General features: G+C 45.2%; 1 protein-coding gene across 5 annotated transcripts; it reads right to left on the minus strand.

Moving 5' to 3' along the window:
• Positions 1 to 18,291: 18,291 nt before the first annotated feature.
• Positions 18,292 to 81,357, minus strand: LOC115458824 (uncharacterized protein C6orf132-like). Of its 5 annotated transcripts, none has more exons than XM_030188640.1 (6): positions 81,022 to 81,357; positions 35,836 to 35,936; positions 32,279 to 32,354; positions 25,622 to 27,833; positions 23,594 to 25,579; positions 18,292 to 18,927 (listed from the first exon to the last, which is right to left on the minus strand). In XM_030188640.1, the coding sequence occupies exons 1-6, from the start codon at positions 81,158 to 81,160 to the stop codon at positions 18,828 to 18,830; spliced, it is 4,614 nt and encodes a 1,537-aa protein (XP_030044500.1). In that variant the 5' UTR covers positions 81,161 to 81,357; the 3' UTR covers positions 18,292 to 18,827. The 5 variants fall into 5 exon arrangements, with proteins under 5 accessions (XP_030044500.1, XP_030044501.1, XP_030044502.1 ...); XM_030188641.1 differs by having other exon boundaries at positions 23,594 to 25,162; positions 25,328 to 27,833; positions 81,022 to 81,356; XM_030188642.1 differs by having other exon boundaries at positions 23,594 to 24,997; positions 25,454 to 27,833; positions 81,022 to 81,354.
• Between the last annotated feature and the right edge of the window lie 62,822 nt (positions 81,358 to 144,179).

Below are 144,179 nucleotides of genomic sequence, written 5' to 3' on the forward strand. Positions count from 1 at the left end.
ATAAAAGTGTTCAGTTTGTGTGAAATGTCTCACAACCTACAAAGTATATGTATAGAATTCATCACTTACTATCAGATATCTTAGACATTTTGGTAATTTTTTGAAGCTTAGGTTAAGTGTTGAACTTTTAAAAAGGAATGAACTAGTTCCAGGAAATGGCAGCCATTTTAGTTTCTGAAAGCCTTAGGCAGTCATGATGTATTGCAAATACTACGCCCCCATCTTCCCTCTCTCCCTGCATTAGAGGCAAGTTATTTTTATTACATTTGTACCCTGCGCTTTCCCACTCATGGCAGGCTCAATGTGGCTTACATGGGGCAATGGAGGGTTAAGTGACTTGCCCAGAGTCACAAGGAGCTGCCTGTGCCTGAAGTGGGAATCAAACTCAGTTCCCCAGGACCAAAGTCCACCACCCTAACCACTAGGCCACTCCTCCACTGTTGCTATTATTTGAGATTCTATTCCACTAGCAACATTCCATGTAGAAGTCGGCCCTTGCAGATCACCAATGTGGCCGCGCAGGCTTCTGCTTCTGTGAGTCTGACGTGCAGGACGTCAGACTCACAGAAACAGAAGCCTGCGCAGCCTTCTACATGGAATGTTGCTAGTGGAATAGCAACATTCCATGTAGAATCTCCAATAGTATCTATTTTATTTTTGTTACATTTGTACCCTGCACTTTCCCACTCATGGCAGGCTCAATGCGGCTTACATGGGGCAATGGAGGGTTAAGTGACTTGCCCAGAGTCACAAGGAGCTGCCTGTGCCTGAAGTGGGAATCGAATTCAGTTCCCCAGGACCAAGGTCCACCACTGGGCCACTCCTCCAACAGACACAGGATAGGAAGCAAATATTTCTGGGATCAGACATGCAATAGGAAATGGAGGAATGCACCCGTCTGCTGAGAAAAGAGGTGCAGAGAGATACATGATTCCTCCCTGCTGTGGCCATGGACATCAATAACTACTTTTGTCTGCCTTCACGCAGCAGTGCTTGTGCATTGATGTCAAGGGACATAGCTAGGTGCCACACTGCAGTTCCCTGAGAGAAAGAATTGCACCGACGCTGGAGGCAAGCATGACACAGTAGGACAGGGGTACTCAAACCTGTCCTGGGGGTCTGCAGGCTGGTTGGGTTTTTAGAATATTCCTAATGAATATGCATGAGCAATTTGCATACCTGTCACCTCTATTAAATGCATACGGATCTCATGACCTGTGACCCCCTGCGGTAGGAGGACAGAATGGAATGATTCCAGAGAGTTTTTAGGCTTTACCCCTCACAGCTAAGGATCGTCTCTGCCTCTCCCAGGCTGTGTTCAAGTCTGTCACTGGTTATTGTCTTGGATTAACTTTAGCAAGCACCTATTTCAGACAGGATCACATCCTCACTTTAATATTCCCTTATCTTTTGTTTGTCCTAATTAGATTATAAGCTCTGTGGAGCAGGGACTGTCTCTTCATGTTCAAGTGTACAGCGCTGCGTACGTCTAGTAGCGCTATAGAAATGTTCAGTAGTAGTAGTTAACACTTTCTTACTGGTATCACATAAGAATATAAGTGTTGCCATACTGGGACCGAATAAAGCTCTATCAAGCTCAGTATCTTGTTTCCAGCAGTGGCCAATTCAGGTCACAAGTACCTGGCAAGATCCCAGAACAGTAAAACAGATTTTGTGCTGCTTATCCTAGGCATAAGTAGTGGATTTTCCCAAGTGCATCCTAATAATGGCTTATGAACTTTTAGGAAATTATTCAGTCCTTTTTTTTTAAACCTTGCCAAACTAACTGCTTTTACCATATTCTCTGGCAATTAATTTGAGAGTTTAATTACTTGTTGAGTGAAGAAATATTTGTTCCAGTTTGTTTAAAATTTACTACTTAAAGGGGATGGGATGACTTCCCTATGAGGAAAGGCTAAAGCGGCTAGGGCTCTTCAACTTGGAGAAAAGGCGGCCAAGAGGCGATATGATAGAGGTGGTCTATAAAATAATGAGTGAACGGGTAGATGTGAAGCGTCTGTTTATGCTTTCCAAAAATACTAGGACTAGGGGGCATGCGATGAAGCTACAATGTAGTAAATTTAAAATAAATTAGAGATACTTTTTCTTCACTCAACGTGTAATTAAACTCTGGAATTTGTTGCCAGAGTGCGGAGTTTTAAAAAGGTTTGGACGGCTTCCTAAAGGAAAAGTCCATAGACCATTATTAAATGGACTTGGGGGAAGGTCCACTATTTCTGGGATAAGCAGTATAAAATGTTTTGTACTTTTTTTGGAATCTTGCCAACACAATCTAAACAGGATGCTGGGCTTGATGGGCCTTTGGTCTTTCCCAGTATGGCAGTACTTATGTAGCTTTGTTGCGTAGCCCCTGGTCCTAGTATTTTTGGAAAGAGTAAACAAGTGATTCACCTCTACCTGTTCCACTCCACTCAGTATTTTATAGACCTCTATCATATCTACCGTGAGCTGTCTCTTCAAGCTGAAGAACCCTAGCCGCTTTAGCCTTTCCTGATATGAAAGTCATCCCATCCCCTTTATCATTTTCGTCTCCTTCTCTGTACCTTTTCTAATTCTGCTATATCTTTTTTGAGATGCGGTGGCCAGAAGTATACACAGTATTCGAGGCATTGGCATCATGGAGTGATACAAAGGCATTATAACATTCTTATAAGAAGCTTGAGGAGTGGTAAAATGCCTGTCAAGCTGGTATTCAATGGAAAAAGATTACAGTCGTGCATTTGGTTCAGAAGTCTAGAGACATGGTACATAATGTGGGGAGAGGAGGAAATTCAGACCTCTAGAACTTCCTATCCGTTGTGAAAGGTGTAATAATGTCTGATGATCTCAGAAAAGCAAAACAGTGTGACTAGGTGGTGGCTAAAGCCAGAAGGATATTGTGATGCAGAGGGAGAGGCATAATTAAGAAACAAAAAGGAAGTGATCATTCCACTGAACATGGCATTGGTGAGGCCTCACCTAGCGTTCTGGAAGCTGTCCATCAAAAGGGATAGGTTAGAAGTGGTCCAGAGAGTCTACATCAGAAATCATATGGATGAAACAGGGAGTTTAAATATTTATTTGTTTATTTTGCACATTTATACCCCACATTTTTCCCACAATTTTGCAGGCAAAGTGGCTTACAATGCACTGAATGGCTATTGCCAGATCAGAGATGATATGGTTACAATAGATAGAATAGTGGAAACAGGGAAAGTAGTTAATAGGGAAAGGGTAAATGAGTCTAAAATGGTCCGTAGATATGCTGGTAGGAAGAACTGCAGGTCATAAGTTGAATCCGGGGAGTAGGCTGAGCCTGTTCTGGCTGGAAGAGAGGTAAATCAACTGGACACACCAAGATGACCCTGCTTGATGGAAATGGAGTCCATTAACCACCACTCCTGCTCCCATGGCAACTGGCGCAGCGACCCACACACTCTCCGACCCCTTCAACGATAAACAGCTGAGAGAAAAGCGGAAACCGAGAGCATTCAAATCAGGTCGCCTTCGCAGCTGGGATCGGCAGGGCAGCACCCTCCAAGATGACCCAATGGCGCCGCCACAACCTCCAATGGCCAACAACCGACCAAGCGGTAGGCCAGCGATGGGGGAAGAACCACAGCGCCGAAGAAGCCAGCGGCGTGGAGGAACAGAGAGATGCTAGAAAATATGTTGATGCTAGAGCCATTTAAATACCTAATGTGTATTAATAATACAACAGAAGTAACCTTTTTATTATGGACTAGTAAAAAAGGCCAGTTTCTGACACAAATGAAACGGGCACTAGCAAGGTTTTCCTCGGAGTGTGTATGTTTGAGAGAGTGTATGTGAGAGTGAATGTGCGAGTGTGTGTGTGAGAGAGAGTGAGTCTAGGAGTGTGTGAGAATGAGAGTGTGCAAGTGCGTATGTGAGACAGTGTGAGAGAGAGAGTGTGTTTCACACAGATACAGTGTATGAGACCAAGAGAGTGTGTGAGTGACTCTGTGACACATAGAGAGTGAATGTGATACAGTGTGAGAGACTGTGTGAGTGAGAGAGAGAGTGTGTGTGTGTGTGTGTGACAGAGATACCTCCCCCCCCCCCCCTCCCTCTCTCTGGTGTCTGAGCGTTACTGTGCAGGACGCTGAGCTCTGGCTGTGCTTCAAGGAACTGACCAATCCTATTTAATAGAATGCACCTCCAACATTCAGAAGCCGAGAAACCGCGTGTGGTTGGTCACTTCTGCTTGTGAGGAACCCGGAAGTACGTGATGTCAATTCAGGAGATGGATACAGAGAGCAGGAATGCCTCGGCCATGCAGTCAGCTTCAGAATGTTGCAACCACATTTATTTATTTATTTATTTTTTGTCTATTAGATTGTAAGCTCTTTGAGCAGGGACTGTCTTCTATGTTTGTGCAGCGCTGCGTATGCTTTGTAGCGCTATAGAAATGCTAAATAGTAGTAGTAGTAGTAATCAGAGGTGATATTGTGATGTCATAATGCCTCAGGCCACCAATAAGAGCCAACCTCATCAGTGATGTCACAATGGCTTGATTGTCCTATACTTGGCTCACTTTTATTACATAGCTCTTTGAGCAGGGACTGTCTTTCTTCTATGTTTGTGCAGCGCTGCGTATGCTTTGTAGCGCTATAGAAATGCTAAATAGTAGTAGTAGTAGTAGAATGTTGGAGGTGCGTTTTATTATATAGGATTGGATGTTCAAGAACTGGAGAGGGGGTTAACATAGGAAGCTTCAAGGGGGCAAACTCAGGATTAGAAAATATTTAATTGTGGAATGGATGGTGGATGCCTGGGAATTTCCTCCCAGAAGAAATGGTGGAAACAAAAAAAACAGTAGCCTAGTCTTAAAAAGCATGGGATAAACAGAGGATTCCTACTGGGAAGAGGATGGAAATGACATACTAGGGTAACCTGGACAGAGCAGCAGGTACAATTCAGAACAGCAAGATTTCACTAGTGTAACCTATCCAGAGTGGCAATTTCAGCCCAACACAATGTAAAACAGCAAAGATAGCATAGGGGCAGAGGACAACCTGGCCAGAGTGACAGCTACAACTCAAAACAGGAAGACTACGCTAGTGTAAGCAAAACAGAGTGACCATTACAGCCCAGTACAATGAAAAACAGCAGAGGTTGGCAACCTGGACTGAGTTGCAGTTCCAACTAGTGTTGGTCAGGAACAGAAATTTCACCCATCCCCAATGGAGTCTAACCCATACCCACCCCTACCCGCTAAGATTCATTCCATCCCCATAATTAATATCCTCCATCCCTACCTGCAGGAGTGAAAAAAAAAACCTATTATTTACTTCTCACAGCCCTCTGTTTTCTCGGAACCCCAACAGCCTCCTGTGTATTTTTGGATGTCATTTACCATTCAAACAGTGAGTGTCCCTAGCACCTCTCTCGGTGCATTCCAAGCCTCTTTCTGGAGTCGCCAGAAATTTTGACTATCCTCCTGCTAGAATTCCGCTACAACTTCTTCCATCCCCACGGGAATCCCGTGGTAACTTTTTCCATACCTGTGGGATCCCCACAATCCCCATTCACATGCAGTTCTCTAGTTCCAACGCTACAACCAGTAGAATTACATGTAGAGGGGCTAGGGTTGCCAATTAGATCCAGATTTGCTTGACAGGGTTGATCCAGTCCTAGCCTCACCCCATTGCATGCAGGGATGTGGTTCTGATTTCCCTGTTGGCTTCTCTAAGAAAAGCCAGGCCACAAGTTCCTGCATGCATTGGGGTAAGGCCAGGACTGAATCAACACTGACTGGTGAATCTGGAACTAATTGGCAACTCTTGTGGGGGGGGGGGGGGGGAGCAGGAGCAACCCTGAAATGCAATGGTGCTGCTTTGATAGGTCAGGTGAGGAATCTGGAGGTTGAGATTTTGTATGTACAACTTTCCAAAGGGTTCAAATGGCTGCTGGGCAGACTAAATGAGCCATTTTGATCTTTGTTTTCCCATATTTTGCTTAGGCGGCAAACCACTGGTGTAATATTTTTGTAAAACATTGCACTGGAGCATCCAGTACACACACAGTGAGTTACACTGTGGCACTAACTGAATTTTGTTTTGCTACATAAGGAAAATTAAAATCTGTGATTTACCAATCAGTGTGGTTAGGGAAGGCCGTTGCCAAGCATCAGTAAACTGAATTTTAAAAAAGTTCAAAATCCCAAGAGTACCACACAGCTGCAGCCTTATGCTTACAAGTGTGTCTAACACAGAAACCTTTCAAACCAAGTCTGGGTTCCTAGCTCTAGAGCAATGTTTTTTTAACCCAGTCTTCAGGTAGTTGGGTTTTCAGGATATCCACCGTGAATATGCATGAGAGAGATTTGCATGCACTGCCTTCTTGGTATATCCTGAAAACCTGACCTGTCAGATGGGCCCTGAGGACTGGGTTGAAAACAACTGCTCTAGAACAGGGGTTCTCAAACCTGTTCTGTGGGCCTACCAGCCAGTTGGGTTTTCAGGATAACCCTACTGGATGCGTATGAGACAGATTTGCATGCCTGTCACTGCCATGTATAGTCGGTAGGGATATCCTGAATACCTGACTGGCTGGTGTTCCCCCAGGACAGGTTTGAGAACCCCAACAATCGAGTGAAACTTTTGGAATCCCCTGTACCTGTGTTGCAGTGGATATTAACATTATTTTAGGCCCTGGGGCTTTAAGGGTCCATGCTGATGTTTTGCTCATCTTTGAGCAAGAAACATGTATTGAGGTGTTTTCCAGTAAAGTTCCAGCTTCAGCTAAATAGATGTAAATGTCTTTCGCCGTAGGATTCTGACAGGAGATGATTATTTTCTGCCAACCCAACCCCATGTTCCTGCCTTTACTTGTTGTGTTATTTATAAAGCATGAGGTTGCCTCTGACTCACACTTTCCTTTAGTGGTATACTGGTTATTAGTCAGTCACAGTGGCCACGTTAACCAATTTGGCTGGCCTGGGAGGAGTTGATGCTGGCAAAACTGTGCATTCTGCACAGTATAGATGTGAGAAGAGCTCTGACACCCTCATTTATTTTTTCGTTTCACTCTGGATGTTTCCATCATCCTATGTTGTGCTCTCACACTGTCATGAGCATGGCCATGTGGCCAATTTCTGTGGCCATGGCAATGTGAGGATCATTAGCCAATCAGTTGGTGTGAAAACCTTTAGCCACCAACATCACCTTAAATATTAACACTCAATACATTACTTGGCCCATAGAGATGGAATGGAAATGCCAAATCGATGTCGGCTTCAGTAGTTGGAGAATAAGGCCAATGCCATGAAAACGGAAAGGACAAATGAAGATTAAGTAAACATATGTAGTATCTCATCATACCTGAGTTTATCTTGTTGGGCAGACTCGATGGACTGTACAGGTCTTTATCTGCCATCATCTACTATGTTATATTCCTATTGCTGGGAGTATGTCTTTAACTATAGCAGGCAAAGAAATTCAAAAATGTTTCAGGCTAAATAGCTCAGAGAGAAAGGATGAGGGTGCGGACCTGTTGTTGCAGGGAAAAAGCACGGTAGCAAATACACTTAGCAACAAGGTGGATAAATGTATTTACTGACAAATGGTTCTTTCCATATTTACTGTAAGAGCTCTAAACTCTTTGAAAAAAAATCTGACTATAAAGTAAGTTAAATTAACATATTTTGAGGCTAAAAGTACAGTCCCTCCAGAGAGTGAATGAGTATAGTCATAAAGAGATAATTTATGTACTTGTGGGTGTGTTTTAAGGTGTGTGGGCGGGGGAAGGGTAAAATGCGGGGAGAGAGAGAAGTGAAAAAGTCCAAAGACTGAGCCCCGAGGTACACCGACTGATAGGAGAAGCCACCACAGCATACACTAGAGGTCATGAACTACGCCAGTGAGCGGAAAGTCTTTTAAAAGTGATTCTTTTGGGTGATGGTGGAGTTGGGAAAAGCTGCCTCATAAATCGTAAATTTCTCACACAAGCGGTGTAGAGATTTTAAACCGAGACCTGGAGGGAGGTGGATAGACAGATCTGGGATACTGCTGGTCAAGAAAATGCCTAACCATGGGATTTTCAAAAGTATCCGTCCTATTTTAACCCCCCCCCCCCCCAACTGTCCACACAAATAGCAAGTAAGTTAACTCTGTCTCTTCATTAGAAACCAGACTTTGAAACTACTAATTTTCAAAATAAAATCATATCTATGGAAAACAAAAATGCTTTTATATACAGTTTATTACAAGGAATACACAGTATTTGACATCCTTTACACAGTGCATAGTTACATTTTTAAAAGCATTGTACCACTGATTTATCTGCTGTGTTTCACAAAACACTTACAACCATATGACACTTCCCTTGATCAAGCTGTTAACAGAAAGGTATGCTTTATAAGGCTGTTTATTTTCCAATGACATTTAACACTGATAATCTCAATGATAAAGCACTTTGTTTCCTGTACAAATGAGTAATTCTGATACAGTATACTGTAATGCATGGCAATGACTTCCCAAATCCATCTGTTTGTCGCACGTGTGATGACTTTGCACGGCCACCACGAGCTGCCAGTTTCATCTCGGCAGGGGCAGAGGTGATGTGGCTTACAGAACACCAGCAACTGGGCATGGGAAATCCTGGGTCCTACGGCAACTCAGTCACTCTGCAAAGTTCCACGACAGCCGATGCGCTAATCAAGCAGTCCGTCTCACAGGGAGTGACAGAATGGGTTTTACGCTGTATTAATACTGTTATGGCTTCACAGATCCCAGAAAGCTATGCCCAGGTCACCGCTAAGCATAAATCCTAGATTGGCCTTTATTGCAAAATTATTAGCCAGCGTCTCTGCTCTATGAAGGCGTAGCCGGCAAGCTTTAATAACAAAAAATAAAAAAGCAGGCTTTAAATTGAGCTGTTGAGTGAGTGCATTGATTTTAATGATGCTGTTTTATGAAAGTTTCATTTTTTATATCTTAGTTTTGATCAACAAGTATGAAGTGAATTGGAGCCTAATTAGTAAGCCTAATACATGTCAAAGGTGAGATCAGCAGACAGAGGGTGGTTTTATAAAGCATTCTAGGCAGGCAAGTGGACTCTGGAACTCATTGCCGGAGAATGTAGTGACAGCAGCTGGCCTTACGAAGCTTAAGGGGGGTTTGGACAGATTCCTGAAGGAAAAGTCCATTGATCATTATTATTTGGGGGGGGGGGGGGGGGGGGGTTGCCGGGTTCTTGAAGCCTGGATTGGCCGCTGTTGGAGACAGGATACTGTCCTTTTCCCAGTATGGTGGTGCTTGTGAGGTCATGCCTAAAGTCTGAATGGCCCAAGCAGCATGGAGAGAGGTTAAGCCATTGCATGGGTATTAGCCATAGTTTACATGCATAATTTTATGTCAGCAACTAAAGTATAGCAAAGTCTGCTCTTAATATGAACCAATTTCAGTAATTATTTAGGTGGAGGAAAGACCAGCAAAACCAGCACTAAAAATAATAGGAGTCAAAAACCTTCCCCGTCCTTTAGTAAAGCGGCTTTGCAGAAGTTGAGTCATCCGCTTATATTTCAAATTTTGATTTTAAGGAAAAAGTTACACATAAAAGTACAAAAAGTTATTTTAAAATGGAATAATAAAGAGTGGGGGGAGGTTTTTGATTCATGATGTGCTGATAGAGTAGCTATATTACATTTTTGACGCTGGTTCTGCTGAAGTCTTTCCGCCACCTAAATAATTATTGAAGTTGGTGCATAAGTACATAAGTAATGCCACACTGGGAAAAGACCAAGGGTCCATCGAGCCCAGCATCCTGTCCCCGACAGCGGCCAATCCAGGCCAAGGGCACCTGGCAAGCTTCCCAAACGTACAAACATTCTATACAATCAAGCCATTGTGACATCACTAATGAGGTTGGCTCTTATTGGTGGAATGAGCCACTATGACATCACAATAGCTTAAATCACTGCTCTATGTAATAAAAGTGAGCCAAGTAGAGGACATAAGTACATAAGTAATGCCACACTGGGAAAAGACCAAGGGTCCACTGAGCCCAGCATCCTGTCCACAACAGCGGCCAATCCAGGCCAAGGGCACCTGGCAAGCTTCCCAAACGTACAAACATTCTATACAATCAAGCCATTGTGACATCACTAATGAGGTTGGCTCTTATTGGTGGAATGAGCCACTATGACATCACAATAGGTTAAATCACTGCTCTATGTAATAAAAGTGAGCCAAGTAGAGGACATAAGTACATAAGTAATGCCATACTGGGAAAAGACCAAGGGTCCATCGAGCCCAGCATCCTGTCCACGACAGCGGCCAATCCAGGCCAAGGGCACCTGGCAAGCTTCCCAAACGTACAAACATTCTATACAATCAAGCCATTGTGACATCACTAATGAGGTTGGCTCTTATTGGTGGAATGAGCCACTATGACATCACAATAGCTTAAATCACTGCTCTATGTAATAAAAGTGAGCCAAGTAGAGGACATAAGTACATAAGTAATGCCACACTGGGAAAAGACCAAGGGTCCACTGAGCCCAGCATCCTGTCCACAACAGCGGCCAATCCAGGCCAAGGGCACCTGGCAAGCTTCCCAAACGTACAAACATTCTATACAATCAAGCCATTGTGACATCACTAATGAGGTTGGCTCTTATTGGTGGAATGAGCCACTATGACATCACAATAGGTTAAATCACTGCTCTATGTAATAAAAGTGAGCCAAGTAGAGGACATAAGTACATAAGTAATGCCATACTGGGAAAAGACCAAGGGTCCATCGAGCCCAGCATCCTGTCCACGACAGCGGCCAATCCAGGCCAAGGGCACCTGGCAAGCTTCCCAAACGTACAAACATTCTATACGTTATTCCCGGAATTGTGGATTTTTCCCAAGTCCACTTTTCCAGGAATAACATAAGAGCAGACTTTGCTATACTTTGTTGTTGACATACAATTTTGTCCTCAAACCAGATAGCATTGAGTATAGTTACCATCATCATGCCTATTTTATAAATTACACACGCCCAAGTGTGCGCTAATATTTGTGCCCACTCAATCAGATGTAATGTTTATACTAGCGGCATACAAACTACAAAATTAATGAGGAAAAGAATCAGATGTTTAACCATATCAATGCAAAGAGATTATTTATATTCTTATCTGCAAGCAATGAGGAAAAAGCCTCAAGAAGCTGATAGCTGAAAGAGCTGGCCTCCTTCATCATTGGCAAAATTAACCTCCCCGGGTTTCATTTCGTTTTGTTAAGCTGCGTCGGGGTCCATCGATCACAAAATGTCAACTCCATTCAAAAAGTCTTCACTTTTTGAACAGAGTTTATATTTTCTGACCTATTGACCCTGCCGCAGCTTAACGAAACGCTGACCATCGTTGGTCATGGTCTGATTTTGCTGTAGCTGGAAGAAAAGAGACTGGAGACTATACAGCCAAGTATTTTAAGCTGTTACTTTTGACAACTTTTGGTCAGTTAAACTTTGCAATCAGTAATTAAATTTACCAGGGAGGTTTTTTGCCAATGATGAAGAAGCCCTGGTATTTTAGCTATTAGCTGAGATCTTCTTGAGACTTTTTCCTCCCTGTTTATTATTAATTTCATTGCTAGCAGATAAGAATATACTAGTGGTATAACCATTGGGGGGGGGAAGGGAGGTCCATGGGGCCTGCCCCCTACTTTGGACTCAGGTCCACTAAAAATTAGCTGTCTCCCTTGTGGCTGGCAGGTATCCCCAAGCCCCACTATCTGATGACCTCCTCCTTTGGTCTAATGGCCAGAACTTCATCCATAGTATCCCCAAGCTGATGCTGCATCCCCCCACACCACCACCACCACACACGCACAAAAAACGAGCAGGTACAGCGAAGGGGGGGGAGGGCGAAGCAGCGGCTTGAGGACACTGCCACCAGCTGCAGAGTGGCTGCAGGACCAGAGCAGAAGGAGGTCTTTAGCTGGAGGGGCCTGGGGATCCTTGCTAACTCAGGTATTTATATTTTGCATTCAGGCAGGGGCAAGGAGAAAATTTGGGGCCCACCCAAAACAGCACTGGTTTATACCTTCCATCTAGGCTCCATTTCTGCTGGAGTTGTACCAATATTTTATAAAATCACATAGGCACCTATGTGTCTTTATAAAAGACCAGCAAAACGGGCACCTTCCTTTTCACTTAACCCAGGTGGCCCTGTTACAAAACTACTCCCTATGTGGGTTCAGCTGCATGGAATACCTTAAAAAGTCTTTTTCTCCTTGAATTTGGTGGAATAAAAAACCAACACGTGCCAAGATAGTGCAGTGATTACAGAGGAGAAAGCAACATTCTCTTTCCATCAAGATGGAGTCATTTTGCCCATCTGTATATAAAGGAGGTTGGTTTTAATTCTGCTAAAAGTCAGCCCAAGAAACAAGGTCACGGGTGGCAATGCATTGGCATAGATTTGCCAGAATGTGTTAACTTCATTCTTACTGAAGATCACATCGTCCGACCTCAAGAAGACAGGTGCTTGCGTTCAGTTCTGGTCACCATATCTCAAAAAAAGATACAGCGGAATTAGAAAAGGTTCAAAGAAGAGCGACCAAAATGATAAAGGGAATGGAACTCCTCTCTATCAGGAAAGACTAGGACTCTTCAGCTTGAAAAAGAGATGGATGAGGGGAGATATGATTGAGGTCTACAAAATCCCGAGTGGTGTAGAACGAGTGGAAGTAAATCGATTTTTTACTCGTTCAAAAGTATAAAGACTAGGGGACACTCAAGGAAGTTACATGGAAATACTTTTAAAAGAAATAGGAGGAAATATTTTTCACTCCACGAAGAGTTAAGCTCTGGAACTCTTTGCCAGAGGATGTAGTAACAGCAGTTAGCGCATCTGGGTTTAAAAAAAGGTTTGGACAAGTTTCTGGAGGAAAAGTCCATAGTCTGCTGTTGAGACAGGCACAGGGAAGCTACTGCTTGCCCTGGGTTTTGTAGTATGGAGTGTTGCACAATTTGGGTTTCTGCCAGGTACTTGTGACCTGGCTTGGCCATCGTTAGGAAAACAGGATACTGGGCTAGATGGACCAATATGGCTACTCTTATGTTTTTAATTATTATTTTAAAAAATGGAGTTTTCACAGACATTGTCACATCGCTGAATGGGCAGACAGAAGGCCAGATTGAACTAGATTCTAAATCAACGTCTACAAAAAGTGTTAAATATGTATTACAGATACACAGGCCTGCTTTAGATAGAAAAATAAAGGTCTGTTGATATATCAGAAGTGCATCGGTAAAAATCTCTCCTTTATACAATATAGTTAGTGATAACTTAAAATGTACACTTTTCAGTGCACATTTGAGAAAAAAACATATTTAAATCCCTGCAACCAGCAATATGGAACCTACAGCTTTATCTTTAAAGCAGAACAATATGAAAAAAAACCCCTGCTAATTCAATGGCAATGTATTTCAGTATAATTTATTTATTTATTTATTGCATCTGTATCCCACATTGTCCCACCTTTTTGCAGACTCAATGTGGCTTACATTATGCCGTAATGGCGATCGCCATTTCCGGAATGAGAAAGTAGTGTTACATTAAAGATCATAGATGTTAAAAGTAAATTATAAAGTAATTTAGATAAACAGTTCATTTCAGTCTTAAGAGATAAGGGGGCGATGCCTTAATGTTCATTAGTAACAAATTGATTGAAGTAGTCAGGCGTGGAGAGTAAATTATAAAGTAATTTAGGTAAACAGTCAAATTTCAGGCATAAGAGATCATTAAACTTCTGATCATGGACACTGTGTTAATTAAAGGTCTTCCATATAGTACTGCAGATTTTTATATCAACGTAGACCTCAGCAATTGATTTGCTGTTTTATTGCAGTAGCTGTGATTTCAGAACTGCCGAGGAGGCCTGCTTTTTCTGCAGGAGATTTAGAGCATGTCCCCCGGCCCCAGTGTTGCCAATTGGGCGGTTTTCCGCGACCCGCCACGGGAAATTTTTGCCCGCGGCGGGTTGCGGTTTTTTGGGCTTCTTTTTTTTTCTTTTGGGCGGTTTTCGGGCGATTTTTTCGGCCGCGGGGGGCGGGGTTAGTGACGTTTTGGGCGGGGTTAGTGACGTTCTGGGCGGGGCCGATGACGGCGGGGCGGGGTTGATGGGGGCAAGGGTGATGACGTGGGGGTGGGGGTGTCAGGGGCGGGGTTTGAGTTTGGGCAGGTTTTGGGCTGGATTTAGGCTGGTTTGGGTGGGAAAAAAATTTTCCACCTGGCAACCTTGCCCGGCCCGTCCACAGCTCCTCCCCTGAACACACTGATTTACGACCATGGTACCAGAAGTGGCCTCCAGCAGGAGACACCTTAAAACGTCATCTCCTGCTGCTGTGGAACCAGGCCCACAGCTGTTATCGTGAGACCGGGTCCGTAGCACCAGAAGACGATGTTTTGTTAAGGCGTCTCCTGCTGCTACTGGAAGAGGAAATTGCTCAGTGGGAAATCCCAGCTCTTTCGCTGGAGGTGGTCTGTAAAAGTAGAAACCTACCCGCCAAATGCACTAGGCAGATCTGCAATAGTTCCGTGGAGATCCTGTGGACAGAATTTTAGAATAAATGTCTGTTCTTTACTGTGTCACTGGAGACTTTAGGGGTTGACAGGTTTTTTTTTTTTTTTTTTTTAAAGGAGATAACATCATAAGGGGTATTAATACCTCACCAGCCTGTCTTCAGATGGCCATCAACAAGTTTTTTTTGTTTTGTTTTGTTTTTTTAAGAAAAAGGATCAGGTTTTTTTTGTTGCCAAAGCTCTTTTCAGTTTGCAATTACCTAGAATTTTCATTCCTCCATATCTTAATTCATGCAGTTGTGATATCGCGACTCGATGACTGCAATGCAGTTTTATTCAGACATTTCTAAAACTTAACTCTGTCACCTTCAGACTCTTCAAAACTCAGCTGCCTGACTGCTCTGCCGAGGCCAGAAACTTGGCCATGCCTCTTCTCTACTTATCAAACTTCATGGTAACCAGTATCAAACATATAAATGGCGAGTGTCGTACTCACTCACAAATGCGCAGTAGAGACCCTCTGTGCCCCGCCCCCACGTCAATATGTGATGATGGGGGCGGAACAGAGAGGGTCTCTACTGCGCATTTGCGAGGGATGAAACCGCCATTGCTAACGCTCCCTCCAGCCGGCCGGGCCCTCGCTCCGCTATTGAAACAGCGAGGGAACGCAGCACACAGCTCTGCTGAGCTGCCGGCCTTCCTTTTTCTCTGCCTGTGTCCTGCCCTCGACGACGTTACATCACACGAGGGCGGGACACAGGCAGAGAAGAAGAAGGAAGGCCGACGGCAGCTCACCAGAGCTGTGTGCTGCGTTCCCTCGCTGTTTCAATAGCGGAGCGAGGGCCCGGGCCGGATGGAGGGGTGGCGGCGACTTGAGGGGGGGCCTTGCAGCGGCGACGGGAAGGGGCTTTCATCCCCCCCCTTTCCTATACTAGCCCGTTTTTACGGGCTCAACGGCTAGTTACCCATAAAATGATCCATCTAGGTACACACTAAATCTTTCATTTTCACTAATCCCTTGCACTCTGACCCACCCTCTCAGATCACACGATGCACGTCAACTTGTGTTACCAGTACTAAAAAGAGAACACCATGAAGCCACTGGAAATTCAGCTTTTTTTTTTCCATAGCTCCCAAACTAGGGAATGATTCCCTCCCCCCTTCCATAAGAGGAGAAATTGCATTTCTGAAATTTAAATCCTGCCTAAAACCTCTTTTTTTTTTTTGAGCTGGCCCTTGGACTTCAGGGCAATGGCTAAGAAGGGACTTCTCTTGTGCTGTGAAATGATCCACATTGGCTGATGCCACTGACCTAACTGTAGCCTCTTCTCTAAGGGGCCCTTTTACTAAAGGGTTGCCGCGTGGCAACCCAGAACTATCGCTGGCCCAACATGGGTGCCGGCAGTAGTTCCGCCCCCCAGCAGCGCCATTTCTGGCGCTACTAGAAATGTTGAAACAAATATTTCCGCAGGGGGTTACCCAGCGGTAATCGGCCTGTACTGCACACTGCCCAGTTACCACCGGGTTAGCGCAGGCGCCCCTATCGCCATCTCAATGGGTGCAGTAAATGCCCCCCCCCCCCCCCCACTACCAAAAAAAATGGCCGTGCAGCAAGTGCAAACTTACAGTTTGGCCATTTCATTTTTTTCTATTTTCACCCACTGCGGTAAAAGGTGCCCTAAATTTCTACTTCAGTATGTGGTATAAGCAATTCCTGTCCTGTATTTTGGTGCTCGTTTCAAAAAAAAAAAAAAAAAAACTTTGGTTTTAGTATATAAACTGCCATGACCTGTGCACCAGAAATGACTGTCTATCAACGAACAAAAAGTGGCCAGTTGAGTTCCCCTGGCATGGGTGCCATGCTGAACATACCCTCCCCTGGTTTCCAACACAGCTTTCCTTTTAATTAGAACTACAGATTCGTTGATGACAGGCAACGCCCGCAGTAGGAGATAGAAGGTCTAGGTTTTGACAGCTTCTGAAAGAAGGGGAGGGAGGGTGGGATGGGGTATTGCCTCTGGAGATCTCGGTTGGGTTGTGATACCTTAATAAAAAAACATGTTGAATATAATAGGAGAGGGAGGGAAGGGATGTAGGATGGGATGGGGGGGGAGGGGGCTACTGTTTAAAACTATTTTATGATATAACCACTATCTTGTATAGGTACGGATGGTTTTGGATACAAATTCTCTTTATTGTCTGAATGCTGACGGTGGTGATTGTTTAATCTGTTAAGTCATCAATGAAAATTGTTGAAACATAAAATGAGAGGGAGGGTCGGGCGAAACTGTTCAAAAAATATTTGATGATGTAACCATTATCGTGTTAGCACTCAGATGGTTTTGTTAACAATGTTCTTTTGTATATTGAATGTGGTGATTGTTCATTTTGCTGAATCATCAATAAAAATTGTTGAAACATAATTAGAACTACAGGGCTCCTTTTATTAAGTGACAGGAAATAACGCTCGCTGTACAGGAAGTACCGCCAGACTACTGCAGCAGCCCGGCGGTACTTCCCACCCCTAGCACACCGTCATTTCCGGCTCTACAAAAATTTATTTTTGTAGCGCCGGAGTGTACCCGGCGGTAATCAGGCAGTGCCGCGCTCTGCCTGGTTACCGCCAAGTTAACATGGGAGCCCTTACTGCCACCTCAATGGGTGGCGGTAAGGGCTCCCCCCCAAAAAAAATGAACGCACAGAAAGTGCTTTACTTGCCACCTGGCCATTTCCTGTAGGAAAGCGAGACTTCCCTTTTATCAGCTGCGGTAAAAAGGGGGCCTCGGCGTGCGTGTAAAACACGTGCCAACGCCAGCCCCCTTTTGCTGCAGTTTGGTAAAGGGGCCCACATTTTTTAAATGCTTTAGCTATAACTCAGCACAAAAACCTTTGGATGATAAATTTACAAACCAAGTGAATATTTTCAAAACAATACAAGAGACATTGGAAAAAAAAAGGATAAGGCATTTTATGTGCACAAATTATTCGACACTCTCCAATACCAACAGTGGATATAAGTCTAGTCAAGAGCAGTTGAACTGGCGCTAAGATGGATTCTTTCACTTGTCCTGTAATGTTATCATATTTTCCAAAGTAGACTTCCATATTTTTTTTTTATTTGTACCCCGCGCTTTCCCACTCGTGGCAGGCTCAATGCGGCTTAGGTACTTATTTGTACCTGGGGCAATGGAGGGTTAAGTGACTTGCCCAGAGTCACAAGGAGCTGCCTGTGCCTGCAGTGGGAATTGAACCCAGTTCCCCAGGACCAAAGTCCACCACTCTAACCACTAGGCCACTCCTCCACTAGGCAATTTGAACAACTGCAATGCAGAGTTTTACTCCACAATTCTTAATTATTATTATTTTTTTTAATAAATAAGAAATAATTGTACTTACAATTATATACAAGGCATTCAATAACCAATACATTGGTTTAAGTATATATTGCTGACATCAGAAAAGTGCTTTAGATAGAAAAATAAAGGTCTGTTGATATATCAGAAGTGCATCGGTAAAAATCTCTCCTTTATACAATATAGTTAGTGATAACTTAAAATGTACACTTTTCAGTGCACATTTGAGAAAAAACATATTTAAATCCCTGCAACTATTTCATAACTATATAAAAACTATGTTCTGAAATAATGCTCCCTGTGAACATTTTCGTTTATATACCTGTACATTAAAAAAACAAAACATGATCCCTACAAGTGACATGCCTACTGGTGCGAAGAGGAGACTGATTTTTTAAAAAAAAGCATATTGTGAATTGTTTTAAGCAGCTGAACCCCAAAACCACTCATTTCTAGTTTAGTTAGGCTTTGAGCACACGATAGGAACAAATACAGTCTTAGTCAAAGCAGAGTGAGGCGAAACATCCATCCACATATAAGGCCCAACATGCTGGTTTCAGGGTCCATGACGTTCACTTGCCTAATTATTAAGGTTTAATCAGAGTCAGATGTTGAGCCAAGGTCAAGTGTTAAAAAGGTCACATTTTCAATTTTGACAATGAAATCAGGTCAAAGATCCAGTATTCTTTTTTTTTTTTTTTGGGGGGGGGGGGGGGGAAGATGGTGATCTCTGCCTCATATTTATCATAGTAATGACACTATTGGTGCAAAAGTTATTTAGCCATCCAGAAATAGAGAGAAATATATAGCCAGAGACATATGTGGACCGCATGTGTCTGAAACGGTGCAGCTCTTTGGAGGATCTGGGCGGCTTCCTCGACTTTATGACGGCCTTGAAAGGTCCCCGTGCACGAATGGTTCCCATTAGACGGACCTCAGTAAGGATTATTTTGGTGCGAATAAGAAATAGGTTGTCTTGTCCCTGGCCTCACGGTGAAAGTTGTCACTTGGTATGGGGAACTGTGATGCTGTGTTCTGCAGAGGAATAAATTGGATTTGTCAGAACCCAGACACACAAAAAAAACAGAAGATCAAGTCCTGAACAGAGGAAACAATATTGTAGCACCTTACAGAAAAATGGCTGAAATTTGAGCAATCACGCCATCTAGGCAACCATTTAGTGTAACTCTTCAAATATTACACTATTAATATTGCTATATAGGCTATCTTAAATATGTTATTTAACAAAAGTTACATCCACAGACTAATTACAAATTAAGGATATTGTGTACAGCAGGGGCGTAGCCAGACTTTGGCAGGAGAGGGGTCCAGAGCCTGAGGAGGGGCACATTTTAGCCCCCCACCCCGCCATTGCCGACCCCGCCGCCACCAACAACTTTGCCCCCCCTCCTCCCACCGCCAACCCGCCATCGCCTACCTTTGCTGGCGGGGGGACCCCAACCCCCGCCAGCCAAGGTCCTCTTCTTCCCGCACAAGGCTTCCTTCTGTTTCTGACATCCGACGTCAGAAACAGAAGGAAGCCTTGCGCGGGAAGAAGAGGACCTCGACTGGCGGGGGTTGGGGTCCCCCGCCTGCAAAGGCAGGCGATGGCGGGTTGGCGGCGGGAGGGGGGTCAAGAGGGTCATCGGCAGGGGGGTCCAGGGCCAAATCTACGGAGGCCCTGGCCCCACGTAGCTACGCCACTGGTGTACAGTTAGATCCTGAAGTTAGTTATCTACCAATATTCAACTGCAGCAGTATTTTTTTTTTAATTTGTACCCCGCGCTTTCCCACTCATGGCAGGCTCAATGCAGCTTAGGTAATTATATGTACCTGGAGCAATGAAGGGTTAAGTGACTTGCCCAGAGTCACAAGGAGCTGCCTGTGCCTGAAGTGGGAATCAAACTCAGTTGCTCAGTTCCCCAGGACCAAAGTCCACCACCCTAGCCACTAGGCCACTCCTCCACTGTTGCTACTATTTGAGATTCTACATGGAATGTTGCTATTCCACTAGCAACATTCCATGTAGAAGTTGGCCCTTGCAGATCACCAATGTGGCCGCACAGGCTTCTGCTTCTGTGAGTCTGCACGTGCAGGACGTCAGACTCACAGAAACAGAAGCCTGCGCAGCTTTCTACATGGAATGTTGCTAGTGGAATAGCAACATTCCATGTAGAATCTCCAATAGTAGCAACATTCCATGTAGAATCTCCAATAGTATCTATTTTATTTTTGTTCCATTTGTACCCTGCGCTTTCCCACTCATGGCAGGCTCAATGCGGCTTACATGGGGCAATGGAGGGTTAAGTGACTTGCCCAGAGTCACAAGGAGCTGCCTGTGCCTTAAGTGGGAATCGAACTCAGTTCCTCAGGACCAAAGTCCACCACTCTAACTACTAGGCCACTCCTCCACTCTGGCCACCACAGTTTTTATTTAATAGCTGAATATTCAGAGGTCCTTTTACTAAGGTGCACCGAAAAGTGGCCTGCGCTGGTGTAGACGCGTGTATCGGGCACACAGAGGTCCATTTTTCAGTGCACCTGCAAAAAAGGCCTTTTTTTGGGCATAAAATGGACATACAGCAAAATGAAACTTGGCACGCGTCCATTTTGGGCCTGAGACCTTACCGCTACCCAGAGCCGTGGCGAGGGGAGCTGACACCCGGGGCGGGTCGCTGCTGCGCACCTCCCCCCCCGGGTGCAGCACGGCGCACCCCCCTCCCGCTGGAGCCCCCCCCCCCCCCCCCGGGAGCGCATACCTGCGGCGAGGGACGGGCGGGAGGGCCGATCCGCCCCGACTGCACGTTGCTGGGGTGTGTCGGCTCCGCGCTGGTTCACTGCTCTCTCTGTCCCGGAACAGGAAGTAACCTGTTCCGGGGCAGAGAGGGCAGTGCACCAGCGCGGAGCCGACACCCCCCAGCGGCATGCACCCGGGGCGGACCGCCCCCCCCTTCCTACGCCACTGCCGCTACCCGCTGACTTAGCGGTAACGTGTCACGTGGTAATCGTCAGCACACATACAATGCTGATTTCTGCCCGGTTAGTGCCGTGCACCGGAAAATTTCCAGCGTGCGTAAAAAATGAAATTACCGCCCTGGCCATGCAGTAGTTGGGCGGTGGTTCTCAATAGGTGCGCGTTGGGCACGCGTAGGCACCTACACAGCTTCGTAAAAGGGCCCCCTCCATGCTGACACGAAATATATAGATACTAGTAAAACAGGCCTGTTTCTGACACAAATGAAATGGGCGCTAGCAAGGTTTTCCTCGGAGTGTGTATGTTTGAGAGAGTATGTGTGAGATTGACTGTGTGTGACAGAGAGAGAGTGAGACTGCTGGGTGCGAGTGTGTCTCCTCTGTCCCCCCCCCCCCCCCCCCCCCCAGCCACCCAGCGATTCTACTTTTTCCCTTGCCCCTCTCCAGCCACCCACCGATGGTCTTCTCTCCCCTGCCCCCCTCCAGCCACCCACCGAGTATCCTCTGTCCCCTGCCCCCTCCAGCCACCCACCGAGTATCCTCTGTCCCCTGCCCCCTCTGTCCCCTGCCCCCTCCAGCCACCCAGTGAGCCTCCTCTGTTCCCTGCCCCCCTCCAGCCACCCAGCGAGTCTCCTCTGTCCCCTGCTCCCCCTCCAGCCACCCAGTGAGCCTCCTCTGTTCCCTGCCCCCCTCCAGCCACCCAGCGATTCTCCTCTATTCCCTGCCCCCCCTCCAGCCACCCAGCGATTCTCCTCTATTCCCTGCCCCCCCTCCAGCCACCCAGTGAGCCTCCTCTGTCCCCTGCTCCCCCTCCAACCACCCAGTGAGCCTCCTCTGTTCCCTGCCCCCCTTCAGCCACCCAGCGATTCTCCTGTGTCCCCTGCCCCCCCTCCAGCCACCCAGCGATTCTACTTTTTCCCTTGCCCCCCTCCAGCCACCCAGCGAGTCTCCTCTGTCCCCTGCTCCCCCTCCAGCCACCCAGTGAGCCTCCTCTGTTCCCTGCACCCCCTCCAGCCACCCAACGATTCTCCTGTGTCCCCTGCCCCCCCTCTGGCCACCCAGCGATTGTCCTATCTCCCCTGCCCCCCCCCCCTCAGCCAATCCTCCACTTTAATCAGCATATATTAAATTCCCCCCATGTGCTACAGAAAAGCACCGAGCACATCCTATATAATAAAACGCACCTCCAACGTTCTGAAGCCGTAGTTCCAGAACGTTGCAGGAATGCTTCAAGGCTTGAAGGCTTCAGAACATTGGAGGTGCGTTTTAATATATAGGATAATTTGGCCACTTTGAGTACCAGCAAAATCCAGACCAGCATCCAGATCAAGGTAGGACAGCCTAGCAGGATACCCAATGAGCAGACTGAATATCATCTCTGACTGGATCAGTGGAAACTCCACCCAAGCTCTGCCCCCCCACTTAGTGCCAAAGTGGTCTATCCAGAGAATACCACTGGAAATCTAGGTATTGACCCGGTGGGCAGGTTTTACCCCAGTAAGTGTCCTTCTATTGGGCTAGGTTCCATTGACTATCAACACTTACTTTAGTTTATTATGTATTTTGATAAGCTGCTTAAAATTTTCACAAAAGAATCTTGAAGTGGTGTACAATCCACAAAAATAGATAACGCGATCAGGGGGGAGGGGAAGTTATCAAGCTGCGGTACGAGGCGGATTTTACCACGGAAGTCAGCAACCTGTGGTATAACAATCTCACAAGATGCCCATTACCGTGGTAAATGAATAACGCTGATTGACAGCCACTTCACAAGCAGCATTATTCTGGAGGACCAGGAACATCAGGCCTCAACGCTGTGGCCCGATGCTCCTGGGCCAGAGCCTAAAGGGGCCGGAACGGACCACAACCATCATCATTGGCCTTATGTGGAAACATAACCCCTAAGCAACAGTAGCACAAGTTTACCACAAGCGGTGAAATTTTGGAGGCAGCCCTGGCAGGCAGGAGCAACTGGAAATAGCTCGTGCCCTAAGACCACTGGACCACTAGGTAAAGGGCTGGTAGGCCCACGATGGTGGCGATGGATGAAACCAGCTTCTTTAGGCTCTGGCCCGGGAGCACTGGGCCACGGCTTTGAGGCCCAATGCTACTGGCATGGTAAAATAACCCAAGTTTTTGGGGCACTGTAAAATAGCCTCTCATTTTATGGCCATAACACAACTTGCAAGTGCCCCCGGTGCACAACACAAGTCAGGTTCTGGTTTTCACATAGTAATTATCTGCTTTACATATATTTGCATGTTTTGCATCTCATTTCTATATAACCCGCAGTGACCTAAATAATATCACACTAAGGCAAGACAAGATGCATTAGAGCACTTTAAGCCACATTAAGGGGCAAATAACGCCATTTAAGGCCCTAACGCAGCTTGATAACTTCTCTCCTCAATAAAGTAAATCAAATTCTTATATAAAATGTCAACATCATAGGTGCTCCTTAGTAAATGCAACCTGAATTGCACTGATTTTGTCTGTATAAACTAATTAAATCCTTGGACTAAAAATTTAAGTCAGTGGTGGTTAAAACATTGAACAGGGAAGACACAGCATCCAGTCTCACCTTCAAGATATACTGTATAACTTCACATGACTCAACTTGAATTATTGGTTCTAAGATTTCCTAACCACTTAACATACCCTGTTAGACTTCTACATACACTAAGAGGACCAAGTAAATAGATGTTATGCAAATAGAATTATCACCTACCTACTCGCCCCTTTGTTGTAGGAAAATTCAGGATAATGCATTTTATGTTTCATCTCATTCATCATGGCACTGGAAGGTATCAACCTTCCAGGGTTCTCTAGTGACATCTTCCTTCCTGGAATGCCACTTCTTGACGCCAAACTAGTCCGCCGAATATCTGTGATCATAGGAGAGCTGTACTGATTCATGTTAGGGTGGTAGGAGGTGGGAGAAGGTAGAGTTCTAGTAGACATTGACATTTTTCCATAAGTTGTTGGCCTCTCTGGCTCAGGAATATATAAACGCTTCTTAATTAGAGTTTGACTGTTTCGATTACCAGAAGTATTGCTAGAATAACTATCGCTTGGGTACTGCCTGTAGCTACTATTAGGAAGTGTTTGCGAAACCATGTAACTCCTGTCATAGACTGGCCTACTGAAGCCTGGGTTCATATCCATGGTTTCACTGTGAACTGGAAATCTGTTTTGATAGGAAGAGTCTCTTTTCTGAATGTTTGAGCTTGAGTATGTTTGCACACTGTTGTCAATGTCATTGCTAAACTCTGGGGGCGGTGGAATTAGTTCATAATTAAAGTCTTCCCGTTTCTGTTCTCCAATTGAATATGGGGTAGGCGTAGCAAATGAAGAGATCTGGAAGTCTGAAGTATCCTTGGCATATGATTGTGTTACATTTCTAGATGGGAGGAGACCTGAAGCAAGACTCGTAGAAACAACATTTTGAGGCTCTCCATTTTTCCAGTCCATTTGGCCCGTTATTGTAATTGGCAAAGGAGAATAGAAAGAAGAAACCTGAAGGTCTGACATATTAGTCAGATATGACTGACTAGCATTACTAGAATTTTTTTCATTAACAGCTTCTGCTAGACCTTGATTTATCCTTGTGATGTCAGACTTTTGAGGCTCTTCATCCTTTCTACTGGCTTTGTTAAAAAGTTTGTCTGGTGTACTGCTACTGAATGCTCCTGGTTTAGTATCTGTATTCCTTCTCTCCAGTGTATCATCTACAGGCCTTTCATTGTACATGGGTGTCCAGCACTCTTTATTGTCATTTAACATAAATTGAGGATCTCTAGCTTGGGGTTTGGGCACAACAACAAAAGAATTTGGATTTGAGTCACTGTACTGCAAAATTGCTGAACTTGTTTCAGACCTTTTCATGCTCAACTTTTCATTAATGCTAGGGCGCTCTTGGGATATGGAGCATTTTCCTTTCTGGGCTCGACTCTTTGCAGCTAAAAGTAGAGCCAAAGGCGTGCCAGCCTCCACCTCCTCGCCAGTCACAGGATGCATCAGTACCCTGTTCTCCCATCGTGATGTAGATGTCGATAATGAGGATGGGTGCTCTGAAGTACGCAACGTAGCTGTCGATAATGATGATGGTTGTTCTGGAGTACTTAATGTAGATGTCAATAACGAGAATGGTTGCTCTGGAGCACGGGATGTAGATGTCAATAACGAGAATGGTTGCTCTGGAGCACGGGATGTAGATGTCAATGAGAATGGTTGCTCTGGAGCACGGGATGTAGATGTCAATAATGAGGATGGTTGCTCTGGAGCACGTGATGTAGATGTCAATAACGAGAATGGTTGCTCTGGAGCACGGGATGTAGATGTCAATAACGAGAATGGCTGCTCTGGAGCACGGGATGTAGATGTCAATAACGAGAATTGTTGCTCTGGAGCACGGGATGTAGATGTCAATGAGGATGGTTGCTCTGGAGCACGGGATGTAGATGTCAATAATGAGGATGGTTGCTCCGGAGCACGTGATGTAGATGTCAATAATGAGGATGGTTGCTCCGGAGCACGTGATGTAGATGTCAATAACGAGAATGGTTGCTCCGGAGCACGGGATGTAGATGTCAATAACGAGAATGGTTGCTCCGGAGCACGGGATGTAGATGTCAATAACGAGGATGGTTGCTCCGGAGCACGTGATGTAGATGTCAATAATGAGGATGGTTGCTCCGGAGCACGTGATGTAGATGTCAATAACGAGGATGGTTGCTCCGGAGCACGTGATGTAGATGTCAATAACGAGGATGGTTGCTCTGCAGGACTATCTGAAGATGCTGGAATGTTGATTGAGGTCTTAGTGGTGTTTATTTGCTGACCTAGCTCTGATGTTAAAGAAACAAGTGATGACACACTGCTAGCAGAGGGTTTCCTATCATGGTGTATCTTGTACTGTGGCACTGAAGTTTGCTGCAGCTGTTGATCTTTGTACTGAGGAGGTGAAACTCCCTCTGATATCTGCAAAGCATTTTCTGTTTTTAGTGTCCGATCTGGCTTTGAGTGCTCATGTTCCTGGTTACTATCCAGAGGCAAATAATCTGGCTCAGGAATTACAATATCTAAAATAGTTTTATTATTCAAAATCTTATCTGGTACAGCTGAATCCATTTCTTTCACTGCATTTTCCCCATTTGGTGGTAAAAGTGGAATTTTCTTCATTACAGCTTTCAGCAGTTCAGGCTCTCCAGTATTTATCTGCTTGCTCTTCACATTTTCAGTGTCTTTCTTTATGTCCAAAACGTGCTTGGAACTAGCAGGTTTTAGTGATGGTTTTTCCTCTTTTTTTGTAGGAGACAAGAGAGCTTCAAGATCATTCTTTAACTTACTAATTTTGTTTTGTTTCTTCTGAGTGGTGTCAGTTGGGCTAGGGCTCACAGTCGTGGGAACCTTTTCTGGGGCGTGAGACAGACTAGACTTTGTGTCCTCCTCCTCCTTCTTTGCACTCCCTCCAGCAGGTAACAATGGAATTAACTTCATACCTGTCTTGGATGGTTTGGAACTATCAGGAATGATTGCATCAACAACACTCCCGTTTCCACTAAATTTATTGCATGCTACACTCCGTTTAAGATTTGGTGGCTCCTCTACTTGTTTCTCTCCTCTCCCCGATAAAAGAGCTGAAAGTTGATTCTGGATTTCTTTGATTTGGTTTGGCTGCTTCTGAATGACATCAGAGGATGACACATTAGGTCCTAAAATATCTGGAGAATGGTCATTTATGGGAGACCAATCATCCTCTGGGTGGTCATCTTTCTGCTTAGTTATTGATGATTCAGGCATGAGTGGGATGTTCTTACTTACAGCTTTCAACAACTGAGCTGCATCAGGATTTACAAAGTCACTAGTCATATTTCCCGTAAGTTTATTCACATCTGAACTGTCTCTGGGATTTAAAACCTCTTCATCTTGCTTAACTCTTACTGCCATCACAGCATCAAGTTCTTCCTTGAGCTGATGGATGTTGCTCGTTGGCCTTTGACTGTCTTTGGAAGACAGAGTCCCTGCACTAGGAATGATGATTTCTCCTTTTGTGGGGTCCACGTTTGAGCTTTCACTGTTCCATTGCCTTCCCTCAGTTTCTGGTGATACCGAGATCTGTGGAATGGTCTTCACAGGCTTTGGTGGTATGGGTCCAGGAGAATTTGTTGGATTATTACTACTACTTTCACTAATTTTATTTGAGTCCCAGCTCTGGCTGGGGCTTGTGGGGTCTTCCATGATGATCACAGATTTTCTTTTATTTATTGTGTCATTTGTAGGTTTCAGTTCCTGGGGAGTGGCAGAGAAAACCTTAGCTTCAGCACTTGGATTGAAACTGGAAGGAATAGGAGGTCTGACTGATGTTTGGCTGGAGTTACTACCATAGAAAGTGTCATTTGCCTGGTGGGTTTTCTGCTCTGGATATGGGATGGATGAAGATCTCACAGGTGCTGGAGGAGGAACTTTAAATGACCTGGGAAAAGTCAAGTGTGGGTCAGATTTGTGTGGATGTGCTGGGGAATTGGGAGCCCCAACATACCAAGAATTACGATTTGGGATGGAAGCATGATCGTCTGACTGTACAGTATTCAGTATTGTCTCGGATTTCCATTTTGACACACTTTGGAATGGAGTTCCTGTAGGAGTCGGGAGCAATGCTGCACGTGCTGGAGAGGCACCCAATGGTGGTTCAGGTGGTATAAAATCAGGGGGAGCAGGAGAAACTGGGGAGGATACTGTAGAGGAAGGAAACATCTCTCGAGGCAATGGAGGAGGTGGAGGTGGTGGAGGAGGTGGTGGTGCCACTGATGGTGGTGGCGGTGGTGGTACTGATGGCGGTGGTGGTGGTGGTACTGATGGCGGTGGAGGGATGTCATCTTCCAGAAAATCGTCACCATAACTAATCTGTCGCAGATCTCCAGCAGAACTGTACAGTCTATAATTTCCATTCGGTTTTGGCCCATTCCCTAAAGAAGCAAACACATATTGAAATCCTATGGAAAACCATTCAATGAGATTTGTAGGAGATCAAACAGGCATAAATTGAACCCTTTTGTCAAAAGGGTTCTAACATCTTGTATCTGCAGACAAAAGAGACCTGTTTATTCCCGCCCCCAAAGCTATCATTACTTTTTTAACGAAATTAGCCAATATTGATGCTCTTAAATTATTCACAATCTTATTCTGACATGTATATTTTACAGGACTGGGCCTAATTTGCTTGAATTAACCAATGACCATCTGTGAATGATTCATATCTATTTAGTGGTGTAGTGGTGCTCATTTCAGCTGCATACTGTGGAAACGTCTGGGTTTTCCTTTTCATTCTGTTTAATAATGTAATAAATCAAACTTGGCTTGACCCCGTCTTCTGCACCACCTCGATTTTCAGACTTCTTAGACCCAGTCACCATTTTGCACCTTCTTTTTTTAGGGGCCCTTTTATTAAGGTGCACTAACAGATTTAACACGCGCTAGATAAGACACCCATCCTACTATATACCGTATTTTTCGGACTATAAGACGCACTTTTTCCCCCCCCCCAAATTTGGGAGGAAAATGGGGGGTGCGTCTTATAGTCCGAAGGTAGCGATTTCCCTCCCCCCCCGCCCTCCCCCAGAGTTCGGGATCGCCCGCCCGCCCTCCCCCCGGCCCTGTCACCACTTCTCCCTACTCACGTCACGCGATCTTCCCTGGTGGTCTAGTGACGTCGGGGCAGGAAAGAGCCCCCTCTTTCCTGCCCAGCGCGCTGCTCTCCGTCCTCCTATATGCAGCCTGACGGTCTCGGCGAGATTCAAAATGGCCGCCGAGACTTCAATTCTTGGCGGCCATTTTGAATCTCGCCGAGACCGTCAGGCAGCATACAGGAGGACGGAGAGCAGCTCGCTGGGCAGGAAAGAGGGGGCTCTTTCCTGCCCCAACGTCACTAGACCACCAGGGAAGATCGCGTGACGTGAGTAGGGAGAAATGGTGACAGGGCCGGGGGGAGGGCGATCCCGAACTCGGACAAGACGCACCGGAGCACCTAGGTTTTAGAGGAGGGAAAAAGGAAAATTTTTTTTTTTCCTATTTCCCTCCTCTAAAACCTAGGTGCGTCTTATGGTCCGGTGCGTCTTATAGTCCGAAAAATACGGTAAATGAAGAGTGACTGACATGCCACACATGCGCAGAAGAGCACGGCTTTCCTGGACGGGGGCTCGGCTGCACCCGGCGTTGCTCCGACCGCTTTCTTGCCCGTTTTAATGGGCTCAACGACTTGTTGGAATATAATGGGTGTCTTATCTATCTATTAATACACCTTAGTAAAAAGACCCCTCAATTTACATATTAACATAGTAATATACTAAGTGACAGCAGATAAAGACCTGAATGGTCCATCCAGTCTGCCCAACAGTTATTATTTTTTTTTTAATATTTTATAAATACATATTCTTAGAAAAACAAACGTATTCTATTTTTATTGGCCAAAACTACTCACTTAAAAAAAAATCCCTTACCAGAGCTCAATACGTGATTTTTATACTGTGGCAATAGGGCTGCATTTCAATTAAAAATGTAATCACGATTAATTGTGCAATTAAAGGTATTGTTCCCCTCCCCCCCCCCCAAACACTGCAACTCCTTATGACTCTAGGCAAGTCACTTAACCCTCCATGGTCCAGAGTCACAAGTAGCTGCAGTGGGGGGAAAAAAACAGCACACCTTTAATTTCACAATTAATCGTGATTAGAACTTTTAATCGAAATGCAGCCCTAAAAAGTAATAAAAAGAAAGAAATAAAAAAATTCTAGACTTGCTTTCCTGAAGTATGCTGTGAAAACTGTGCAGCTGTGTTTAGCTAGTCTGCATGCTGTTTTAGATTTTTTTAAACTTGTAATTTTTCAAATTTGTATTTTTTAGGGCTCCGTTGTGATTAAAATTTGTCATTGTGATTGATAGAGCTATTAAAAAAAATAAACGCAAAACAGCAAAAGTAGAGGCTGACAAATGCGCAAACCAATAGGGAGATAATATCAAAAAACAGTTTATTCAGAATATTCATATCAAGGACCCGACACGGTCCGTGTTTCGGCGCCAAAACGCCTGCCTCAGGGGTCACAATCAACTTTCTCTGAGAAGAAGCTGATTGGCTTGATTAATTCCTTTATGTATGCAAGTTAATCCACAGAGAGAACAAAAGAACAGCCAACCGATCAGCAAATACCATGCTTTGGCGCCGAAACACGGACCGTGTCGGGTCCTTGATATGAATATTCTGAATAAACTGGTTTTTGATATCATCTCCCTATTGGTTTGCGCATTTGTCAGCCTCTACTTTTGCTGTTTTGCTTTGACTTTCCGTGGAGGCTCCTCCTGTCTTCTTGGATTTGAAAAAAAAAAATAAACAACATACCTTTAATCGCACGATTAATCACGATTAAATTGTAATCAAAATGCGGTCCTACAAAACGCAAAGTGAAAAATTACAAATTAAAGAATCTAAAACAGCGTGCGGAGTGGAGTAGCTATAAACACCCGTACAGTTTTCACAGCTTGCTTCAGAAAAGCAAGCCTATTTTATACAGATCAGGGTGCAGTTAATGAACTATGGGGTCCTTTAAGAAACGCAAACTGATTTAGCGCCCAGTAACAATTAGTGCGTGCTAAATGCCGTGCATCTCATTACATACCTATGGACTGCATGGCAATTAACGCACACTAATTCATTAGCACACATTAATAAATCCGTTAGCGTACCTTAGAACCCCTATGTGATTTATGGAGCTTAACAGACATGTGAACACAGTAGAGAGCCAAGTATGTTTTGGGGTTTTATTTTTCTTTCATCTCCCCAAGATGAGCAGGCATTATAGGGAAGAAAGACACTTAAGACCAAATTCTATATATGGGAATGGGAAATGGGACTTGATATACTGCCTTTCTGTGGTTTTTGCAACTACATTGAAAGTGATTTACATAGTATATTCAGGTACCTATTTTGTACCAGGGCCAATGGAGAGTTAAGTGACTTGCCCAGAGTCACAAGGGGCTGCAGTGGGAATCGAACCCAGTTCCCCAGAATCAGAGTCCGCTGCACTAACCACTAGGCTACTCCTTCACTAGCAACATTCCATGTAGAAGCCTGCCCTTGCAGATCACCAATGCGGCCACACAGGCTTCTGTTTCTGTGACTCTGACGTCGGCGCCAGGAACCTAGAAATCACTGGGGATAATTTGAGAGTGGGAGACTCGCCAGAGTCGGTGGGAGGAGGATGCTAGTGTACAGCACATGCAGCATGTGCAGGCAGACCTGTGCTGTGCTGAGGGCCGTGGGGTAACCCCAGGTGAGTGGCTAGGCATTTCATGACAGGGTCCTTAGAAAATTGCACGTGTAAACTCTAATTAGTGCAAATTATTGGCGCTGATTGGCTAGTTAAACAGTTACGTTGTGTGCATAATTTGGCCGCACTGCCAAATCGTGCATGCAAGTTTAGTCGCCATATATAGGATCCGGGGGCTAAATGTCTAACTGTGGCAGGTTGCAGCTGTTCTTAAGGACTGAGGGATCTTTTTCCTCGACCTAATCATCATCATTTAAACAAACATTCATATGACCATTGATTATTTTGCATTTGTTTATAAAGCAGAGGTGATTAACTCTAGGTTGAAAAATATCCGCTTGGGAAAATGAATTAAATGTCTCGCTGTCCAGTAAGGAGTGGGATCTCTTTTGGACAAAAACTATGCGTTCCTCTATTTCAGCTGCCCTCCTACAGTCTACCTATTACATTGTTCATAAATCCTACTGGACGCCTGTAAAGCTTGCTAAAGTATACCCGAGTGTTTCAAATCTATGTTGGTCTTGTCAGTCTGGAGTGGGTACCCTAGAACATTTGCTTCTCTCTTGTTGTAACCTTCAGTCGTACTGGAGTGCGGTTTGGGACACTACCCAGAAAATATTTACAATCCAAGACTCTCTTGTCTTTTAAAATATTAATCCTTAAGGCTTCGACTGCTGGCTTGTCCATTCCTCAAAAATATGCCCAACTGTTTAACTTAATGATTTCTCTCGCTCTTCATCTGATTGCATTGAATTGGAAAACTAATCAGCTTGTTTCCTTTCATGAATGGTGGAATCTGCTGTGTTCCTATAGGCGATATGAGGAACTGGCTGCCATGATGAGATTGGGTCACTTCTCATCTTTCCACAAAGCATGGACGCTGCTAGACGCCCATGTATCTTGTGAAAAGGAATTAATTCTTTAAAGTATGTTGCATATACTGTTCTGTTTTACTCATATCAGCCCACTGACTTTTTAAAATTTTATTCTATTCCATATTATATTTTGCTGTATGTTTTCATAAATACTATGTTGTTTTAAAATTAATAAAGTTAAAAAAAAAAAATATATATATATATCAAACTGCTTACCTAGAGAAATATTATCAGCGAAGCTCATAGGCACTGAGGGAGTCGGAATAGCCAGTCCATGTGTCTCCTGGTTATTCTGAAAGAAGACCAAGTGAAATAAGTGATAGGGTCTAGTAGCAAAACTGCAGGTTGTTTGGAAAGATGGGGTGTGTGTTGGGGGAGGGGAAGGATTGGGTTTCCTTATGGTCATCAAGGCCAGTGCAAGAATATTTGGTGCCCTCGGCAAACCTTGCATCCCTCCGCATACCCCCTTGTCTAACTCCAGCCCCTCTTTTGAAACCTACATACCTTTGAAACCCTAACCTAAAACTTCCCCCAGTGACTCAGCCCCTGGCAGAAGGCTAGTCCCGCAGTATGAATCATGAAGTTATGGGTCTCAAAGCTCATATTATCAGACTGACTTTGCACAGAAAAGTAAACAGTGCCAGGGTAGGGCTTCTGGAAGGGGCTAGAAATTACTTATTTGGAGTTTCCTCACGCCTTTTCAGTAGTAGCTCGAGGTGAGTTCCATTCAGGTACTCTGGATATTTCTCTGTCCCAGGAGGGCTCACAATCTAAGTTTGTACCTGAGGCAATGGAGGGTTAAGTGACTTGCCCAAGATCACAAGGAGCAGCAGTAGGATTTGAACTGGCCACCTCTGGATTACAAGACTAGTGCTCTAACCACTAGGCCACTCCTCCACTAGCAACATTCCATCTAGAATCTCAAAAAGTGGCAACATTCCAGAATCTCAAAAAGTGGCAACATTCCATGTAGAATCTTCAATAGTAGCAGCATTCCATATATTTATTTATTTTTTGCTTGCACCTTTTTCAGTAGTAGCTCAAGGTGAGTTACATTCAGGTACTCTGGATATTTCTCTGTCCCAGGAGGCCTCATAATCTAAGTTTGTACCTGAGGCAATGGAGGGTTAAGTGACTTGCCCAAGATCACAAGAAGCAGCAGTGGGAATTGAACCGGCCACCTCTGGATGTCAAGACCGGTGCTCTAACTACTAGGCTACTCCTCCACGCCATTGTCACTTCTAAATTCGTGGCACTCTGGGTGACTGCTTAGAAGCACCGACCCTGCTGGTCATATGAAATCCTGGGATTTTAACAAAAAAAAACCACCAACACATCAAAAATCCTTGTCTGCAAGGATGCAGTGATTTTCTGTGACATCACATTAGGTCACCGAGTTGGAACCCTCGAACTTGCTTCCTTTTCCCTATTGCAGCTGAAATGAATGCAGCTGTCCTACAGAACAAGAACAAGGCCAGTGCCAGGCAGACTTCTATGGTCTATGCCCTGAAAATGGCAAGGACAAATCAAGGTCAAGTACACATATATAGTATCACATTATACCTTATGCTAGTGGTTCCCAAACCTGGTCCTGGAGGCACCCCTGCCAATTGGGTTTTCAGGATATCCACAATGAATATTCATGAGAGAGATTTGCATGCACTGCCTTCACTGCATGCAAATCTATCTCATGAATATTCATCGTGGGTATCACTGCCTTATAATATGAGTTTATCTTGTTGGGTATTTATCTGCCGTCATCTACTACGTTACTGTGTAAATCAGGAAAGGCACAGAAGCCCGTGTTTAGCAGCTCAGTCACGAAAAGTTTATTTCTTGGGAATAAGAGATCCCACTCCTTGTGTTCAGCACTGGTCACTCGTTTTGCAATTCCCTTAGAAATAAGAGTGTGGGGAATTGGGGCTGTACTGATGTACAGTTGATTCCTGTTTGACTTACCCATCGGCACTCCCAACCCCATCGACCCTGCTACCATCAATTGAGATTTTTACACCCCTCCATGTGTGTATCCTGTGCAGTCACAGTGTCACACCATTTGGTTCAGAAGCTGCAAAGAACGCACCACTGTTTTCAAAAGCAGTTTGCTGAACGTTACAAGCTACCGATGTGCTCTCAAGGGGATTCTGGATGCCTGCTCCATTACCTAAGGGTTGGGATTGCCAACTGGTAATATTTTCTTCAGGATAAGTTGATCCAGTCCTGCTTTTACTCTTTCCCCCATATTTATTTATAAAATTCTTATATTCTGCCTATCTAGAAATCAATCAACGGAAAGTCGATCCCAACAATGTGAAAATCTGGCGACACTAACCAGACAGTAGTAGAACACTCCCAACTAACTGACAAAAACAGTCAGATGAATTTAAATAATTTGTTGAATAAATTTGGAGGATTTATCAGAATATTACCACTGGCGTCCTTGAGGAAGACTCTTGAAACGGAAATTTCTGTTGGACGTTTGGGAAGTTACAGTGTATGACCGACGAAAGGATCCAGATAAGTCCGTTCCTGTTTGTTTCTCCATTTCCCAGTGTGGACTTGAGTTAATGAAGTAACAGAATTTCCCTTCACTCATCTTACAGGAGTTTGTTTTGGTCCTCCTCAAGGTGAACTCTGGCGACACTAGACATTAGTAGGACTCTTTATTATTTATTGCACTTGTATTCCACATTTTCCCACCTATTTGCAGGCTCAATGTGGCTTACAGAGATCTGTTATGGCATCACCGTAACAGAGAAGAAATACAATTGATGTTACAAAGGATAAACGAAGATAAGATGATTAGGTTGTGTAGCTATACAGTGAGACGATCTGGATAAAGAAGTGTAGGGGTTGAGTTCTAGTCATTATTGGTTCTCGTGGTAAGCTTTATTAAAGAGATAGGTTTTCAAAGCTTTGTGGAAGTTAGTTCCATTTGGTAGTGACTTCACTTTGCACTTCACTTAATTGAAAATTTGGGGTGTTGTTTGGGGAGTGTCCCATGATGTCTAGAGCTTTTCATGTGAGCGCTCATGTGGCAGTTTGACTTACTGAAGTTTTGCTCGGCTGTATTACAGCCTATACTGAACTCTCCTCTTCACTTCTTTAAAATTTATTCAACAAATTATTTAAATTCATATGACTGTTTTTGTCAATTAGTTGAGAGTGCTCTACTACTGTCTGGTTAGTGTCGCCAGATTTTCACATTGTTGGGGTTGACTTTCCGTTGATTGATTTGCTTTTGTCTCTCACTTGGGATTTCTCTAGTTGTTATTGATTTGTATCTACAAATCTAAGCAGCAATCATATGGACATTATAGCTCCAATTTCAAGTTTCCATATATAGCGGGGTAAATTCCAATCAAAATGATGCCAGCTGGCCACCTTAATCGCAAGAAGTGTGCGACACAAGCCTCCCTCCTCCAATCCATTCTAGGTAATAGATGAGTTGTGGCACTGATTGAGAGACTGCACAGAATTTTGAGCACATTACTCTATGTTTTAAACATAATGTCCAGGGAAAGCTAAAATATTACTATTTCTAACCCTCTGTAGCAGATCAGAGAATTTTATTCAAGCATTAGGATGTAAACTCTTTGCTCTAAAACCCTACTATTCAAACTGGTTTAGGGAAGACGCCCGCTTCCAAATCCAGGTAGGTTTAGGTCCCAGTCTTGACGTGTTCCTGTAGTGGGGTAATTATCCACTTTCTCTCTGAAGATAATGGGTTGTCCAGGAACTAGCGGCCAGGAGAGCAGAGGGTTTCTACTTACACTAGAGGAGAACGGTAGGAAGGGTCGGACCCTAGGTCGGTTTCTGAGCGTTGCCGTTCCAGAATCATCATCAGCAAACGAAAACGATGCAAACGGTGTATCTGTGTGACCAAAACAAAAACATTGAAAAATTAAGTAAAAAGAAAGGCAGAAACTGCAAGTTTATGAACATTGTTTAACCTCGTTTTCACCGTTTATTAGTCTTCTAGTGATACCAATTGCATGTTCTCCCCTTTTTTACCTGATTGTTCATTATATCATCCATGTTTCTATATATATTACCAATTGTATCTGTACTCTGAAATGGCATAAGTCATGACGGAAAATTGTTAGCCACATTGAGCCTGCAAATAGGTGGGAAAATGTGGGATACAATGCAACAAATAAAGAAATATGCAAAGCTGTAACCACTTTGTTGGTCCTTCCCCTCCCCCTCCAGGGGAACCATCTCTTCTCCTCTCTTCTCCCCTCCCCGCTATGGGCACCATCTCATTTTTCCTTTCCTCTCCTCTCCCTGTATAGGCACAATCTTCTTTCTTTTCTCTTCTCTTCTCTTACTACTACTATTTATCATTTCTATAGCGCTACAAGGCATACGCAGCGCGCTGTACACCATACACAAAAAAGACAGTCCCTGCTCAAAGAGCTCACAATCTAAATATGGAATGTTGCTAGTGGAATAGCACAGTCACAAAAGAGAGGGAAAACAGCATACAAGTACAACAAAGCAAACAAAAAAGAAGCAAAAAACTGGGCCTTCAGGATTGAGAAAAAATGCAGAGCTCTCAGGAGAAATCTGCTGCAATGCTTCAGGGCACGACCTGACAATGAAACAGCAGATGAAACTAGCAGAGCTTCATGCAGGCCTGACCTCAATCAGGGATTATTCTCCTGAGAGCTCTGTTTCATTGAAGCCTGCTTCCAAACCTTGGAGTCCAGAGAGCTTCTTGCCCTTCAGCTGAGTCCCCAGTCGTCCCAGTGAGTCCCTGGTCGCTGGCTGCAGATTCTTACCCCGATCGGTTTACTTACCTTTTGTGCTTCAGTTTGCAAGCTGACCGATAGGAGTTTATTGACCCCTGATGCAGGCGTTTGTACGCCGAAACACGGCCCGTGTCGGGTATTTATGATATTAAAGGACTGCATTTTTTCTCAATCCTGAAGGCCCAGTTTTTTGCTTCTTTTTTGTTTGCTAGTGGAATAGCAACATTCCATGTAGAATCTCAAATAGTAGCAACAGAATCTCTAATAGTAGCAACATTCCATGTAGAATCTCAAGTAATAGCAACATTCCAGAATCTCAAATAGTAACAACATTCCATGTTCCACTGCACTAACCACTAGGCTACTCCTCCACTACCAACATTACATGTAGAAGCCTGCCCTTGCAGATCAGCAACGCGGCTGCGCAGGCTTCGGTTTCTGTGAGTCTGACATCCTGCACGTACGTGCAGGACGTCAGACTCACAGAAACAGAAGCCTGCGCGGCCACGTTGCTGATCTGCAAGGGCAGGCTTCTACATTACTACCACTGCTTATCACTTCTATAGCGCTACAAGGCATACGCAGTGCTGTACACCATACACAAAAAGACAGTCCCTGCTCAAAGAGCTTACAATCTAGATAAGACAGGTAAACAGACAGAACAATTAAGGGTAGGGGAATAAATAGGCGAGGTAAAAGGACAGGGCAAGTGAGTAGTGGTTAGGAGTCAAAAGCAGTGGTAAAGACTTTGAAGATGAGTAAAAATCGGGAGGACATGAAAGAAGTGTTAGTGGTGCTCTTACATGGAGCGGAGTAGTCTTCTGGTTTTAGCATTTTCTTAGAGGTCCTTTTACTAAGCTGCAGTAAAAATAGACTTTAGCGTGCCCTTACACGGGTCTTTCCAGCACGCTAAGACCATTTTTACCATGGCCATAACAACCTTGATTTTCTTTCCCCCCCCCCCCCCCCCCCATTAATGGCCATGTGCTAATGTTGCTCTTCCCTTCCCCTGTCCTCTCTCTTCCCTTCCCCTGTCCTCTCTCCTCCCCTCTATGGCTATTTCCCCCCCCTCCCCCCCCCCCCCCGGGCACCATCTCTTCCCTTCTCCCTTCCCTTCAGTCTCCCATTTCCTCCCCTCCATAGGCCCCATCTCCCTTGTTTTGTTTATCCCATCCTTTATTTCATATCCTGGCATCTTTGCCTGGCCTTGTCGCATCTCCCCTCCCCTTTGCCTGCACTCTGGCATCTTGCACTCTCCTTCACCCCCACCACCCACCCCACAGTCTCTCATTTCTCTGCCTCTCCTCTCCCCCTGCACTCAGGCAACCTGACTCTCCCCAACTCTCCCTGCTTGCCTTTACTGTCTACAGCACTAGACAAATGCTGCTTCTCTCGAGATGGGAGTCCTCCCTCTGTAGCATCCCGCCGAAAGGAAACAGGAAGTTCTATCAGAGGAAGTGGAAGCAACAGAGGGAGGGCTTCCGGCCAAAGTTGCCAGATGGGCGGTTTTCCGCGACCCGCTGCGGGTTGCGGTTTTTTGGGCGGCTTTGATTTTTGTTGGGCGGTTTTTATTCTTCGTCCGGTTGTGGGTTTTTGACCCCTTTTCGACCCGCAGGAGGCAGAGTTAATGACATCGGGAGCGGGGTCGATGATGTAGGGGGCGGGGTGGAAAGAGGAAATGATGTCAGAAGGCGGGACTGAGGGAATGAACTCACGAAGGGAAGGCTAGAGACGGGCAGGGCTTTCAATGATGCGGCCACTTCGACGGAGGTAATAACAAAGATTTAAACCAACTGTGGCAGGAAGAAAAAGGGGGATGTTGGGGGGAGAAGAGGGCGGGTAGGTGGATATGAATGAAAGGGGAGGATGGGGGCAAAGGAGAATCGCTGGACATGGATGGTTGGAGGGGAGGCGGGGGAGAGAAGAGAATCGCTGGGTATGGATGGCTGGAGGGGGGGCAGGGGAGAGAAGAGAATCGCTGGGTATGGATGGCTGGAGGTGGGGCAGGGGAGAGAAGAGAATCTCTGGGTATGGATGGCTAGAGGGGGGCAGGGGAGAGAAGAGAATCTCTGGGTATGGATGGCTGGAGGGGGGGCAGGGGAGAGAAGAGAATCGCTGGGTATGGATGGCTGGAGGTGGGGCAGGGGAGAGAAGAGAATCTCTGGGTATGGATGGCTAGAGGGGGGGCAGGGGAGAGAAGAGAATCTCTGGGTATGGATGGCTGGAGGGGGGGCAGGGGAGAGAAGAGAATCGCTGGATATGGATGGATGGAGGGAGGGCAGGGGAGAGGAGAGGAGAGTTGCTGGACATGGATGGAGGAGAGGGAAGGGAGCGAGAAGAAATGCTGGACATGGATGATATCACATCGTACAATTTCTTTTGATGAGGGTACAGATAGTGATGATCCTTGAGAGGACCTAGTTCTAAGTGGTTTACAAACTAAAGAAGCCAAGACAAACCCTCAGGAATTACAGAGTTATCAGCTAGTTTCATAAAACAGCTACAGTTAAACAAATCTTTTAAAAAGAAGAGTTTTAAGATTTTTCCTACATAGAGGATAGTTAGTCATTGTCAGAACATGGCATTAACTTTTCCCATATCTTTGGTGCTTGAGACACCATCAATTTTCAAATAGATTGATTCTTTTTATACCCTTAGGTGACAGAGAAGAAAACTGTGAATTATAATTCAATCTTCTACTCCTATTGGGAATAGTAAATTCTAAGTGAGGCAATAGATACTCTGGACAGTCACCATTTAAGACCCTGAACACCACGCAGGAAAATGTATACATAATTCTGGCCTCAATGGGTCACCAGTGAAGTTTTTCATAGCATTTAGGGACCCTTTTACTAAGCCGAGGTAGAGCTAACACGCAGTTAGCGAGCGCCAAATCAACACTACCGTTAGGGTAAAGCAGAAACCCGGCAGTAATTCAGAAGTTGGCGTGTGCTGTTTCCCACAGTAGAAAATAATTTTCTATTTTCTACCACAGGGGGTGTTCCCGGTGGTAATCGGCAGCGTGGCCACATTGCCGCGCACTGACTGATTACCGCAGGTAAATGGGCGGTGGTAAGGGCTCGGGCAGTAAATAGCTGCACGCTACTTTTAATATTAGCGCACGGCCATTTACTGCCCCATTAAAAAAAGGCCTTTTTACCCACCACGGTAAAAAAATGGCCCAGCGCACACCAATTTCATGCGTCAAAATTAGCACAAGCCACTTTTTACCACAACTTAGCAAAAGGGCCCCTTAGTGATTCAATCATGTTTCTGTAAAGAAAAAAAAAACCATCAATCACACCACCATATTTTGGATCGATTGTAACTTTTGTAGAGTTTGTTTAGATGCCCCCAAATATAAAAGATTACAATAATCCAATTTAGATAACAATAAAGATTGAACAAGTAGTCTAAATTCATTGAATTCAAAAAATTTTCTAATACGTCTTAAGATTCTTCATCACCATTATCACCAATACTCTTCAACATGATGATGATTCCACTGGCATAGTCCTTATCCAACCGAGGCCTTAACCCATTCATTTACGCAGATGATGTTACAATATACATCCCCTTCAGACATGATCTCACAGAAATAACCAACAAAATCAACGATAGTCTGAACATCATGGACTCCTGGGCAAACTCATTCCAACTGAAACTGAACACCGAAAAAACACATTGCCTCATCCTCTCCTCTCCATATAACGAATACAAACCCACAACCATAAATACTCCATGTCATACCCTCCCTACCTCGGTCAGTTTGAAAATACTCGACATCACACTCGATCGCAACCTTACCCTCGAGAGCCAAGTAAACTCTGTAACAAAGAAAATGTTCTATTCAATGTGGAAGCTCAAACGATTAAAACCTTTCTTCCCAAGAGCAACTTTTTCGATACCTAATACAATCAATGGTCCTAAGCCATGCAGATTATTGCAACGGAATCTAAGCGGGCTACAAAGAACAACTCATAAAAAACTCCAGACCGCCCAAAATACAGCAGCCAGGCTGATATTCAGCAAAACACGCTTCGAAAGTGCCAAACCCCTCCGAGAAAAGTTGAATTGGCTCCTAATCAAAGAACGGATCATCTTCAAAATCTGCACCTAAGTCCACAAAATCATATACGGCGTAGTCACAGAATACATGACAGACCTCATAGACTTACCAATAACAAACAAAGTCAGATCATCAAGATCCTTCCTAAACCTACACTACCCAAATTGCAAAGGACTGAAATACAAAACAACTTACGCAGCCGGCTTCTCCTACATAAGCGCATAACTATGGAATGGGATCCCAAAAGCTATGAAAGCAATCCACGACCACTTGAACTTCAGGAAATCACTAAAAACCAACCTCTTCAAAAAGGCCTACCCCAACGACCCCATGTAAACCTCTTCACCCAGCAACATAGCATGACTATGATTGAACAGGACAACACGCAATCTTCATCCATTCCGACCCTCCACTTATACCTCATACGATCACTATACAACTTTGTATTTGTTATCCACCGACTGGGCAAACGCCTTTGACGGTACTATGTAAGCCACATTGAGTCTGCAAATAGGTGGGAAAATGTGGGGTACAAATGCAATAAATAAATAAATAAATAAAAGGAGCTTTGGATAATACTTACGTCAATTCTAAAATAGCTGGCATGAGCTTAAAGTAACCCGTTAGGCTATACTTAAGTTTCTTATGAACCGACTTTGCCCATTTCTGCCTATGAATTGCTCCATCTTAGCTCCACACCATTTTTCCACCACCGAACTTCCACAGAATGGTCTGCTGATATTCAGAAAAGTTCTTAACCCCAAGAGTGAATTATCGCAATGGATGCAAGTTAACAAGACTGCTACAGGCACAACTAGATGGAGAAACCTTTGACACGGCAGCTTGGTATTGAGAATTCACGTTCCCAAAATCTTCAGAAATTGCAAGGAAACCAACAAGACCAAAGCATCCACCTCCCTGTCTAGTCAAGGCTCATAAACCAATCAGGCAGACTGGACAAAAAAAGATGCAGGAGAAGGGAATGCTGATAAAACACCAGTAAAATACATTTTGTCAAAGTGAACATCTATATTACAAAAATCTCCAGGGCACGTTAAAGTAATTTATTTCAAACATTTATATTCTGTGGACCAAGCTAGTTCTAAGCGGATTACAAAACCTTTACAAACACCCACCCAGTAGATCGTTTTCACAATCAGACTTCCGCATAACTCCATGCAATCTGTACATAAGGGGCACTTGACCTCCTACCTGGAAGGGCTATGTTGCCTTAGCGTTTTTTACTTTGAAGACACGCAGAAAATGTAAGATTTTTTTTTTTTTGGCACGAGAAACGTATTCCAAAAGCAATGCCAAAGCTATGCACAGCAAGCAATTGTGATCACTTATGTCTCTCTAAATCACCCAGTAATAAGACCACACATTGTTTGAATCAAATTAAACAATGGTTACATTTGAAGGTGGCTTTTGGCAGAGCTACCCTCAGTGAGGCGGAAAAGCAGGAGAGATAAGGGGAACTGAGTGTTCTTCTGAGACTTATGAAATATTTTCCCTAATCTCCTCTTCAGATGCTATCGGTGTTGTTCAAAAAACAAAGCTTTCTTTGTATGAGTGTATGGTGCAAGTGAACGAAAATAGTGCAGTGGCCTAATGGTTAGAGCACTGGTTTTGCAATCCAGAGGTAGCTGGTTCAAATCCCACTGCTGCTCCTTGTGATCTTGGGCAAGTCACTTAACCCTCCATTGCCTCAGGTACAAACTTAGATTGTGAGCCCTCCTGGGACAGAGAAATATCCAGAGTACCTGAATGTAACTCATCTTGAGCTACTACTGAAAAAGGTGTGAGCAAAATCCAAATAAATAAATATATGGAATGTTGCTACTATTGAAGGTTCTACACGGAATGTTGCCACTTTTTGAGATTCTGGAATGTTGCTACTATTTGAGATTGTAGATGGAATGTTGCTAGTGGAGGAGTGGCCTAGTGGTTAGAGCACAGGTCTTGCAATCCAGAGGTGGCCAGTTCAAATCCCACTGCTGCTTCTTAGATTGTGAGCCCTCCTGGGACAGAGAAATATCCAGAGTACCTGAATGTAACTCACCTTGAGCTACTACTGAAAAAGGTGTGAGCAAAATCTAAATAAATAAATAAATATTGAAGAGTCTACATGGAATGTTGCTACTAGTGGAGGAGTGGCCTAGTGGTTAGAGCACTGGTTTTGTCATCCAGAGGTGGCCAGTTCAAATCCCACTGCTGCTCCTTGTGATCTTGGGCAAGTCACTTAACCCTCCATTGCCTCAGGTACAAACTTAGATTGTGAGCCCTCCTGGGACAGAGAAATATCCAGAGTACCTGAATGTAACTCACCTTGAGCTACTACTGAAAAAGGTGTGAGCAAAATCTAAATAAATAAATAAATGGAATGTTGCTACTATTTAAGATTCTACATGGAATGTTGCTATTATTTGAGATTCTAGATGGAATGTTGCTAGTGGAGGAGTGGCCTAGTGGTTAGAGCACAGAGGTGGCTGGTTCAAATCCCACTGCTGCTCCTTGTGATCTTGGGCAAGTCACTTAACCCTCCATTGCCTCAGGTACAAACTTAGATTGTGAACCCTCCTGGGACAGAGAAACATCCAGAGTACCTGAATGTAACTCATCTTGAGCTACTACTGAAAAAGGTGTGAGCAAAATATTAATAAATAAATAAATAAATATTGAAGAGTCTACATGGAATGTTGCTACTAGTGGAGGAGTGGCCTAGTGGTTAGAGCACTGGTTTTGTCATCCAGAGGTGGCCAGTTCAAATCCCACTGCTGCTCCTTGTGATGTTGGGCAAACCACTTAGAGCCTCTTTTACTAAGGCGCGCTAGCAATTTTAGCACGCGCTAATATTTAGGGCACACTAAGGGGTCCTTTTACAAAGGCACGCTGAAAAATGGCTTGCGGTAGTGTAGGCGCAGGTTTTGGGCGCACGCCGATCCATTTTTCGATGCACCTGTAAAAAAGGCCTTTTTATTATTATTGTTGCTGAAAATGGACATGCGGTAAAATGAAAATTGCCGCCCGTCCATTTTGGGTCCGAGACCTTACCACCAGCCATTGACCTAGCGGTAATGACCTACTTATGTCAAATGCCACTTGGCGCGCGGCCGAAAATAAAAAAAATATTTTTCGGACGTATCGGATGCGCGCCAAAAATGAAACTACTGCAAGAGCCACGTGGTAGCTGTGCAGCAACTCTATTTTGTCACACTTTGGGCGCGTGTAGATTCTTACGCGTCTTAGTAAAAGAACCCCTTAAACCTCCATTGCCTCAGGAACAAAATTAGATTGTGAGCTCTCTGGGGACAGGGAAATACCCAGTGTACCTGAATGTAACTCATCTTGAGCTACTACTGAAAAAAAAAAGTGTGAGCAAAATCCAAATAAATACATGAAGACTGTCCACGCAACATACCATGAATGCCTGAAATAGTACAATTTCTCTTGGCTGTAAAAATTCCTCCTTATGTTATCTGTACATTTGCAAGGGCACTTGCTAAAGACATCAACTGTTCCTGTTGGCCCTGTAACTGACCACAGTAAACATGTCACCATGTGTTGTTCCGGTTCTAAACAGAGGGCAGTGGCAGCTAACAACTTGAGAGGTCAAGCAAAAGAGATGCGGAGAGGGACGGCGAGCGTTGGGTAGTTGTACCTCTGAATTCTCATAGGCAAATCTCAACTGGGCAGACTGGTGGACCTTGGTTCATTAATCTCATCCCATGGCTTTTCCTACCATCTCTACGCTGATGACTCCCAAATCTACCTTTCTACCCCTGATATCTCACCTTGCATCCAAACCAAAGTTTCAGCGTGCTTGTCTGACATTGCTGCCTGGATGTCTCAACGCCACCTGAAATTAAATATGACCAAAACCGAGCTTCTCATTTTCCCCCCCAAACCCACCTCCCCGCTCCCCCCGTTTTCTATTTCTGTTGATGGCTCTCTCATTCTCCCTGTCTCCTCAGCTCGAAACCTTGGGGTCATCTTTGACTCTTCTCTCTCCTTCTCTGCTCATATCCAGCAGACCGCCAAGACCTGTCGTTTCTTTCTTTACAACATCCGTAAAATCTGCCCCTTTCTTTCCGAGCACTCTACCAAAACCCTCATCCACACCCTTGTCACCTCTCGTTTAGACTACTGCAATCTGCTTCTTGCTGGCCTCCCACTTAGTCACCTCTCCCCTCTCCAGTCGGTTCAAAACTCTGCTGCCCGTCTCATCTTCCGCCAGGGTCGCTTTACTCATACTACCCCTCTCCTCAAGACCCTTCACTGGCTCCCTATCCGTTTTCGCATCCTGTTCAAACTTCTTCTACTAACCTATAAATGTATTCACTCTGCTGCTCCCCAGTATCTCTCCACACTCATCCTTCCCTACACCCCTTCCCGTGCACTCCGCTCCATGGATAAATCCTTCTTATCTGTTCCCTTCTCCACTACTGCCAACTCCAGACTTCGCGCCTTCTGTGTCGCTGCACCCTACGCCTGGAATAAACTTCCTGAGCCCCTACGTCTTGCCCCATCCTTGGCCACCTTTAAATCTAGACTGAAAGCCCACCTCTTTAACATTGCTTATGACTCGTAACCACTTGTAACCACTCGCCTCCACCTACCCTCCTCTCTTCCTTCCCGTTCACATTAATTGATTTGATTTGCTTACTTTATTTATTTTTTGTCTATTAGATTGTAAGCTCTTTGAGCAGGGACTGTCTTTCTTCTATGTTTGTGCAGCGCTGCGTATGCCTTGTAGCGCTATAGAAATGCTAAATAGTAGTAGTAGTAATATGCCATCATTTACTATGTTACCGTGGAAACTATTGGTCAACTGGTCTAAAATGGCAGGATACAATTCAACCAACTAACCAGCTTATACAACAACTCCTGCAATGTTATCAGCTGGTTCTCAATTCAGGGATCTGTCTTTTTAATAATCCAGTTTCACCGTAACAATATTACCCTTCAAAGTTGGCATATCTAATGATCAAATCCAAGAAGAAAGGAGGAGCCTCCACGGAAAGTCAAAGCAAAACAGCAAAAGTAGAGGCTGACAAATGCGCAAACCAATAGGGAGATAATCTCAAAAACCAGTTTATTCAGAATATTCATATCAATATCAAGGGTCCTTGATATTGATATGAATATTTTGAATAAACTGATCAGGCATGGGAAAGATGCAGTGGAAAATCCGAGTGATCCATGATACGCCTAGTTCCTCAGGCTGTAATACTACATTATGGACATTTATTTATTTTAAGTTATTTATTAAGATTTATTTACCATCTTTTTGAAGGAATTTACTCAAGGCGGTGTACAGCAAGAATAAGTCAAACATAAGCAGTAGACAATTTATCAAACAGTACAAGGTATGGCATAGTATATTACATACAATGTCAGCACAATACGCAATAAAACATTTTAATAGACAGCATAGGGTGTAAGCAAAGATAGAGCAGTAAGAAAATAAGCGACTAGTTTCAAGAAAGTTGCAAATGAGGTCAGAAAGGTGCTTGAATATTATCTTGGCTAGGGTAGGAGTTGATAAACATGTCCTGCTATATTATGTGCATCCGGTGTCATTTACTTCTTCCATTAAAGGCCTGGTTGAAGAGCCAAGCTTTCACCTGCTTCCTGAAGTACAGATAGTCTTGTGTTAAGCAAAGCCTTTCAGGGAGTGCATTCCAGAGTGTGGGGGCTACTCTGGAGAAGGCTCGCTTGCAGGTTTCACATCATGTCATGCCCTTTGGAGAGGGTGTGGTTAGGGAAACTCCTTGGGAGGACCTTAGTGACCTTGAAGGTGTGTAGTGGGAAATCCTGTTCTTCAAGTGCTCTGGGCCATTTCATTTAAGGGCCTTGAAGGTCAAACATAGAGTTTTAAATTTGGCTCTGTATAGTACAGGTAGCCAGTGAAGTCTATGCAACATTCTGAATCAACTGGAGCTAATGCAAACCCTTTGTATTCAGACCAGTGTACAGCGCATTACAGTAATCCAGTCTTGATGTTATCATGGCGTGCACAACTGAGACAAGGCTTGCCTTCTCAATGTAAGGAGAGAGGTAGCATAGAAGCTGCTCTTGAAGGTTGCTTGGATTTGGGGGTTCAGAGTAAGTGTTGAATCGAGCTGTATTCCAAGGTTCCTGACTTGTGATTTGAGGGGGAGTTCATATTTCCCAAAAGAAATTTTTGTCAGGTATGTCCCCACATGTGTTAGGGACCCATAGAAGCTCGGTTTTATGTGGGTTCAGGCAAAGTTTGTTGTTTGTAGCCAATTCTTGAATTGATGTTAGCCAGGTAGTCAGCTTATTCAGGACCTTGGGTAAGTCAGGTTCAATGGGTATGAGTAGCTGCACGTCATCCGCATAGATGTAGAACCGAGTGTCCATTGACCGAATCAGCTTGGCAAGTGGCTTCCTAACAATAGAGTTTTGCATCATGGAAGACAGAAAACATTAAACAGAAGTAAAAAAGAAGAACCTGAAAAACTAACAGTGATTTTTGAGACAGAAAGAAGTTTCTTAGGAAACCACAACCATAATAAACGGGAAAAAAGGGGGTTCCTTAGCGAAGGCATCAGCTGAGGGGTAGAAAATTAAAATAAAACATGGAATTGTAGCAAAAAGAGATCATGAAGAAATACAGACACTTGAAAAGAGGTGCTATGGGAGAACTGTGAAGAGCAGCTGGACAGACAAGATCCCACATGAAAGTCACTTTATAAGATGGGAGAAGACCTGCAGCCTTATTTTTGAAAGAGAAAGACACCCATATTTCGACCCAAATAGGGAGATGGGCGCCTTTCTCCCGTGGGCGCCCAAATCGGTATAATCGAAAGCCGATTTTGGGCGTCTTCAACTGCAATCTGTCGCGGAAACGGGCAAAGTTGACGGGGGCATGTCGGAGGCATGGTGAAGGCAGGACTGGGGCGTGTTTATCGGCCGAGGAGAGATGGGCACCTTCGGCCGATAATCGAAAAAAGAAAGGCGTTTTTAGCACGAATTTGGGTAATTTTTTTGGACCCTTTTTTTTTCACGAACAAGTCCCAAAAAAGTGCCCTAAATGACCGCCGAAGGGAATCGGGGATGATCACCCCATACTCCCCCAGTGGTCACTAACCCCCTCCCACCATAAAAAAACAAACCTTAAGAACGTTTTTTTCCAGCCTCAAATGCCATACCCAGCTCCATGTCAGCAGTATGCAGGTCCCTGGAGCAGTTGTTAGTGGGTGCAGTGGACGTCAGCCAGGTGGACCCAGGCCCATCCCCCCACTACCTGTTACACTTGTGGTGGTAAATGGGAGCCCTCCAAACCGCCCCCAAAACCCACTGTACCCACATGTAGGTGCCCCCCTTCAGCCATAAGGGCTATGGTAATGGTGTAGAGTTGTGGGCAGTGGGCTTGGGGGGGGGATTTGAGGGGCTCAGCACCCAAGGAATGGGAGCTATGGACTTGGGAGGTATTTAATTTTTTTTTTACTTGTTACAAGTGACCCTTGGGTGCCCGGTTGGTGTCCTGGCATGTGAGGGGGACCAGTGCACTACGAATCCTGGCCCCTCCCACGGCCCAATGCCTTGGATTTGTTTGTTTTTGAGCTGGGCGCCTTCGGTTTCCATTATCGCTGAAAACCGATACCGCCCAGCTCAAATCTGCACAAATCTGATGCATTTGCCGGGCACAAACTGTATTATCAAAAAAAAAGATGGACGCCCATTTTTCTCAAAAGTACGGTCTGTCCTGCCCCTTCACGTACCCGTTCTCGGACATAGACGCCCATGGAGATGGGCGTTCCGTTCGATTATGCCCCTCCTGGTCATGTACATAGAAGCTGTAGTGCCAAACTGGATACTTTAGTACTGTAGATAAGAAGCAACAGTAAAGAGACCAGACTGCAGTGATGACATTAAAACAATAGACAAAGAGCTGGAAATGAGGACAAAACAAAGTGGAAAGCTGAGCACAGACAGGACCTGACGCTTCATAATTGCCACCTTTCATATCAAACGTGAAACTCGATGCGGAACAAATGAAAGGTAAAAGGTAACATCCTGGAACTGAAGTCAAAATTATCTATGTAAGGGAGAAAAGGCCAAGACATCATTATGCAGTTTTACAGGGGTGATCAAGACTGCTGAGTTTAATAATCAAAATCTATGTGGGGGAGGGGCTGGGGACGGAAATTCCAATTGAGGAAGACAAAAGAATGAAGATTTGACTAAGCTCACTGCCATGCGTGTATGTTTACATTCACTTCGCATTGTACTGACAGCAGCTTACATATAATGTAAGATACTTCCTGCTTGGTCCTTTATTGTTTATGCTCCAAGGCCCACGACAAAGAAAATGTTCTACACAATGTGGAAACTCAAACGCATAAAACCTTATTTCCCCAGGGACACATTCCGCAGCATGATCCAAACAATGGTGCTCGCCTACTGCAATGGAATCTACGCGGGATGCAAAGACCAAGTCATGAGAAAACTACAGACAGCACAAAATACAGCAGCAAGACTTATCTACGGAAAAATACGATTCGAAGGCACAAAACCCCTCCTACAAAGTCTACACTGGCTACCAATTAATGCGCGCATAGCCTTCAAGATATGCTCGATCGTACACAGAATTATCTACGGACTTCAACGAGGCTACATGACCGAACTAATTGATCTATCAATAAGAAACACAATGAAAACAGCGAGATCATATCTAACCCTCCACTACCCCAAATGCAAGGGCCTGAAATACAAATCATCATATGCTTCCAGCTTCTCCTTCATAGGCACCCAACTCTGGAACTCATTGCCAAAAGACCTGAAACTCACGAACAACTACTTGAACTTCCGAAAAAGCCTAAAGACCAACCTTTTCAGGAAGTTCTTCCCTTCTGCGTCTGCCTAATTTTCGAGACCACCGAAAACCACCCGGAGTACCCACACAAACGGACAACGACACAACCCTCAATTTCACCAATTCAGCCCGTTCCGCCCCACACATATTGTAAATGTAGACTAAGCAATTGCTGATCTATTGTACTAAGTGCTCTACATCAAACTAATCGGAAACATGTAACCGTCTCTATTGATACATGTAAGGCACACTGAATCTACCAATGGGTGGGCAAATGTGGGATACAAATGCAATAAACTATTCCTCCTTCGGTCACTCCCACCCCCTTATCCCTTGCTCATTTCAACCTTCCCCCTCCTGCCTCTCCTACCCCTTTCTTACTTGCCCATCTCACCTATCTGCATATCTCCATCATTATTCTTGTACTCTCTCTGCTATACCTTGTAACCCCTATTACTATGTAAGCCGCATTGAACCTGCCTCGAGTGGGAAAGCGCGGGGTACAAATGTAACAAAAATAAAATAGATACTATTGGAGATTCTACATGGAATGTTGCTACTATTGGAGATTCTACATGGAATGTTGCTACTATTGAGATTCTGTTGCTACTATTGGAGATTCTACATGGAATGTGCAGGACGTCAGACTCACAGAAACAGAAGCCTGCGCAGCCACATTGGTGATCTGCAAGGGCCGACTTCTACATGGAATGTTGCTAGTGGAATAGCAACATTCCATGTAGAATCTCAAATAGTAGCAACAGTGGAGGAGTGGCCTAGTGGTTAGGGTGGTGGACTTTGGTCCTGGGGAACTGAGGAACTGAGTTGGATTCCCACTTCAGGCACAGGCAGCTCCTTGTGACTCTGAGCAAGTCACTTAACCCTCCATTGCCCCATGTAAGCCGCATTGAGCCTGCCATGAGTGGGAAAGCGCAGGGTACAAATGTAACAAAAATAAAATAGATACTATTGGAGATTCTACATGGAATGTTGCTTCTATTGGAGATTCTACATGGAATGTTGCTACTATTGGAGATTCTACATGGAATGTTGCTATTCCACTAGCAGCATTCCATGTAGAAGGCTGCGCAGGCTTCTGTTTCTGTGAATCTGACGTCCTGCACATACGTGCAGGACGTCAGACTCACAGAAGCAGAAGCCTGCGCGGCCACATTGGTGATCTGCAAGGGCCGACTTCTACATGGAATATTGCTAGTGGAGGAGTGGCCTAGTGGGTAGGGTGTGGACTTTGGTCCTGGGGAACTGAGGAACTGAGTTCAATTCCCACTTCAGGCACAGGCAGCTCCTTGTGACTCTGGGCAAGTCACTTAACCCTCCATTGCCCCATGTAAGCCGCATTGAGCCTGCCATGAGTGGGAAAGCGCAGGGTACAAATGTAACAAAAATAAAATAGATACTGTTGGAGATTCTACATGGAATGTTGCTACTGTTGGAGATTCTACATGGAATGTTGCTACTATTGGAGATTCTACATGGAATGTTGCTATTCCACTAGCAGCATTCCATGTAGAAGGCTGCGCAGGCTTCTGTTTCTGTGAGTCTGACGTCCTGCACATACGTGCAGGACGTCAGATTGTGCAGGACGTCAGACTCACAGAAGCAGAAGCCTGCGCGGCCACATTGGTGATCTGCAAGGGCCAACTTCTACATGGAACGTTGCTAGTGGAATAGCAACATTCCATGTAGAATCTCAAATAGTAGCAACAGTGGAGGAGTGGCCTAGTGGTTAGGGTGGTGGACTTTGGTCCTGAGGAACTGAGTTCGATTCCCACTTCAGGCACAGGCAGCTCCTTGTGACTCTGGGCAAGTCACTTAACCCTCCATTGCCCCATGTAAGCCGCATTGAGCCTGCCATGAGTGGGAAAGCGCAGGGTACAAATGTAATAAATAAATAAATAAATAAATAGGCTAAATGTCAGTGTTCTTGAAACCTGATTTGTTCGTACCTCAGCCAAGTCAAACCTCTAACCCTGTTTGTCCAATCCAGACACTGAGCACTTTGGGCAGTCCCCCCCCCCCCCCCCCCCCAGAAAAGTCTTAATCTTGGCTTCAACACAGCAAGGCAAATCTCACAAGTCTCTTCTCTCCTTTTTCAACCCAAATCCATCATCCTTTTTAGCAATTAAAGATTCAGAAGTTCACCTCCCATTTATTTCCCACTGGGGTCATTCAACCAATTATCAGCCCCTCCTGCCAGTGGCTGCGGAACTGCGACAATTAATTCGGACAGGCTCTGCCACACTGATTTCAAGGATCTTCATACAAAATCTCTTGATTTTACTTTTGTATTCAGTTGTTGAAAAAACACCCCCCCCCCCCCCCCCCATTTACAAAGTCACGCTAGCGGCTGCCACGCGGCAATGCTGACACAGTCCATTCAAAGCATTAGCCTACCGGCAGCTGCTAACACGAGATTGTAAACAAGGGGATAAAAGTTCGAGTCTCATCTAAGAACATTGGATTGATTTAGTTTTCTCGTCTAATATTTATTTATTTATATTTTGCTCACACCTTTTCAGTAATAGCTCAAGGTGAGTTACATTTAGGTACACTGGGTAGTTCCCTGTCCCTGGAGGACTCACAATCTAATTTTGTACCTGAGGCAATGGAGGGTTAAGTGAGTAGGCCAAGATCAGAACGAGCCACCTCTGGATGTCTCCACTTCCCTAATTGCAAGGGCGTGAAATACAAGACGCTACACGCGTCAACCTTTTCTCACATGAGCGCGCAGCTTTGGAATACACTGCCGCGCAACTTAAGAACGATTTACGAGCAAGCTTCCTTCCGCAAATTATTGAAGACCCATCTGTTTGAAACAATTTACGGAAAGAGCCAAAACACATAGAGTCCACACTCACTGTTCATCAATGCATCATACATCCACTTATGATCTCCCATCCCCCATAATTCCACATCACTCATACACTTACTCACAGAAATATGTACACCATATGTCTTTGTGTCTTAATACTGCCCTTTAAGCTTCCCACTGTCTCTTTCCAATGTTTCAATGTTGATGTCCCATTGTTATACTCCTAACGATACTTCGATGGTCTCGCATAACTTGTACAATGTAACCCATAACCAAGTTGTAACAAATGTATTTCCATTATTCATATCTTATTGTAAGCCACACTGAGCCCGCAAAGAGGTGGGAAAATGTGGGATACAAATGCAATAAATAAATAAAGACGGGTGCTCTAACCACTAGAGCAGTCCTCCAGTAGGAGAAATACTGGCAGAGGACCGAAAAGCACAAAAAAAAAAAAAAGGTGTGTGAAACATATTCTGTAAGAATTTGCAGTTAAAAGTGATGAAAAATGTAATGTTTTGCAGGGCCTTGCAAAGGTAAGGGATTTGACATACTATCTTTCTGTGGTACAACCAATGCAATTTACATATTATATATACATCAAGGAAAGTGGAAGGATATTACAATAAAAGGCACTGAAAAAAAGAAAAAAAATATTGTACAGTTTTAGTAAAACTCTCCTCTGTTAAGAAAATCCAGTAAGAACTTTTATGAAGATTTAAAGCAAGCATATGAAATATTAGGAAAAAAGTAGGCTTGAATAGGATTTCTCAGAGAAACACAGGGCAGCATTTAGGGCTGATGAACAAAGCAGTAGCTCGGCTTTCAACCAGTTTTACTGTGGGTTTTACTGGCCGAGCAATGCTCAAATAGTTTCAGAACAGGTATTTACTTGTTTGAAAAGTATTACATGCATATAGATATGGTCATTTAGTATTTCCCATGTTACAGAAAAAGTGGGAGAGCGACCAAGGATGCCAGAAACTGGAGGATGTTGAATGATAAACAATTTTATTGATAAATTTGGCATCTCCCACTTTTTCTGTAACATTGTCTTTACCGTGGGGTGTTTGAGTTCTCCGCTTTTCTGGCGGATCTTCTCCCACATTTAGTATTTCCCAGCCATGCTTTATAAAAGAAAAAAAAAGTTTCTCATGCACATTTAGCACAGGAAACTTTTCATCAGATCTGGGGAAGTGTAAAAGGGTTGGTTGAGAGTCGCATGCCTACCAGCACCTCTTCTCTCCCTCCAGCCAAACCACCCTGCCCTGACTGCTTCGTGTACCGGCTCCAGGCTCCCTCCTTCTCTCTCCCCAACCCCAGCTTAAAAATTCCACTCCCTCCCCTCCAACTAATTTCCGACCTGACCCCCTTCCACTTCCCTGATATTTGATCCCTTGTGGTCTAATGGGCCCCCCTCCCCCAACCCAATCCCCCTTCCCCTAATGTTAAAAAAAAAATTCCCTGGTGGTCTAGTGGCTCCTCCGGCCCCTCCTCTCCACTTCCCCAGTCACAAAAACAAACCCTGGTAGTCTAGCAAGAGCCCACCCATCCCCATACGCTGCTCTGTCGCCGACACTGGCATCTCCTCTGTACTGCAGCCCTGCCTCCCAAGGAAACAGGAAGTTACATCAGAGAGGCAGGCCACAGTACAGAGGAGATGCTGGTGCCAGCGGCAGGTCAATGTACGGGGATCGCTACCACTGCCGACTTTAAAAAAAGAAGGTAGGCTGGGGAGGGGAGTAGAGGAAGGAAGGGGGGAAAGATGCCGCTCCATAAAGAGTGCCGCCTGAGGCCCCCACCTCAGTCAGCCTAATGGTAGAGCCACCACTGTACCCAGCAGTAGTACCTGTGGCCTAAAACCATTGATAGACGCTGCTTTTCGAACCTTCCAAGAACCCCTAATTAGCTGGAAAATAAAACATCCAGATTCACAGGGCCGGATTCAGTAAATGGCCCTCAAAATTCAGTGCTGAACGGTATCCTAGAACCGGAGTTCCAGGATCAGTGCCTTTTACAGAATATCACGTAGCAACGAGAACTTTCGGCGCAAGGAGTTACAACAACTGAAACAAGGTGTAAATCCTAGCACGCAAGTTGGGTGCAGATCTACATGATTCTATAATATCGTGCACATTTTAAAGGGACCACCCCTGCCCCGCCCTTTGGTGATCCACATGGAAACAGGTGCTGTTCAATAAGAATAATGGTGTTTTCGCACGGATCTGCCGTTTGTGCCCGGTTTCAGTACCTTGTATTCGTCAGAACACTTTTCAGCGCCAAAAACATTTGCCCCCAGATTCTATAAATGGTGCCTAAAAATCTGCACGGAAACCGAAGCGTATTATATAACAATGCGCATTACTTAACTGGTTATGTTAACAAGCAATTATCAAACTAATTGGCATTGATATTTACGGGCACAACTCACTAAGTGTATTCTGTAACATGATGCGCCTAAATTCTAAGTTGCATAGTTGAAAAGAGGGGTGTGGCCATGGGCGGGGCATGGGCATTTCTAAAATCTATGTACATTATTATAGAATACACCCAATCTGCGCCTAACTTGGACTTCGGGATTTACACCAAGTAAAACGTGACCTAAATGGACAAGACCAAATTTGGTTGCAAGGCAAAGCCTGCGTGGAAATGTAAGCTTATTCTACAAATTTAGGCATACTTTAGAGAATACTCCTAGGCGTAATTTTTTCCCGTACGGAATTTTCAGGCGCCATATATAGAATCTAGCCCTTGGTGCAGAAGTAGTGCCAAACATTCAGTGTCATATGTAGAATTCTCTCAACAGCGTACAAACATGTAAGAATAGAAGCAGGGGCGACCTGACCAATAGATCACCTGAGGTGGGGGCCTCAGGTGGCACTCTAGGACTGGCATCTCGGGGGGGGGGGGGGGGGGGGAGTCTTTGCAGTGTTTTACCAGGTCATGGTGACTTTCCAAACCCGGTAGCGGCAATGATTCCCATACGTTGCCCTGCCGCCGCTGGCACCTGCCTCTTCCCTTTGCTGCGGCCACCTGAAGTAACTTCCTGTTTCGCTCAGGCAGCCGCAGTAAAGGGAAGAGGTGGGTGCCGGCAGTGACGATCCTAGGTCTGCTGCCACTCGGGGCAGATCGCCGATGGGAACCCCCCCCCCCCCCCGGCGGCAGCACGACACCCCCCTGGTGTAGTGACACCCCCGCCCCCCCTCCACCCCGGTTCATTCTTAGCTGCTGGGAGCAGCCGTGCAGCTCTCAGCTCTGTTGGCTCCCTGCTCCCTCTGCCCCGGAACAGGAAGTAACCTGTTCCGGGGCAGAGGGAGCAGGGAACCAGCGGAACCGACAGGCACGCAGCTGCTCTCTGCACCCCTCCAGCAGCGTGCACCTGGGGCAGACCGCCCCCACCGCCCCGTCCTTGGTACGCCGCTGGTGGCAGGGCAATGTATGGGAATCACTGCCGCTACCAGGTTTGGAAAGTCACTGTGACCAGGTAAAACGCCCGGGGTGGGGGGGGGGGGGGCAGCATGCAAGCTCCACCTCAGGCCGGCCCTGATAGAAGTCCTAACTATAATGAGAGTCCCTGATACGGGAGGTGGTGGAGATGAAAACGGTAATAGAATTCAAACATACGTGGGATAAACACAAAGGAATCCTGTTCAGAAGGAATGGTTCCTTGGAATCTTAGCGGAGATTGGGTAGCAACACTGGTAATTGGTTAGCTAAACCAGTGCTGGGCAGACTTCTACGGTCTACGCCCTGATCGTGACTGAATAGATATGGATGGGCTGGAGAGTAAATTTTAAGGGGCTTCTATGTTAGCTTCAGAACTTAGTACAAGAACAGTGCTGGGCAGACGTTTGCGGTCTGTGCCCTGAGAAAGGCAGGGGCAAATCAAACTCGGGTATAAAGTATCACATACCATGTAAAATGAGTTTGTCTTGTTGGGCAGACTGGATGGACTGTTCAGGTCTTTATCTGCTGTCATTTACTATGTTACTCTTTGGGGTTCTACATGGAATGTTGCTACTAATTGGGATTCCGGAATCTTGTAACTCTTTAGAATTCCAGAATCTTCAGAACTTTTAGTACAAGAACAGTGCTGGGCAGACTTCTATGGTCTGTGCCCTGAGAATGGCAAGGGCAAATCAAACTCGGGTATAAAGTATCACATACCATGTAAAATGAGTTTGTCTTGTTGGGCAGACTGGATGGACTGTTCAGGTGTTTATCTGCCGTCATTTACTATGTTACTATGTACACTGAGAGTCACGCTCCTGGAATAGGACTGTACCCACATGTCAGCACCCAGGCATTTCGTCACCCAATTTGCATCCTGTCACCAAGTGATTTCAGTCAAATGTTAGGCGTACACATCTACACCCTCTGAATTGCTGACAAGGGTGTACGGATGAGCTTCAGATAATAAGCTCAAGCCAGTGATTTACAATGTCATAATTGCAGCGGCTGAAAGGGATGGAGCAGAAGAGCAAAGGTTAGAGATGCAACTGATCAAAGTAGGAGCGGGACTGAAATGATTCATAGAGTGAGTATCCCAAACCATCCTACGCTGAAATAACCCTTCTACCCCACCCACCTCCATTTTGCATTACGTTTCCCAAGGATGGATAAGTGTTTTGCCATTATTCTGCTGGCTCCTCCGACATAGGTGGCCTTACTATTAGGAAATTAACCGTAGTGATTTATTTATTTTTGTTACATTTGTACCCCGCACTTTTTCCCACTCATGGCAGGCTCAATGCGGCAGGCAATGGAGGGTTAAGTGACTTGCCCGGGGTCACAAGGAGCTGCCTGTGCCGGGAATCGAACTCAGTTCCTCAGTTCCCCAGGACCAAAGTCCACCACCCTAACCACTATTCCATCCTGACCATCAAATATACTGTAAAATACACCAAGCGGGCAGGTAAGAGGAGAGACTTATAAGATAGGGGTCTGACCACAAACAAATAAAAAAAAAAAATTTTTGAACTTTCACAAATTAGAAAGAAGATTAAAGAAAGTTGATCCTCCAAGAGAGATTAAAGCAGTGGACCAAGAACCAGGGAAACCGGTGTTCAAATCCAACCGCTGTTCCTTGTGACCTTGGGCAAGTCACTTAGGGGTCCTTTTACTAAGGTGCCCCGAAAAATGGCCTGCGCTGGTGTAGACGTGCGTATTGGGCACACGCAGGTCCATTTTTCAGCGCACCTGCAAAAAAAAGGCCCTTTTTTTTTGGCCAAAAATGGACGTGCGACTAAATGAAATTTGGCGCTTCCATCTTGGGCCTGAGACCTTACCTCCACCCTAGAGGTAAGGTCTCACGCATTAACCGGGCAGTAATGGTCTACGCACGTAGAATGCCGATTACTGCCGGAAATTAAAAAAATATTTTCCGGCACACGTAGCGGATGCTTGTCAAAAATGAAATTACCGCCCGGGCCACGCGGTAGTTCAAAATTGACATGCGTAGGACACATGTACGCGCCCATGTAACCTACTAAAAGGACCCCTTAACCCTCCACTGACTCAGGTACAAAGCTAAGATTGTAATGCACCTGAACGTAACTCACCTTGAGCCACTAGTGAAAAAGGTATGAACTAAATCCAAATCTTAATTGCACAAGGGCCCACGTACTCTGCATTCCCCCCCCCCCCCCCCCCCCCCACAAAAATGACAGAAAGCCTATAGTACAGGCCTCTCATTGACTAAAAAGAGAAGAAAATCGGACACACATTCCCCCTTTACCCACTCACTCCGCCTACTCCCACCCCACTTTGATGTACATTGTGTTAAAAGCGGTAAATTAAGTGATAAATAAACCACAAACCCTCGTGCATCAGCCCTATACCACCATTTCCTGAAACCCCTTTACCAAGCTGGGAACATCACAGACAGCGAAAACAGAGTCCAGCTAGATCAGATGATCTTTGTCTTGGCAAACAGAGGTCTTTCAACTCACCTGACAGCTGTGCAAGGAGGAGAATTATCACAGTACAGTGTATACAAGCAAAAACCACAACCACCAACTAACTTTCACCTCACAGCACAGTTCATGTTTATATACAGTACTGGCCTTCGGCAAGAAATGTTAGCAACAGATCCTCTTCTCATTTGAGGCTGTCTCTCTTAGCCCTTCAACTTTCACAGAAATTGCAATGGATTTGGGACAGCGTTTTTTTTTCTTGTCGGCACCCCGAAATTAGTAGGGACCGAAGGAGACTGCTGAATGGAACAGGAATCTCCATACTGGGAGGCACCCCCTAAATCACCAGAGGGGCTAAGCAGATTTAGCACAGGCTGTACTTTCCACAGCAGCACGTGGTTCACCTAGTCAAACCTGTCCGAGACAGTTCCTCAGGCAGAACCACTCATCTGCAGCAAGGATAAACCAGAAGGAGAGAGAGAGAGAGAACAGTGGAAAAACCTGACCTCACATATGTTCCTACCTTAAACATGCACTGACTCAACAGAAAAGCAGGGCTGGAGTTATGCACGGGCCCAGAGCTGAAACTGGAAGGGGGGGGGGGGTGCGACTCCAAAATCTGCAGACTGTGCTTCCGAGGGTTCTTGTGGCATGGGGTTCCAGGCTCAGGAGTATACTTTTTCACAGAAAGGCCAGTGGACATGGAATCACCTCCCAGTGGAAGTGGTGGAGACAAGGACTGTGTCTGAATTTAAGAAAGCTACCCATTCCACGCCATTATTTTATAGACCTGTATCATATCTCCCCTCAGCCGTCTCTTCTCCAAGCTGAAGAGCCCTAGACGCTTTAGCCTTTCCTCATAGGGAAGTCGTCCCATCCCCTCTATCATTTTCATCGCCCTTCTCTGTACCTTTTCTAATGTCACTATATCTTTTTTGAGATGCGGTGACCAGAATTGAACACAATATTCGAGGTGCGGTTGCACCATGGACCGATGCAAAGGCATTATAACGTCCTCACTCTTGTTTTCCTTTCCTAATAATACCTAACATTCTATTTGCTTTCTTAGCCTCTGCAACACACTGAGCAGAGGGTTTCAACGTATCATTAACGACCCAGAGATCCATTTCTTGGTCGGTGACTCCTAATGTGGAACCTTTCATTACGTAGCTATAGTTCAGGTTCCTCCTTCCCAAATGCATCACTTTGCACTTGCTCGCACTAAACATCATCTGCCATTTAGACACCCAGTCTCGTAAGGTCCTCTTGTAATTTTTCACAATCCTCCCGCGATTTAACAACTTTGACTAACTTTGTGTCATCAGCAAATGTAATTACTTCACTAGTTACTCCCATCTCTAAATCATTTATAAATATGTTAAAAAGCAGCGGGCCCAGCACAGACCCCTGGGGAACCCCACTAACTACCCTTCTCCATTGAGAATACTGACCATTTAACCCTACTCTCTGTTTTCTATCTTTTAACCAGTTTTTAATCCACAATAGAACACTACCTCCTATCCCATGACTCTCCAATTTCCTCTGGAGTCTTTCATGAGGTACTTTGTCAAACGCCTTTTGAAAATCCAGATACACAATATCAACCGGCTCGCCTTTATCCACATGTTTGTTCACCCCTTCCAAGAAATGTAATAGATTGGTGAGGCAAGATTTCCCTTCACTAAATCCATGTTAGCTTTGTCTCATTACTCCATTCTTTTTAATATGCTCTGTAATTTTGTTCTTTATAATAGTTTCTACCGTTTTGCCTGGCACCAATGTCAGGCTCACCGATCTATAATTTCCCAGATCCCCCTCTGAAACCTTTTCTAAATATCGGCATTACATGGGCTACCCTCCAATCTTCTGGTACCATGCTCGATTTTAAAGATAATTTACATATTATTAACAATAGTTCTGCCAGTTCATTTTTCAATTCTATCAGTACTCTGGGATGAATACTATCCGGTCCAGGAGATTTGCTACTCTTCAATTTGTCAAATTGCCCCTTTACATCCTCTAGGTTTATAGAGATTTCATTCAGTTTCTCTGACTTGTCAGCTTCGAATACCATTTCTGGCACCGGTATCACTCCCAAATCTTCCTCGGTGAAGACCGAAGCAAAGAATTCATTTAATCTCTCCGCTATGACTTTGTCTTCCCTGATCGCCCCTTTTACCCCTCGGTCATCTAGCGGTCCAACCATTTTTTTTTTTTGCCGGCTTCTTGCTTTTAATATACCTTTAAAAAAATTCTTACTATGTGTTTTTGCCTCCAACGCAATCTTTTTCTCGAAGTCCCTCTTTGCCTTCCTTATCAGCGCTTTGCATTTGACATGACGTTCCTTATGCTGTTTCTTATTATTTTCAGCCGGTTCCTTCTTCCATTTTCTGAAATATTTTCTTTTAGTTCTAATAGCTTCCTTCACCCCACTTTTTAACGATGCCGGCTGTAGTTTGGTCTTCCTCCCTCCTTTTTTAATACACGGAATATATTTGGCCTGGCCTTCCAGGATTGTATTTTTGAACAGCATCTACGACTGATGTAAAGTTTTGACCCTCACAGCTGCTCCTCTTAAGTTTTTTTTTCACCATTCTTCTCATTTTATCATAGTCTCCTTTTTGAAAGTTAAATGCTAATGTATTGGATATCCTGTGTATACTTACTCCAAAGCTAGTTATCAATTTGATCATATTATGATCACTGTTATCAGCGGCCCCATCACCATTACCTCTTTGTATAAAGAAATGGACCTAGTTAACCTTTTCTAATTTCACGATATCTTTTTTGAGATGTGGTGACCACAATTACACATAGTATTTGAGTTGCGGTCACACCATGGAGCGATACAAAGGCATTATAACATCCTCATTTTTGTTTTCTATTCCTTTCCTAATAATACCAAACATTCTATTTGCTTTCTTTGCCATTGCCGCACACTAAGCAGAGGGTTTCAACGTATCAACGATGACACCTAGATTTTTTTCCTGGTCAATGACTCCTAACGTGGAACCTTGCATCATGTAACTACAGTTTGGGTTCCTCTTTCCCACATGCATCACTTTGCACTTACTTACACTAAACATCAGCTGCCATTTGAATTCTCAGTCTCGTAAGGTACTCTTGTAATTTTTCACAATCCTCTTGCGATATAACTTTGAATAAGTTTGTGTCATCAGCAAATGTAATTACCTCAGTAGTTATTCCCATCTCTAGATCTGGTGGGCTGGTCCTGGCTGCAGGATTACTTCTAGCTTCACCAGGGTGATGATCTCCTTTTAGAAGATCTCCCTCCTCCAAAACAGCACAGGGGCTGCCAAACTAGAGGTGGGACTTCTCTACAATGTCCCTGTAGGTCTCCTCTATGGACCTCTCTGTCTCCCTCAGTTCCTCCAAGTCTGCTACTCTAGCCTCAATCCGTTCTCTGAGAGCTAGGAGCTCTTTGCATCGAGCACACACATATAACCTATCACCAACTAGGAGATAATCATACATGTGACAGTCAATGCAAAAGACTGGACAGCACCCTTCTTGCTGTTGGACTGCTGTCTGCATCTCAGTATTATAGAGTTGTTTAATTAAAACTTCTTAAGGTACTAGGGATAGCAGAATAAGGAGCATTAAGATTATATGGTATACCGTGTTTCCCCGAAAATAAGACACTGCTTATATAAATTTTTGCCCCCAAAAATGCGCTAGGTCTTATTTTCAGGGGCTGTCTTATTTTTCGGGGAAACATCAGGGTTGGCCCACCTGCCCTCCGTCACTCCCGGAACTAACCTTAAATGCCTCCTTTCACCTTCCCAGCAAGCAGCAGCAGGGCAGGCCACTCCTTCCTTCCGTGTCCCGCCCTCGCCTGACGTAATGTCCGTGAGGGTGGGGCACGGAAGGAAGGAGAGGTCTGCCCAGTACGTGCCAGCAAACAGGATGCAAGGAATTATTAGGAAAGGGATGGAAAATAAGACCAAGAATATTATAATGGCTCTGTATCGCTCCATGGTGTGACCTCACCTTGAGTACCATGTTCAGTTCTGGTCACCGTATCCCCCCCCCCCCCCCCCAAAAAAAAAAAAAAAAAAGAGATAGCGGAATTAGAAAAGGTTCAAAGAAGAAGATGAACCAAAATGTTAACGGGAATGAACACCTCTCATATGAGGGAAGGCTAAAAAGGTTAGGACTCTTCAGCTTGGAAAAGAGACGGCTGAGGGGGATATGATTGAGATCTACAAAATCCTGAGTGCTGTAGAATGGGTAAAACTGAAATCAATTTTTTTCCTGTTTCAAAAAGTACAAAGACCAGGGGACACTCAATGAAATTATATGGAAATACTTTAAAAATAACTAAGAGGAAATATTTTTTCACTCAATGAATAGTTAAGCTCTCAAACTTGTTGTCAGAGGATGCAGTAACAGCGGTTAGCATATCTGGGTTTAAAAAAGGTTTGGAAAGGTTCCTGGAGGAAACGTCCATAGCTTCCTATTGAGACAGACAAGGTGGAGGCCATTGCTTGCCCTGGATGGAATGTTGCTACTGTTTGGATTTCTGCCAGGTCCTTTCCTTGTGACCTGGATTGGACACTGTTGGAAGCAGGATACTGAGCTAGATGAACCACTGGTCTGACCCATTATGGCTATTCTTATGTTCTTATGTAATAGGACAGAATGACAAACTAAAGAGTAACTAATAACCTGGACCAGATGGTATATATTCCTCAATACCAACAGAACTAAAATAGAAATTGCAGCTCTATTTTTCATAATTTGGTACCTGAAGATTGGTTAATGGCCAAAGTAACGTTAATTTTTTAAAAAGTGTTCCAGAGGTGACCCAGGAAATTGATCGGTGAGCCCGACATTGGTGCTGTAGAAAATGGTAGAGACTATTATAAAAACAAAGGGGATCCTTTTACTATGCAGTAGTAGGGCTACCGCCGGGTTTATCTCCAGGCTCGCTCAGGATCCCGGTGATAAGTTTCATCTTCCGCTGTGTGCTGTTTCCGGCGCCCGGACATTTTTTAAAATATTTTCTAGCGCTGGAGCCAGCAAATGGTCATGCAGGAAACCGTGGGTGCAGCGCACAGCAATCCTGTGCGCCAACTCTACCGCAGGACATCTTTTACCGCCATTCGGTAAAAGGACCCCAAAAGTACTGAACACATACAGTCATGGATTAACGTGACAAAGCCAACACAGATTTAGGCAAGGGAAATCTTGCCTCACCAATCTGCTACATTGTTTTGAAGTGGATTAAGGTGAATTGGTTGATATTATGTATCTGGATTTTCAGAAAGCATTTGACAAAAGTACCTCATGAGCAACTCCCGAGGAAATTAAAAAGTCATGGGATAGGAGGGCAGTGTCCTACTGTTTTTTTTATTTATTTATTACATTTGCATCCTGCGCTTTCCCACACATGGCAGGCTCAATGCGGCTTACGTAGTAACAATATAAAGAATTACAGATTTGTAAAAAAGAATACACAGTTTGTAGTGAACACAAAATTAATGGGGTTAACGGATAAGTAAATTGAACATAAGAGGAATTGGGCATTGGGAGGAAGGTGGATATGGGGTAGCAATAAGGATAATGGGAACATGGTCAATTAAGAACTGGTTAAAAAGAAAGAAAACAGACCGTAGGATTAAATGGTGAATATTCTCAATGGAGAAGAGTAAATAGTGGGGTTTCCCAGGGATCTATGCAAGGCCTGCTGCCGCTTTTCAACGTATTTATAAATGACCTGGAATGACTCATTAGTCAATGAGTGATCAAATTTGTTGATGACACACAGTTATTCAAGGTTGCTACATCTCAAGAGGATTGTGAAGAAACTGAAAGAGAACCTAAGGAGACTGTGAAGCCCGGGCATCCAGATGACATTTAACATCAGAACGAGCTATGTAATAAGCAGAGGGAAGAGCAACATGAACTGTAGCTCCATGATGCAAAGTTACACGTTAGGCGTCACCGCCCAGGAAAAGGATCTGCGAGTCACTGTTGATTATACGTTGAAACGCTCTGCTCAGTGTGCAGAGGAGGCCAAGAACGTAAATAGAATGTTAGGAATCATTAACAAAGGAATGGAGAATAAAATAGAGATTATTATAATGCCTCTGTTTTTCTCCATGGTACAACCACACCTCGAGTATTGTGTGCATTTCTGGTCACTGGATCTCAAAAGCTATACCCCCGAATTCTATATAGCGAGTCTAGAGATCCGTGCTGAAATCCAGGCGGATTCTATAACAGTGCGCATATGTTAATTAGCTTAATATGCTAATTTGTTTTGATAACAGCACTTAAGCAATAACGAGCACTAATTGGCAATAATTAGATACGTGCACAATTCGCTAAACGTATTCTGTAATGCACTGCGCTTAATATCTAACACGCACAGACAAATAGGGGCATGTTATGGATATCTCGTGAGCATTCTGAAATTTACACACATAGTTATAGAATATGACCTTCTGCGCTTTAATCTACGTGCCAGGACTTACGCTACGTTTTCACTGTAAATGGACGCATGCAGCTTTAGGCGCTGGGATTTTAAGCGTATTCTTACTGCGCCTGAATCTAGGCACCACATATAGAACACACACAGGCAAAAAATGTTTTCCCCACCGATTGTTTTAGGCACCATATATAGAACCCCCCCCCCCCCCTCCCCATAGCGGAATTAGAAAAGTTACAGAGAAAGGCGACCAAAATGATTAAGGGGCTGGAACAACTCCACTATGAGGAAAAGCTAAGGAGGTTAGAGTTCTGCTTGAAGAACAGATGGCTGATGGGAAATATGATAGAGGTCTATAAAATAATGGGAGGAGTGGTTGGGTAGACTTGAATCGCTTGTTTATTCTTTCAGAAAATAAAAAGGACTAGGGGCAGGCAATGAAGTTACTACGTACATTTAGAACAGATTAGAAAAATATTTCTTTAAATCACTGTATAATTAAGCTCTGGAATTCATCGCCAGAGAATGTAGTGAAAAGGGTTGGAGCAGCAGGATTTTAAAAATGTTTCGACAAGTTCCAGGAAGAAAAGTTTATAAACAAGCTTTATTATTAAGTTTCAAGTTTTATTAAAGGCTTGCTATCTTATCAGTGCAAAAGAAAGTACTTGGGGGAAAAAAATCAAGAGCTTAGTCTTGGGATCAGCAGCATTCAACCTATTTACTCTTTTGGGATCTTGCCAGGTATTTGTCTGGGCTTGACGGACCTTCAGTCTGTCCCAGCACGGCAACACATAGTTTTTAAGTGTGTAGACAGTCTGCAAACATCCTATGAAACAAAAGCAGAGGATCTACAACAAGCAAATAGTTTTTTCAGTGGAAAGGACATTCTAAGACAAATGCACGGAGAGGCCAGGAAGGGGGCAGTCACAAAAAACGTGACAAAATTCAAGAAAACATGTGATAAGCACGGAGAAGCCTTAGCTACAAAGATGTGATGATAAAGCTGCAAGTAACTATGCCAGGAGAGACTGGGTGAGCCCTATAGTCATAAGTACATAAGTAATGCCACACTGGGAAAAGACCAAGGGTCCACTGAGCCCAGCATCCTGTCCACGACAGAGGCCAATCCAGGCCAAGGGCACCTGGCAAGCTTCCCAAACGTACAAACATTCTATACAATCAAGCCATTGTGACATCACTAATGAGGTTGGCTCTTATTGGTGGAATGAGCCACTATGACATCACAATAGGTTAAATCACTGCTCTATGTAATAAAAGTGAGCCAACTAGAGGACATAAGTACATAAGTAATGCCACACTGGGAAAAGACCAAGGGTCCATCGAGCCCAGCATCCTGACCACGACAGCGGCCAATCCAGGCCAAGGGCACCTGACAAGCTTCCCAAACGTACAAACATTCTATACATGTTATTCCTGGAATTGTGGATTTTTCCCCAAGTCCATTTAGTAGCGGTTTATGGACTTGTCCTTCAGGAAACCGTCTAACCCCTTTTTAAACTCTGCTAAGCTAACCGCCTTCACCACGTTCTCCGGCAATGAGTTCCAGAGTTTAATTATGCATTGGGTGAAGAAAAACTTTCTCCGATTTGTTTTAAATTTATTACACTGTAGTTTCAGCGCATGCCCCCTAGTCCTAGCTGTCGTGCTTTTACGTTTCAAACAGCAGCTCTAGATGTTTTGTGTTCGTTGATTTTATGGTTGTAGTGCTTTTGATTTGGTTCATTTTATTTTTACGTTGATTTTATTGTATCTGTTTTGATTTTGTTACGTGTGTTACTTGTAACCTGTTGAGGCTTTAAGATGCGGGATATAAAACAATAAAATAAATAAATGGATTCCTCAAACTGTACATTTGTTTCTTGGCATAAAAACATAAGAGTAGCCAGACTGGGTCGGACCAGTGGTCCATCTAGCCCAGTATCCTGTTTTCCAAACAGTGGCCAAGCCAGGTCACAAGTACCTGGCAGAAACCCAGATAGTAGCAACATTCCTTGTAGAACCCTAAAGAATAGCAAGATTCTGGAATCTTAAAGAGTAACAAGATTCCACGTAGAATCTCAAACAGTAGCAACATTCCATGCTACTAATCCTGGGGCAAGCAGTTGCTTCCCATGTCTGTCTCAATAGCAAACTATGGACTTTTCCTCCAGGAATTTGTCCAAACCTTTTTTAAACCCTGATATGCTAACCGCTGTTACCACACCCTCTGGCAAAGAGTTCCAGAGATCGAACTACTCGATGGTATCACAACCTGCTGTCGATGCCCCACGCTCAGGTGCATGGTGTCATGAACAACTTTTTCCACGTGACCTGTCCTGACCAGCATCACAGTGTTTCCACCTCTTCAACATCGAGGTGAGGAGAAAAATGCTCGGGGCACCTCTTTTTGAATTAAAAGTGCATTACCTCACACAAGTTAAGGTGCTCCTACTTGAGCACGCAGCTATGGAACGCTCTACCTACAGACCTGAAAGCTACTGACGATATAACAAACTTCCGCAAATCTCTGAAAGACACATCTCTTCCAAAAAGCCTATAAAGAAAACGCATAACCTACAAACTACCTCAACAATCCATACAATTAATACAGCTCTCCTCTATCCTACCTAACACCTTTCTCTATCTTCCCTCACCTAACCTTCAAACTTTAATAATTGTTCCCGTTATCATGAAGCGATTCTGTTGACCCTCCCTTACCTAATCCTCAAACACTAAGAACCATACCTGTTATCATGAAATGAAATGATTATGTCATTACCATACTCTGTAAGCCACACGGAGCCTGCAAATAGGTGGGATAATGTGGGATACAAATGCAATAAATAATAATAATCCCTTCAAATGAGAAAACCAGAAACAGTCAGGTGACAGAGACACTTTATGGAATCAGCCATCTTTATTCCTACCAGCAGACACAGTAAAATGCTGATAATCTAACACAGCCGTGTTTCAGCAAAAAGAGAGCCTGCATGAGGACTCTGACAACAGACTATCCCAGTCTACTATACTGCTGCGATTTTGAGCTATTACGAAGCATTTGTCCAAACAGTGTTCTTTCATTGTCAAGATGACATTGAAAGGTGGATATTTGAAGCACTGTAAGATTGTGATTGCTGTCCTTTGTCACCAGCTGTCCATGTTGTCAGACCCCTGATGCAGGCTCTCTTTTGCCGAAACACAGCCGTGTTGGGTCATCAGCATTTTACTGTGTCTGCTGGGGTAGGACTAAAGATTGCTGGTTCCATAAAGTGTCTCCATCTCCTCACTGTGTCTGATTTTCTTGATTTTCCTCGTGAGGTTTTTGGTCCTTCTCTGCTGTTGGCATCCCTTCAAAATGAGCCATGAAAAGCCAGACTGACTTTTGGGGATGGGCCAGGTATTTGTGATCCAGGATGCTGGTGTTCATGGACCTTGGTCTGAGCAAAGCACTGTATTATGTTTACGATTCTGGGGAAAGCACGGGGTATTTCAGAACACAGCCGGGAGAGCTTTTCATAAGTTTCCTACAAAACCTTTGCTCTGTCAACAAAATTTTTTTGTTTGTTTCACATAGTGAAACAAGGAAATCTCATAGCACCAAAAAAAAAAAAAAAAAAACCCAACCACCACAAGACGTAGTTGGATTTAAAAATTGAAACAGCTCATCTTGACGACATTTAAGTGGAGGAGTGGCCTAGTGGTTAGGGTGGTGGACTTTGGTCCTGGGGAACTGAGGAACTGAGTTCGATTCCCGGCACAGGCAGCTCCTTGTGACTCTGGGCAAGTCACTTAACCCTCCATTGCCCCCCGCATTGAGCCTGCCATGAGTGGCAAAGCGCAGGGTACAAATGTAACAAAAATAAAATAGATACTATTGGAGATTCTACATGGAATGTTGCTACTATTGGAGATTCTACATGGAATGTTGCTATTCCATGTAGAAGGCTGCACAGGCTTCTGTTTCTGTGAGTCTGACGTCCTGCACGTACGTGCAAGACGTTAGACTCACAGAAGCAGAAGCCTGCGCGGTCACATTGGTGATCTGCAAGGACCGACTTCTACATGGAACGTTGCTAGTGGAATAGCAACATCTCAAATAGTAGCAACAGTGGAGGAGTGGCCTAGTGATTAGGGTGGTGGACTTTGGTCCTGAGGAACTGAGTTCAATTCCCACTTCAGGCACAGGCAGCTCCTTGTGACTCTGGGCAAGTCACTTAACCCTCCATTGCCCCATGTAAGCCGCATTGAGCCTGCCATGAGTGGGAAAGCGCGGGGTACAAATGTAACAAAAATAAAATAGATACTATTGGAGATTCTACATGGAATGTTGCTACTATTGCAGAATCTAATGTTGCTACTATTGGAGATTCTACATGGAATGTTGCTATTCCACTAGCAACATTCCATGTAGAAGGCTGCGCAGGCTTCCGTTTCTGTGAGTCTGACGTCCTGCACGTACGTGCAGGACGTCAGACTCGCAGAAGCCTGCGCGGCCACATTGGTGATCTGCAAGGGCCGACTTCTACATGGAATGTTGCTAGTGGAATAGCAACATTCAGTGTAGAATCTCAAATAGTAGCAACAGTGGAGGAGTGGCCTAGTGGTTAGGGTGGTGGACTTTGGTCCTGGGGAACTGAGGAACTGAGTTCGATTCCCGGCACAGGCAGCTCCTTGTGACTCTGGGCAAGTCACTTAACCCTCCATTGCCTGCCGCATTGAGCCTGCCATGAGTGGGAAAGCGTGGGACACAAATGTAACAACAATAACAACAATACATGATTCAGCTCTGTAAAGAAATCCAGAAATAAAAAATAAAAGTATCATTTGCCCTTTATGAAGTCAATTAATATGGTTTACAATTCAGCAAAACAATATAAAAGGTAAATACAAAAACAGATTAATAAATAAATAATATTTATTTTTATTTATTTATTGCATTTGTATCCCACATTTTCCCACCTCTTTGCAGGCTCAATGTGGCTTACATTACATTATCAGTAGTGGAAATACATTAGAAAATAGACATTTAGTGCTACAGAAGGATCTTGGGCAGCATGATAATGATGAAACATAATAGCAGAATAACAAGCAGATATTGTAAAACCAATAGGCTCAATCGTTCAGCGCTGCTTAACCAGGTAGGTGAGGTTCCACTGGTTAACTAATGCCACTGTTGTGCTAGAGTGGAGGAGAGGCCTAGTGGTTAGAGTGGTGGACTTTGGTCCTGGGGAACTGGGTTCGATTCCCACTGCAGGCACAGGCAGCTCCTTGTGACTCTGGGCAAGTCACTTAACCCTCCATTGCCCCATGTAAGCCGCATTGAGCCTGCCATGAGTGGGAAAGTGCGGGGTACAAATGTAACAAAAATAAAATAGATACTATTGGAGATTCTACAGGGAACGTTGCTACTATTGGAGATTCTACATGGAATGTTGCTATTCCACTAGCAACATTCCATGTAGACGGCTGCGCAGGCTTCTGTTTCTGTGAGTCTGACGTCCTGCACGTATGTGCAGGACGTCAGACTCACAGAAGCAGAAGCCTGCGCGGCCACATTGGTGAACTGCAAGGGCCGACTTCTACATGGAATGTTGCTAGTGGAATAGCAACATTCCATGTAGAATGTTAAATAGTAGCAACAGTGGAGGAGTGGCCTAGTGGTTAGGGTGGTGGACTTTGGTCCTGAGGAACTGGGTTCGATTCCCACTTCAGGCACAGGCAGCTCCTTTTGACTCTGGGCAAGTCACTTAACCCTCCATTGCCCCATGTAAGCCGCATTAAGCCTGCCATGAGTGGGAAAGCGTGGGGTACAAATAAAAAAACAAAACAAAAACGTAATTAATTACAGTTACTAGTTACTTCTCAGCTTGAAATAATTAGGTACAGTAATTACATTACTCATTTAGGAAAGTAATTGATTACTGATTACAGTTACCTGCTTAAAGTGACTTAATTACTTTTCCTTTCCCAAAACCACAAACAAGAATACTTATGGTAAAAGCCTTATGGTACGTGAAGAGGTACCAACTTATACGCAACCGCAATGTGAATATTGCATAACTTGATCTCTTGATGCTTATTTGAAGGAGGTTTGACTAACTCATGCCAACCACATCCTCTGTCACGTCAAAAGTTGTTCAGTTACTCTTCAAAAATAATTACAGTTACTGGGATAATGAATAAGTAGTTAACTACTTTATTGATTATGGCAATAAAGTAATTAACTATAGTAAGTAAATTACTAGTAACTCAATATCGCAGAACATTGAGTAATATTAACCGTGTGATCCCCAGATTTTACATAAGTACTTAAGTATTGCCATACTGGGTCAGACCAAAGGTCCATCAAGCTCAGTATCCTGTTTCCAACAGTGGCCAATCCAGGTCACAAGTACCTGGCAAGATCCCAGAACCCCTTATCCTAGAAATAAGAAGTGGATTTTCCACAAGTCCATCTTAATATTGTAATAGCTTATGGACTTTTAGGAAACTATCAAAACCTTTTTTTTAAACCTTGCTAAGCTAACTGCTTTAACCACAATCTCTGGCAATGAATCCCAAAGTTTAATTACACGTTGAGTGAAGAAATATTTTCTCCAATTTGTTTTAAATTTACTACTTTGTAGCTTCATTGTGAACCCCCTAGTCCTAGTATTTTTGGAAAGAGTAAACAGACGCTTCACATCTACCCGTTCAACTCCACTCATTACTTTATAGACCTCTATCATATCTCCCCTCGGCTGTCTTTTCTCCAAGCTGAAGAGCCCTAGCCACATTAGCCCTTCTCATAGGAAAGTCGCCCAATCCCCTTTATCATTTCCATTGCCCTTCTCTGTTAGAACTTAACATACACTAATTGACTTAACATACATCCATTCATTCATAGGTAAATATGTGTTAAAAAGGTTTTACACATACCAAGTGACCAATAGTCAAAGGATTTATGCTCCTTAATTGTCCTCTTTGAAAATTTACTACGACTCAGTGCCTAACCTTATACTAAAATTTCACCGAGCCTCCTAAATTTGGGAGCATAACAAGAGGGTGTTTGATTTGATGCTCAGTTTGAATTGTAAATTGGTAATGTTGGAAAACCGGTTGAGAGACCGTGAGCTGATTCTAAATGTTGATAAATCTGTTGCTATGTGGTTATCTCAGAAATCTAAACCACTTGTTACTCAGCCAATGATGCAGGGTAAATGGATTCCTCTCATTGCGATAATGCTTTGAATTTTGACAAGACACATTAGTAATGTTGTAAGCTCATGCTATTTCCAAGTACGGCTGATTCATCAGTTGAAACCTTTCCTGACTCAGTCCAATCTGGTCAAAATTGTTCATGCAACGTCAAGAAATTTGACCACATTAAATACTCTACTAGGATATCTTGATTTTATGCATGCTTTTTTAAGGCTTTTCATATGGGTGTACCAGGATATCTTTCTGGAAAAAATGGCTCCTCAAGAACATTCAAAATTCTTACAATCTTGCAACTTCTGTCTTTAAAGACGGTTAAATTGTTATCGATTAGGAACTGGCCTTTAGTTATGCAAGTCGATTCTTACGGAATTCTTTAGCCGATGTGGTTAGCAGTTTAGGGGTCCTTTTAGAAAGGCGCAGTGAAAAATGGCCTGCGGAAGTGTAGATGCGTGTTTTGGGCGCGGGCAGAATCATTTTTCAGTGCACCTGTAAAAAAAAAATGCCTTTTCAAAATTTTTGCCGTAAATGGACATGCGGCAAAATGAAAATTGCCGCGTGTCCATTTTGGGTCCGAGACCTCAGCACCAGCCATTGACCTAGCGGTAAAGTCTCACACAGTAACTGGGCAGTAATGACCTACGCATGTCCGATACGCATGTCTGAAAATAAAAATTATTTTTGGACACGCGCCAGAAATGAAATTACAGCAAGAGCCACATGGTAGTCTGGTGATAACTGCATTTTGGCGTGCGTTCAGCACGCATAGACGCTTACGCGGCTTAAGAAAAGGGCCCCTTAAGTAGCTACTTCAGTTTTCAAAAAGCCTTGAGAACTTGGTTGTTTCAAAATACCTTTGGCGATTTTTAAATTTACTCGTAGGGGAATTCTGCGCAGCACATAAATCTGCATCAAATTCCTCCCCTCCCCTTTCCCGTGCAGAATTCTCTGCAGTCTGCTTTTGCAGGTACAGCGGCACAGATACCCCTGGCAGTAAAGCGTCTGTTACTTCCTCCCTCTCTCCCTCCCTGTGCACTCACCGGTCCGGTGGAGCTGTACAGCCGAAGGTCGGGCTGCTTCCCCCTCTACTTCCGTGGTTCCTTTAAGCCGCACGGCTGTATGGAGGACCATGTGGCTCAAAAGAACACTCGGGCCCGGGGCAGCAGAGGAGCAGAAAGCAGCCTGACCTGCGGCTCTGCAGCTCCTCCTCCTCCTACATCACTGGACCGGTGAGTGTACAGGAGGGAGGGGGAGGGCTCTGGAAAAATGTGGAGTGGGGGTGCAAGGAGGTGGACTGGAATTAAAGGTGAGTGCAGGGAGGGGGACTGGGAAAAAAAGGTGGATGATGGGTGGGTGCTGGAAAAAATATGGATGGGGTGTGTGTGGTGATGGTGGGGGGGGGGGGCTGGAAGAAATATGGATGGGATGTGTTTGCTGGAGGGGCCTGGAAAAAGGGTGGAGTGTGGGTGCAGAAGGGGGCTGAACAAAAAGGTGTATGAGGAGTGTGTGCTCACCATGGGAATGGAATGGAAGTCTGCATGAAAGTGCATGGAAAACTGTGGAGGGGTTGATGGGTATTTCATGCCGAGAGGTGATGGCAGTCCTTATAATAGGGGAATTCTGCACACAAAAAAATTACGAAGTGTGCAGAATTTTCAAATTTTTTTGCCCAGAATCCCCCTGGAGTATTTCATTATGAATATTGATGGGTGGGATTTAATTTCAGTTGTCTTATCTGTTGATTGTATATGCTTTTTTGTTATTGTAAACCACTTTAAAACTTGTGTGTAAGGTGCTATATCAAATTATTAAATCAAATCAAATCCCCCAGTCCCCAGGGCCATAACTAGATGGTGAGGAGCCCAAACTGATGTGTCAGGGATTTTAGCTACTGATTGGAGAGTAATATTATCTACTTGGAATAAGACACAAAGTTACACATGTGGGAAAGAGGAACCCGAACTACAGCTACGTGATGCAAGGTTCCGCATTAGGAGTCACCGTTGATGATACTCTGAAACCCTCTGCTCAGTGTACTATGACAGCACAGAAAGCAAATAGAATGTTAGGTATTATTAGGAAAGAAATGGAAAATTAAAATGAGGATGTCATAATGCCTTTGTATTGCTCCATGGTTCGACCGTACCTTGAATACTGTGTGCAATTCTGATCACCGCATCTCAAACAAGATATAGTGGAATTAGAAAAGGTACAGAGAAGGGTGACGAAAATGATAAAGGGGATAGGATGACTTCCCTATGAAGAAAGGCTGAAGCGGCTAGGGCTCTTCAGCTTGGAGGAAAGACAGCTGAGGGGAGATATGATAGAGGTCTATAAAATACTGAGTGGAGTGGAACGGGTAGACGTGAATCACTTGTTTACTCTTTCCAAAATACTAAGACTAGGGGGCACGCAATGAAGCTACAAAGTAGTAAAATTTAAACAAATCAGAGAAAATATTTCTTCACTCAACGTGTAATTAAACTCTGCAATTTGTTGCCAGAGAATGTAGTAAAAGCAATTAGCTTAGCGGGGTTTTAAAAAAGACTTGGCTAATTTCCTAAAAGAAAAGTCCATAAGCCATTATTAAGATGGCCTTGGGGAAAATTCACTGCTTATTTCTAGGCTAAGCAGCATAAAATGTATTGAACTGTTTTGGGATCTTACCAGGTACTTGTGACCTGGATTGGCCACTGTTGGAAACAGGATACTGGGCTTGATGGACCTTCAGTCTGTCCCAGTATGGCAACACTTATGTTCTTCCTTTCCTCTATTACCAACCCCCTGAATAGAGTATAGGAAACACCATGCTACCAACAGAGCCAGTGCAAAACTATTTGATGACCTTCAGCTTCACACACCCCCACAATTAGCTTTCATGTCCCTAGACTATGGACTCTCCCTCCAACATTTCAATAATTCAACTCTGCAGTCATGATCACCCTACAACAATTCTATAGAACTGTATAATTGGACATCATGCCTTCGCTGTTTATTACAAAATACTAAACTTTGTTATGATGATGGTTCTTTGTTTGGAGTGGCTGTCAGGACTTACTATTTTGCTCCGACTGCAGCAGATTTTGCTGCACCCCAGAAGTTGCCACCCCAGGCAACCACCTAGTCCTGCCTAATGCTTGGGCCAGGCCCTGGCTGCCAGTATTGTAACCTCTTGTAGGAAATGTTAAATTCTATTCTCATCAAATCTGAAGGTTCAGAGCACAAGGGCATTACTGAAGCACCTCTTGCAACTGATTGGTCAATATCAATTCTCATGTCCCTGTGGTGGAGGGGTAACCTAATGGTTAGAACAGTGAGCTGAGAACCTGGGGAACTGGGTTCAATTCCCACTGTGGCTCCTTGTACCTCAGGTACCCCCCCCCCCCCCCCAAAAAAAAAAAAAAAAAAAAAAAGAACTTTGATTGTGAGCCCACTAGGGACAAAGAACCTGTATGTAATTTGTAAAACACTTTGTGCCACAGAAAGGCAGTATATCAAACCCATGACCCCTGCCCCCCCCCCCCCGAAAAAAGAGCAATATCACAAAAGGGCAGCCAATGTGCCTTTATGCAGGATGAGTTTCTTGTACTCACTGCTTCCACCTGAAATCAAGCAGAGATTGCTGTGCTGAGTGGGACCTCGATTTTGTGGCTAAGATCCCGTTTACCTTATGAAATTAAAGATTTATTTATTTAAAATATTTATTAGCTACACAATCTCATCGTACTTGGCGGGGAACAAACTAAGATAAAATTCAACTTAAAAACAAACTAAAACATAAAATACAAAACAAAACAACACATCACATCATTGTGCCTTATAGAGACAATTTCCTTCAAAGTGATCAAACAAAATAAAACATGGAAAAGAAAATAAGATGATACCTTTTTTATTGGACATAACTTAATACATTTCTTGATTAGCTTTCGAAGGTTGCCCTTCTTCGTCAGATCGGAAATAAGCAAATGTGCTAGCTGACAGTGTATATAAGTGAAAACATTCAAGCATTTTACAGGACCAGGACACTGTACCAGTGACTTCACAGTGAGAATCCTGAAAGGTAACTTTAAAACCATACAAGAACGTAAGACCTTTGAAGTCAGAATGATTGAATATTTTAACACCCAACAGAAAGGACTTAACAAGGATCTGGGGTTCCTAGCCCATTATAAACCATAAAGCTGTATGTCTCTGTTGATCACCCTCCCCTCACCTATCCACACCCATCCTGTTAGAATATCAATGATATGCTTTGATGTCCCCATGCATACCTCCGACCCACCCCCATCCTCCCACCCTGTCAGACTGTCATAGTAATGCTTGAAGGTTTTCACTTATATACCCTGTCAGCTAGCACATTTGCTTATTTCCGATCTGACGAAGAAGGGCAACCTTCGAAAGCTAATCAAGAAATGTATTAAGTTATGTCCAATAAAAAAGGTATCATCTTATTTTCTTTTCCATGTTTTATTTTGTTTGATTTCTATTGATAACCTTAAGAGTGGACTAACACGGCTACCACACTCCCCTTCAAAGTGAGAAACTTATCAATACACTATGGGCCCTGTTTACTAAGCCGTGCTAAGGGCGACCTAGCGTTTTTAGTGCTCGCTAATGATTCGCACGCACTAAATGCTCTCGCCTATAGGAACATATGGGCGACTCTAGTATTTAACACGCGCTAATTTTAGTGCGCGCTAAGCCATGAGTCACCTAACATCCAAATGTTTGTTGAACAGGAATGTTTTTAAATTTTTGTTTAAAATCAGTACAATTCTGTAGACCTCTCAACAAGGGTGGCAGTCCAATCTAGAGTTTTTGTCAGTGGCGTACCGAGTGGGGGTGGTCCGCCCCGGGTGCACGCTGCAGGAGGGGTGCGGGGAGCAGCTGTGCGGCTGTCGGCCCCGCTGGTTCCCTGCTCCCTCTCCTGTTACTTCCTGTCCCAGGGCAGAGGGAGCAGGGAACCAGCGAAGCCGACAGCCACGCGGCTGCTCCCTGCACCCCTCCTGCAGCGTGCACCCAGGTGGTGGGGGCTTGGAGGTGATGCTGCACCCGGGGGGGGGGGGCGTGCTGCACCTGGGAGGGGGGGATGCGCAGCGGTGATCCGCCCCGGGTGGCATACAACCAAGGACCGCCACTGGTTTGTGTCCCAACACTTTGAACATAGCGGTCTGATACTCCACAAGTCTGATTTACTTAAAAGATGGTATTTCTATCAAGTTTAAATTAGCTGACCTCAGTGCTCTGGGTTGCTAAACTCTCAATGCAGAAGCAAAAACCAGAGAGAGTAATTTATTAAGTACTTTGAATGCCAACATTAATATTTTGAAAGTTATTATTTGCTCACTCGGCAACCAATGAAATTCCCTCTAAATCGGGGGTAATATGGCAAGATCACGGCGAACCAGAAACAACTCTTGCCGCAGAAATTCTGCGCAATTTGCAAAGCTTTCAGCCGATTCTTGTTCAAACCTATCAGTAAACCACGACAACATGGCATCAGCATGTTTTGTATAACCAACCTAAAATTGGAAAAAAAAACCTGATGGAATCACAAAACTTTCTCACTATTTTTAATGCCAAAAAGACTTATTTTACAACATACATAACCCGCGGTCTCACAGAGAGAAGAGTCACGTAGGTACCCCCCAGATTTTGAATAGTGTCAACAATTGGAATCGTAACATCATTAATTATAAACTCTGAAGGTACGTCATCACATGAGTGATTAGAAAGTAAGAGAATTTGAGTTTTTTTTTACCATATTGAGCTTTAAATGATCCCATGTGCTGGCATATTTAATCTTAGGATTTCTATGCTCTTTGCAGGGCCGCGGAGGGGGGGGGGGGGGGGGGGGAACAAAATTCCCTGGGCCCGGGCTTTCAAGGGGGGCCCGGCACTGCAGTCTCCTCCACCCAGCCCCCTCCATCCACCACCGGGCCGTGCCCCCCTGAATTCAAATCATAGCGCCTCACCTCGACCTCGCTCCGTGTGAAAGAAGCGCAGCAGCGGCAGTCTGCATAACGCCTCCCTTCGGGCCTTCCCTCCCTGTGTCCCGCCCTCGTCTGACATAACTTGCGTGAGGGCGGGACACAGGGAGGGAAGGCTCGAAGGGAGGCGATCTGCAGACTGCCGCTGCTGCGCTTCTTTCACACGGAGCGAGGTCGAGGTGAGGCGCTATGATTTGAATTCAGGGGGGCACGGCCCGGTGGTGGACGGAGGGGGGCAACGATGACTTCGGGGGGGGGGGGGCCGGGGGCGGCCTTGCCCCTGGCCCGGCCCAGTCTCTCGGCGGCCCTGGCTCTTTGGAAACAAAAATATTGTGAAACTTGTATTAAGCCTAGACCTCTTTGCTTTTAAAAAATGTCTTTTTTCCAAGTCAACCCAGAGCAGCTCATCCAGATCCGGTTTTGGCTGCTTTTCATCCTTGAACTTGTGGTTTTCTGCTTTTCTTGCTATAACCAGGGCATAATGACCACAAACTTTGGGATCATAGTAACATAGTAGATGACGGCAGAGAAAGACCTGTACGGTCCATCCAGTCTGCCCAACAAGATAAACTCATTTTACATGGTAAGTGATACTTTATATGTATACCTGAGTTTGATTTGTCCTTGCCATTCTCAGGGCACAGACCGTAGAAGTCTGCCCAGCACTGTTCTTGTACTAAAAGGTCTGAAGATTCTGGAATCCTAAAGAGTTACAAGATTCTGGAATCCCAATTAGCAGCAACATTCCATGTAGAACCCCAAAGAGTAACATAGTAACATAGTAAATGACACCAGATAAAGACCTGAACGGTCCATCCACTCTGCCCAAGAAGATAAACTCATGTGCTGCTTTACGTGTATACCTGACCTTGATTTGTATCTGCCATTATCTGCCATTTTCAGGGCACAGACCGTAGAAGTCTGCCCAGCACTAGCCCCGCCTCCCACCACCGGCTCTGCCGCCCAATCTCCGCTAAGCTTCTGTGGATCCATCCCTTTCACTAAGCTGCAGGGAAAAGGGCCCTGCGGTAGTGGCGGGGGAGGGGGACCTTTTTCACCACGTGGTCATGCGGTGAGCAGCACTTACTGGCACCCATTCAGGTGGCGGTAAGGGCTCCAGCGGTAACTGGGCAAAACATGGCGATGCCCAATTACCACCGGGTTTGCGCCGCACTAGACCAAAAAAAAAAAACTTTCCAGGCAGCGCCAGAAATGGCGCGCACTTAACCTGGAACTACCGCCGGCGGCCGCACTGCCTCAGTGGTAGTTCAGTGTTAGCGCGCAGTAAGCGTAAGATAAAATCAATCTGCAGTAAATTAAGCAGAAGCCAGCAATCATATGAATAGTGTCCACAGAACACAAAATCCAGAGGGAAGGGATCAGGACTACATTTCCATCCATGCACTGGGCCAAAGCCAGGACTGGCTCAGCCACTTTAGGTTGATCTGGGTCAGGTGACAACCTCAAGGTCACTGTTTAGCATTTGTGTTTTATGTGTGCAAAGTTGCCAAGTTATCTTTTGGCCAATTCTGCTTACATCCCAAAGCAGTGTGGGATTTGTAGTTCCCAGTCCTAGAATATCTCAGGATGGGGCTGTCAGAAATCCAGGACTGACCTGGATATGTGTGCGCGATGCCTGTAAGGCTGCTGATTTTGAACAGTGCAGCAACCCCTTCCTAGTTATTTTTAGGGAAAGGGGATCATGAGATTCCTTCCTGTGGTTACAATCAAAACATAGTAACATAGTAGATGACGGCAGAAAAAGACCTGCACAGTCCATCCAGTCTGCCCAACAAGATAAACTCACATGTTCCATTTTTTGTATATAATTTACCTTGATTTGTACCTGTCTTTTTCAGGGTACAGACCGTATAAGTCTGCCCAGCACTATCCCCGCCCCCCAACCACCGGCTCTGGCACAGACCGTATAAGTCTGCCCAGCACTATCCCCGCCTTCCATTATATACAGGTACTTATTTCCTATCTGGCCCAGAGTCACAAAGAACTGCAGTGGGGAATTGAACCCAGTTCCCCTGGTTCTCAGGCCACTGCACTAACCATTAAGCTACTCCACTCCTTTCATTTGTACTAACAAAAGTGGATACAGTAGTGCAGAAGGTAAACCGCTTTGACTGTAACCGCAGAAAGGCCGTATATTAAAATCCCAAACCCCTTTCCTCCGGTAAGCTAATCCAATAAACAGGTTTCACCATACAATTTATTCCACCCAGTGAAATTGCAAACTTCAGTTCATTAAGGTAAAGCGCTTGCAAGTTTGCACTTTTTTTTATCTGCTGAATTTCTTAATTAAGTGTGGGATTAGCAGCTCCAAGCTTCCTTGAAGGTCACACCAGCCTGGGGCCCTGACTGCTCCTAAGAACGTGTTACAGCGCTGTTTTTTCCGCTTACTTACACACCAGTGGGTTCTGATTTTTTTTCCCCTGCTGTAGATTGTCAACCTAGGAGCCAGCTCTGTGAGTGCAGTGGGTGCTTAAGCCCCACCCCCAATGGTCAGCTAACCCCTCAACTTTGTCCAGGAAGGAGTGATATTTATTTAGCACAGCACCCCCAAATCGTTTTGAAAAGCTGGCACCTACGATTGCCAAGACTCCCAGATTTTTAGCTGGGTTTTTCTTCCCCCTGCTTCATGGTGTCCAGTGGTTCCCCCCAGCCCCAAACTACATTCAGCATTTTGAACCAGTGCAATAGCTGGACGACCGTGCTCATGTTACCAGACTAGTCCGGACAGAGAAACCCAAATTCCTAAGTCCTCTCGGAACTTTCCTAAAAAAGTGAATTACTCCCCCCCTCCCCCTCCCCTTCACATATACTCTCCGGGACTGGTATAAAAAGTGCTCGTCCCCTGCACCTCCCCCACCCAGCAGAAAGCAGCCATACTGACCATGTTCCTCCTTGGAAGCCCCTCGCTTGGAGGTCTGGGGTAAGATCCAGGGAGGGCTGTCCACGAACAGGGAATTGTCCTGCTGTTTCTTGCCGAACAGGCGAGTTAAAGTCCCCGGCTTGGAGTGGGTTTTCTTCATGCCTGCCTCTTTAACACATGCTGTGACCGTGTGTCTGCAGCAGCCCCAGTCCTTCCTGACACAGGGAGAGCTGTGGGGTGAGAGACAGCTGAGCTCCTGCCCAAACCACACCCCACACAGTACCTGCAGCAACTGCTCCGGTCACATTCCTGCCGATCTCCCAGCCCAGGTACAATGAGACATTGTTCAAGTGGGCCACCAAAAGATCCAGCCCCAATTCTACCGGGTAAATATCTGCAGAGGAGCCCAAAGCTGCCCCACTCAGGTGTATAGGACATGGCAAGTCTCCCCAGCACTGCTTCTCCTTCGGAGTTTTTCCTTAAAGCTGCAGGTCCCTTTTGTTTGGGGACACAGTCACCGCCTCTGGTGGGCTTGTTTCTTCCTTCTTTTTGTCTCGATGACATAGAGGATTTATGCAGAGCACAAATGTTGCATGACTTTCCCTAAATTTCCTTCTTCTGTTGTCTGTGCTGTATTCATGGTTTAGGTACATCAGTGGGATTCCTGTATGGGACTCCGATGAACATCTGCTCATCAGCTGTCTGTGCTGTATTCACGGTTTAGGTAGTACATCAGTGGGATACCTGTATGGGACTCCGATGAATATCTGCTCTCCAGCTGTCTGTGCTGTATTCACGGGTTAGGTGTGTGATGCCTGCCTGGGGCTCTGATGAGCACCTGCTCTTCAGGTGTTTGTGCTGTATTCCCTACTTTAGGTTATTGGTTCCCAAATTTTCTTGGTTCACGGTGCCCGTGGTGTTTAAGGGCTCCTTTTTACTAAGCCGTGGTACTGATTCTCGGAGCCGCAAATGCAAGAAAAGCCCGTTCAATTCCTTTGGGCTTTGTCGCATTTGCTGTGCGGAAATCACCACCACAGCTTAGTAAAAGGAGCCCTACGGAATTTTTTTCACAGCACCCCTAGGCCACACATTTCCTCTGAGCCTGGTCTTCTCCTCCTCCTCCCCCCCCCCCCCCCCCCCCCCACCACAGCGGTGGTGATAACAGTGACAGTGATGTGGACTCCTACCTTTGTTGGCCAGGATGTCCAAGCCCCGCCAGCTGAAGCGGTCCACTTTGCCACAATTTTGAAGGGGGTCTTAAAATATGCTGTGGTTCCCCTGTAAGTTCACTATGGCACACAGTCTGGGAATTACTGGTGTAGGTATGTCAGTGGGATACCTGTATGAGACCCTGATGAACATCTGCTGTTCAGCTGTCCGTGCTGTATTCATGCTTTATAATATGTATCAGTGGAACATAAGAGTAGCCATACTGGGTCAGACCAATGGTCCATCTAGCCCAGTATCCTGTTTTCCAAACAGTGGCCAAGCTAGGTCACAAGTACCTGGCAGAAACCCAAATCGTAGCAACACTCCATACTACAAATCTCAGGGCAAGTAGTTGCTTCCCATGTCTGCCTCAATAGCAGAGTATGGACTTTTCCTCCAGGAACTTGAACAAACCTTTTTTTTTTAACCCAGATACTCTAACCGCCATTATGACATCCTCCGGCAAAGGGTTCCAGAGCTTAACTATTCATTGAGTGAAAAAAATATTTCCTCCTATTTGTTTTAAAAGTATTTCCACGTAACTTCCTCGAGTGTCCCCTAGTCTTTGTACTTTTGGAACGAGTAAAAAAATCGATTTACTTCTACTCGTTCTACACCACGCAGGATTTTGTAGACCTCAATCATATCTCCAGGGCCCCCGAGAGGGGGGGACAGGGGGAACAAAATTCCCGGGGCCCAGTGCCGCAGTCCCACCCGCCACCGGGCCCCTTCCACCCGAACCCCCGACAGCAGAAGTGCTGTCTTCTGACTCCGGCGTGCGCAGCCCACACAGACGCGCTCCTCTCAGCTGATCTTCGCTGTACTCTGCAGGGCTTCTGTGCGTCTGAGTACAGCGAAGATCAGCTGAGAGGAGCGCGTCTGTGTGGGCCGCACACGCCGGAGTCAGAAGACAGCACTTCTGCTGGAGGGGGTTCGGGTGGAAGGGGCCCAGCCTGGTGGCGGAGGCGGGTGGGACTGTGGCGCCGGGCCCCCCTCAGAGGGGGCGGCGACAACCTGGGGGGGGGGGGGGTGGCAGTGGGGGCCGGGGGCCCAGCCCAGTCTCTCAGCGGCCCTGCATATCTCTCCTCATCTCTCTCTTTTCCAAGCTGAAGAGCCCTAACCTCTTTAGCCTTTCCTCATACGAAAGGAACAGTGAACTGAATGTTCTGTTGACAAGCTGCACCTCATTGTTTTAGTTAAATTCGTAATAAAACAGGCAGAAAAGAGGAAACTTCTGAAATTCCTTTCAACACTAGTGATACAGGCCTACAATTACAATTTTGCTAGGATATTGTGAAGAAGTACATAAGTACATAAGTAGTGCCATACTGGGAAAGACCAAAGGTCCATCTAGCCCAGCATCCTGTCACCGACAGTGGCCAATCCAGGTCAAGGGCACCTGGCACGCTCCCCAAACGTAAAAACATTCCAGACAAGTTATACCTAAAAATGCGGAATTTTTCCAAGTCCATTTAATAGCGGTCTATGGACTTGTCCTTTAGGAATCTATCTAACCCCTTTTAAACTCCGTCAAGCTAACCGCCCGTACCACGTTCTCCGGCAACGAATTCCAGAGTCTAATTACACGTTGGGTGAAGAAAAATTTTCTCCGATTCGTTTTAAATTTACCACACTGTAGCTTCAACTCATGCCCTCTAGTCCTAGTATTTTTGGATAGCGTGAACAGTCGCTTCACATCCACCCGATCCATTCCACTCATTATTTTATACACTTCTATCATATCTCCCCTCAGCCGTCTCTTCTCCAAGCTGAAAAGCCCTAGCCTTCTCAGCCTCTCTTCATAGGAAAGTCGTCCCATCCCCACTATCATTTTCGTCGCCCTTCGCTGTACCTTTTCCAATTCTACTATATCTTTTTTGAGATACGGAGACCAGTACTGAACACAATACTCCAGGTGCGGTCGCACCATGGAGCGATACAACGGCATTATAACATCCGCACACCTGGACTCCATACCCTTCCTAATAACACCCAACATTCTATTCGCTTTCCTAGCCGCAGCAGCACACATGTAGTCAGAAAAAAACAGGATAATACCATGTAAAGTTAATAATAACAAAACAACCAACTAAGTTAATACTGTTTTTGTGTCTTCCTTGTGCTGGAACACTTTTGACTTAATGATTCTTAGGTTTGCACGCATAACAAATTTATTCTGACTCAGATTGCCAGTGGCATAACTTCTGCCCAGGCAGTTCTGGGAACCCACTTTGGATCTCTTGATGTTGGCACCTCTGCTGTGGGAACCGTTTTCAATGTTGTTGCCTGGCCGCCCTTAATCTGAGCTTATGCCTCTCGTAATTTCTTATTTTAAAAATGATAAACTGGGGCTCAGTTCCTGGAGTCTACTCATGCTGACTGCTTCAGGGTGGAGAGCAGAGTGCATAAACAGTTCTTTTTTAAATATTAGTACCTTTCAGTGGGTGCGGTCACTCTAGGAAGGGCTTCTATTCTTAGGTGCTTAGAATTTGTAAATTTAAGTGTTTGTTTTCCAGATAATTAGGGGTTATTTGCAGGCACAAAATGCAGTTATTTATTGATACTTCTGTCATTTTTGCCAGTTCAGCACAGAGGGTGTTTCCCAGTTCAGTCCTGGAGTACCCCATTGCCACTCGGGTTTTCAGGATATCCACAATGAATATGCATGATATTGATTTGCATACACTGCCTCCATTATATGCAAATCTCATAGAACGTAAGAACATAAGCAGTGTTATACTGGGACAGACCGAAGGTCCATCAAGCCCAGCATCCTGTTTCCAACAGTGGCCAATCCAAAACACTACAATACATTTTATGCTGCTTATCCTAGAAATGAGCAGTAGATTTTCCCACGTCCATCTTAATAATGGCTTATGGACTTTTCTTTTAGGAAGCTATCCAAGCCTTTTTTAAACCCTGCAAAGCTAACTGCTTTTACCACATTCTCTGGCAACGAATTCCAGAGTTTAATTTCTCATGGAATGAAGAAATATTTTCTCCAATTTGTTTTAAATGTACTACTTTGTAGCTTCATTGCGTGCCCCCTAGTCCTAGTTTTTGGAAAGAATAAACAAGCGATTTACGTCTACCCATTCCATTCCACTCATTATTTTATAGACCTCTATCATATCTCCCCTCACCCGTCTTTTCTCCAAGCTGAAGAGCCCTAGCCACTTTGGCCTTTCCTCATAGGGAAGTCGTCCCATCCCCTTTATCATTTTCATCGCCCTCCTCTGTACCTTTTCTAATTCCACTATATCTTTTTTGAGATGTGGTGACCAGAATTGCACACAGTATTCAAGGTGTGGTCGCATCATGGAGTTATACAAAGGCATTATAACATCCTCATTTTTATGCTCCATTCCTTTCCTAATAATACCTAACATTCTATTTGCTTTCTTCACCGCCGCTGCACGCTGAGCAGAGGGTTTCAACATATTGTTAGTGATGACAACTAGATACTTTTCCTGGTCGGTGACTCCTAATGTAGAACCTTGCATTACATAGCAAGTGGAGGAGTAGCCCAGTGGTTAGTGCAGCGGCCATTGTTCCTGGGGAACTGGGTTCAATTCCCACTGCAGCTCCTTCAGGCAGATGATCAAAAGCCCCGCGCTGTTCCAAACAGCACTCTAAAATAGACCTGTGATCAGAGATAATGCATGCAAATTTAAGCAGCGCAATTATCTCTGCTGATGGGGTAGAAGTGCGGGAGAATTGTGCCTGAGCATGCGCTCAGCACAATCCTCCCGCACTTGTTTGACAGGTCTGAGCTGGAGACCAATGAAAAGAGAAGGACGCCCATCTTTAAATCGGAAGATGGACGTCCTCAACTGCCCAGTTGCAGGGATGGCCAAATTTCAAGGGGGTGTCAGAGGTATAGCGACGGGGCAGTTGAGGACGACCAAAATTTGGACGGTTCCGTGACGGGGCAGTAGAGGACGTCCAAAATTTGGACGTTTCTGCAATGGGCAGTTAAGGACGTCCAAAATTAGATGTTTCTATGAGAAAGACGTCCTTAACTGCCCATTGCAGAAACGTCCAAATTTTGGACGTCCTCAACTACCCCATCACGGAACCGTCCAAATTTTGGATGTCCTCAATTGCCCTCACCGGCAGGTTTGCTATAGGCGGAATGGGGGCCTGCCAGCATGCAAATGCATGCTGGACAGGGCTCATCATTCCTCCCCAATGATCTGCAAACCCTAACACCAGCTCCGAGCTGGCGTAGGGTTTGTTGCGGCCAGCGACCAAATCTTTATCGTGCTGGTCGCTGATCATTGGGGATGAATGTGTTAAGTGCTGATTAGCATGCATTTGCAAGCTACTTGCGCTAAGAGCCCTCGAGCACATTGTTTCACGCGCTCAAGGGCTACTACTACCTACTACTACAAATCATTTCTATAGCGCTACCAGTCGTACACAGCGCTTCACAATTGAACATGAAGAAAAAGACAGTCCCTGCTCAAAAGAGCTTACATTCTAAATCAGGACAGACAGACAGGACAGATAAGGGATGAGGGTAGGACAGACAGATAGGGCACATAGGGAAAAGGGACTATTGAAGAGAGGAAGACAAGATAAGGTTACGAGCGGGTGACAAGTTAGGCATTAAAAGCAGCATCAAACAGGTGGGCTCTGATCAAGGGGTGGTAGCAAACGCCGGCGCTAGTATGGCGCTAACAGCCTCTAGCGCCGGCGTTTGCTTTTGATCATCTGCCTGCTTGTGACTCTGAACAAGTCACTTAACCCAGGGTGGAAGCAAGACCAAGTCCAAATGACCAGCCCAAACAAAAAAATAAGAGCATCAAGCCTAGTTTATTAGGATCCTACACGGTCCGTGTTTCAGCAGCAATCCTTCCTCAGGGGTCTCAAGTTACAGTGGAGGCAAGCCTGTGCTTTCACTGCCACCGCCGCTGCGACTTGAGCCCCTGAGGAAGGCTTGTTGCCGAAACACGGACCGTGTAGGGTCCTAATAAACTTGGCTTGACGCTCTTACTTTTTTGTTTGGGCTGGTCATTTGGACTTGGTCTTGCTTCCACCTCTGGTTGCTGTGCTTGCGTTTCTGTGGAAGGTGCGGATCTCCTTTTGTTTCCTGAAGTCACAGAAAGGCCCATCCCCTTTCCCTTTACAGCCAAATTCTAGAAAGGGTGCTAAATATTGGGTTTGTTATTGAGTGTGTAGGGACCATTTACGCTTTGGTGCTGAATTGGCATTAAATACCAATAATTGATGTTGGCGAGCACTGATTGATACTAATTTGTAGTTTTGCATTTAAATGACTTCCATGCCTATTCTATAACCGTAGTGTCTACTTTCTATGGCACCCGTCTCCAAGGGGTGTGGATGTGGGAGGGACATGGGCAGGTCAGGGGTGTAGATGTGAGAGGGACATGGGTGGGTCAGGGGTATGGATATGGGAGGGGCAGGTCAGGGGCGTAGATGTGGGAGGGACATGGGTGGGTCAGGGGTGTGGATATGGGAGGGGCAGGTCAGGGCTGTGGATGTGGGAAGGGCATGTGCGGGTCAGGGCTGTGGATGTGGGAGGGGCATGGGCAGGTCAGGGGTGTGGATGTAGGAGGGGCATGGGCAGGTCAGGGGTGTGGATATGGGAGGGTCATGGGTGGGTCATAGAAAACTGTCAGTTATGTGCCAGTATTTGGGCTCAAACATTTACAAGCCATTGACATGGCATAAGTGCTCCTGCCTAGAGTTAGGAGTCAAAATGCGGATTTAACCTGGAGGAGTGGCCTAGTGGTTAGAGCACTGGTCTTGCAATCCAGAGGTGGCCAGTTCAAATCCCACTGCTGCTCCTTGTGATCTTGGGCAAGTCACTTGACCCTCCATTGCCTCAGGTACAAACTTAGATTGTGAGCCCTCCTGGGACAGAGAAATATCCAGAGTATCTGAATGGAACTCACCTTGAGCTACTACTGAAAAAGGTTTGAGCAAAATCTAAATAAATAAATATATGGAATGTTGCTATTATTGAAGATTCTGCATGGAATGTTGCCACTCTTTAGGATTCCAGAATCTTGCTATTCTTCGGGGTTCTACATGGAAAGTTGCTACTCTTTGAAATTCTGCATGGAATCTTGTCACTCTTTAGCAGGGCTTTTTTTGAGGGGGTACTTGGGGGTACTGAGTACAATCACCTTTTCCACTGTCTGCTAAAATTGACCCATGGATCACAAGTTTTAATGAAAGAGCTCAGGCTCTACACACCAATTCTGCCTTGTCATAGATTCTGTGACTGGTTGCAGGGGGCCTGGCTATTGTGGGGTGGGTCTCTCAGTGATCACCCCACCCCTAAAGGGTGGCCTAGCATTTGAGTACCGGCACCTTATTTGCTAGAAAAAGCACACTGCTAATAGTAAATCTAGTCCTTAGATTGTAAACTGCTTGGGTAAGGGATTTATCATACTGTTAATAATGGGCTCCTCCTTACTACTTTAGGATTAGCACTGCAGGGGCGTAGCTACGGGTGGGCCCAGGCCCATCCAATTTTGGCTCAGGCCCGCCCAAGCGCACACACTGCAGCAGCCTTTTTTCACATGTTTTCTACTGTGTGAGTCATCGTGTAGCGTACCATGGCAGATGGCACCCGCTCAGCTGATCTCCAGGCTCCAGCCCACCTACCTTTCGGGCTTGCAGAGGCAGACTTGGCAGTCGGCGGCGAAATGCAGGTCACGTCGCATAGCTCGTTGTTCCATCCTACGCGGTATGACCGTATGACGTGGCTGTGCGCGGCGGCGTGCTCAGCCTCGCTCTCGCTCCGCTCTGTTCGCTCCAGTGTCTAGCAGCAGCGGTTCAGGAACAGTGCCCAAGAAGTAAGCTCGTTAGGCGGGAAGGAGGTCTTCAACTGGCGGGGCTTGGAGGTACCCATCAGCTCAGGTATTCCATTTGATTTGGGAGGGAGAGAGAGAGGGCACTGGGAGAGGAGGCGGAAGTCAAATCTGGGATTTACTTTGAGAGAGTGGAGGCAGCAGCAGCAGACATGAAATTTTTGGCCCACCCACTTTGATCTCTGGCCCACCCTAAATTGGCTGTCTGGCTACGCTACTGTATCACTGTCTTTCCACTTACACTCCAGTGTCCCAAATATCCACTACTTAGTATTGTGGAGTGCTGACAGACCAGTGGTGCTTAGTATTTTTACCACCTCTCTAAACTTGCATATATAATATAACGGCTTTAGAGAGATAAAATGCAAGGCCACATGTATGAGAAAGTGAAGTTAGAGATTTTATTACTCACCAAGAGAAAGTTACAATTACAAATTTTAACTTCTCATGGGGGGGGGGGGGGGAGTCACAGAGCAACAACACAACCGTGATACTTGAATCTGAGACTCCCCCAGATAAGATCTATTACATGCAGTTTTATACAGTTAATTCATATTATAATGCAGTGGTTAATACCTATTGGATAGTATAATATCATAGTTTTTACTAGGCTAATATGTTGGTTATTATTTCTGAGAAAGTCTAAATTAGCTTTACTGTTCCTAGTAAGCACTGTCATCTTTCAGGGGAATTTCCCAGTTCTGCATTTCTCCGAAACACCTGCACCACCAGGTTGCCACACAAGGCTAATTTCTACTTGCAGGCCTTGTACCTTCAAACCCCCCCCCCCCCCTTCCTCATTCTCATCACCGCAAGGGTGTCTCAACTCTTTCCATTGCTGGAGTTCAAGTTAGTGTCACTTCAGACTTTGGCCTGTCAGTTCTACTGTCTTTTTCATACCCTGAACCAAAGTGTAGAGAATGGTTCATAATATACAATACCCGACTACTTATCACTATTATATACAGCTGTGTATGTCCAACGGTGAATAAACGTGAGGAGTCGTAACTGAAGGCCAGAGCTTCATGTTCCCAAACAGTAGAGGTGTAATGGGTCTGTTCCACCCTTCACTGTCCTCCTCCCGGGGCCCTTCATGCCCCGTGTACTGTTTGTGAACTGCAAACATGAGCAGTTCCTACCTGGAACCAGCACCAAACCAGGCCGTAGGGAAGACACCATCATCCACAGAGAGGCAGGGGTGTCTCCCTTGCAAAGGGCAGATGGAAGCACTGGCGCCTTGGAGACATAAATACAAAACCTGTTTGTCGACTTTTCACTGACGTTTGGGGATGTTTCCCAGTGCCTGGTTCATTTTCTTGAGGCTGCTTACGTGGCATAACAACTCTGCCTGCCTTTCTGGATGGCTTTAAGTCAGGCCGCAACCATGTGGTTTGTGGACGACAGTGCTTCTTTAAGTGCCTTCTCACTAGAGAATGACACGGGGACAAAATTTGTCCCCGTCCCCGTGGGCTCTGTTCCGGTCCCCATCCCCACCCCGTCTCCGTCCCCACCCTATCCCCACAGGCCCCTTCCATCCCTGTCCCGGCCCTGCAGGATCTGTCCCTGTCCCCATCCCCGCGGTTACTGCGGGTCCCCATCCCCCATGTCATTCTCGCACCACAAGAGAGAGAAAAACGCGGCCCTGAGGAAAGATTCAAGCAATCGTGCTCACGTGGCTTCTATGCACATTGCTAGTGAACAGGGGTATCTGTTAATGGTGGACTTGGCTCTTCGAAGTATTTGCCATTTTTCAAGATCTCATGTAACACTTTAGTGTGCAGTCCGCCGCCATTTTGTTTACGAGGGAGGCCACTAAGAGCCCTGGGTGCACTCTCAATTGTAAGCTCAGTTCACGAGCAGATTTAAATGAAAGCTGAAGTAGTAATAGGTAAAGAAAGTCCCCCAAATAAACACCATTCCCTTCTGCCATCTCCATGCAGAAGGAGACATGATATCCATTCTCTGTACACTGCTTTCTAAGTCTGGTTCTCTTTACTAACTTGACTGCATTTATTGTGTGGAGCCTTCAAAATGGTGGGTTGGGGCTCATATGACAGCTGGCCTGGATTTTTTTTTTTTTTTTGAGGAATTGGAGTGACTAGAAGCAGGGCTTTTTTTGAGGGGGTACTGAGTACCGGCACCTTTTCCAGTTGTTTGCTAAAATTGGCCCATGGTCCCCAAGTTTTAATGAAAGAGCTCAGGCTCTACACACCAATTCTGCCTTGTCATAGATTGTGTGACTGGTTGCAGGAGGCCTGGCTGTTGTGGGGTGGGTCCCTCAGTGATCACCCCATCATCCCTGAAGGGTGGTCTGGCATTTGAGTACCAGCACCTTTTTCGCTAGAAAAAACACACTGCTCTTTAGGATTCCAGAATCTTGCTATTCTTTGGGGTTCTACATGGAATGTTGCTACTCTGAGATTGTGGAATCTTGTCACTCTTTAAGATTCTGGAATGTTGCTATTCTTTGGGGTTCTACATGGAATATTGCCACTCTGAGATTCTGGAATCTTGTCACTCTTTAGGATTCTGGAATGTTGCTATTCTTCGGGGTTCTACATGGAATGTTGCTACTCTTTGAAATTCTGTGTGGAATCTTGTCACTCTTTAGCAGGGCTTTTTTTGAGGGAGTACTGGCACCTTTTCCATTGTCTGCTAAAATTGGCTCATGGTCCCCAAGTTTTAATGAAAGAGCTCAGGCTCTACACACCAATTCTGCCTTGTCATAGATTCTATGACTGATTGCAGGGGGCCTGGCAATTGTGGGGTGGGTCTCTCAGTGATCACCCCATCATCCCTGAAGGGTGGTCTGGCATTTGAGTACCGGCACCTTTTTCACTAGAAAAAAAAACACTGCTCTTTAGGATTCCTGAATCTTGCTATTCTTTGGGGTTCTACATGGAATGTTGCTACTCTGAGATTCTGAAATCTTTTCACTCTTTAGGATTCCAGAATCTTGCTATTCTTCGGGGTTCTACATGGAATGTTGCTATTCTTTGAAATTCTGTGTGGAATCTTGTCACTCTTTAGCAGGGCTTTTTTTGAGGGGGTACTGGAACCTTTTCCATTGTATGCTAAAATTGGCTCATGGTCCCCAAGTTTTAATGAAAGAGCTCAGGCTCTACACACCAATTCTGCCTTGTCATAGGTTCTGTGACTGGTTGCAGGGGGCCTGGCTATTGTGGGGTGGGTCCCTCAGTAATTACCCACCCCTGAAGGATGGCCTAGCATTTGAGTACCAGCACCTTTTTCGCTTGAAAAAAACTAACTGACTAGAAGATATGTTATAACTGAATGTTCTGACATAGTTCTGCAAAATTCTGCACCCTGATGGGGAGACAGAACTGGGCAACACAGCGGCATTGCATGAAGGCCAGAGGTGGGCTCAGGACGTCCTCTGCCTTTTATCCCGTACAAGTTAAGAACGTTTCCAAACTGTGAAGCTACTTGAATCTCACCAAACATCAAACAAAATACCAATTAGTGCAGGTGACACGAAAGAAAATATGAGCTCAGGTTTCTGTTTATTACATGAAAAAGGCATTTGGAACAGTTTGTTGCTTTCAGTGGCCCTAAGTGCTTTCTTGTAAATAGAAGAAAAAATTCTACCACTTGTGTCAAAAACAAAAGCCCCAAACAGCACCCTGGGCCCTTCCGATTCACCAGCTCAGTTTTAAGCTGAATGGGAAGTTAATTTGATCTTAACTTAGGCCTTTACCTGCCATCTTGTCCCAGGATTCTGTGTTTCTAGAAATTCTGTGTTCCCAAATTATGCATCAGGGCTAAGTTCTTGAGAATCTAGAGGGCAGTAGAAAAGGTGCAGAAAAAGAACATTTCTCCCCCCAGTCTCAGAAATTTCCCCCTCAGCTCATTGTACACGGACTGCACATCATTAGTGCATGCAACGTGGAGGAGTGGCCTAGTGGTTAGGGTGGTGGACTTTGGTCCTGAGGAACTGAGTTCAATTCCAACTTCAGGCACAGGCAGCTCCTTGTGACTCTGGGCAAGTCACTTAACCCTCCATTGCCCCATGTAAGCCGCATTGAGCCTGCCATGAGTGGGAAAGCGCAGGGTACAAATGTAACAGAAATAAAATAGATACTATTGGAGATTCTACATGGAATGTTGCTACTCTTGGAGATTCTTCATGGAATGTTGCTATTCCACTAGCAACATTCCATGTAGAAGGCTGCGCAGGCTTCTAAGCAGAAGCCTGCGCGGCCACATTGGTGATCTGCAAGGACCAACTTCGCTAGTGGAATAGCAACATTCCATGTAGAATCTCAAATAGTAGCAACAGTGGAGGAGTGACCTAGTGGTTAGGGTGGTGGACTTTGGTCCTGGGGAACTGAGGAACTGAGTTCAGTTCCCACTTCAGGCACAGGCAGCACCTTGTGACTCTGGCAAAGTCACCTAACCCTCCATTGCTCCATGTGAGTCACATTGAGCCTGCCATGAGTGGGAAAGCGCGGGTACAAATGTAACAAAAAAAAAACATATGTAAATTTGAGGTAGTGTGAGCCTTTTAGTACCTTCTGACACCACAAGAGAGAGCATAAGGTGTCCCTCAGGAGAGATGTGAGCATGGCTTGTTTGTATGCGTATTCTTGTATCTGTCAAAGGGTGGGACTTACTGTACCGTAGGAAGTCTGAAATACTTTTTAGTCTTTTTCTTCCTTCATTTTCATTTACTGTTAAACTTGCACAAGGGATCCTAATCACAGAAGTTTCAATGAATATTAAAAAAATAAAATAAAATCTCTCCTGATAACTGAATCTTCTGGTATATTCAAGTTCTACCATCCTTAGCTCATATTGTACTGCTCTAAAAGGACTGGAGGGTAAAAGGTCACTCGAGGCTGCTCCTCCTTCTGTCTCCGCAGAGATGAGGAAGCCTGTGTGTTCTTAATTAAAGTATACAGAATCTTTATCAGCGAAACCTATCAAGAATTCAATAATAAGCTGAAAAGCACTTAGTGATTGTAACTCTGTCCCTATTCACCAAATGATATCCTGATAACTCTTATTAACTGGAAAGGAGGAAAAGACCTCAAAAGTCCTCGCTCAGCGGCAAGCGTAAAAACTTAATGCTGGCTCATTCTGGACTAAGATCATATCATTGGTCATTGCTTCCTTAGAAACTGGAGAGGTCCCAGTGGACTGGAGAAGGGCAGATGTGGTTCCTTTGCACAAGAGTGGAAGTAAGGAGGAGGTTGGGAATTACAGAGCTGTCAGTCTGACCTCGGTGGTGAGTAAGCTAATGGAAACGCTTCTATAGAGGAGTATTGTGAGATTTCTTGAACTGCTTTTTAACATATTTAAAAATTGACCTAGAGATGGGAGTAACTAGTGAGGTAATTAAATTTGCTGATGACACAAAGTTATTCAAAGTCGTTAAATTGCGGGAGGATTGTGAAAAATTACAAGAGGACCTTACGAGACTGGGCCTCTAAATGGCAGATGACGTTTAATGTGAGCAAGTGCAAGGTGATGCATCTGGGAAAAAAGAACCCGAATTATAGCTACGTCGTGCAAGGTTCTACGTTAGGAGTCACGGACCAAGAAAGGGATCTAGGTGTTGACGTTGATAATACGTTGAAACCTTCTGCTCAGTGTGCTGCTGCGGCTAAGAAAGCAAATTGAATGTTAGGTATTATTAGGAAAGGAATGGAAAACAAAAATGAGGATGTTATAATGCCTTTGTATCGCTCCATGGTGCAACCGCACCTCGAATATTGTGTTCAATTCTGGTCGCCGCATCTCAAAAAAGATATAGTGGAATTAGAAAAGGTGCAGAGAAGAGCGACGAAAATGATAAAGGGGATGGGATGACTTCCCTATGAGGAAAGGCTAAAGCGACTAGGGCTCTTCAGCTTGGAGAAAAGGCGGCTGAGGGGAGATAGAGGTCTATAAAATAATGAGTGCAGTTTAATGGGTAGATGTGAAGCATCTGTTTACGCTTTCCAAAAATACTAGGACTAGGAGGCATGCGATGAAGCTACAATGTAGTAAATTTAAAACGACTTGGAGAAAATGTTTTTTAACGTGTAATTAAACTCTGGAATTCGTTGCCAGAGAATGTGGTAAAGGCGGTTAGCTTAGCGGAGTTTTAAAAAGGTTTGGATGGCTTCCTAAAGGAAAAGTCCATAGACCATTATTGAATGGACTTGGGGAAAATCCACTATTTCTGGGATAAGCAGTATAAAATGTTTTGTACTTTTTTGGGATCTTGCCAGGTATTTGTGACCTGGATTGGCCACTGTTGGAAACAGGATGCTGGGCTCGATGGACCTTTGGTCTTTCCCAGTATGGCAATACTTATGTACTTATGTAAATAGAATGCAGGACCTGAGGCAGCATGGCTTCACTAGTAGCATGTCATGTCAGACGAATCTGACTGTCTTCTTCTACTGTGTGACCAAACAGTTGGATGTGGGAGGGGCACTTGATGTGGTATACTTGGATTTCAGCAAAGCCTTTGACACGGTTCCGCACAGGCGACTGATAAATAAATTGAGTGCCTCCGGTATGGGACCTAGAGTAACTGATTGGGTTAAAACTTAGTTGAATGGTAGGAGACAGAGGGTAGTGGTAAATGGAGCTTGCTCCGAAGAAAAGGATGTCGTTAAAAAGAGCCGGCCCTAGGACCGATCCCTGCAGTACTCACTGCAGGGATCGGTCCTAGGGCCGGCTCTTTTTAACGTCTTTGTGAGCGATATTGCGGAAGGACTGTCTGGTAAAGCTTGTCTCTTTGCGGATGATACTAAACTCTGCAACAGGGTGGACACCCTGGAGAGTGTGAATGACATGAGGAAGGACCTAGCAAAGCCAGAGGGATGGACCGATATTTGGCAACTAAGGTTTAATCCCAAAAAATGCAGGGTCATGTACTTGGGTCGCAAAAATCTGAGGGAACAGTACAGTATAGGGGTTGTAGTGCTTCAGTGTGCGAAGGAAGAGCGGAACTTGGGGGTGATTGTGTCTGACGACCTTAAAGCTTTTAAACAGGTAGAAAAAGTGACGGCCAAAGCCAGAAGGATGCTTGGTTCTTAACTGGTCCATTCATTCTGCCCCAGCCAGTCAAACTGTTTATTGGTTTTTGTCTTTCAACAGGTGCAAAGGTTTTTCAGGACTATCTTCCCAAGTTACTGGGAAGGTTCAACACAAGCTCAAGACCCTGTGTATAAAGTCTCTCCGTTGCTTTTGATTCTTCCTATCAGTTGCTGTTAGACATTTTCTTCCAGTCTCCCTTTGCCTATCTAACCATTTTTACTTTTCTTGTGGAGGAAATGATTTATCAGCGTAGTTGGAGGAATCCTGTGGATTAGGTGCAGGAATTTCCTTGAAGTTGGGTTCTGATGATTCTATACCATCATTCCCTGCTGCCTATTTGGTATTATATGATCTCAAAGAAACGTATGTCACAGTAAATGTGGCTAATCTCTCCATTGTGTGGTTGATAGGCTTATGTATAAGTTTAATAACAACAGGAAGTTGCATCAGAAGGCGGGGTTCCAGCAGAGAGAAGGCCCTGGAGCAGGCCTGTGGAGATTGCTGTCGGCTTAGCTGTCTGCTGCATAAGAGAGCTACTGTTCTTGTAAAGGGGAAGGAAGACAAAAGTGCCGGACCCACAGGGGAGTGCTGGAAGTGTGGAAGGGGGGCTGCTGGACCCAAATAGAAGGGGGCACTGGATATGCGAGAGGGGGGCTGCTGGACCCACAGATAGGGTTACCATATGTCCGGATTTACCCGGACATGTCCTCTTTTTGAGGGCATGTCTGAGCAACCGGGCGGGTTTTGCTAATCTGCCCATTTGTCCAGAAATCTGGACAAATGGGCAGATTGCTAGCCTCCCCTCCCCTTACTTACTAGTGCCCTGGTGGTCTAGTGACCTCTTCCGCTTTCGGGGCAGGAAAGAGCCCCCTCTTTCCTGCCTGGAGCGCTGCCCTGCATGCATCCTTCCTGTTGGTGATCCTGGGCACCGATTCAAAATGGCCACCGAGAGTTGGTGACCTCGCAAGACTTCAACTCTCGGCGGCCATTTTGAATCGGCGCCGAGGATCACCAACAGGAAGGATGCATGCAGGGCAGCGCTCCGGGCAGGAAAGAGGGGGCTCTTTCCTGTCCCGAAGAAGTCACTAGACTACCAGGGCAGTAGTAAGGTAAGGGGAGGGGGTGACAGGGAGGGGGGGGGGGGCGACGGGGTATGTGACAGGGGGAGGGGAAAATGTGACAGGGGGCGGAGTGAGGGTGTGAAAGGGGGCAGGGCGGGGTGTGAAAGGGGCAGGGCCAAGTGTGTGGTGGGGGTGGGGCATGTGTCCTTCTTTTGGGGGGGACAAAATATGATAACCCTACCCACGGAGAGAGAGAGGGAGGAGGCTGCTGGACCTGAAGGGGGAGCTGGAGGGAAGGAAGTAAGATGCTGGACCCATGGGGAGAGGGCTGGAGGGAAGTGCTGGGCCTATAGGGGGACTGGGGGCAGGGAGAGAGGTACCGGACCTGTGGAGGAAAGGGACAGAGGTGCTGCAATGTCAGGCCCAGGCTCCACCTCCAGACCATGAAGGTCGGAAAAGAAAGAGACTTTCTCAATGAGAAACTTTAGCCACAACAATACGTTTTTGGCAGCCCTGTTTGGGCAGGGAAAATTTGTTGACCGATCCAGGCATCTTATTTGCATAGTTTCATAGCTCAGGATTAAATATTATGTTAAAAAAAAGAGATAAAGAATGGCATGCTGAGATCAGGGATAAAGGCTGGGCAGCATTCCTGTGCTAACGAAAGGTAAATTGTTCGTGGAATGATGATGTGCTGTTTCTAGACGGCATTCCATCAAGGGTTGTGAAAGATGGACTTAGAACAAAATTTATTGACATAACCAGGGCAGGGAAAACACGGTGGCGTAGAAGAATGCTTGGAAACAGAACTGAAGCAAGGAGTTCCACCCAAAAACCTGCTTTTTGAGAGGCAAGCTTGCGTCTGCAGCCTGTATATACGCATCAGAGTCTTCATGTCCTCCCTGAGGTGCTGTGAAACTCCAAACCAAAACGTTATCAGACGTACTCTCATAAACCTGACTCTTCTTTAGAAAGTGATAGGATTACAGTTTTCAGAAAATCGCTGTCCAGTTGTGGATAACCCTTATTCTCGGACTGCAGATTTTTGAAGATGTAACCAGGGGCGTAGCCAGACTTCGGTGAGAGGAGGGTCCAGAGCCCGAGGTGAGGGGGCACATTTTAGCCCCCCCCCCACCCACCATTGCCGACTTTGCCCCCCCCCTCCCGCCGCCAACCCACCGTCACCTACCTTTGCTGCGGGGGACCCCAACCCCCGCCAGCTGAGGTCCTCTTCTTCTCGCAAAAGGCCCAGGTCCCCCCAGGCCCCACGTAGCTACGCCACTGGATGTAACAAATCTCTCACCCAATAAACAGGAGTGTAGTCAGACCTGCCATTTCGGGTGGGCCCTGAGTTAAACTGGGTGGGCTTTTCCCAACCCCGTACATACATACATACATTTTTTAAAGTTTTTCCCTCTGCGGACCATCTCTCCCTTTTTCTTCCCGTCCACCCCCTCTGCACCTACGCACATATCGTTATCTTTCTCCTCCGCAGCCCAGCATCTGCCCCTCCCTGCCCCGCTCGGCATCTACCTCTCTCTCTCTGAAATTCCCTCCCCCCGACAGCCTGCCTCCAAGCCCTCACCGGCAGCGATTCCTGTAGGCAACCTGCACCAGCCCTGCAGGCTTCGCTTCGCTGCATCCACACCGGTGAGGAAACAGGAAGTGACATCATTGAGGGTGGGACACAGTAGAGAGAAGCCTGCAGGGCCAACGCAGGTTGCCTACAGGAATTTCTGCAGGCAGCAGCTCGAAGAGAGAGACGAGCAGATGCCATGCCGCCAGCGGAGAAGAGAAAGAGAGAGGATAGGGTGTTTTGGGGGCCACTAAAGTGGGTGGGGGCCTGAGGCAAGAATCAGTGGGCCTGTGCCCACCCAGGCCCACCCATAGCCATGCCACTGCCAATAAGCACAGACAGACAAATCCCACCGCTGAGCTTTGGGCATGAAAATTTACAGCAACTGAAACCTGGTGTAAATCGCCTATAAATTAGGTGCACATCCTCTGAATTCTATAATACTGCATGCCCCTGACACGCCCGTGTCTCTCCCTTTCAGTTTCACACTAAGGTGCCGACGATCAGAAGCAAATGCAAGCTCTCCCACCATGATCTGAGCTGGTGAGCACATGAAACAAAGGTGGCAGGAGCTTTCCCTGCCACTGGTCCTGGTCCCTTCTCTCTACTGCGGGCGCCTGCCTCTGAGGAAATAGAAAATTACGTCAGAGAGGCGGACTGCACGCAGTAGAAAGAAAGACCCAGGACCAGCATCAGAGCAGCCTATAGGAGTCGCTGCAGCCGCCTTCTTTTGAAAAAGAAAAAAAGAATAGAAAAGGTAATTTCGAGGGAGGGGGTTGGGGAAGGTAGGGCAGGGAGATCAGCAGTGGAGGAGCCAGGGTGGCAGCTGATTTTCTGCCTCAGGTGGCAGATTGTTTGGGCCACCCCTGGTTCCGTAAGGCATTTGGACCTTAGACACCAAGTGCTGCTTTTCTGGGTATTGGGTGTTGGATTCAGTTCTTGTCCTGCTTTTTCTGCATGCAATGAAGCTATAAAGTAGTACATTTAAAGTGAATCAGAGAAAATGTTTCTTCACTCAATGTGTAATTAAACTCTGGAATTCATTGCCAAAGAATGTGGTAAAAGCAGTTAGCTTAGCAGGGTTTAAAAAAAAAAGGTTTGGATAGCTTCCTTAAAGAAAAGTCTATAAGCCATTATTAAAATGGAGTTGGGAAAATCCATTGCTTATTTCTGGGATAAGCAGCATTAAGTGTATTGTACTGTTTTGGGATCTTGCCCGGTACTTGTGACCTGGATTGCAGAGCTGCCAAGTTACCCATTCCAGGAGGGAGACTTTTTGGCCAGTCCTGATTTTAAACTTACATCCCAGAGCAGTGTAGTAGTTGTAGTCCACGACCCTAGCCATTGAAATCAGTGCTGCAGGTCCCATAATGCACCAGGATGAAGTTGGCAGAAATCCAGGACCGGCCAAAAAAGTCTCCCTCCTGGAATGGGTAACGTGGCAGCTCTGGGATTGGCCACTGTTGGAAACAGGATACTGGGCTTGATGGACCTTCGGTCTGTCCCACTATGGAAACATTTGTGCACTTATTTTAGTTATTATTATTTATTACATTTGTACCCCGCGCTTTCCCACACATGGCAAGCTCAATGCGGCTTACATAGTAACAGTATAAAGAATTACAAAGTCGTAAAAAGAGTAAGTAATATGTCGTAAACACAATATTAATGGGGTTAACAGATAAGTAAATTGAACATAGGAGGAATTGGGTGCAGAAGGAAATGAACGTTGGGAGGTAGGCGTAGAAAGATGGAGAGGAATGGATATGGGGTAGCAAAAAGGATAATGGGAAACATGGTCAATGTATAACAATCCTCAATAAGAATCATGTGGGCAGGCTTTGGTTAGGTTGAATCGTTAGGATAGGCTATCTTGAAGAGATGGGTCTTCAGTGCTTTTCTGAAGGGCAGAAGGCCGTTGATGGTACGGATGGGTCTTGGTAAAGCATTCCAAAGCTGGCTACCTGAAAAGGAAAAATTGGATGCGTAGAAGGATTTGTACTTAATACCTTTGCAGTTGGGGAGGTGTAGGTTAAGTACGGGAAGACGTCAACCTGTTCCTGGTTGGGAGGTCGATAAGGTGATTCGTGTAGGTGGGGGCTTCTCCGTGTAATATCTTGTAAATCATTGTGTGGACTTTAAAGGTAATACAGGTTAATTACCAAAATCTTGGGGTGGGGGAGACTTTAATATGCTAAGGACCTGAAAATTAATATGGCTGACTTGGACTGGGTATACAGGGGTGGGGTCATATTATTTTGATTAGGGAAGATTTTGGTGTTCTCACTGGGGGGGGGGGGGGCGGGGTCTGCCAGGTACTTGTGACCTGGAAGCTGGACACTGGGCTAGATGGACCATTGGTCTGACCAAGTATGGCTATTCTTATTAGTGTAATGATTGGGTGATATCGGAGGGGTTCTAAAGAGCAATAGCGGGAAGGGGAAAGAGCGCCACCGCATCAGACATTACAGCTGATACAACGCCACGTTACATGCAGAGTCAGGTAGCGCAGTTCCAGATGCGCTACCTGCAACTGAATGTAAGTGCCTTTTTCTTGGTTTTCTCTTTGGAATGTTTTGATACTGTTACTCCAAAGCGGTATATTAAGCTTGAAACTTGATTTTGATAAAGCAGCTTTTTAGAATATTCATGGTAAGGAGGCAAAGGAATTTTGGATTTTCTTGGGCCTTTTCAAAGCAAGGTGCATAGAAGTATAGCAGGTACCAATCTAAGTTAACACCTGAGACCCTGGTGGAGGGGGGATGGGGGACATGGAGTTGGCTTGCCCAAGATCACAAGGAACGTCAGTGAGATTTGAACCCTGGCTCTCCGCCCGCTGTATTAAATCAACAGGAATAAGAGCACAAGTAACCCCACCCATGCCGCAGAGAGAAAAGAAAGGGCGTTTCCAGAGATGCTGAGAGGGGCTGGATCAGAGACCAACACCTCAAGAAGAGGAAAGTAGAATTTGCCTCCCTTCTGTTTGGGAAACAGGATGCACTCAGGTGGCAGATCAGGGGCTCCTCCCTTAAAGGAGAATCCCTTGTCTCTACCGCTCCCCTATGGGGTAGGCGTTGGAAGGATTTGTGGTGAGAAGAGTCCTGTCTGCACATGTATCCCGTCTGCAGTTGCTAGTATGGTTCCTGCAGAGCGTGTCTACATAAAATACAGACTCAACATGTGTCTCCACTACTTGATTCATAACAATATAATGACAATTTTGGACACATCCACCCTTCCCTTCCCTTCTCTCCCCTGATTTCCCTGTTCCTTTCGTTTCTTCCCCATTCTCTGCTTTATTTCTTATGTGGGTTATATGATGTATTAGCTTAATTTACTGTATTGGCGGCCGCCTTTGCAGTGTGATGTAAGTACTACTACTACTACTACTATTTAGCATTTCTATAGCGCTACAAGGCGTACGCAGCGCTGCACAAACATAGAAGAAAGACAGTCCCTGCTCAAAGAACTTACAATCTAATAGACAAAAAATAAATAAAGTAAGCAAATCAAATCAATTAATGTGTACAGGAAGGAGGAGAGGAGGGTAGGTGGAGGCGAGTGGTTACAAGTGGTTACGAGTCAAAAGCAATGTTAAAGAGGTGGGCTTTCAGTCTAGATTTAAAGGTGGCCAAGGATGGGGCAAGACATAGGGGCTCAGGAAGTTTATTCCAGGCGTAGGGTGCAGCGAGACAGAAGGCGCGAAGTCTGGAGTTGGCAGTAGTGGAGAAGGGAACAGATAAGAAGGATTTATCCATGGAGCGGAGTGCACGGGAAGGGGTGTAGGGAAGGACGAGTGTGGAGAGATACTGGGGAGCAGCAGAGTGAGTACATTTATAGGTTAGTAGAAGAAGTTTGAACAGGATGCGAAAACGGATAGGGAGCCAGTGAAGGGTCTTGAGGAGAGGGGTAGTATGAGTAAAGCGACCCTGGCGGAAGATGAGACGGGCAGCAGAGTTTTGAACCGACTGGAGAGGTGACTAAGTGGGAGGCCAGCAAGAAGCAGATTGCAGTAGTCTAAACGAGAGGTGACAAGGGTGTGGATGAGGGTTTTGGTAGAGTGCTCGGAAAGAAAGGGGCGGATTTTACGGATGTTGTAAAGAAAGAAATGACAGGTCTTGGCGGTCTGCTGGATATGAGCAGAGAAGGAGAGAGAAGAGTCAAAGATGACCCCAAGGTTTCGAGCTGAGGAGACAGGGAGAATGAGAGAGCCATCAACAGAAATAGAAAACGGGGGGAGCGGGGAGGTGGGTTTGGGCCTGACACAGTTGGGAAAATGTGGGGTATAAATGAGATAATAAATATTCAGCTGGTAGCACTCTGAATTCTTTTTTCTTAAATGCTTTATTTATTTATTTATTGCACTTGTATCCCACATTTTCCCACCTATTTGCAGGCTCAATGTGGCTTACAAAGACCTGTTATGGCGTCTCCATTCCAGGTAAAAGATACAATTGATGTTACAAAGAGATTAAGGATATCAAAAAGAGAACTAAGCAATCAGTCATAGAAAGATGAGAGTCAAAATAAGGGTGTAGTAGCGATGTGTTATAGTTGGGCTATGGGTTCTCTTGGTAGGCATTGTTGAAGAGAGAGGTTTTTAGAGATTTGCGAAAGTTAGTTATTTCATTAATTGTTTTCAAGTTAGTTGGTAGTGCATTCCACAGCTGCGTGCTCATGTAGGAAAAGCTGGTCGCATGTGTTAGTTTGTATTTTAATCCTTTACAGCTGGGGAAGTGTAGGTTGAGAAATGTGCGGGCAGATCTTTTAGCATTTCTGGGTGGCAGGTCCATGAGGTCTAGCATGTAGGTCGGGGCATCTCCGTAAATGATTTTATGAACAATCGTGCAGATCTTGAACGCGATACGTTCTTTACGTGGGAGCCAGTGTAATTTCTCTCTTAGGGGTTTTGCACTTTCATATTTTGTTTTTCCAAATATGAGTCTGGCTGCGGTATTCTGGGCTGTTTGGAGTTTCTTGATAGTCTGTTCTTTACAGCCAGCGTAGAGTGCATTGCAATAGTCCAGGTGACTTAGTACCATTGATTGTACCAGGTTGCGAAAAATGGCCCTTGGAAAGAAAGGTTTTACTCTTTTGAGTTTCCACATGGAGTGGAACATCTTCTTAGTTGTATTTTTCATGTGGTTATCGAGTGTGAGATTTCGATCATTGGTGACTCCAAGAATTTTCAGAGTGTTTGAGACGGGAAGGGTAAAGTTTGGTATAGTTATGGTGGTGAATTTACTTGTGTTATGTTGCGAGGCAAGTATATGACATTGTTTCTTTTTCTGCGTTAAGTTTTAGCTGAAATGCATCCGCCCACGAGTGCATGATTTGGAAGCTTTGGTTGATATCGTTGGTGATTTCCTTTAGATCGTGTTTGAACGGGATGTATATTGTGACATCATCTGCATATATGTAAGGATTGAGGTTTTGATTGGCTAGTAGTTTGGCTAGGGGTATCATCATTAGGTTGAAAAGGGTTGGTGAGAGGGGGGATCCTTGGGGAACTCCACATTCAGGTATCCATGGGTCTGATGTAGCCACGTTAACTGTTACTTGGTATCAGGGGTGTGCTGGTAAATTTTTAACAACGGGCTCTCTCTCTGGGCATAGCCGGCCCTGAAATTTGGGGGGGGGGGGGAATACATGCCTCTCTCTCTCCTCCCTTATGTGGGCACGCTAGGCATACCTTTGCCAAGCCCCAACAGCCAATAAATGGACTGCCACCATTCTCTGCTGCTTGTTTCTGGCTCTGAGCAGCATGATGGAACCTTCTTGCGCTTGCATGAAAAGTCCCAGCCTGATGCTCAGAGTCAGAAACAAGGAGCAGGGAGCAGCAGCAGTCTCTTTACTTGGCTGGTGGGGCCAGCGTCACTGCCAGCAAAGTAAAAGAGAATTCAGGAGGGGGCCCAAGCCCACATTTTGGGAGTTAGTTGTTAAAGTAGCCATGGGGAGGCCTACTTTATCAACCAGCTCCCAAAATTCTTAAAAACTTAACAAACGGCTCTCGCGAGCCCGTGAGAGCCCGCTTCAGCACACCACTGCTTGCTATGATCTTGTGATCAGGAATCCTTTAAACCAGTTAAGAACGTTACCTCCAACTCCAAAGTATTCTAGGATGTGTAGTAAAATTCCATGGTTGACCATGTCGAAGGCACTGGACATGTCAAATTGTAAGAGAAGTATGTTGTTGCCAGTTGCAATTTTGTTTAAATTTATTCATTAAAGTCACTAGTACTGTTTCAGTGCTGTGGTTCGAGCGAAATTCTGATTGAGATTCGTGTAAAATTTGAGTATTTGTTTAGGTAGTTAGTGAGCTGTTCCATCACTAAGCCTTCCATAAGTTTGGTTATTAGCAGGATAGATGCTACTGGCCGATAGTTGATTAAGTCATTTGTACTTTTCTTTTCTTCTTTAGGTAAAGGAGTAAGTAGAATGTTTCCTTTATCCTTTGGGAAGAGACTATTTTGTAGCATGTAGTTCAGGTGTCTCGTGAGGTCTGTTTTGAGTTGTCGAGGGCAGATCTTATAAGGTTATTAAGGCATATGTCTAATTTGCATTGCGACTTGGCGTATCTTTTAAGCGATTGGGAGACGTTCTCGATCGAGAGTGTGTCAAAGTTGGTCCATGATCGGTCTGCTGGACAGTGGCATTCCGAGGGGCGCTGACCCCCGGGGCGAATCACCGATGCGCCCCACCCCCGAGGGTGCAGCGCCCCCCCCCCCATGCAGCGTGACACCCCCCCATCCCGGCGAAAGAACCGCCCCCCCGGGTGCACACCACTGGGGGGGTGCAGCGCCGGTCAGCGTCATTCGTTTCCATGCTCCCTCTGCCCCGGAACAGGTTACTTCCTGTTCCGGAGCAGAGGGAGCATGGAAACAAACGACGCCGACCGGCGCGCGGCACCCCCCCAGCGGCATGCACCCGGGGCGGACCGCCCCCACCGCCCCCCCTTGGTACGCTACTGCTGCTGGATGTTCACCAGGTATTGGATCTAAACATTCAAGGAGGTTTACATAATCAATTGTGTTGATAGGTATCATGAGTCGTAACTTTATAATTTTCTCTTTAAAGTAATTCGCAAGATTGTTTGCTGATGGGGTGTCTGTGTTGTTAGAACTAGCCGGTGTGGTATTTAGTAATTTGTTTACTAGTTGGAAGAGTTTATGTGTATCCTTGTAGTCTGGTCCGATTTTGGTTTTATAATATGACTAGCCGTTGAGCCCGTAAAAACGGGCTGGTATAGAGGTTTTCCTCCCCCCGCGGTCACCGCCGCTCCCCTCCCCCCCGCGAAGTCGCCACCGCTCCCCCCCCCCTCGAAGTCGTCGCCGCCGCCACCCCTCCACCTGGTCCGGGCCCTCTCTTCACTTCTGAACTTACAGATCCATTCGCCGAACGCAGCAACGCACATCAGCTGAGCTGCCCCTTCCTTCTCTGCCTGTGTGTGTCCCGCCCTCGCTGACGTTACGTCACAGGAGGGCGGGGCCACAGGCAAAGAAGGAAGGGCCCACTGCAGGTCAGCTGATGTGTGTTGCTGCGTTCGGCGAATGGATCTGTAAGTTCAGAAGGGAAGAGAGGGCCCGGGCCGGGTGGAGGGGTGGCGGCGGCGACTCCGAGTGGGGGGGGGGAGCGGTAGCAACGTCGTCGGCGCAGTTTCCCTCTCTGTCCCGCCCCCCCCCCCCCCCGTCATCACGTATTGACGCGGGGGCGGGACAGAGAGGGAAGTCTCTACTGCGCATTTGCAGTGAGTACGGTCACTCGCCGTTTATATGTTTGATCTTTTAGTTTGTCTGATGGTGTATTTGTATTTTCTTTGTAGTAACTTCCAGTCGTTGAGTGCAGATTCATCTTTTTTCTTATTCCATGCTCGTTCTAATCTTCTGGCTTGTGTTTTTAATTCTTTCAATTCTTCATTAAACCATGGTATGGAGTTTTTTCTATGTGAGGTTCTGGCTGCTGACAGCTGAATTGTGCCTGGATATTGTAAATATAGAGAAAAAATTTTCATTTAAATTACCTCCCCCCCCTCAAGGGAGGGCTGTTGCTGGCATCAGGAGGATGCTGGAGGCTCCAGGAGGCAGCGTAAATATCTTTGAACACTAGCTGGAATTTTAACATCTCCAGTTAGAACCCATGTGTTACATGTTTTTTTTTAATTTATCAAACTTACTAGCCCATAATAAATAACATATATTTTCTCCTTGTCAAATCCCTTGGCTGAGTGGAGTTTATTTGGGGAACCTGTTTGAGCCATGACAGTTCTGTAAGCGCAAGTGTAATACACTATTCCACCACTAGGGGATTTACAATATTCTGTGCCAACACTTATCTAGGTACTAGCACTCAAGCACTGAACATCTGGGCAGTGGTTACCGGATACCACCGATATTCAGTGACTGTATCTGGATAACTACTTAAGAGCTTTTTTGCTAAGTTAACCCGATAGCTCTCCAGGTACTACCACTGAATATCGGTGGTAACTCCCAGGGGGGGCGGTGGGGGCGGTCCGCCCCGGGTGCAAGCCGCTGGGGGGGTGCCGCGCACCTGTCCTTCGTTCGTTCCATGCTCCCTCTGCCCCGGAACAGGTTACCCGGGGGGTTCTTTCGTGGGGGGTGTCCTTTCGCTGGGGGGGGGGGGGTCACGCTGCATCCGGGGGGCGCTGCATCGGCGATCCGCCCCGGGTGTCAGCCCCCCTAGGTACGCCACTGCCCAGCTCTGCCTTGTATCTGCCCCAAGACCACCCTGGCACTTACAGGATAACTCTGTGGTGGTCTAACTGGATTTTTAGAGGCACTATCCATTTTTCTGCATCTGAAAATCCAGGTATCACCCAGTCAGCAGGAGATAACTAGGTAGAGGTTTATCCTACCTGTTTATAATATGTAAACCACGTTGGTTGTACCATAGAAATACAGTATATTTTATTTATTTATTGGATTTGTATCCCACATTTTCCCACTGTATGGCAGGTTCAATGTGGCTTACATATTGCTAAAAAGGCAGTTACAAAATTTAGATTTGTAGAAGTCTAGTACATAACACAGAAGTACAATAAACACTTAGGTTGATATATTAGCATATTGTGAGAGAGGTTAATATTCTGAACTTTTCGTGATGTATGGTGGTGTGGGATTAGGTAGATCCAGGGGGGAAAGACTTCTTGAAAAGATGTGTTTTCAGATTTGTTTTCTAAATTGTAGGTAGTTTTCTGTGAATTTCAGGTCTTTGGGTAGTGAGTTCCAAAGTTGTGTGCTTATAAAGGAAAGGCTGGTGACATATGAAGATTTGTATTTTATACCTTTGCAATTGGGGTAGTGAAGGGTTAGGTAGGTTCTTGCTGTTCTCGTCACGTTTCTTATTGGTAGATCGCTAAGTTCCGTCATGTAATCTGGTGCGAGTCCGTAGATGATTCTGTGGACTATTGTGCATATTTTGAAAGTTATGCAAGCGTTAATAGGAAGCCAATGTAAGCTTCTTAGGAGGGGTTTTGCACTTTCAAAGTGTGCTTTTCCGAAGATGAGCCTGGCAGCCGTGTTTTGTGCTGTCTGTAGTTTTCTTATGATTTTGATCTTTGCAGCCTACGTAAATACTATTGCAGTAGTCTACATGGGTTAGCACCATGGTTTGGATCATGTTGCGGAATGAATCCCTGGGAAAGTAAGGTTTTGTACGTTTGAGCTTCCACTTAGTGTGGAACACTTTCTTGGTCGTGTTCTTAGCTTGGCTTTCTAGCATTGCAGTCAATTGTTATGCCTAAGATTTTCAAGTGGTTGGAGATTGGGAGGGATGAACCCTGTGCGTTAATTGCTGAGGGGGGGGGGGGCATTATTGTATTGGGATGAGAGAATGAGACATTGGGTTTTATGTCTATTGAGTTTTAACTTGAATGCCGATGCCCAGGATTCCATGATGGCCATGCTGTTTATTATTTGCTTGGTGATTTCTGTGGGGTTCTGTTTGAAGGGAATATAGATGGTGATGTCATCTGTGTAGAGAAATGGATTGAGGCCTTGTTTGGACAGAGATTTAGCCAGTGGTATCATTAGGTCGAATAATATAGGCGAGAGCGATGATCCTTGTGGTACTCCACATTCTGCTTTCCAAGGTGGAGATATATCAGAGTTTGATTTGACTTGGTATGTTCTGGATGTAAGAAATCCCTTGATCCAGGAGAGTACCTTTCCTGTAATTCCTATCTTGTTGAGGATTCTCAGTAGTATGTGGTGGTCGACCATATATGCCAAACGCCAAACACAGCAATACTTGAAAATGTACAGTTTGTAGATTAATTTGATAGAGATCAAGGTCCATAATAAACTGCATTACCCTTACCTGATTATCTACCACTGAATATCGGTCCCAAAAGTTATTGGGAGTGGGAGGAAAACAGAGATAAACACACTCACCTTCACCCCCAAACACACAGATACACACCCATACCCTTCCCTTTCCCCCAGATTTGCTGATCCCATAAGCTTCCTTCCCTTTACAGTGTTCAGAAAGTTAGTTGCTGCTGAGGGTCTCAAAGATAAGTCACAACAGGCTACAGCATAGACTTTTGAGTAGCTGTGTGTCCTGATTGTAATCCAGACAGACGTAGGTTTGGTTCTAAAAATACCTTTCTTGTCAATTCTACTATCGGGTCCCAGTTTTGACTGTAACCAACAGAGCAGCCAAGAAAGCTGCTCAAGCCTTTCATTTTGCTCTTGGCTTTATTTGTATCACTGTCACAGGTTTGGGCTCCATCTAGTGTCGTGTCCCCAGAAGTGGGTGCGTGAATGTGTGTGTGTTGCGAATGCTGGAAAAGAGAGAAAGAATCCGAGAAATGGAGGTCCAATACCACCTCTATCCCACCTGTCTTTTCCAGGGTGATAGAACCAGTGATGACCATGAAATGGACGGTAACTTGGCAAGGATCCAGTCTAAACATTCATTAGACAGGGGACACATCATGTAGGAATTCTAAAAGGAAACAGGAAGACACGAGACTCTGTACAATCGGCATGTCTGAATGATTAATAAAAATACATCACCCTTCCTTCATTAGAATGATAGACTGCATTCCCAGCATCATCTGTTCTGAATGCTCAATGCAAATGCCATTAGGTTTAAGCCAGAGGGAGAAATACCTGATAAGCTGAAGAAAGCAGATTGATTAAGATCAGGTTCATATAGGGGCCCTTTTACTAAGCCCCATAGGCGCTTACGAGGGTCCAATGCGCATCAATTTGGAAATACCGCCCGGCTACCACTTGGCCCAGGCGGTAATTTCATTTTATACGCGCGTCCAATACACGCGTCGGAAAATATTTTTAATTTTCTGGCGTGCGACAGTAACCGGGCGGTAATTGGCAGTGAAAGCGCACTGACGATTACCGCCCGGTTAACACGTGACGCCTTATCGCTAAGTGAATGAGTGGCGGTAAGGTCTCAGACCCAAAATGGATGTGCACCAATTTTTATTTTGCCGCACATCCATTTTTGGCCAAAAGAAAAAGGCCTTTTTTGCAGGCACGCTGAAAAATGAATCTGTGTGCGTCCAAAACTCGTGCCTACACTAGCGCAGGTCATTTTTCAGTGCACCTTAGTAAAAGGACCCCACAGAGTATAAATAAAATAAATTTGTATCCGTAAAGGAACTGACTGCAGGATGCATCAGGCTGCAAAGAAAGCGGGGGTAGCCCGCACAGACGGCCATGTTTACAAACTTAACATCTACAAGTATGGGGTGGCCAGATTGTTTGGACAACAGCCCCACTAATTTTGGTAGCTGTCTGGAGTACTGGTGCTCAGACATAGGAAGAATTCAGGTTGTTTGATTAAAAATTCTTGTGAGCCCCAACCAGGAGGATGACAAGGTCTATAATAACCCACCGGCAGAGGTGATGGAAGCCAGCAAGATAAAAGAATTTAAGCACACTTGGTACAGAAATAGAGGGCAGAATCAAGGTTCGTTTGCGGATTGCCTTCCCAGATCCATTTGTTCTATTAAAGACTACCTACCCTTCTTTTTTTTTTTAACAGTGGTTGCATTAACTGAACTATAAATTTCCTTTAGCATAGTTTGATCATAAAAAAATAACAGTTTATGGAATCTGAATTTCTTCAAGCTTTCTAATTTGAGAATAAATAGTTGTTGTTTTTTTCCTGGTGGACGAGACAAAGACCTAATAAAGTTCTACAGGACTGTAGTAACTTACGTTCTCTGAGTTAAAACAAAAAAATTCTTTACTGACGAGAAAAGGGCTAGTGTTGAAGAAATGAAAATGGGTCTGTGGTAAGACTCATTGCAAATTCTGAAAACTGCTAAAAAGGAGTATAATCCACACAGATGGAGAATAAAACAAAAGTTAATTAATGTTGGTTTTTATCGTCTAGCTTTGTACCTTCAGAGTACACTCTCATGGTTCGTCCTCCACCCCTATCCCGCTCTCTGTCGGAGTCCCCCAGGGATCTGTCCTTGGACCCCTCCTTTTTTCAATCTACACCTCTTCCCTGGGCTCCCTGATCTCATCTCATGGCTTCCACTACCATCTTTATGCTGATGACACCCAGCTTTATCTCTCCACACCAGAGATCACTGCGGAAACCCAGGCCAAAGAATCGGCCTGCTTATCCGACATTGCTGCCTGGATGTCCAACCGCCACCTGAAACTGAACATTGCCAAGACCGAACTTATTGTCTTCCCACCCAACCCCACTTCTTCTCTCCCTTCACTCTCTCAGTTGATAACACCCTCATCATCCCAGTCTCATCTGCCCGTAACCTCGGTGTCATCTTCGACTCCTCCCTCTCCTTCTCTGCGCATATCCAGCAGATAGCCAAGACCTGTTGCTTCTTCCTCTATAACATTAGCAAAATTCGCCCTTTCCTCTCTGAGCACACCACCCGAACTCTCATCCACTCTCTCATTACCTCTCACCTTGACTACTGCAACCTACTCCTCACTGGCCTCCCACTTAGCCATTTATCCCCCCTTCAGTCCGTTCAGAACTCTGCTGCACGTCTTATCTTCCGCCTGGACCGATATGCGCATATCACCCCTCTCCTCAAGTCACTTCACTGGCTTCCGATCAGGTACCACATACAGTTCAAGCTTCTCCTACTTACCTACAAATGCACTCGATCTGCAGCCCCTCCTTACCTCTCTACCCTCATCTCCCCTTACATTCCTACCCGTAACCTCCGCTCTCAAGACAAATCCCTCCTTTCAGTACCCTTCTCCACCACTGCCAACTCCAGGCTCCACCCTTTCTGCCTCGCCTCACCTCATGCGTGGAACAAACTCCCTGAGCCCATACGCCAAGCCCCCTCCCTGCCCATCTTCAAATCACTGCTCAAAGCCCACCTCTTCAATGTCGCCTTCGGCACCTAACCACCACACCTCTACTCAAGAAATCTAGACTACACCAACTTGACATTTCGTCCTTTAGATTGTAAGCTCCTCTGAGCAGGGACCGTCCTTCTTTGTTAAATTGTACAGCGCTGCGTAACCCTAGTAGCGCTCTAGAAATGTTAAGTAGTAGTAGTAGTAGTTTTATGGTTTATTGTTATGAATGTAATCTCTGTAACTCATTCTGGGCATTGTCAGGAGGACAGACTGAAAAATCAAGTAAATAAATAATCATCATTTTTTTTCTGTTAGTGTACTGCACTATTTAACCCATTAGTGCTCAATGTTCCCATACGTCGTCTCGTACCCACCTCAATTTACACCTCCCCAATTGCAAAGGTATTAAATATAAGACCTTCTATGCATCCAGTTTCTCCTTCTTGGGCAGTCAGCTTTGGAACACTCTGCCAAGATCCATCCGATCAATCGGCGACCATTTACCCTTCAGGAAAATGCTGAAGACTCATCTCTTCAAGACAGCCTACCCGAATGACTCTACTTAACTTTTAAACCCTTCCTCTTAATCCTGGTCCTGATGATTACTATACCTTAGACTATATCTCCCAATCTCCTTATGCTCTTATCTTTTTCCTTCCATCCTTTGCCCTTTATCTTTCCCTCTCCATCCTTCCTCTCCTCACTCCTCCCAGTCTCTTTTCCTTTTGCTTATCCTACCTTTGTTTACTTTTGCATACTCAAGTTATTCTCAAAACCCCACTTTCACTGCTTATAATATTCTCCTTAAGACCTTGCTATTGTAATTGTATTAACTACGTAAGCCACATTGAGCCTGCAATGTGTGTGTGGGAAAGCACGGGGTACAAATGTAATAAATAAATAAATAGTTTTCTATGCTGAATTTGTTATTGGGTCTGGATTGCCATTCTAGTGCATGTCCATCCTCAGTGGAGCGCTGTGAGATCTTGGTTAGCTTCTTTATGGAAAGATGTGAGCCAGGGGCATAGACTTCGGCGGGAGGGGGGTCCAGAGCCCAAGGTGAGGGGGCACATTTTAGCCCCCCTCCTGCTCCCGAACCACTCCCTCCCCCCCCCCCCCCGCCATTGCCGACTTTGCCCCCCCTCCCGCCTCCGACCCTCTCGACCCCCACCTCCTGCTGCCAACCCGCCGTCGCCTACCTTTGCTGGCAGGGGACCTCAACCCCCACCAGCCGAGGTCCTCTTCTTCTCGCAAAAGGCTTCCTTCTGTTTCTGACGTCCTGCACGTTGGTGGCAGGAGGGGGGATCAGGCGGGTCATCGGCGGGGGGTCCAGGGCCAAATCTACGGGGGCCCAGGCCCCCCGTAGCTATGCCACTGATATGAACTTGATCTAAAATTAGTTAGTGGCTCTGGGTCCCTTTTACTAAGCGGTGGTAAGTGTAATGCGGGTTTACCGCTAACTAAAGTATCACCGGGCTACCACAGCAGTCCAGCGGTACTTCCCACCCCTAGTGTGCTGTCATATCCGGCGTGTACCTGGTGGTAATCAGGCAGTTCTGTACGCTGCTCGGTTACCACAGGGTTAGTGCAGAAGCCCCAACAAAATGGCCACGCAGCAAGTGCTTCACTTGTCGCATGGTCATTTCCTTGCAGGAAAGCGAGACTTCCCTTTTACCCGCTGTGGTAAAATTGGACCTCGGCATGCCTGAAAAACATGAGCCAACACCAACGCAAGCCCCCTTTTGCCACAGCTTGGTAAAAGGGGCCCTTTGTGAATGAGACAATACATATCTGTGTTTCAAATACTAAGGGCTAGAGTTACTGAAGCACATACCACATTAACACTCGTTATCCATTACATGCTCATATTGCTTTTAACTCATAACCGCCTATTCACCTGTTCACTGTTCATCATTGTTTTAATCATTCCCACAATAAATAACTCAATAATCCCTTATTTGCCCTGTTTGTCTGTCTAGAGTGGATGGTAAGCTCTGTTGAGCAGGGACTGTCTAGTAGCACTATAGAAATCATAAGTAGTAATAGAAGCATTGCATAAAATGAGTCTGCAGTAAAAGTGCACATTAGTGACATGATAGTGAATATTAGTGGAGTGGAGGAGTGGCCTAGTGGTTAGAGCACCAGTCTTGTAATCCAGAGGTGGCCGGTTGAAATCCCACTGCTGCTCCTTGTGATCTTGGGCAAGTCACTTAACCCTCCATTGCCTCAGGTACAAACTTAGATTGTGAGCCCTCCTGGGACAGAGAATTATCCAGAGTACCTGAATGTAACTCATCTTGAGCTACTACTGAAAAAAGTGTGAGCAAAATCCAAATAAATAAATATATGGAATGTTGCTACTATTGAAGGTTCTACACGGAATGTTGCCACTTTTTGAGATTCTGGAATGTTGCTACTATTTGAGATTGTAGATGGAATGTTGCTAGTGGAGGAGTGGCCTAGTGGTTAGAGCACAGGTCTTGCAATCCAGAGGTGGCCAGTTCAAATCCCACTGCTGCTTCTTAGATTGTGAGCCCTCCTGGGACAGAGAAATATCCAGACTACCTGAATGTAACTCACCTTGAGCTACTACTGAAAAAGGTGTGAGCAAAATCTAAATAAATAGTAATTCCAACCCTTAAAAAATGTCATCTGGGTTGGCAATAAAGGAGTTGGAAGGGATTTTAACATCTACGCAGGTTAGGATGAGCCCACAAAACTCCTGCCTGTCTTTATTGCTGAAGTAAGCCAGATTAAACATAACATATGAGTAAGCCATACTGGGTCAGACCAATGGTCCATCTAGCACTGTTTTCAAAAGTGGCCAAGGCAGGTCACAAGTAGCTGGCAGAAACCCAAATTGTGGCAACATTAAAACCCCAAAGAATAGCAAGATTCTGGAATCCTAAAGAGTGACAAGATTCCATGCAGAATCTCAGAGTAGCAGTTGCTTCCCCATGTCTGTCTTAATAGCAGACTATGGACTTTTCCTCCAGGAACTTGTCCAAATCTTTTTTAAACCCTCCTAATTGTTTTCAAAGTATTTCCATGTAACTTCCTTGAGTGCCCCCTAGTCTTTGTACTTTTGGAACAAGTAAAACATCAATTTACTTCTACTCATTCTACACCACTCAGGATTTTGTAGACCTCAATCATATTCCCCTCAGCCGTCTCTTTTCCAAATTCCCTATCTTTGCCGGTTATGTTGGTTCTGGGGGGTTATTTCCTCATAAGTCTGTCGCCATCTGGCCCTTGCTTACAAAATCCAGTTTAGATGCAGAAAATGTTAATGAGTATTGGGTGCTAAGCTTCCCTTTCTCAAGAGGAAACTGACAGGGTGGCAGTGGCTCAACTAACAAGCATTTTGCAGAAAAAATACTTTCATGAGGAAAATGAAACAGAAGCTACTTTGTTGGCCCTGTCTGTCTAATGACCTTCATGATAACTGCAACACTCAACCAATTCCCCACTCCCCTACCCCCAATAAGAATGGGAACAAAAGAAATGGACTGATGAGACAAAGTCAGCACGGATTTAGTGAAGGGAAGTCTTGCCTCACCAATCTAATGCATTTTTTTGAGGGGGTAAGCAAACATGTGGACAATGGGGAGCCGGTTGATATTGTATATCTGGATTTTCAGAAGGCGTTTGACAAAGTGCCGCACGAAAGACTCCTGAAGAAATTGCAGAGTCATGGAATCGGAGGTAGGGTATTATTATGGATTAAGAACTGTTTGAAAGATAGGAAGCAGAGAGTAGGATTGCGTGGCCAGTATTCTCAGTGGAGGAGGGTAGTTAGTGGGGTCCCGCAGGGGTCTGTGCTGGGTCCGTTGCTTTTTAATGTATTTATAAATGACCTAGAGATGGGAATAACTAGTGAGGTAATTAAATTCGCCGATGACACAAAATTATTCAGGGTCGTCAAGTCGCAGGAGGAATGTGAACGATTACAGGAGGACCTTGCGAGACTGGGAGAATGGGCGTGCAAGTGGCAGATGAAGTTCAATGTTGACAAGTGCAAAGTGATGCATGTGGGTAAGAGGAACCCGAATTATAGCTACGTCTTGCAAGGTTCCGCGTTAGGAGTTACGAATCAAGAAAGGGATCTGGGTGTCGTCGTCGATGATACGCTGAAACCTTCTGCTCAGTGTGCTGCTGCGGCTAGGAAAGCGAATAGAATGTTGGGTGTTATTAGGAAGGGTATGGAGTCCAGGTGTGCGGATGTTATAATGCCGTTGTATCGCTCCATGGTGCGACCGCACCTGGAGTATTGTGTTCAGTACTGGTCTCCGTATCTCAAAAAAGATATAGTAGAATTGGAAAAGGTACAGCGAAGGGCGACGAAAATGATAGTGGGGATGGGACGACTTTCCTATGAAGAGAGGCTGAGAAGGCTAGGGCTTTTCAGCTTGGAGAAGAGACGGCTGAGGGGAGATATGATAGAAGTGTATAAAATAATGAGTGGAATGGATCGGGTGGATGTGAAGCGACTGTTCACGCTATCCAAAAATACTAGGACTAGAGGGCATGAGTTGAAGCTACAGTGTGGTAAATTTAAAACGAATCGGAGAAAATTTTTCTTCACCCAACGTGTAATTAGACTCTGGAATTCGTTGCCGGAGAACGTGGTACGGGCGGTTAGCTTGACGGAGTTTAAAAAGGGGTTAGATAGATTCCTAAAGGACAAGTCCATAGACCGCTATTAAATGGACTTGGAAAAATTCCGCATTTTTAGGTATAACTTGTCTGGAATGTTTTTACGTTTGGGGAGCGTGCCAGGTGCCCTTGACCTGGATTGGCCACTGTCGGTGACAGGATGCTGGGCTAGATGGACCTTTGGTCTTTCCCAGTATGGCACTACTTATGTACTTATATTAGACCTTTCTGATGTTATTTATTTGGATTTTGCTCACACCTTTTTCAGTAGTAGCTCAAGGTGAGTTACGTTCAGGTACACTGGGTATTTCTCTGTCCCAGGAGGGCTCGCAATCTAAATTTGTACCTGAGGCAATGGAAGGTTAAGTGATTTGCCCAAGATCACAAGGAGCAGTAGTGGGATTTGAACTGGCCACCTGTGGCTGTCAAGACTGGTGCTCTAACCGCTAGGCCACTCCTCCACTCTATTATTGGACCACCAGATTCTGTTAGAATGTTTGACCTCATTAGATATTGGTGGGGACAGTCTTTAGTTTGTGTATTCCTTTTTTTGTTCTACAGGACATAGTTTGTCACAATGGATAACTGATTCTAAATCCTACCCTATGCGTTTGGGCAACCCCCAAGATTCTATCATTTCATGGTTCCTTGTTAATTTGCATCTATTTCCCCTGGGCCAGTTAATCAGAAACTCTAGGTTAGATATTTCCTATACACTAATGACCTGCAACTTTTCTTTAATATGTGATGCAAGGTTCCACATTAGGAGTCACAGCTCCCTATCCGTTTCCGCATTCAATTCAAACTTCTCTTACTGACCTATAAGTGCATTCACTCTACCACTCCCCAGTACCTCTCCACTCTTGTCTCTCCCTACTCCCCCCCTCGGGTACTCCGTTCTGTGGATAAATCTCTCTTGCCTGTCCCCTTCTCCTCTACTGCTAACTCCAGACTCCGTTCCTTTTATCTCGCTGCACCTCACGCCTGGAATAGACTTCCCGAGCCTGTACGTCTAGCCCCGTCTTTGGCCGTTTTCAAATCCAGGCTAAACGTCCACCTCTTTAACGCTGCTTTTGACTCCTAACCACTACTCACTTCCCCTGTACCCTTTTATCCCCACCTCTTTAATTCCGCTTACCTCTTAGTTGTTCTGTCTGTTTGCCTGTCCTGTTTAGATTGTGAGCTGTTTGAGCAGGGACTGTCTTTTCATGTTTGGTGTACAGCGCTGCTTATGCCTTGTAGCGCTACAGAAGTGATAAGTAGTAGTAGTAATGTAGAAGCCTGCCCTTGCAGATCAGCAACGCGGCCACGCAGGCTTCTGTTTCTGTGAGTCTGACGTCTGTCAGACTTACAGAAACAGAAGCCTGCATGGCCGCGTTGGTGATCTGCAACGGTAGGCTTCTAGATGGAATGTTGCTAGTGGAGGAGTAGCCTCGTGGTTAGTGCAGTGGAACATGGAATATTGCTACTATTTGAGATTCTACATGGAATGTTGCTATTACTTGAGATTCTACATGGAATGTTGCTATTCCACTAGCAACATTCCATATTTAGATTGTGAGCTCTTTGAGCAGGGACTGTCTTTTCATGTTTGGTGTACAGCGCTGTGTATGCCTTGTAGCGCTATAGAAGTGATAAGTAGTAGTAGTAGTAGTAGTTCCTGATCTAGATGTCATCGTTGATGATACTTTGAAACCTTCAGCTCAGTGGTCAGCGGCGGCTAAGAAAGCAAATAGAATGTTAGGTATTAGTAGGAAAGGAATAGAAAACAAAAATGAAGATGTCGTAATGCTTTTCTATTGCTTCATGGTGCGACCACACCTCGAATACTGTGTGCAGTTCTGGTCACTACATCTCAAAAAAGATATAGCGGAATTAGAAAAGATACAGAGAAGGGCGACAAAAATGATTAAGAGGATGGGATGACTTCCCTATGAGGAAAGGCTGAAGTGGCTAGCGCTCTTCAGCTTGGAGAAGAGCCAGCTGAGGGGAGATAGGATAGAAGTTTATAAAATACTGAGTGGAGTGGAACGGGTAGATGTGAATTGCTTGTTTACTCTTTCCAAAAATACAAGGACTAGGGGGCAACAATGAAACTATTAAGGAATAAATTTAAAACAAACTGGAGAAAATATTTCTTCACTCAACATGTAATTAAACTCTGGAATTCGCTGCCAGAGAATGTGGTAAAAGCAGTTAGCTTAGCAGGGTTTAAAAAAGGTTAGGCTACTGTCCTAAAAGAAAAGTTCAAAAGCCATTATTAAGATGCACTTGGGAAAATCCACTGCTTATTCCTAGGATAAGCTGCACAAAATCCGATTTACTGTCCTGGGATCTTGCCAGGTACTTGTAACCTGGATTGGCCACTGTTGGAAACAGGATACTGGGCTTGATGGACCTTCAGTCTCTCCCAATATGGCAACACTTATGTCCTTATGATGGACTCTAGTTTTATTTTAAGCTTAATGAATCATATAACTGTGTTGTGTACAATAGTGTGGACTGGCTGTTCATGTTTTCTGTAGTTTTTATCTATTCTCTGTTCCAGGCTATTAGGGCAAGTGACAGAAAGAATTATGAAATAACAGCCAAGGAATTCATGGGCCTGGTTTTGGTGATATGGAGGGGCATAATCAAAAGAGGCACCCAAGTTTTCCTGAGGACGTCCTTGCAGGACGTCCCAGTGAAGGGGCAGGGAAACCTGTATTATCGAAACAAGATGGGCGTCCATGTTTTGTTTCGATAATACGGTCGGGGACGCCCAAATTTCAACATTTAGGTCGACCTTAGAGATGGTCGTCCTTAGAGATGGTCGTCCCCGATTTTCAGCGATAATGGAAACTGAGGACGCCCATCTTAGAAATGACCAAATCCAAGCCATTTGGTCGTGGGAGGAGCCAGCATTCGTAGTGCACTGGTCCCCCTGACATGCCAGGACACCAACCGGGCACCCTAGGGAGCACTGCAGTGGACTTCAGAAAAAGCTCCCAGGTGCATAGCTCCCTTACCTTGTGTGCTGAGCCCCCTAACCCCCCCCCCCCCCCCACAAAAAAAAAACCCACTCCCCACAACTGTACACCACTACCTTAGCCCTTAGGGATGAAGGGGGGCACCTGGATGTGGGTACAGTGGGTTTTGGAGGGCTCGCTGTTTCCTCCACAAGTGTAACAGGTAGGGGGGGATGGGCCTGGGTCCACCTGCCTGAAGTGCATTGCAGTACCCACTAAAAACTGCTCTAGGGACCTGTATACTGCTGTCATGGAGCTAGGTATGACATTTGAGGCTGGCATAGAGGCTAGAAAAAAATGTTTTTTAATTTGTTTTTTTGGGGGTGGGAGGGGGTTAGTGACCAATGGGGGAGTAAGGGGAGGTCCTCCCCGATTCCCTCCGGTGGTCATCTGGTCATTTAGGGCACCTTTTTGAGGCTTGGTCATAAGAAAAAATGGACCAAGTAAAGATGCCCAAGTGTTCGTCAGGGACACCCTTCTTTTTTCCATTATAGGCCGAGGACGCCCATCTCTTAATCATGCCCCAGTCCCGCCTTCGCTATGCTGCCGACACGCCCCCGTGAACTTTGGTGGTCCCTGGGACAGGAAGCAGTTGAGGACGCCCAATATCGGCTTTCGATTATGCCAATTTGGGCCACCCTGAGAGAAGGACGTCCATCTCCCGATTTGTGTTGAAAGATGGGCAACCTTCTCTTTCGAAAATAAGCCTGATGGTGTTTTACCACTTTTGATATGCTCATATGGAAAAAAGTGGCAATGCAGTCTGTATTAATGGGACACCCAGGCTTGGCTCTTCCTATCTTGAACCCCTGAAATGAAGCAGCAAAATTCTCTTTTGATTAGAGATAGGCTGAAAAATTGTGATCTATAAGCACAAAGTATTATATCTCTATTCCCAAAGGCCCTTCAAGTGTATTTTCATCTTTACTAGGAAAATTTGAAATAAAACTAAAGAGAAAACAAAAATCAGTAATCTTAAAGGTTGGGGTAGGATGGGGACTGTTGCCGGAGCATTTGGTAACAGCAGTCAGCAAGTTTGGGTTTTTAAAAAGATTGGACAAGTTCCTGGAAGAACAATCCATTATCTGCTATTAAGATAGTCATGGGGAAAGCCACTGCTTTTCCCAGGGATTGGTAGCATGGGACCTCGTTACTATTTGGGATTCCAGAATCTTGCTACACTTTGGGATTCTACATGGAACCTCGTTACTATTTGGGATTCCAGAATCTTGCTACACTTTGGGATTGTACATGGAACCTCGTTACTATTTGGGATTCCAGAATCTTGCTACTCTTTGGGATTCTACATGGAACCCCGTTACTATTTGGGATTCCAGAATCTTGCTACACTTTGGGATTGTACATGGAACCTCGTTACTATTTGGGATTCCAGAATCTTGCTACACTTTGGGATTCTACGTGGAACCTCGTTACTATTTGGGATTCCAGAATCTTGCTACTCTTTGGGATTCTACATGGAACCCCGTTACTATTTGGGATTCCAGAATCTTGCTACACTTTGGGATTGTACATGGAACCTCGTTACTATTTGGGATTCCAGAATCTTGCTACTCTTTGGGATTCTACGTGGAACCCCATTACTATTTGGGATTCCAGAATCTTGCTACTCTTTGGGATTGTACATGGAACCTCGTTACTATTTGGGATTCCAGAATCTTGCTACACTTTGCGGTTCTACAGGAATCTTGTTACTGTTTGGGATTCTGCCAGGTACTTGTGACCTGGATTGGCTACTGTTGAAAGCAGGATATACTGGGCTAAATGACCCAGGATAACTATCCAAAAATGACCAGTTCTGAGACCACGGTAGGAAGAGCACCAAACAAAAGTTTATTGGGACCCTACATGGTCCGTGTTTCAGCTAAACAGCCTTCATCAGGGGTCTAAAAACATAAAATCAATTATGGAAATGATGCCATTTTGTTCCTGTAAGCTCACCCATGGGGGAAATCCTCATATCAGAGGCAAAGGCTTGTCTTCTGATCCTTGCTGGCAGTTTTTCAATTCATCTGTACTTCTTATTAAAAAAAATTCCTAATGTTGTCACCTTTGTAAGGGAAAAAATTGTGCAACATTGTGGTGTCCAGTCTCTTCAGCAGTTAAGAATCTATCTAATGTAGTCAAGATTCCTACAAAATCTTCTGGAAATCCTTGACACAGCTAAACAAGACTGGAAGTCAGTGATGAGCACTGTCCAGACAGGGTTGTGGTGCCCTCTGGAGGATCATGCAAGACCAATTTTATTTATTTATTGGGATTTATCAAGCGCCTTTATGAAGAGATTCACCAATAAAGTTATAGGCCTATGTACAGGGACATCCTATCTCTGCACATTATTTTCCTAGGAGAATTCTGTGCAAACTGACCCCCCCTGTGTAGTAAAGCTTAGCTCAAGGTATCTGCAGCAGGGCCCATTTTATTCCTTACAGGCCCTGCTGCAGATAACTCGAGCTAAGCTTTACTAAACAACCCCCTAAAAGTTCTGTGCACAATATCTGAAAATTCTTCATTTGTCATTTTTTTGTACCGAATTTGCAGCAGCTACACAGGGCACAAGGTATGTAAAAATTGCTTCCTGTCCATTGTCTCCTCTGTGGTGGCTGCGGTGCAGTAGGGAGAGTGGGGGCGCTGGGGGCATGTCACATAAGATGCGATTCCAGCTCGGGACACTCCTGCACTAAAACACAAGCCCTCATAGTACTAAAAATCTCTTGATATGATGACTCTACAATTTCACCAAAACCAAGTCAACTGTTGCCAGATTAAGAGAGTAGATGGCAGTAGAAAACAAAAAAAGACCAATCCACCCATCCAGTTTACCCAGTCATTCTATCCACTGAGGTAGCCCAGCGGTACTTCCTGTTTAGCGAGCAGTAAACCCAAGTTGTGTTTACCGACACTTAATAAAAGTGGCCCTGACAGTGGTGATCCTAGGTCGGCTGCCACCAGGGGTGGATTGCCACTGCGCACTCCCCCCCCCCCAGGTGCAGCAGTGTCCATCCCCCCAGGGTGCAGCACGACACCCCCCCCCCCAGCGGAATGACACTCCCTCCCCAGCGCCTCAAGCCCCCCCAGCGCAATGACACCCCCCCTCCCCGGCGCATCAAGCCCCTCCCCAGGTGCATTCTTGGCTGCTGGAAGGTGCAGAGAGCAGCCACGTGCCTGTTGGCTCTGCTGGCTCCCTGCTCCCTCTGCCCCAGAACAGGAAGTAACCTGTTCTGGGGCAGAGAGAGCAGGGAACCAGCGGAGCTGACAGGTGCGCGGCTGCTCTTTGCACCCTCCAGCAGCGTGCACCCAGGGCGGACCGCCCCCACCGCCCCGCCCTTGCTACGCCACTGGGCCCTGAGTGATCCACCACATAGAACCAATACAAGAGTGAGAAACCCTTCACTAAAGTGTGCTAAACAGCGTGCAAATTAGTGTCCAGTAACTGTTACCATGGTGTTCACATATTGAGTAATTCTTTAAATGGCTCTCGCAAATGGACACCAGAAAAGATCAGCGCTGACCCCTATTCTATAAAGAGCAGCCGTACTTAACACTGATTCCTGTGTCCAACTCGGGGCACCAGACTTGTGCTCTGCTCAAACATGATATAAATCTTGATGGCCTAGTTGGGCGTGGAGAACCATTATTCTCTGACCAGCCCATAACCCTCCCATGGTCATGGCCCCTTTTGGGTTGCACGTTATGGTTTATGGTTTATTTAGTCTTGCAAAAGCGCCCAAACTGACAGGCAGAACTAGGAAGTAAAAATGATCAGAAACAGAAAGGAACTAGAACATAAGAATAGTGGAGGAGTAGCCTAGTGGTTAGTGCAGTGGACTTTCATCCTGGGGAACTGGGTTCGATTCCCACTGCAGCATCTTGTGACTCTGGGCAAGTCACTTAACCCTCCATTGCCCCTGGTACAAAATAAGTACCTGAATATATTTAAACTGCTTTGAATGTAGTTGCAAAATACCACAGAAAGGCGGTATATCAAGTCCCATTTCCCTTTCTCTTATGACATCACAATATCAGAAGTGAGCCAAGTATCAGGCAATCAAGCCATTGTGACATCACTGATGAGGTTGGCTCTTATTGGTGGAATGAGTGGAGGAGTAGCCTAGTGGTTATTGCAGTGGACTTTGATCCTGGGGAACTGTATTGGGCAATCAAGCCATTGTGACATCACTGATGAGGTTGGCTCTTATTGGTGGAATGAGTGGAGGAGTAGCCTAGTGGTTAGTGTAGCGGACTTTGATCCTGGGGAACTGAGTTCGATTCCCACTGCAGCTCCTTGTGACTCTGGGCAAGTCACTTAACCCTCCATTGCCCCTGGTACAAAATAAGTACCTGAACATATGTAAACCGCTTTGAATGTAGTTGCGAACTCCAGGAACTTGTCCAAACCTTTTTTTTAACCCAGATACGCTAACTGCTGTTACCACATCCTCTGGTAACAAGTGCCAGAGCTTAACTATTCTTTGTGTGAAAAAAAGATTTCCTCCTATTTCTTTTAAAACTATTTCCATGCAATTTAATTGAGTGTCCCCTGGTCTTTGTACTTTTTGAATGAGTGAAAAATAGATTCACCGCCATCAGCTCCACACCACTCAGGATTTTGAAGACCTCAATCATATCCCCCTCAGCCGTCTCTTTTCCAAGCTGAAAAACCCTACCCTCTTTAGCCTTTCCTCGTATGGGAGCAGTTCCATCCCGTCTATCATTTTGGTCGCTCTTCTTTGAACCTTTTCTAATTCCACTACAATATTTACAGGGTAGAACACACACACACGCAACAGGATAGACTGTAAATAAACAAGCAAAATTAAATTTAAATCAAAGAATGGCTGTTGAGGGTACAATTCAAAAGAGGAAGATAATCACACACATTATAAATCAAGCATCAATCGCCCATCCAAAAAGACACATTTTTAATGATGTTTTGGGATTTAAGTGTCCAGTGTTACAGAAGAGCCTGCATCCAGATGCGTGCGCAGATCCTAACTGGTGCTAATTAACATCAGTAATTGGTCGTTAGCATCCTATTATTAATGGTTAACAGTACATTAGTCAATTAAGTTGCACACACATCTTGGAAGCATGCCCAAATCTAGACGCAATATATAGAATGCGAGATAACTGTATGATCTCTTAGGAGGTGAGAACTGGGTAGATTCTAGGCAGAGAATGGAGATTCAATGCAGTGGTATAACTACTGTAGTTGCCACCCTGGATGGAGCATCAACCCCCCCTAGGCCGAGCAACCCCTCCTCCAAGCAAGGGGGTGTGCTGAGCAGTCATGCAGCTGTCGGCTCTGCCGGTCCCCAGCCCCAGAACAGGAAGTTGACACCTGAGGGGTCAGGGGACCGGCAGAGCAGTCATCATGTGACTGCTCATTGCATCCCCTTGCTGCCTGCACCTGGGGGGAACACCCCCACCACCCCACCCTAAGTACACTAGAGTTGCAGTGCACATTGCAGTTAGTACTCAGTATTTAGTGTGGGTACTTGCTGCATCCGCAAGAGATGTTACGTGCAGTCATGCTAATTTCAAACAGGCAAACTGCACTTCAGTGCGGTACCTGCAGAGGGCATGCTGGACACATCTCCACCAGTTATCGTCCAGCCTGTGCACTTAATGCACATCCATGATACTAAAGCACGGTAAGTGCAAAACTTACCATACTTTAGAAAAAGGGCCCCTTAATGGAGTGGAGGAGTAGCCTAATGGATAGTGCAGTGGGCTTTGATTCTGGCCACCTGGGTTCAATTTCCACTGCGGTTTATGACCTTGAGCAAGTCACTTAGGAGTCCTTTTACAAAAGCGCGGGAGAGTCTACGCATGTCCAGTGCATGCCAAATCGCCATTACTGTCCAGCTACCTCGTGCCTCAGGCAGTAATTACAAATTTGGCACCCACCAAAAACACGCAGTATTTTGTATTTTCTACCGCAGGGCGCCTACTCAGCGGTAAACGGCAGTTGGCATGTGCTGCATGTTTACCGCCCAGGTAGCGCATGAGACCTTACCGCTAAGTCACTAGGTGGCGGTAAGGTGCATGTCCATTTTCCAGCTGAGTTTAAAAAAATACCTTTTTTCCAGACGTGGTACAATAAGAGTCCGGCATGCGCCAAAAACACATGCCCACACTGCCACAGGCCAGTTTTTGGTAGGCCTTTATAAAAGGGCCCCTTAGCCCTCCACTGTCCCAGCTACAAAAAGTTAGATTGTGAGCCCTCTAGGGACAGATAAAATACCTGCACATACCCCCAGATTCTATATTACATGCCTGGAGCTCCGCACAATTCTGCGCATAAATCTAGGCACATTCTAGAACTACACATGTAGGTTAATTTGTTTAACTGCTGCCAGATTGATATTCAATAAAACGAGATATGATAGCGTTATATCTCTTCGTCGGATGCTACACTGGCTCCCAATGGATCAGAAGGAATAGATCCTAAGGATAGCCGAGATTTGGGTGGCAGAGCCGGTGGTGGGAGGCGGGGATGGTGCTGGGCAGACTTATACGGTCTGTGCCAGAACCAGTGGTGGGAGGCGGGGCTGGTGGTTGGGAGGCGGGGATAGTGCTGGGCAGACTTATACAGTCTGTGCCCTGAAAAGGACAGGTACAAATCAAGGTAAGGTATACACAAAAAGTAGCACATATGAGTTTATCTTGTTGGGCAGACTGGATGGACCGTGCAGGTCTTTTTCTGCCGTCATCTACTATGTTACTATGTAATTATGGACCGTATTACCTTCAAGCTTTGTACTCTGGTCCACAAAATAATCTATGGTGAAGCCCCGGATTATATGATTGATTTACTTGATCTTCCGGTGAGGAACAGAAACAGATCATCTCGTAATTTTATGAATCTTCATTATCCCAGTTGCATTGGTCTTAAATACAAAACCACCTACACATCTAATTTCTCCTACTTAGGAACGCAGATGTGGAATTGCATTACCGAACTGTGTGAAAATGCTGCATGATCATCAAGACTTTAGGCACTCTTTAAAGACCTCTCTCTTTTGTAAGGCCTACCCTACTGATGCTACTCAATAGACTCGACATTATTTTGCCTCAATGGACCATTTTATTCTTGGGCGATCCAAGATGGCGTTGGAGTAGGAAGCAGGAGAAGGACGCTCTCCGCTTTAAATTGAAAGTTACCTTATTTCCTACGATAGCATGCTGAAGAGAAAAGGCAAGCCTAAGGTACCTTCCCTCCCGAGGCTAGAGTCCCTCTCTTCGAGACAACCTTCCATCTCCTCCTTCATGGTGTCCACACCGACGAGCGTATCCTTGACTGAGACGGGGAAGAGTCCAGGTCTGGAGAGCGAATTTTTGCTCAGCCCACTAGGTCCGGCAACCCCCCCCCCCCCCCCCCCACCTCCACAACCAGACGGAGCCAGAGTTCCGAGCCTGAAAGAGAACGGCTCGAAGGGGAGGCAGACCCCGTCTAAGGAAGTGGCGTCAGCGTCTACCCCAGTGGAGGGAGTGAGCTCATCAGGTATGGCGGGAGGAGAAACTGTAACGAAGGGGATCCGAATTGCTGACATCGGAGAGGAAAACTCGTTACACGCTGAAATACTACTACCCCTGGTGAGACCCCAAGAGATATCGTTGGAGTCTATTTGGTCGGCTCTTGAGGTCCTACACAATGTTTGTACTGCCTTCGTATCTGTCTCATTGAACGATGCAAACCAGATAAAAGAGATAAAAGAAAGTCTTGAAAATATTTCTACTAAACATAAAGTGCTGGATGGAGACTTGGTTAAAATACGGGAGCAGCAGTCACTAATGGCAGTGGACCGTTTGATAGTATATAGGAAAATTGAAAACGTAGAGAACTTTAACAGGAATTTAAATCTTCGATTATTAAACTTTCCTCAAACTAATTACATCTCTGCTAGAGATATGTTTAATAAATTTATTATAGAGATATTTAAATTCCCAGAACAATCTCTCCCTCCATTGCAAAAAATATATTATCTTGGAGGAAAAAAAGAAATCCCAACAAGAAGCTTCTACGCAACAGGATCCTCCATCAGAGACATTAAACCTTACAGGATTCCTAGAACACTCTCAAGAAGAAATTAAAACATATGTTTGTATTCTTGCAAGATGAAGAATCTTTGCTCCGTTTATACTTTAAAAATATTCAACCAGAGTTCCTGGGGAATAAAGTTCTGATTTTTCCAGACATTTCTCGTTGGACACAGCAAAGGAGGAAGAAATTCCTGGAGTTAAAACAAAAAGCCTTGTTGATTACAGCTTCCTTTCAACTGAGATTTTATCTCTCCACACCAGAAATCACTGCGGAAACCCAGGCCAAAGTACTGGCCTGCTTATCCGACATTGCTGCCTGGATGTCCAACTGTCACCTGAAACTGAACATGGCCAAGACGGAACTTATTGTGTTCCCACCAAACCCACTTCTCCTCTCCCTTCACTCTCTATCTCATCTGCCCGCAACCTCGGTGTCATCTTCAACTCCTCCCTCTCCTTCTCTGCGCATATCCAGCAGATAGCCAAGACCTGTCGCTTCTTCCTCTATAACATTAGCAAAATTCGCCCCCTCCTCTCTGAGCACACCACTCGAACTCTCATCCACTCTCTCATTACCTCTCGCCTTGACTACTGCAACCTACTCCTCACCGGCCTCCCACTTAGCCATCTATCTCCCCTTCAGTCCATCCAGAACTCGGCCGCACGTCTTATCTTCCGCCTCAACCGATATACTCATATCACCCCTCTCCTCAAGTCACTTCACTGGCTTCCGATTAGATACCGCATACAGTTCAAGCTTCTCCTACTCACCTACAAATGCACTCGATCTGCAGCCCCTCCTTACCTCTCTACTCTCATCTCCCCTTATGTCCCCACCCGTAACCTCCGCTCTCTAGACAAATCCCTCCTTTCAGTACCCTTCTCCACCACCGCCAACTCTAGGCTTCGCCCTTTCTGCCTCGCTTCACCCCATGCTTGGAACAAACTCCCTGAGCCCAAACGCCGGGCCCCCTCCCTACCCATCTTCAAATCATCGCTCAAAGCCCACCTCTTCAGTGTCGCCTTCGGCACCTAATCACTACACCTCTTCTCAGGAAATCTAAACTACCCCAACTTGACATTTCATCCTTTAGATTGTAAGCTCTTCTGAGCAGGGACTGTCCTTATTTGTTAATTTGTACAGCGCTGCGTAACCCTAGTAGCGCTCTAGAAATGTTAAGTAGTAGTAGTAGCTTCCTTTCAACTGAGATTTCCATGTAAATGCTTGATTTCCTTTAAAGAAAATAGATTTATTTTCTATGAGCCAGAACAGCTATCTAAGTTCTTGGATGTGCAGGACAGCAAGAAGCTTTGACTAAATAGAGATTGCGGGACAATTTAGAAATAGGATACCGACTACTCAATATTTGCTTTAATATATTTGTGTTGTTAAATTGCCAAACTTCCCATGGTTTAACCTTGGATTTCCTCTTATTGTGGACTATTTAGCCAATGATTTTCTTTATTATTTTCCTTTAAACTATACGTAAGAATATTGTAGGAATTATCATTGGCGTATTCCTCAAAGATGATTCATCTTTGTATAATTAAAATCAATAAAGAAATTGAAATTAAAAAGGAAGGCAGCGGCGGGGGGTGTCGTCTCATATACCATTCAAAGAAAATGCCATTAAAGTCCTATTTAGGTGGTATATGACACCAGAACGTTTACAACGTATTTATCCTACCTTGTCTGGGCAGTGCTGGAGGGGATGTGGTGTGAAGGGCTCCATGGGGCACATTTGGTGGCACTGTAGGAAAATCAGGGCTTTCTGGAAAGCGGTTCGTAGTAGACTGCAGGTATGGTTGGGAACTTAGATTCCATGGCACCCCGCCATCTTTTTGTTCTCAACAAAAGTAGCGGGTCTCTCACCTACTCAACAAACTTTGGTGCGCTATGCCACCTGTGCAGCTCGAATTGTTATAGCGGCCTGTTGGAAACAGACTACGATTCCACCATTAACTCGGTGGCTTCGAAAACTGGGATATGTCTGTGAGATGGAAAGGCTTTTAACTGAGCGGAGCAACCATACAAATAGATGGCACCTGACTTGGGACCCCTTTCTCCATCATACATAATTCAGAAGCTGATTCATACAACCAGTCCGTTTGGGACGAGGGAGGAGGGTGGGGGGTGGGGAAGGGGAGGGTGGGGGGGAGGGGGGATATGTTCGACTCCTAATGTAAAAGTTCTCAAAAAATTTGAACTTCCGAAAGGTTCGATTCTTATTTCTCTCTCTGTCCTGGTGCGGAGGTAACTTGGTGACTGACTTGGATCTCCTACGATAGTACTGTGATTTTAGTTATGTTTGGAGAGGCCTAATATGTAATTTAAGACTTCTGTTACCATATTCTGCTTTGGTGTAAAGATACCTTTGTTTGATCTGTTGGAAGAATGTATCATTTGTTAATAAAGACTTCATACAAATAAAAACAATAAAAAAAAGGAAGGCAGCACTGAAAATGTACCAAGGAAATCCATCACATTCATGGAAACGTCAACCTTTAGGTTATATCCAGTCTGTCCCAGCTTCCTCCGTGCTGCCTATGGGCTTCCTTTAGAAAAAAGCACTTTTTCCTTTGTTGTTCATGAATCCACCCTCCATCTGTAGCATCTTCTTCACCCACTTGTCCTTCCATGCTCCATCAATGAACTCATCCAGGGACAATTGCCCTGGTAGAAAAAGCAGGAAAGAGAAACAGCAGGTGTGTTGCATCCTACCAGCAGGCAAAAAAAATATGACCTGAGCAGGGACGATGCAGACCTGGATCAGAACCTGGAACTGTTCCTGTTATTCACCTCTCTGTACATTGTTATTTTGTTTCACTGTTGTTACTTTTACTTTGTAAATTATTTCCTTCTGTCTTTTTTTTCTCTTTCCTTCTTTAAACTTAACTTGTAAATGTATTACTTTTATAACCCACCTGAAAAGAGTGCTCTGCTTTACAACAGGAAGCAATCAGAGATAAGTTCAAAGCGTAATACTGCAAGCAGTGCTGTGCTGAAGGGTTGCTTTTGGGACTCCTCTTCCCTGTTGGGCTCATGTACCCTTCTGGCTTCGTCCTTTTCTAACCCACCACTTGTGATGGTTCTGTCTGCAAGTCACTGGCACCTGTTCTTCTGGTCCCTTTGCCTCATAAAGGGCCAACTCGATTGATTGGGAGGCTTGACTTTGGTACAGAGGGCATATTATGAACATCAGCCCTCTTATCGTCATGATTTAGTGATTCCATATATGCCCATTTGTGCCTTAAGATCTTTGCAGGATAATAGATTGGTGCTACCTCGTGGTTCAAGAGTCAATTGGGAATCCACTCGTGTAAAAGCAGGTTTTTTTTGGCTGGCACCATCTATGTGGAATGTCTTGCCTAAAGAGTTACGTGCTGAAGCTAATTTTAAGAAATTTAAGGTTTTATTGGAGATGTTATTTTTTAAAACAAGCTTTCAATCTTGAGATGGGAGTAGAGAGAAGGATTCATTAGGTTCTTTGCGGGATATGATTGCGATATTTCTCTTTCTGAATGTGTCATTATGTAAATTACTTGTCCTTGAATGATTGCTCGCCATGGACTCATGGCAAATTCATTTTAACTGAAACTGAACACTGAAAAAACACACTGCCTCATCCTCTCATCTCAACGCAATAAGTACAAACCCACTACCATAAACACGCCAGACCACACCCTCCCTATCTCAGATAACCTAAAAATACTTGGTGTTATAATCGACCACAACCTTGCTCTTGAGAGCCAAGTAAACTCCATAACAAAGAAAATGTTCTACTCAATGTGGAAACTTAAACGCATAAAACCCTTCTTCCCGAGGGAAATATTTCGCAGTTTAATACAATCGATGGTACTAAGCCATGCAGACTAGTGCAACGGAATCTATGCGGGATGTAAAGAACAACTCACAAAGAAACTCCAGACCGCTCAAAAGACAGCAGCCAGGCTGATATTCGGTAAAACACGATTCGAAAGTGCCAAACCCCTCCGAGAAAAACTGCACTGGCTCCCAATCAAAGAACGTATGTATCACCTTCAAAATCTGCAGTATGCAGGTCCCCGGAGCAGTTTTAGTGGGTGCAGTGCACTACAGACAGGCGGACCCAGGCCCATCCCCCCCCCCCCCCCCCCCCCCCACCTGTTACACTTGTGGTGATAAATGTGAGCCCTTCAAAATAGATAATAAAGTTTTTGGAATGGATTGCAGGACCTATGGCAACATGATTTCACTAGAGGCATATCTTATCAGACATATCTGATTAATTTCTTTGACTGGGTGACCGGAGAGTTGGATCAAAGAAAAGCAGTAGATGTGGTGTATTTAGATTTTAGCAAAGCATTTGACACAATTCCACATAGAAGACTAATAAATAAACTGAGTGCCCTCGGATGGGTCCCAAACAGGCTTTTTTTCGAAAGTGATCGCCGGTGATCTTCCGACATAAATCGGGAGATGGCCGGCGAGCTCTCAAAAGCAGCGAAATCTGTGTAATCGATAGCGGCTTTTTTGACACCATCGCTGCTTTCCTGTCGCCGTGCCGGCGAAAGTTCAAGGGGGCGTGTCGGCGGTGTAGCGAAAGCAGGACATGGGCGGGCATGGGCGTGGCTCCCAGATGGCTGGCTTTCGCGGATAATGGGGAAAAAAAGCGGCGTTAAGCAGTATTTCGCCGGGTTTACTTGGTCCTTTTACTTTCACGACTAAGCCTTAAAAAGGTGCCCCAACTGACCAGATGACCACCGGAGGGAATGGGGGATGGCCTCCCCGTAGTCCCCCAGTGGTCACCAACTCCCTCCCACACTAAAAAAATAAAAATAAAAACCTTTTTTGACCAGCCTGTATGCTAGCCTCAAATGTCATACCCAGCTACCTGACAGCAGTATGCAAGTCCCTGGAGCAGTTTTTAATGGGTGCAGTGCACTTCAGGCAGGCAGACCCAGGCCCATCCCCCCCCTACCTGTTACACTTGTGGTGGTAAGTGTTGAGCCCTCCAAACCCCCCCAAAACCCACTGTACCCACATGTAAGGGCTATGGTAGTCGTGTAGAGTTGTGGGCAGTGGGTTTTGGGGGGGATTTGGGGAGCTCAGCACCCAAGGTAAGGGAGCTATGCACCTGGGAGGTATTTATATACTTTTTTAAAATATTTAGAAGTGCCCCCTAGAGTGCCCGGTTGCTGTCCTGGCATGTCAGGGGGACCAGTGCACTACAAATGCTGGCCCCTCCCACGACCAAATGCCTTCGATTTCGCCGGGTTTGAGATCGCCGGCATTTTTTTCCATTATCGCTGAAAAACAAAAACGGCCATCTCAAACTCGGCGAACTCTGGCATTTGGCCGGGTTAAACCATATTATCGAAAAAAAAGATGGACGGCCATCTTTTTTGATAATACGGTTCCGGCCAGCTGTTGCACCGCCGCCAAAATAGATCGCCGGCGACGTTCGATTATGCCCCTCAAAGTGACTGACTGGGTTAGGAACTGGTTGAGCGGAAGATGACAGAGGATAGTGTTAAATGAAGCTTATTCTGAGGAAAAGGATGTTACTAGTGGTGTGCTGCAAGGTTTGGTTCTTAGGCCGGTTCTTTTTAATATTTTTGTATGCGATAGTGCTGAAGGGCCATCGGGTAAGGTTTGCCTCCTTGCGGACGATACTAAAATCTGCAACAGGGTAGACAGCACCCATGGTTTGAATAACATGAGGAAGGACTTAGTGAAGCTAGAAAAAGGGTCTGGTGGTTAGGTCTCAGACCCAAAATGGACGCACAGCAATTTTGATTTTGCTGCACGTCCATTTTCGGGGGGAAAAAGGCCTTTTTTACAGGTGTGCTAAAAAATGGATCTGCGCGCACCCAAAACCCATGCCTACACTACCACAAGCCATTTTGCAGCGCTTGTGAGGCCTTTACTAAAGGGTGTTAAATCCATAACGCATGGTTAGAGCATGTTGACAGGCTACCACAGAAAGCGTTTTACCTATTTTTAAAAAATATATTTTTTGAGGGGCATGTCGTGGGCAAAGAGTGGAGTATTCCCGTGTTATCCAGCTAGCGTGTTAGGATTAGCGTGTACTAATTGGATAACACAGGGTTAACACGGAAGCACAGGAGGAGATTCTATATATGGCGCCTGGAAAATTCGTGCGTAAATAATTTTCACCTAAATGTATTCTATAAGATTTAGGCGGGGTATATATAATAAGCTTAGTTCATATCCCAGCGCCTAAAACTATGTGCACCCATTTATACCAACGAAAATGTGGCGTAAATCCCTGTGTGTAGATTCACGCAGACTGGGCCATATTCTATAACAACGCATGTCAATTTGGGAACGCCCGTTTCCCACCCATAACCATGCTTCTTTTCGGATGTGCGCATTAGAATTTAGGTCCAGTGAGTTACAGCAAACGCATAGCGAGTTATGCGTGTAAATTCTAATTATTGCCAATTAGTGCTCATTATTGCTTGTGAAGTGTTATGAAATACGCTTAGATTTAGGAGCGGAACGCCAGGCGCGATATATAGAATCCAGCAGTTAGGGCCTCCTAAATAGGAGGTGGGTAATGCAAATATTGCATTACCTGGAAAAATCTGGGGTTAGTGCATGGGAAAGTCCCAGATCTTACTGTATCTTAGTAAAGGAGCCCTTTGGACTGTGAGCTCTCCAGGGACAGGAAAATACCTAGTGTACCTGATTATACACCTCGTCACTACTTTTCAGGCAGTAATAAAAAAATAAAAATAAAGCATAACTGTATCTCAGTAAAAGGAACAACAAAACCTGGCCACTAAAATTTAACCTGTTAGAAAAAAATATGCAACGCAAACCTCCATTCAGTAATTCTCTTTTTACTGAGATGATTAAAGTGCAGATGAGCGGGGGTGGGGGGAGGTGGGAAGGGATTGCAGATTTGGAAGCTATGACTAGGGGACATTATAAGGGTACATTCCTTAATCTTCATTTTCCCAACTGTAAAGGTCTAAAATACAAATTAATGCACGCATCTACCTTTTCCTATATGAGCACGCAGCTCTGGAACGCGTTGCCACGCAACCTAAAAGCGATCTATGAACTGACCAACTTCCGCAAACTACTGAAGACCCATCTCTTTGACAAGATATACCACAAAGATCAACACATGTAAAATTCTCCACATATATCCAGAAATGTCTTATAATGTCTTCTGCTATACCACTATCATGCAACCCAAAATCCTTCTGTAAAACCAAATGTATATTCTCTTCTTATTTCCAGTATCCATGATGTATTGTAAGCCACATTGAGCCTGCAAAGAGGTGGGAAAATGTGGGATACAAATGCAATAAATAAATAAGTAAATAAATTAATTACTGTCACAGTTCAGCCACAATATATGTTAGTACATATCTCGGTGGAGGTGTCAAGGAGGAAGGGTAGTTGTCTGCTGTTCAGGGACTGATCTTTTGTTCTATTGTGGCTTATGTATTGTTAAGCATCTTATGTCCGTAAACAGATTAGAATTTGAATATGTGGGATGAGGGACGGAGGGGAGGAAGGAGGGGGGGGGGGGAGAAATATAATAATTGATGTTAAATGAAGGCGGGACAACCGTCTGTTATACAGCACTGTTTGTTAGCTGTAAAAGATGTTTGCACTTGTACTTGAATAGATTGAGGTTGCAATAGAGGGGTGGGGTAGGGTTGAAAAGTTAAAAGTATGATGACAAAATGTATCATTTTGTGTGTAATGAGAACAATGTTTCGCTCTAATTCTTAATATTTTTATATTATTGGTTGTATCTCCTTTGAAGTGTCATCAATAAAAACGTTAAATCATAAAGTGCAAATGAGGTCAACCAGTTTCGGGAGGGCGGGGAACGGGTCCGTTTGCCTGCTCAGTAGTCATGAGAGCAATGAAAGGAAAGAATATGTTCTTCTAATCCTGGTGTGCTGTGGAATACAATATTTCAGGTACAGAAGAGCCATTGTTCCCGAACAGTGGATTGCATTGTTTATCTGGCTGATGGTAGGAGGAGCGAGCAGGTACCTTTGTCCAGAAATATTCATTAAAAGAATTTGGGGGGGGGGGGGGGGAAATAGCAAGACAAATCCATGTATGAAATCTTTAGTATCACTTTCATTTCTCGGAAACAGACAATCAAACTGTTTTAGCTGACACAGCTCAAGTTTAAGTTTCAGTTTATTCGATGCACCGCCTATTAAAGGACTATCCAGGCAGTTCACGAATTTAAATATACAGAACTGAGTAATAATTATAGAATGTGAAAGACACAGAGACAGAAAAAAAGAAAACGAAATGAAATGCAATCACCAATAGAACAGAAGGAAATAACAGAAATGTTGTTGTTGTTGATCTCAGGCTGCCCTGTGACCACGGAAGCGGCAAGCTATGTCCATTCCCGCCTATGAGACTGTCATCGATTCTTGCCAAAAACTCTTAAGTCTGCAAGGACTGAGCCAGTGTTCCTGGCTCCTGCCCAAAGCTGCTGATTGTATTCCCCCCACCGAGGAAAGACTCAATATTTCATGACACCAAACTGGAGGAAGAGGCCTAATGCAGAGAGCAGTGATCTGAGACCTAGGGAGTGGAGGAGTGGCCTAGTGGTTAGGGTGGTGGACCTTGGTCCTGGGGAACTGAGGAACTGAGTTCGATTCCTGGCACAGGCAGCTCCTTGTGACCCTGGGCAAGTCACTTAACCCTCCATTGCCCCATGTAAGCCGCTTTGAGCCTGCCATGAGTGGGAAAGCGCAGGGTGCAAATGTAACAAAAATAAAATAGATACTATTGGAGATTCTACATGGAATGTTGCTATTCCACTAGCAACATTCCATGTAGAAGCCTGCGCGGCCACATTGGTGATCTGCAAGGGCCGACTTCTACATGGAATGTTGCTAGTGGAATAGCAACATTCCATGTAGAATCTCAAATAGTAGCAACAGTGGAGGAGTGGCCTAGTGCTTAGGGTGGTGGTGGACTTTGGTCCTGGGGAACTGAGGAACGGAGTTTGATTCCCACTTCAGGCACAGGCAGCTCCTTGTGACTCTGGGCAAGTCACTTAACCCTCCATTGCCCCCTTTAAGCCGCATTGAGCCTGCCATGAGTGGGAAAGCGCGGGATACAAATGTAACAAAAATAAATAAGGGGTCCAAGTCCTGCTTCTGCCGCTGACCATTAGCAAGTCATTTTGGGCCCCTTTTACTAAGGTGCGCTGAAAAATGGCTTGCGGTAGCATAGGTGCGGGTTTTGGGCATGCGCCGATCCATTTTTCAGCGCGCCTGTAGAAAAGGCCTTTTTAAAATTTTTGCCGAAAATGGACGTGCGGCAAAATGAAAATTGCCGCGCGTCCATTTTGGGTCTGTGAGCTTACCACCAGCCATTGACCTAGCGGTAAAGTCTCATGCGGTAACCGGGCAGTAATGACCTACACACGTCAAATGCCACTTAGCGAGTGTCCAATACGCGCGTCTGAAAATAAAAATTATTTTTTTGGCTGCGCATATTGGATGAACGCCAAAAATGAAATTACCGCAAGAGCCATGCGGTAGCTGGGCGGCAACTCCATTTTGGCAAGTGTTGGGCACACTTAGATGCTTATGTGGCTTAGTAAAAGGGCCCCTTTATCTTCCATTGCCTCAGGTACCCAATTAAGACTGTAAGCTCTTTGAGGCAGGGACATGCTGCACAGTGCTGTGTATATACAGTAGCACTATTTTTAAAAAAAAGTATTATTATTACTACTTCTCTGGTGCTTCCTGTCTCCTTCGACAGCAAACAGATCACCCAGTGCCTCCGCTGAGAAGCATGAGCTGCAACAGTTTTTGGAGTTTGCCCCTCAACCTCTCCTGACCTGGGGTCGCTAAAGGACAAGCATGTGACATGCTACCTTCCACTGGCAATACCTCATCTCAAGCAAAATCCATAACAACCAGCCTTACTGTTTCTTCCTGCTATGGGGACTGAGAACCAGGCTACCCAGATAACTTAGTGTCCAACAGGACAGACAAGAGTCACTCTGGGGTCACTCAGGGCTGCCAAGACACTGAGCTGGGCCCGGGGCAGGGCTGCTGCCACCGGGCCCGGGGCAGATTTGTCGTCTCTGCCGCCCCCCCCCTAAAATCATCATTGCTGTCGTGGCCGCTGCCCCCCCCCCCCCCCCGCATACCTTGGCTGGCCCCGCCAGCTGTAGGCAGAGCGGCTCCTTCCTCTGCCCAGCATTGCCTGCCGCTGCTTTCCTCAGGTTGCACATGCTCAGTCTCAAAACAGGTTCACTAGATATTTTTCTGTGGCAGGAGGGCTCACAATCTAAGTTTGTACCTGAGACAATGGAGGGTTGACTTGCCCAAGACTGCAAGGAGCAGCAGTGGGATTTGAACCGACCACCTCTGGATTGGAAGACTGGTGCTCTAACCACTAGGCCACACATTCCATGTAGAATCTCAGATAATATCAGCATTCCATATAGAATCTCAAATAGCAGCAACAGAATCTCAAATAATTTATTTGGATGTAGCTCACACCTTTTTCAGTAGTAGCTCAAGGTGAGTTACATTCAGGTACTCTGGATATTTCTCTGTCCCAGGAGGGCTCACAATCTAAGTTTGTACCTGAGGCAATGGAGGGTTAAGTGGACTTGCCCAAGATCACAAGGAGCAGCAGTGGGATTTGAACAGGCCACCACTGGATTACAAGACCGGTGCTCTAACCACTAGGCCACTCCTCCACTAGCAACATTCCATCTAGAATCTCAAGTAGTAGCAACATTCCAGAATCTCAAAACGTGGCAACATTCCATGTAGAATCTTCAATAGTAGCAACATTCCAAATATTTATTTATTTAGATTTTGCTCATACCTTTTTCAGTAGTAGCTCAAGGTGAGTTACATTCAGGTACTCTGGATATTTCTCTGTCCCAGGAGAGCTCATAATCTAAGTTTGTACCTGAGGAAATGGAGGGTTAAGTTAAGTGAATTGCCCAAGATCACAAGGAGCAGCAGTGGGATTTGAACTGGCCACCGGTGCTCTAACCACTAGGCCACTCCTCTACTCCACTAGGCCACTCCTCCACTGGTTGGGAAATAGATAGGAGATCAGACTCCTGTTCACATCATTGTCCATTTCTGTATGTTGTTTTATTTGTTTTTCTAGATTGCTTTCCTGGTTCACAGAAGACCAGCCTAAGCCCCTCATGGGCTTTAGTCATAAGGCATTGGAGAAGACCAGGTTGCTATGATCTTATTTTAGCCTGAGAGAACGCCATTTCTCATTTTAAAATTACTTGAACGAAATCTCCAGCCAAAACAACCCAGAGATAAGGAAGCGTTTATTTCCGTGGCAGTTCTTGTGGCCTGTGGGCTCTATCATTGGCTGAAACAAACCAGGGTCCAAAGTCGAAACGTTAGCAGCAGTGATCGCAGGCAATACTATATTGATTTTGTGGTTGTACTAAATTAACACTTTATTTAATCACATAAAGCCTGACATGTGTAGCCTTAAAGCTCCACATTCTGTTTTTCAAATTCAGTTGCTTAAGGTAAATTAGATGTAGCTGCTTCAGGGCAAAGGAGTAAAAGAGGCACATTTTGTAACATTATACTACTGTTCTATCTCTCTATATAAAACGCACCTCCAACGTTCTAATGAAGCCGGAAGTTCCGTAGTTGTGTAGATCGCTTTTGCCCACGAGTGTGTGCCCCGCCCTCGCGTTACAACGTGACGACGTCAAGGGCGGAGCACTCACAGTCACCAACTCACGGCACGGGGGTCAAGGGATCAGAAATGCCGAGGGGGGGTGCTGAAATCGGAGGGAGGGAGGGGGGAATCTGGAACTCGGTGGGAGGGGCGTGAGGGGGACTTGAACTGGGAGGGAGGGACGGCCATCAGGGGGCCTTGAACTGGGAGGGAGGGAGGGAGGGAGGGGGGGTCTGCAACTCGGAAACAAGGAAGGAAGGAAGGGAGGGAGGGAGGGGGTTCTGGAACTCAGAAGGAAAGGAAGGTAGGAAGCAAGGGAGGGAGGGTCTGGAACTCGGGAGGGAGCGGGGGCTGGAATTTGGGAGGAGGGAGGGAGGGAGGGAGGGAGGGGGGTCTGGAGACAGGGAGGGAGGGAGGAGGGGGGAATACTTTGCTAGCGCCCGTTTCATTGCCTACCGAAACGGGCCTTCTATACTAGTCAATAATAAAAAACACAAAGTATCCACTGATGGGGGGAAGGGAGTCTTTCCTCAAACTGCAGTTCCAGAAATATACATGCTGACATTTTGCTACCTTCTATTCAAAGAACCTTGTAACAATCATCGGGTCCTATTTACTAAGCAGCGTTATAGACGCGTTAACATTTTTAACGTGCGTTAACCATGTACATGTGTTAACCATGCATGTGCCTACAATATCCCTGAGGCGCCTACATGGTTAGCGCGCACGCTAAGTGTAGGAGTGCTGAAAACACTAACGCACCTTAGTAAACAGGGCCCATCATTTGGAAATATAGCATTTTGAAATAAATACACTCAGGGGCCACGGGGGCCCCCACAGATTACGCCCTGGCCCACCCCTCCCCACGCCGCCGCCTGCCCCCCGCCCCGCTGCCACATCAGGTACCTTGTTTGCTGGCGGGGGTCCCCAATCCCCGCCAGCCGGAGTCTTATTCAGCGCCAGTCGACTCCGGCGCCTTTGTTGTATGATCATCTGTTTCTGACGCCTTACGAAAGCTTGGAGCATGTGTCCCATGTAATTGACAGTTTCGTGGTAGGGAAAAGGGAAAGAGAAATGGGACTTGATATACTGCCTTTCTGTGGTTTTTGCAACTACATTCAAAGCGGTTTACATATATTCAGGTACTTATTTTCTACCAGGGGCAATGGAGGGTTAAGTGACTTGCCCAGAGTCACAAGGGGATTAAAGTCTGCTGCACTAACCACTAGGCTACTCCTCCACTCCAGTGACACTAAAGAAGTGCTTGAATTCGTGCACAGTGGTGTACCAAGGGCGGGACGGTGGAGGTGGTCCACCCCGGGTGCATGCTGCAAGGGGGTGCAGGGAGCAGCCGTGCAACTTTAGGCTCTGCCGGTTCCCTGCTCCCTCTGACATTACTTCCTGTTCTGGGGCAGGGAACCGGCGGAGCTGACAGCCATACAACTGCTTCCTGCACCCCCTGGCCCTGGAGGTACAGCGATGCGCCAGGGGGTGGAGATGATGCACCCAGGGGGGGGGGGGGGGGTGATGCACTGGGGAGGTGCACAGCAGCAGTCCACCCCAGATGGCAGCTGACCTAAGAATGCCACTGCTTGTGCATGAAGAGGGTTCTGCTGGAGCACTGCATCACAAATTTGTACCATTCCTAAGTAGAGGAGTGTGGTAGCCGTGTTAGTCCACTCTTAAGGTTATCAATAGAAATCAAACAAAATAAAACATGGAAAAGAAAATAAGATGATACCTTTTTTATTGGACATAACTTAATACATTTCTTGATTAGCTTTCGAAGGTTGCCCTTCTTCGTCAGATCGGAAATAAGCAAATGTGCTAGCTGACAGTTTATATAAGTGAAAACATTCAAGCATTACTATGACAGTCTGACAGGGTGGGAGGATGGGGGTGGGTCGGACGTATGCATGGGGACATCAAAGCATATCATTGATATTCTAACAGGATGGGTGTGGATAGGTGAGGGGAGGGTGATCAACAGAGACATACAGCTTTATGGTTTATAATGGGCTAGGAACCCCAGGTCCTTGTTAAGTCCTTTCTGTTGGGTGTTAAAATATTCAATCATTCTGACTTCAAAGGTCTTACGTTCTTGTATGGTTTTAAAGTTACCTTTCAGTATTCTCACTGTGAAATCACTGGTACATACAAGAACGTAAGACCTTTGAAGTCAGAATGATTGAATATTTTAACACCCAACAGAAAGGACTTAACAAGGATCTGGGGTTCCTAGCCCATTATAAACCATAAAGCTGTATGTCTCTGTTGATCACCCCATCCCTCACCTATCCACACCCATCCTGTTAGAATATCAATGATATGCTTTGATGTCCCCATGCATACCTCCTACCCACCCCCATCCTCCCACCCTGTCAGACTGTCATAGTAATGCTTGAATGTTTTCACTTATATACACTGTCAGCTAGCACATTTGCTTATTTCCGATCTGACGAAGAAGGGCAACCTTCGAAAGCTAATCAAGAAATGTATTATGTCCAATAAAAAAGGTATCATCTTATTTTCTTTTCCATGTTTTATTTTGTTTGATTTCTATTGTACCATTCCTGTAACTCTGCAACATCTATCTGCTGGAATCCTCCACGCTGAAGCGCTGGCCCATGTTCCGCAAGGACTGCCAACAGAATAATTCCAAAAATTCGTCGGAAACTCTCCTTTCCTCTTTTTAAAAAATGTTTTATTCATCAGTCTTTTGGGGTGGGGACCCTATTTTTTCTTGCCTGGTTGGTTTCACTTCTCCAGTGTTCTTTTTCACTTCAGAAACAAAAGCAATTTTGACCTTTTTTCATTTTCCTTCTTGAGGACTAATGTTACACAAATCATTGTGTGTTCCAGTCTTCAGGGAGCTGCCAACTCCTTGCGACCTGCCTGTACACAGCAAGAACCTCTAGCAGCCCCTGTCAGCTAAACCAGAGCAACATGTAGGAGCAGATTCACCATGGCCCCTCCCATGTCCTAATAAGGAGATCTGAGGTCATCAAGAGAATTCAAATGGCTGTCGGAGAATCCTAAAAGACAGGACATCACATGCCTGTAAGATACACTTTAACAACTGACAATAGCCAATAAACCTTTAAGCAACTGATCTGAGCTCCCCCCCCCTTCCCCCAAACTTGATTTGATTGTGCTGAAAAGCTTTTAATAACTAATTACTTCCAGTATTTATATACTAGAGGTTCTTAACCCAATCCTTGGCACACATCCAGTCAGTCAGGTTTTCCAGATATCCACAATGAATATGCATGAGATAAATTTGAATGCACTACCTTCATTGTGTGCAAATCTATCTCATGCATATTCATTGTGGATATCCGGAAAACCTGATTGGCTAGATGCGTCCTGAGGACCAGGTTAAGAACTCCTGTTATGTACCCTTGCCCTGGAAACTCAGGTTCCAATCCTACCTACAGCATCCATTCATTGCTATGGAATATGTGCTTTTACTGGGAACCAATGAGGGGCATAATCGAACCGGGCGCCCAAGTTTTCCTGGGCTCCGTGAAGGGGCGGGAAGACCCGTATTATCAAAACAAGATGGGCATCCATCTTTCGTTTCGACAATACGGTCGGGGACGCCCAAATCTCAACATGTAGGTCGACTTTAGAGATGGTCGTCCTTAGAGATGGTCGTCCCTGGTTTTCAGCGATAATGGAAACCAAGGACGCCCATCTCAGAAACAACCAAATCCAAGCCATTTGGTCATGGGGGGAGCCAGCATTTGTAGTGCACTGGTCCCCCTCGCATGCAAGGACACCAACCGGGCACCCTAGGGGGCACTGCAGAGGACGTCACAAATTGCTCCCAGGTGCATAACTACCTTACCTTGTGTGCTGAGCCCCCCCAACTCCCCCCCAAAAAACCCCACTCCCTACAACTGTACACCACTACCATAGCCCAAAGGGGTGAAAGGGGGCACCTACATGTGGGTACAGTGGGTTTCTGGTGAGTTTTGAAGGGCTCACATTTATCACCACAAGTGTAACAGGTAGGGGGGGATGGGCCTGGGTCCGCCTGCCTGAAGTGCACTGCACCCACTAAAACTGCTCCAGGGACCTGCATACTGCTGTCATGGAGCTGGGTATGACATTTGAGACTGGCATAGAGGCTGGCAAAAAAAAATGTTAAAGTTTTTTTTTTGAGGGTGGGAGGGGGGTTGGTGATCACTGGGGGAGTAAGGTGATTTTTACTTATTTTCTTGGAAAATGTTTGGTTGGCTTCTTCAAAGGGAATTGGATTTCATGCCTTTCTCAATTCCTGCTCAAGGCAGGTACAGTAGGTATTTTCCTGTCGTTAGAGGGTTGAGGTTAAGTGATTTGCCCAAGATCACAAGGAGAGGGCAGTAAGATTTGAACCTACTGTAGTTTCCTGGTTCTCAGCCCACTGCTCCAACCATTAGGCTACTCCATGAAGCCAGCATTAAAAACTGGAGATAAACTCACTATGAACATATTTCCCCTTCGTTGAGCGTGCAAATCTGGTCATATTCTGGATTTGTGCGTGCAACTTAATTAGTTAACAAGCCAATCAGCGCCAATCCCCTTCCTGCTTACTTTGATTCCATGATAGCAGCAACAGTAAAATCCCACCTGTAAAAGCCTCCTCCCTTCCCCCATCAGCAATATGACAGCCACCTCCCCAGCCTCAGGCAACCCAGGG

The sequence above is a fragment of the Microcaecilia unicolor genome, unplaced genomic scaffold (assembly GCF_901765095.1).
Source record: "Microcaecilia unicolor unplaced genomic scaffold, aMicUni1.1, whole genome shotgun sequence".
Classification (NCBI taxonomy): domain Eukaryota; kingdom Metazoa; phylum Chordata; class Amphibia; order Gymnophiona; family Siphonopidae; genus Microcaecilia; species Microcaecilia unicolor.

Excerpts from the sequence above, each read along its gene's own strand:
- LOC115458824 (XM_030188638.1), bottom strand. The coding sequence starts at position 81,160 with ATGAAGAAAACCCACTCCAAGCCGGGGACTTTAACTCGCCTGTTCGGC. Across the intron at positions 35,937-81,021 it reads GGCTTCCAAGGAGGAACATG|ATACACCGTTTGCATCGTTT; the intron begins GTCAGTATGGCT and ends TTGGTCACACAG. Across the intron at positions 27,834-32,278 it reads CGCTGATAATATTTCTCTAG|GGAATGGGCCAAAACCGAAT; the intron begins GTAAGCAGTTTG and ends TTGCTTCTTTAG.